At 34.1% G+C, this 126295-nt stretch overlaps 16 protein-coding genes and 1 non-coding gene across 19 annotated transcripts in view; 10 read left to right on the forward strand and 7 right to left on the reverse strand.

Annotated features, from left to right (window-relative positions):
* Window positions 1–17487: 17487 nt before the first annotated feature.
* On the reverse strand, window positions 17488–22938 carry LOC110670668 (putative disease resistance RPP13-like protein 1). 2 transcript variants are annotated; one of them, XM_058135637.1, is made up of 4 exons: window positions 18474–22938; window positions 18335–18375; window positions 18046–18128; window positions 17488–17911 (listed from the first exon to the last, which is right to left on the reverse strand). In XM_058135637.1, the coding sequence occupies exon 1, from the start codon at window positions 22333–22335 to the stop codon at window positions 20995–20997; it is 1341 nt and encodes a 446-aa protein (XP_057991620.1). In that variant the 5' UTR covers window positions 22336–22938; the 3' UTR covers window positions 17488–17911; window positions 18046–18128; window positions 18335–18375; window positions 18474–20994. The 2 variants fall into 2 exon arrangements, with proteins under 2 accessions (XP_057991620.1, XP_057991619.1); XM_058135636.1 differs by having other exon boundaries at window positions 18474–20992.
* Window positions 22939–36368: 13430 nt separating this feature from the next.
* Window positions 36369–37573, reverse strand: LOC131173441 (receptor-like protein EIX2). Its single transcript, XM_058135802.1, has 2 exons — window positions 37312–37573; window positions 36369–37099 (listed from the first exon to the last, which is right to left on the reverse strand). The coding sequence occupies exons 1-2, from the start codon at window positions 37571–37573 to the stop codon at window positions 36369–36371; spliced, it is 993 nt and encodes a 330-aa protein (XP_057991785.1).
* Window positions 37574–41533: 3960 nt separating this feature from the next.
* On the reverse strand, window positions 41534–44188 carry LOC131173442 (receptor-like protein EIX1). The gene has a single exon (XM_058135803.1). The coding sequence runs from the start codon at window positions 44186–44188 to the stop codon at window positions 41534–41536; it is 2655 nt and encodes an 884-aa protein (XP_057991786.1).
* Window positions 44189–46624: 2436 nt separating this feature from the next.
* Window positions 46625–47728, reverse strand: LOC131173443 (receptor-like protein EIX1). The gene has a single exon (XM_058135804.1). The coding sequence runs from the start codon at window positions 47726–47728 to the stop codon at window positions 46625–46627; it is 1104 nt and encodes a 367-aa protein (XP_057991787.1).
* Window positions 47729–48780: 1052 nt separating this feature from the next.
* Window positions 48781–48862, forward strand: TRNAS-AGA (transfer RNA serine (anticodon AGA)). The gene has a single exon. It is a non-coding gene; the product is annotated as a tRNA-Ser (tRNA).
* A 2250-nt stretch (window positions 48863–51112) lies between these two features.
* Window positions 51113–56605, forward strand: LOC110667850 (uncharacterized). Its single transcript, XM_021828815.2, has 5 exons — window positions 51113–51624; window positions 52761–52870; window positions 52952–53323; window positions 53787–54438; window positions 56090–56605. Exons 1-5 carry the CDS (start codon window positions 51360–51362, stop codon window positions 56176–56178), a joined length of 1488 nt encoding a protein of 495 aa, XP_021684507.2. The 5' UTR covers window positions 51113–51359; the 3' UTR covers window positions 56179–56605.
* A 229-nt stretch (window positions 56606–56834) lies between these two features.
* Window positions 56835–60459, reverse strand: LOC110667851 (RHOMBOID-like protein 10, chloroplastic). The gene is made up of 9 exons (XM_021828816.2): window positions 60218–60459; window positions 58987–59243; window positions 58725–58779; window positions 58555–58635; window positions 58371–58467; window positions 58220–58287; window positions 58013–58111; window positions 57740–57781; window positions 56835–57216 (listed from the first exon to the last, which is right to left on the reverse strand). The coding sequence occupies exons 1-9, from the start codon at window positions 60365–60367 to the stop codon at window positions 57061–57063; spliced, it is 1005 nt and encodes a 334-aa protein (XP_021684508.2). The 5' UTR covers window positions 60368–60459; the 3' UTR covers window positions 56835–57060.
* Window positions 60460–60817: 358 nt separating this feature from the next.
* LOC110667827 (agamous-like MADS-box protein AGL19) lies at window positions 60818–61853 on the reverse strand. The gene has a single exon (XM_021828792.2). The coding sequence runs from the start codon at window positions 61851–61853 to the stop codon at window positions 60867–60869; it is 987 nt and encodes a 328-aa protein (XP_021684484.2). The 3' UTR covers window positions 60818–60866.
* Window positions 61854–62280: 427 nt separating this feature from the next.
* On the reverse strand, window positions 62281–64709 carry LOC131173446 (E3 ubiquitin-protein ligase RZF1-like). Its single transcript, XM_058135808.1, has 3 exons — window positions 63758–64709; window positions 63189–63301; window positions 62281–62421 (listed from the first exon to the last, which is right to left on the reverse strand). Exons 1-3 carry the CDS (start codon window positions 64680–64682, stop codon window positions 62281–62283), a joined length of 1179 nt encoding a protein of 392 aa, XP_057991791.1. The 5' UTR covers window positions 64683–64709.
* Window positions 64710–66284: 1575 nt separating this feature from the next.
* On the forward strand, window positions 66285–73305 carry LOC110667849 (protein RETICULATA-RELATED 1, chloroplastic). Its single transcript, XM_021828814.2, has 8 exons — window positions 66285–66892; window positions 68885–69049; window positions 69166–69258; window positions 69351–69466; window positions 71477–71575; window positions 71669–71974; window positions 72123–72287; window positions 72697–73305. The coding sequence occupies exons 1-8, from the start codon at window positions 66503–66505 to the stop codon at window positions 72980–72982; spliced, it is 1620 nt and encodes a 539-aa protein (XP_021684506.2). The 5' UTR covers window positions 66285–66502; the 3' UTR covers window positions 72983–73305.
* A 1409-nt stretch (window positions 73306–74714) lies between these two features.
* On the forward strand, window positions 74715–77444 carry LOC110667814 (elongation of fatty acids protein 3-like). The gene is made up of 2 exons (XM_058135411.1): window positions 74715–75704; window positions 77376–77444. Exon 1 carries the CDS (start codon window positions 74882–74884, stop codon window positions 75698–75700), a length of 819 nt encoding a protein of 272 aa, XP_057991394.1. The 5' UTR covers window positions 74715–74881; the 3' UTR covers window positions 75701–75704; window positions 77376–77444.
* Window positions 77445–91431: 13987 nt separating this feature from the next.
* On the forward strand, window positions 91432–92455 carry LOC110667861 (uncharacterized). Its single transcript, XM_021828828.2, has one exon. The coding sequence runs from the start codon at window positions 91559–91561 to the stop codon at window positions 92405–92407; it is 849 nt and encodes a 282-aa protein (XP_021684520.2). The 5' UTR covers window positions 91432–91558; the 3' UTR covers window positions 92408–92455.
* Window positions 92456–95549: 3094 nt separating this feature from the next.
* LOC110667846 (dynamin-like protein ARC5) lies at window positions 95550–104016 on the forward strand. Its single transcript, XM_021828811.2, has 17 exons — window positions 95550–95931; window positions 96011–96175; window positions 96271–96393; window positions 96911–97132; window positions 97733–97866; window positions 97977–98069; window positions 98569–98632; window positions 98921–98969; window positions 99166–99248; window positions 99691–99848; window positions 99976–100036; window positions 100755–100817; window positions 100908–101008; window positions 102015–102072; window positions 102799–103146; window positions 103283–103447; window positions 103547–104016. Exons 1-17 carry the CDS (start codon window positions 95617–95619, stop codon window positions 103634–103636), a joined length of 2292 nt encoding a protein of 763 aa, XP_021684503.2. The 5' UTR covers window positions 95550–95616; the 3' UTR covers window positions 103637–104016.
* Window positions 104017–105239: 1223 nt separating this feature from the next.
* On the forward strand, window positions 105240–106791 carry LOC110667848 (pathogenesis-related thaumatin-like protein 3.5). The gene is made up of 3 exons (XM_058134814.1): window positions 105240–105397; window positions 105709–106378; window positions 106459–106791. Exons 1-3 carry the CDS (start codon window positions 105337–105339, stop codon window positions 106595–106597), a joined length of 870 nt encoding a protein of 289 aa, XP_057990797.1. The 5' UTR covers window positions 105240–105336; the 3' UTR covers window positions 106598–106791.
* A 3992-nt stretch (window positions 106792–110783) lies between these two features.
* LOC110667845 (putative disease resistance protein At3g14460) lies at window positions 110784–115977 on the forward strand. Its single transcript, XM_021828810.2, has 2 exons — window positions 110784–115173; window positions 115323–115977. Exon 1 carries the CDS (start codon window positions 111076–111078, stop codon window positions 115141–115143), a length of 4068 nt encoding a protein of 1355 aa, XP_021684502.2. The 5' UTR covers window positions 110784–111075; the 3' UTR covers window positions 115144–115173; window positions 115323–115977.
* A 1523-nt stretch (window positions 115978–117500) lies between these two features.
* Window positions 117501–121686, forward strand: LOC110667826 (putative disease resistance RPP13-like protein 1). The gene has a single exon (XM_021828791.2). The coding sequence runs from the start codon at window positions 117645–117647 to the stop codon at window positions 121605–121607; it is 3963 nt and encodes a 1320-aa protein (XP_021684483.2). The 5' UTR covers window positions 117501–117644; the 3' UTR covers window positions 121608–121686.
* A 2938-nt stretch (window positions 121687–124624) lies between these two features.
* Window positions 124625–126295, forward strand: part of LOC110632568 (putative disease resistance protein At3g14460) — a 4686-nt gene continuing 3015 nt past the window's right edge. For both annotated transcript variants that reach the window (XR_002490677.2, XM_021780835.2), the window contains exon 1: window positions 124625–126295. This exon is cut by the window's right edge and continues 2459 nt beyond it. Coding sequence is in view for 1 of the 2 variants with exons in the window: in XM_021780835.2 (XP_021636527.2) it covers window positions 124825–126295 (1471 nt within the window). In the remaining variant the exon portion in view is untranslated.

Below are 126295 nucleotides of genomic sequence, written 5' to 3' on the forward strand. Positions count from 1 at the left end.
TAAAAAATTTATTTATTTAAATATATTTAATTAATATTTATTTAATTATTAAATTTTTTATAAATTTTTTATTTAATATTTCTTAAACTTTTGAATATTTTATTTCATTATAATTATATGTCAAATGCAATTATAACTAATATTTTAATTATTTATATTTTATTATCATTAATTCTCAATAGAATTATTTTTTTATTTTATTTAAATTATCTATATTTTTATATATATATTATCTCCTAACTATATTTTTATGTAAAAATAAAATTTCAAAGATAAATTATAAATATGATTACATCAAAAATTCAACTATAAATAAAGATTATTAAAAAAAAATTAAAGTTACCATATCAAAATTCTGAAATCTGTCTTTTGAAAATAGTATGTATTTTTAATATTTATTATATTAATAAAAAATAATGATATTTTAAAATTTTAATTTTTATGAAATGTATTTATTTTATATTATACATTTATGTATGGTGATAACAATTTTTGTCAAATAATTATTTTACAAAATTCATATAAGAGTAATGAAAAATTTACACTTAGATATAATATTTTAAAAAATTAATATAATAAAATATTATTTTTAATTAATAATAATATTTTATATTTTCATTATTATTAGATTTAAATAATTCAATTCATTATTAGTAATTTAATATTTTTTATTATATTAATAATAAAAAAATATTATATTTATATAATTTTTGAAATAATATTATTTTATCATTAATTTAATATATTTTTTATAACATATACAAAATAAATCTCGATTTACATAAATTATAAGATAAAATATAAAAATTTAATAAAATTTAAGTTATTTTTTGAATAAGTAATTTCATTGCATTTTACACAAAATAATTATGGAAACTACGCTCCTTTCTCTCTCTCTATATATAATGAATTAAGTAGATATTTTAATTAATTATACTATAAATTAATTAATAAGAGAGAAATTTTAATTGAAAATTAATTTAATAGTAATAATTTATCCTATTTAAAATATAATTATAAATTAAATTAAAAAATATAAATTATAAATTATTCACGCATAGTATTGACATTATGCTAGTCTATATATATATAAAAAGTAGGGAGATTTTCCCTTGCTGCAGTCACGTGATATTTTAAATTTTGATACTATCATATAGCATTATAAAAGCAATAAGATTTTTTCTTATTATTACCATATGACATTCTAAATTTTAGTGCTATCACGTAATATTTACCATATATAAATTATTATATTTAATAATTATAGTAATTAATATAAGTAATTATTACCGTTACTATTACCATTAAATATCTTTACTATTATCATTGTTACCATAATTTTTGTAGCTAATTAAAAATATTAGATATATTTCAATAATTTTATAAATTTCTCATTTAATAATTCTTAAATTTTTAATTATAAAAATTTAAGATTAAATATTTTAAAATTAATAAAATAATTTAAAATTATATTATAGTCACATGTCTCTTTTTTTATATATTTTATAAATTTTAATTTACTTTAATGTTATTTTATTTTATTTATATATTTCAATAATTTTATAAATTTCTCATTTAATAATTCTTAAATTTTTAATTATAAAAATTTAAGAATTAAATATCTTAAAATTAGTAAAATAATTTAAAATTATATTATAGTCACATGGACTTATATATTTTGTCCTCTCTTTTTTTATATATTTTATAAATTTTAATTTACTTTAATATTATTTTATTTTATTTATCTTATTTTAATTTGCATTTAATAAAAACATGTTTTCAATTATATATTGAATGTGATATATATAATAAATTATGAAAAAATAAAATAAAAATTTATTTTCATAACTATTGAAAATAAGAAATTTATAGTAATATTTAATTTTCATTATTTTTTTGATATTTTTTATAGTATAATTAATAAATGATTAAATTATTATTTTAGTTAATATTAATCATGTTATTTTTTTTATTATTTAGAAAAAATTTTAAATTATATATATATATGCCAAGTAATTTCATTAAATTTTCTCTATTTTCATTAATTAATTATACAGTTTTTTAAATTATAATTAAGTTATTAATTTTTTAATTATGTATACATAAGTTACAAACTATTTAATAATTACACTTTAATATTATAATAAGTTATTATTATTATTATTATTATTATTATTATTATTATTATTTAACAATTATAAATGCCTAGAAAACTCAATTTAATTAGAGATAGGAATAACTAAGAATTTATCACATTTATACCAATTGGTAATATTTAATTGAATTTATCAATGATAATTTTTTCTATATTTCACACAGTAGTAATATAAAATTATTATATAATTTAATTTTTTAAATACAATACTTAATTTTTTTGATCTTTCAAATTTAAATAATTAAAAAGCATTGATTACGAGGTTTTCCTAATTTTTAATTTAAAAATGTCAATTACTTCAAAGAAAAGTGAAATATTTTAAAACACATTTACTACAATTAAATTTAATATTTAATTATCGATGATTTAGCAACTTAAGGCATTTAATTTTAAAATTTAATGAATATTATCATACTATGCAATTATTACCACAACTAAAAGTTAAATTTCCTTTAAAATATTTGTTCCAAATTAGAATCAGGCATATTTTATTTTTTGTGAAAAATTAATGATTGACTTTTCTTTTAAATGTGTCTAATTATTAAAAATAATGTCTATCGATTAATTTTGATTTTTTTTAAAAGAGAAAAGTCAACATTAAAATTTTTTTTTGTATTTTTTAAACTACTATAATATATAATTACTAGATATAATTATCACATGTTATTATATTTTTTAATTTTTAATTTAAAAACATTTATTGTAATAAATTACACAATCAAATATATATATATATTCAAAGGGTTGACACGTCGCATTGTTCTTCATGGTGTTATCACATGATATTCTCCATTTAATTTTTTTTAACTCTTCTTTTAAATATATAACAAAATGTTAATATTTAAAATGATAAAAATATTCATATGATTTGTCACGACCCAACCTATGGGCCGGACCGGCACTAGGACCTGGGCCAGCCTAAAGCCCCTGAGGCCCGTAGTAAGCCTAACTATTACTCAATCCAACTCTAAGGCCCATTTGGGCCCAATTTCAAGAAATCAACTGGATAGAGTCCGGCCATAAAATGGACCTTTCAACGAGGAGTTTTTGACTCACCTGACCTGTAAACACAATAAATAATCAATTGGGGAGCTCAGCTCACCCTCCACATACTCATATCATCATAAAAATAAATGGGAGCTCAGCTCCCTCATCCAGTCCATCAAACATGCATGTGATAATAATTTTACAGGTCCAAAATAATAAATTAGATTACAGACCCAAATCAATTAAACACTTCTAACACATGCGGAAATTCTAGAAGTTTATAGGTTTATACAAAAATAAATAAACGACCTGCGAGGGAGAAAAGCAGGTTAACCTCAAAAATATTCTCCTGTAGCCTGAAAAAATATTGAACAGGAGTGAGCGTTCGACTCAGAGAGTAAAATATCAATTTTAACCATAATCTCTATAACTATCTAATACTAATGCGACCTGTAGAGTGAAATGCAACATCAACAATGAATTCACATCATAACAGCAAAAAGGTAATTTGGAGCACTCACACACCCAGTAGTATCAATCATAATATATGGGAGCTGATCCCCTATACAGCTCTCTTAAATCCAACCTGGTGCCAGCGAAGAACTCAAGCCGGACTTTCGCTTAATAAACAAAATCGGGGTCCCAGCAAAGAACTCAAGCCGTGACTACCCCCGAAGGATCGGGTCCCAGCGAAGATCTCAAGCCGTGACTACCCGTCCTATCCATAGCCAACACCACATCACACGCACGCCAACGCACGCACATTGCTCCAAATTACCACAACAACATCCATGGCACTTTAACAGTTATGAATGCAACATAAATCGTGCCTAGAGTTTAACTACATAGATATATGCATATAAATGATGCATGGACATGCTTGAACATATAATAATATCGAAATTACAATTAAAATTAATATTTTACTCACAGACTTGACAGTAATCACTGTGGCGGCTGGGCGGAGGAAGAAGGCTGTCCCGGCTCACCTGACAATTACATTACAATTATTTAATACAATTGACTCAATACAAATCATGAAAAGACCAAATACGTCCTAAGTCGTGCAGAAAACTCAGAAAAATTTGTAGACTCCAAATATATTTTTAGTTTTGCCACGTGGTCTTTAAATTAATTTTTAAAAATCATCAAAGTTTATATTTTCAGAAAATCGAACCCGATTTTTTAAAATCCGAAAAATCTCAAATAATTTCTTAAAATTTAAATAAAATTAAAATATCAATATTACTCATAAAATAATAAAATTTAAAATTTTTGGGGTGTTACATGATTGAACCAAATTCAAATAATTCTATATTTTTAAGCAATGTTCCTATGTTATTATTATATTTTTATTATGAAATATTCATTAAAAAATCTTAGGGCTAAAAAATTTTATAAAAAATATGAAATAATATTTAATTAATAAAAATAAAATACAAAATAATTAATTAAAATTAAGATATTATTTAATTTCTATATATTAAAATTATATATATATATATATATATATATATATATATATAAATTAAGATTATTTATATATTAAAATTATTAATAAAAACATGCATTAACACGAATAATTTCTTAATTATTAACTAATATTAAATGAATTTAAAGATGATTTCTGATCGGATCTAACAATTTAAATTCAAGTTCTTAATTCTCCAATTCCACTAAAAAAACTATGAATCTGTTTAAGTAAAAAATTTACAAATTTGTTGTCTGATGAAGTTTTCCTAATTCATGCTTGGAAGATCAATAATTGTAGCTAAAAATTAGATTAGCTACAATTATTCATTTATTAATTAGAGGCAATAATATAAAATCTTTTTAATTTGAAAGAGACTTTAACAAAGTACATAGAAATTGCCAATGACTTGTGCTTTTACGTGCCATGTTATCTAAAAATAAGTCTTTCCCCACCAACTCCACACAATTTCTCCAATTCGACCTTAATTTACTCCACAAAAACTTCGGCGGAGTCAAGTCTCCTATGGACCAAAATTGTTTTTTGAGTTATTGATGGTGAAACGCAAGACTAAGTCGTTGTTCTATCTTTAAGGGGCAAAAAAAAAAAGTAAACTATAAAATTTTTAATGATACACTAAAAACTAATTTACGGTTGAGGTCAATCAATTTAAATTATAATAAAAAATTAAAATTAATAAAAATTAATTTTTTATAAAAGAAATTAATATGAATGATACAAATCAGTGAATTAACATGAATTTAATATGAAATTTTTTTATATAATAAATTAACAATAATTCAAAATATAATTAATCTCAATTTTATTTTATTCTATTTCCACCTATATGTACCGCGCAAAATAATTACGTAAATAATCGATCCATTAATATGAAATATTATCAATTCAAGCCAATAATAGTAGGATTTAAAGTTAAAATTTCTTAATATCAAAGCGTTAATCTCATATATATTAATTTGTTATTAGACAAATGCCTGATTAGTGGTTATATTATATAATAACTAATAAATTTTGCAACCCTATTTAGGATGAGCAACAAAAACTGTCAAATCGGTATCCGAATTAAAAATATCAAATTTTGAGTGTAAAAAAAAAATTAATAGATTAACTAAATATTACATATTATTTTTGGACAAGTGTAGAAAGGTTGAATATTTTATTGGCTCATAAAGTAATTTATTAACTAAGGAATAATTAAATATTATTTTTAAATAGACTCCCCTCTTAGTCTTTCTTGAAGAAAAATGTAGTTCATGATGGGATGGAACTGGATTAAGTATTTTTGGATATCAATTCAATCGAATCCGAATAGAATCATATCAGTAGAGCTAAAATCAAGACTACATCAGGATGATCTGGGTTCTATAGAACTAGTAGATCATATGATCATATCATTTGATCCTTCTTCTCTAGTAGTGTTTGCTGCATTTGAATTTCGGGTTTTAATGTTTGGTTGTGCCACTTTCTTGCTGAATTTTTTTTTTTTTTGACTTTCTTTGATTGTGTGAAAAGAAAAGAAAAAAATATCTCAATTATTTACAACCTACTTTGATATCAAGAGAAATTATAATGGAAAACAATTGTTGATTTGAGAGAAAAACTTATTCCCATCAATTGATTGATAAAAAAGAAACAAAGTTATGCTTGTATATAAAAGAACTAACAATACATGTGAGCATAAATGGCAGAGTAATGTCAACAAACAATATTTGCTAACACAAACCCTCTCAACATTTTAACAATAATTCCACAATAAATGTAATTAGTGCTTATGCCCCACAAATAGGACTAGATAGTGAGAGTAAACAAAGGTTTTGGAAATATATGGATGATCTAAAGCAAAGCATATCGAATGAAGAGAATGTTTTCATCGGTGGATATTTGAATGGACATGTAGGAAGTGATAGGCAAGGTTATGAGAATGTTCATGGAGATTTTGGTTTTGGCGGCTGAAATGAGGAAGGAAAAAGCATCCTGGATTTTGCTATGGCATATGACCTAATACTAGCAAATACCTACTTTATAAAAAGAGAGTCACATTAAGTGACTTTCAAAAGTGGACAATACAGAAGTCAAATTGACTTCCTCTTAATTAGGAAGACAAATAGAGCTCTATACAATGACTGCAAGGTCATTCCGGTAGAGGCTTTAACAAGTCAACTTCGGTTAGTGGTCTTGGATGTCAAGTTTAGAAACAATTCAAGTAAGGTTAGAAGAAATAGTATAGCTTGAACAAAATGGTGAGAGTTCAAAGGAGTAAAGCAAGTTAAGTTCAAAAATAAACTTCTTGAGTCCAAAGTATGGAAGCTAGATATGGAGGCCAATGGTATGCGGATAAAGATGGCATCAAATATTAGAGAAGTAACTAGAAAAGTACTTGGAGAATCTAGAGGACATAGACCACCCTCAAAAGAGAGATGGTGGTGGAATGAGGAAGTACAAAAGGCAATGAAGAGAAAGAGGAAATGGTATAAGAAATTACCTAAGTGTGATAATAATGAAGCATATGAATAGTACAAGGTAGCAAAGAAAGAGGCAAAAAAGGCAGTTAATCAAGCAAGAGCGCAGGCCTTTGAAAAGTTATATAAGAAACTTGGAATTAAAGAAAATGAGAAAGATATTTATAGATTAGCAAGGAGGAAAGAAAAGAAATGTCAAGATCTCAATCAAGTTAGGTGCATTAAGGATAAATAAGGAAAAATGTTAGTGAAAGATGAAGACATTAAAGAAAGATGGAGAAATTATTTCGATTATCTCTTTAATAATAGTCAAAATGGTAATAGCGTGAATATATATTATAGAGTAATAAAAAATAATGTGAATTATACTAGAACGATTAGATCTTTAGAAGTAAAGAAAGCACTTAAGAGAATGAAAGTGGATAAAGCTTGTGGACCCGATGGAATACCAATTGAAGTGTGGAAAAGTTTGGGAGATATGGGAGTAGCATGGTTAACTAAGTTGTTTAATAAGATTCTAAACTCAAAGAAAATGCCTGATGAATGGAGGAGGAGTATTTTAGTACCTATTTTTAAAAATAAGGGAGACATACAGAGCTGCTCAAACTATAGGGGAATTAAACTCATGAGCCATACTATAAAATTGTGGGAGAGAGTTGTGAAACATCTACTACATCATGATACTTCTATCTCTCCTAATCAATTTGGCTTCATGCTCGATCATTCAACTTTGAAAGCGATCTTTCTCATTAGAAGCTTGATGGAGAAATATAAAGATGTGAAGAAAGATCTATACATGGTTTTTATCTATTTGGAAAAGGCTTATGATAATGTTCCAATATATGTCTTATGGAGAGTGTTAGAATAAAAGAGGGCATCTATTAGGCACATACAAGTATTGAAAGATATGTATGAAGGAGCAATTACTATTGTGCGCACAATGGGAGGGGACACAAGAGATTTCCTATCTCAGTTGGAATACACTAAGGTTCAGCTGTAAGCCCTTACCTTTGTTACACCCCTATTTGCATAGCCTAGTATATTTCACTGTTCCGATGACCGGTGTCGGTCTGGACAATTAAGGAAATTAGAACCACATCTAAGACACTCAGATAAGCCCTGAATGCAAATAGTTAGTGATTGCTAGATAGTTAAGTATAAATAAGAAAATCAGAACATAAAAGCTTAAATGAGCCGGGAGTCACAGCAATGGGTGACCTTCCCGAGAAGTGACTGCGAGGTCAGTTTTAACTTGAATTTTGAATCGGAAAATATGACGCCACGGTCCTTAGGACTATTGCGAACACAGTGGAGAAGAGAAAATCATAGAAAATAATTATTAAGTAGGTCAAATAATTAGGTCAGGAATCCGAAAGAAATATTGAATAACTAACAAACCGGATCAGACCGACGAGGGGCAAATTGGTCAATTCACCCCTAGAGCTTACTCCTGACCTAACTGTCCAATAAAATAGGAGAAGTGAAAATTTCAGAATCGAAAATTTAATTAAAGAACTATTGAAAAATTAAGGAAATATAAAAGAAAAAGAAAAAGTAGGAAAAATCACTTTATTTCATCATCATGCTTACCTCATATATATGACATCATAAATGAATTGTTTTATTTTCCACCAATTTTGACCAAGTCAATTAATTAAAAGACACATAAAAAACATGAAAATTAAAGAGATAATTCACTTCTTCCTCCTCCACAAGTTTCGGCCACCCCTCTCCCTTGCCACCTCCATTAAAGCTTATTCCAAGCTTTTGTTCCCTCACTAAACCCTAATTTCTTTCACAATCACTTCATAAAACCTTATTATCTTCCCTTGAGAAGGAGATTTAGCAAGAAAGAAAGAAGAAAAGAGGAGAAAATTGGAGATTGAGAATCAAAGTTGAGGTAAGTTATTTAAAGTGCAATTTTTAGTTTAAATTATGTGTTTATGATTACATACACTTAGCAATTAGAGAAAATTAAAACAAAAACAATTGTTTGGGGATTTGTTAGGAATTCGGCCAGCATTAAGTGGAGGTTGAATTGAATAATTTTGATGAACTTGAATGGTTAATTAGGTTGAATTAAGCATGTAGACAATGATTATAAACTTTAATTGCATTAGATTGCATAATTATGTAATTAGGGTTCTTAGGCATCTTGAAGATTAGGGAAAAATTAGAGAAATGGTCAATTGGTACAAATGACCCTAATTAAAGTGAGAAATGGTCAATTGAGACCATTTGTGATATGTTTGAATTGGTAGAAACCAATTGCAATTCGGATTGGTTAGGGTCACTATTCTGGCAGCTTGACCTAGGTCTCTTTCAGGGACTAAAACTGAAAATTTACCTACCCAAATGGTGTGAGGCCAATTGGAAATGAAAATAGACACATAATGACACATTTTTCATTCGAGAACTATGCCCAGAAAATGACATTAACATAGTGAACAATTAGGTCAAACTCGGGTGTAGTGTATTGTCACTGTACTAAAATGACCAAATGAACAGTGTGGCCATAACTTGGGCTATACAGGTACAAATAACCTGATTTTTGTGGCATTAGAAAGGTATGACATAGCACTACAACTTCCATGGAGAACAACAATCCAAATTCTACCCATAACCCAGTCATTTTGCCACTTAAATTTAGTGGTCCAAAACTGTCAGAACCAAATTAGGTGCCCAGAAATATGAGTTAAACCAATCCGGCCAGTCATGTTCAAATGGTCATATCATGGGTTACAAAACTCCGAATGGAGTGATTCAAAAAGAAGATTAAAGCTAAGATAATAAGGAACAACTTATATGAAGAACACTTAGTCAAATTACCACAACAATATGACCAATGGAATAGTGCAAAACAAGACATCAAAATTGAAAATTTGAAATTGTGTCTAGGAGACATAAAAATTGAAAGGGCAACCAAAATCAACAAATTAAGCAACCAAAATGTGGTATGTGGGTGAAATTGAAATTCCCATACTTATTAAGCATAAGAAAGTCAACAATTTGACTTAAATAGTATCGTGAATAGTAACCCCGAAATACAAAATTCAAATAATGTTAAATTAAACGTATTAGAGCTAGACATAAGTAATTGTGAATTTATTATACATTATGATACTGAAACACTGTAAAATTATGTGTTTCAATTGAAAAGAATACCGAGAAAGAATCCGAGACATCGAGTCAAGGCCTAGAGGCGACTCGCACGAGGTTTGTGCATAACATAAAATTTTTTTATAAATTCTCTTGACAATTTGTTTTGATGAATAAATTGTAATTTATTTTTTTTTCAAATTTGTGAATGAAATAAATATTATGGTTTTGACTTAAATTATTGAAAATTTAATTATATGTGTTTGAATTGACTTCCACTCTTCACTGCTCAACCTGAAACCTAAATCAATTTCGCAAACTGCAATTTCCATCGTTTCTTGGATGTTGTAGTTTGTAATTATGGGACTCATTTCAATTCTTGTCCTTCAAGATATGCTTGCTTATTATTAGACAAAAGTATATATACGTCCGCAACCCTGAATGGGCATGTCTTCTCAATGGCAAGAACACTAAATAATGGAAAAAAAAATGTAAATATTACAGCAATTTCTTGCTTCATTTATTGTCTCATATTAGTTTGGGATAAGATATTTATGTTATATCTAAGACTTGACAAATTTCATCCATTGAGCTAACTTTTGGAATACAATTAGATCGATCTATTTTCTCTCCATTATTTCAGAGCTTACTTCAATGTTAGCTGCTTGCAAACTTTATACTTCCATATTAGTTTGAAATAAAATAATAATGCCATATATAAGATTTAGGAAAATATCCTCTTTTAATTTAATGCCTATTTCATCGTGAAAGCGACTGAAAATTGTTTTATTAATGTCCAGGTTTACCATATTCGTCAGAATTCGGTGGCGGTCCCAATTAAACAACTAAGAAATCGTTCATTATCATTTTTACAAAGACTGGGCACTTCAACTTTCACTGAAGTCTCCTTTGGATTTTGCAGGGAATGAAAGCTAGTAGCTCCACAACCATTGGGCCAAGATGCTATCATGGAGAAGTTCTTAGGTCTTAACTTCTTGTTATTATTTATTTATTTATTTTTAAATAGGCATCCCTTTTATTTTAATTGTTTAAAGAAAATGCAATAAATATGTTGTTCAAAATGGATGACCCAAGATGAATAAGCTAAAACTATTAAAAAATGACTGCAAATGGAAGAACGACTTTTTATGACAGACTCCATATATATGTATAAGTGCTAGTCCGGCATGCATGGCCTGGAATTTTTTATGGGTAACGTGTCTAAATTTTATCAATATTAATTCTTTGATTATTATTTTTCAAAAAAAAATTATTTAACTATTTAGTTTATTTGCATCAATAATTAAGCCTTTCTGTAGAATTTGAATAGAATATTATAATAAATAATTTATTTATAATCTATAATATATATAAAAATACAAACAAAAGAGCGATAAATTATTAACTAAAATAAATAATAATATAAATTGAAAATTTAATCCTACAACAAATTGTACTACCCTAATAGATTTTTGTTGTAAAAGTTATTCTACGTATACTAGAAATTATGTTATATAACTCTCGATTCAAAAGTAATAGCCTATTAATAAAAAATAATTATATATTGCTCCTAAATCTTTAAAATTGTTCTTTTTGCTGGCTATATATCTCTTTATAATTATAATATATAAATTAAAATGGCTACAATGAAAATTATTATGAAAATTGTATTAAAAAATCTAATAAATTCACTTAAAAAAATGAAGGATTAAAATTATAATATTAAAAAAAAATTGTATGAAACCTTATACAATGATATTGGAAAAAAAAATTCATTGATAATAAGGTAAAATAAATTATACAATGTAATTTAAATTTTTATATACTTGTATTTCATTGACTTTTTTTCAGTTTTTTGAGGAAATTAAAATATTACATGTAATGTTTATATTATAGCAAAAAAAATTGAATTAATATACACAATATATAAATGTTAAAATATGTAATTATTATATTTTAAATAATTTATCTAATTTTACAAGGTTGAAAGAATTTGATATGAACAACAATGTTTATATAAAATAAATTTTAATGTTGATTATTATAAAAATTTTAATATTTTAATTGAAATAATTAAAAAAAAATAAAAATATGTGTCTTTTCTCTTTTTCCCACCCAACTTCTTCCTTACATTTTGTGTTTATAAATTATTTTCGATTTCAATATTTAATTTAACTAATTATATCTTATTGAATTACATTATTTATTTTAGTTCTATTTTAATATATATTCAAATAATTTATAATCTATCCTTATAAATTTATATTATTTAAAAATAAATTAATTGATGTAATTAAAATTTTATTATAAATTTTATTTCAAAAATATTTACTCGTAATATTAATCATTAAAAAGATCACATATGTGAATTTCAGAAATTGCACAAAGACAGTGTTTCTGCTTCCTATGGGAGAAGAATTCTTATTATTCATATATATTTATCCATATTAATAATTAATTTAAAAAATAAAAATAAGTTTAATAAGTATTCTAAAAGAATACTATTTTAGAATGCTATTTTAATTTATATTTAATATTATTTTAGTTTTGGATTTAATTATTGTTCTATAATATCATATAAAAAAATTTTTTTCTCATGAGTTTATTTTTTGAGGAGGTGTTTGGAAAATTGATGAATTTATGTTGTTGACAAATAATGATATAGTGCACTCTCAATTAAGATTAATAAATAACATTTAAGGCTTGGTTTATTTTATGAAAAATAATTTATATATAAAAAATATTTTTTATCGTTTAATCGTAATGTTAACTTAATGGTATGTAATTATATTATGTATACATATATACTTTCATATTTTAATAAAATTATCAAAATTTAAAAAATGACTTCCCTTATCTAAAAAAAGGAAAATATTTTTCTTTAAAATGACTTAATTTTTATTTTTATTATGAAAAATATTTTTTATTAATTAATTTTCTAAGTGTACTTAAATATTAAAAAATATTTTTTAATAAAATATTTTTCGTAAAATAAACAGAATTTTAAGTTTAAGAGTATTATAAAAATAATGAAATCAATAATATAGAGTAATATTTATTTAAATTAAAATATATTTCCACTTTTTGTATGATTTTATATTGAGGATCAATGCTAGTAATATTATAATTGTTAAAAAATTATACTTTTAGCTCAGTGTTATTTTTAAATTTTTTGTTGATTAAAATTTTATCAAAATTAAATTAAATGTATTTATTTACATATACTATAAAATCATCCATTCCTATAGACTAGTATTATATCTCCTACACGTTGGAATTTTAAATTTTTTAATCTTTATAATATTCTGTATTTAGAGTATACTAATTAATAATTAACGTTTTATTTATTTTAACATTTTAAACTAGGTTAAAAAATATATTAATTATTTCTTGTAATTTAACTCTGCAAATTATTTAATTTTATAATTATTTTTTATTTTTTAATTTTCTTAATCCTCTCCTTTTTATTTTTCTCTTATTTCTCTCTTTCTATATTTTTTATCCTCTTTCTCTTCTTATTTTCTCTTTATTTTTATTTATTGATAAAAAAAGATAAAGCTATCTATAAAGAAGTTAATAAATTTCTTTAAATTTCTAATTAATCAAGAAAAATTAATTTCTATTTAAAAAATATAAAAATAATGAAATTTAAAAGTATATAAATTTAAATTTAATCTCTACATAATAAAATTTTTTTTATCTAATAATATTTTTTTAAAATACATAAACTAATGAATTAATTTTGCTAAAATAAAGGATTAAATAATAATATTTTTTAAAATATAAAAATTAATTAATTAATTTTTTTAAAATAAAAAAAACTAAATAATAATTTAAATAATGTGAATATTGAAAAATTTCTAAAAGAAAATAATGAAGTAAATAAAAATGAAACGAAAGGGACAGAAATTTGTTTTATTTCCTGGTTTTACTATATTCGCCAGAATTTGGTGGCAGACTTAATAAAAAAACTAAGAAATGATTAATTAAGCTTTATTTTTATATTTTAAAAAATAAATTATTTAATTTACTTCCTCAATGATAATGTCTCTCCCTCAAATTTAAATAAAATATTATGGAATATATCTGTAAGAAATGTAAAGTTAAATTTATGAAAAGATAAAAATACCTTAGCTTCTTTATATTATTTATAAGTCAAAATTTTAATATTATCAAAAAATAATGTTATTAAATTCTTTTTAATGTGGACAAATTTTTTGAGTGGCAATTTCTATTCTTGCAATTCTTATTACTGTAATTAAATTTTAATGTTAATTTTTAAAAAATATATTATTTTCATTCAAGTAATTAAATCAATATTTAATTATATTCTAAATAATAAAAATAATTATACATTGAAAATAGTTCAAACTAAGGTGATTTTGGATAGTTCTAGTTCAATATGGTTCAAAATTGGAATCAACAATAATTTTAATTTTAATTTTGAGGGGTTACTCTAATTTGGAACCTAATAATAATAATAAATTTTGTTATTATATAAACAATTATAATAATTATAAAAATTTTGAGAAATGAAATACCTAAAAGTGATATATCATGATCATCGTACAAATTACTCTAGACTCATTATAATAGGTAAACTATTTTCTTTTTCATCTATTTCAAATTATCGCTGATTTTTTTAAATAAATAATTAATTATTAATAAATTAATATATTAATTTCCAAAAAATTAATTAATGTATTAATTTATAATTTATTTCTATTATTTAATGTACATTAAAAAAATAAAGTTAATTAATTTGAAAAATAATTTAACATTATTTAGTTTTAATGAAGTAATATGAGTAATTTAATATTGATGAAGGATATATTAAAAAAGTTAAATATTATTTATTATTTTAAATATATTAATTATATTTTTAAATTATTGAAAAGTAGACAATACATACATGAAGTCAACATTGATGGTAGTTGTCGCAGAATGGAAGAGTTTCCAAAACTTACTTGAATCAGCTTCAGTTTCTCCCTTCAACTGGCGGCGCAGGGATTCAGTTTGAAACTCGTCCAAGATGTCCTCCACATCATAAGTCAAATCTCTGTGGTCTTCAAGACAAATCATCACTGAACCATTAGTGAGCTGCTTCTCCTCTGCATCTTCAAGCACAGCATGGATGTGGGTCAACGTTTCCCTCCACTTGTTAATCTTGGCGATGACTTTATGATTGCGATGAAACTTGGGCAGTTTAGAGAAAGCAATATTTCCAATATTGTTGAAAAGTGACTTGATAAAAGCTGATAGAGCGGCTGTTTCAATGGCAGCAGTCATGGTTTCTTGGCTGAAAAAGAGCAGTTAAGGGAAAGAAAGTAGAATACTCTGCTTTGGTGCTGCAGAAGAAGAAAATTAGAACAGAAAGAGAGAAGGCGACAATGTAGTTCCAAGAATTTGCCAGTAAAGGGAAAGAAGAAATGATCAGGAAAAGTTAATGATCCTTAAGTACATATGGTATTACATTGCTTTAGCTAAAGTTGATAAAGAGAAAGAGATCAAATTAAATCTGTGTAAACCCTAGATGACTAAAACCTAGATGAGTTAGTCTCTGATTGTTTCTTGCTGTCAAACACTCTTACTACAGACACAAGATCACTAATCTTTAATGACATCTCAAATTAAGGAGGAAAAATCATAAATTGTGTTTTAAAACTATGTTAAAAATTTTATCGAAGAAATAGAATGTGATTGTAATTAAGCTCTCACCTGCAAACCCAAGAATAAGCAATGTCTTCCTTAAATCTCCACCTTCTTCATTTTCGCTTGTTTTTGCTTCTCTTTCAACTTTGCTATTAACTGTAGTCACTTTCTTTATATTTCATGATTTATCACCATGGCTATTGGGGAAGTTTAATTTAATTATTTTATTTTTTTTTTCAAAATAATTTAAAAGTTCAATTTAAACTCAATATAATCTAAAAATTCAAATTTATGACTAGATTTCTTGATTTAAATAAATAAAAAATAAAAAAGTTTAATTTCTTGATTTTGGAGCTAAATTTTTTTCTTTCTTAATTTAAACAAAAAAAAAAAATAAGAATATTGATTTTCTTGATTTTGGATTAAATTGAAATTTCTAGAGTAACTTGAACAAAAAGTTAAAAATACATTAAATTGATCTTTCAAGATAGGTGCAATAGTGAAATTAAGTTTTAAGCCTCTATCATAATAGCCAATTCTCTGATTTCGTTTGCTTTCTCAATGTGCTCTCTGATGGGACAAAAAAAAAAGTCCAAAGGACATATAAAGGTCAAAGGAATTGGTTAATTCCAACATTTTAACAATAGTTCATTCAAAATCAAGCGCCCGAACCCATTCATTAACCTCTGCCCCTTCAATTCAATTAAGTAATACTTTGATTTCAAATCGAATTTTTAGTGGTGCATATCTTCTTAATGACAAGGATACATATAGGTGGACAACCCCTAATTTGAAGGGCTATATTTGTAAGCTACATAAATGAAGAACATCAAACAGAAGAAAATACAAATCAGGTATTGAAAGTTCTGCGGAGGAAATTTCTAGTGTTGCCTCACCAAGAGACTGGTGAGAAAGGTACAATTCCACATTTGAGTTTTCTTGATCTTGGCACCGTTTAATAAAGACCTAACAGGTATGAATAATGTAATTAACAATAGATGGAATCTGACATGCAGGAATGGCAAAAAAATGCATTTGAAAATAGTCAACAGAGAATCAGAAATGGCTACATTGCACAACATCAGAAACTGAAAAAGTTCACAGCTGACAGTCTCTGGATTTGTGAGTTAAAATGATGAATGGCCTCAGGTGTAGAACTTACAACCAATAAATTATATAATACCTTTTATTTGCTTACACCAAAAGCCCTGATAGCATAAATCTTAAATTTTTGCTGCATGTTGTGCAAGTCCATTGAATTCTTGAATCTGCTTCATCAAACAACCAGAATAGGCAATGTCTTCCATAAATGCTTAAATCTCCGTCTTCTTCATTTATCAGAAATGAATGACAAAATATTAAAGGTTTATAGTTAGCTATCAATGATAAATAAGTAAATAAATATGAAAAATTATTCACTTCAATTTTGCACAGAATGCATATTAATTTTTTTTCAAGCATCAATTTTGACTTGGGGGCATTTTGGTGCAGAAGCAGAGGATGTGCCTATATTATCTACCAGTGTTGCGTTGGTGTCTGTATGGCAGTATTTAGCAAACTTAGGTAATCTTTATCCAATTCCTTATTCTTGACGCTAAAGATAGGATTTGTATACCAATGAACATAGTGGTACTGGAGACCAATTAAGAGCAGAAGGTACAAATAATTTTACGTTGTCATACTAGAAATTTTGTACAAAACACTGTAGAAAGAGGAAGATTTTGCTTTCAATGGAAGTGATCACTGAGTGGTGAACAGTAGCAAAAGGGTAAACTTCAGTCACAAAAGCGACCAGTGCGACAATGCACTTTGCAGTGGAGCAACAAAGCATGACAGAGGAATCCATATGAAATTAGCAACATATGCAATTCACCGGTCTTGATATGGTACTTTTTGATCTATCCATATGACTCTTGATGAGAAGAGATGATGCTGGGATGACTTGTTATTTTCAAGTCTTTGGTCAGGCCTTGAGCTTGCTGGCCCTGGAGATTGGAGGATCAAAACTCAAAAGCTTTCTTAAATGTGTAGATATGAAAATAACATTTTGCCAGTCCCTCAATTGGTCTGCACAAAACAAAGGAAAATTTCAGCCAATAATCATGAAAGATTGGACTCCATTGTAAACCGAGTCACTTTTTTGCTCCATAAGTCCAATGTATGGAAGTTAAATGGTAACTAAGTTGAACAGAATAAAATACCTGGGTCATATGCTGCCATTCTTTGGACTTGAACCTGTTTTCCACTCTTTACAGCCATTTGTCGGCATCACGTAAAGATGTTTCTGGAAATTAATATGAACATAGTTGATAAAATCAGATGGAGAAGCTATGTTATTCTGACTTGCATATATGACATTTTTGAAATATAAATTGCATATATGACTCGCATATGTGATATCGTTGAAATATGAATTGAGCGTTGAGAAAGCAGAAAATTGTTAAACATTTTTCTGTTCCACTTTTTATATGCCAGCCTGTGAGTCGGTACCTGGATTAAGCACAATCCTTAAAACCATAATTCCTCATCTTCTGCAACATTAAAGGAAAAAATTGAAAAGAAAAATAAAGAGAAGAAGCATACATCATGACAATAGATAATATAGCTTGAGCTCTTTCAAATTGATTACCTCTAATTTCCACAGATGGAATGCGAGCTAATTCTAGCGACTCTCTTCCTTTCCCCTTCTGGCAGCTTTGTTGAAGTAGAGGGCAGTCGTAGGTACGCAAACTCAAAAGAGAGGGAGGCAGACCATTCTTTGGAATGGAGGCAAGCTTAGGGCATCTCTTGATCTTCATATATTCAAGTGATGTAAGGCTTCGAAAACCCTTGCTGGAAAGGTGTTTTAGGTCTTGGAATTCTTCAATGATAAGGCTAGTAAGAGAGGTAGGCAACTTCATATCTATCTCATCCTGTGGAAAGGACAACACACCAGGACACTTGCCTGTAATGCTGAGTTTCTTGAGAGAGTTGAGCCTATGCAAACCCCACTTAAACAAAAGGGTACAAATCTCGACTTTAAGAAAAAGTGATGTCAGGTTGGTGGGGAAACCTCCTTCTGGAAAGGATACAATGCCTGGGCAATCTTTTATGGTCAATTCTTGAAGTGATGTGAGATTGTGCATGTTATCAGGAAGGGCATCGAGTTTCTCGCAGAATTCAACTATAAATTTTTTCAGATAGGTGGTGGGCAAGCCTCCTTGAGGGAAAGAAACAAGACTTGGACAACTTTTTATAGTCAATTCTTGAAGAGATGTGAGATTGTGCATATTATCCGGAAGGACTATGAGCTTATCACAGTGACTTATCCGAATGTGGCGGAGATTGGTGAGCATGTGCAGATTCTCGGGTAAGGATTTAAGATAAGGAAGATATCCGATTTTAATAGATTCAAGAAATGTGTTGTTGTCAAACCTTTCAGCTATTGACTCTAACTTGGCATTATTCAAATCCAGATATTTAAGGGAAGCAGGTGACTCCCCTGAGAGTGTAAGAGAGCCGCAGAGATTAATTTCCAAATTCTGGAGAATAGATAAGTTAGTGTCCCCGCTGATACTATCCTCATCAGTAACCCTAGAAGAGGAACAAGCCTCTCCCACATCCAGCAGCCTCCGCAATTCCTTGCAGCAACTACTGTTTAGCCTTTTTAGAGTTGGAGGCAGCTGATGTCTTCCAATGGAAATCAAAGAATGACAATAACCAATTGTCAACACTTCAAGACACAAACTGCTGTAAATCACTGCATCTGGCAAAGAAATAATTCTAAAGCACCATTTAATAGATAGCTCTCTCAGAGACTTAAAATTGTGAAGCAATGGCGGTAGTCTCTCAAGCCTTTCACAACGATGAAATTCCAAAATTCTTATTTCACTATCAGCGACGCCCTTTTGCAACAACTCTTCATTTTCAGCGATGCCCTCATCAAGCTCCCAATGTAGATCAGAGGAATATCCGATAATTAAATTAGAACCAATAGTTAATCTTTCTAACTTTCTTAACTCTTCTGGTCGAAATAAAAATGGTCCCGTTACACTCGAGCAGTTTGCCGAGCTAAAGCCTCCACCCAATTCAACCTTTCTGCATCCATTGATTACGAAGTGAGATATCACCGGAAGGCTTCCAAATGAAACCACCAATTCACAACATTCTCTAATATCAAGCTTTTGCAATGAAGACAAATTGGCTGGGTAATGTTCCCAACAGTTTGGGACAACTAAAAATAAAAAGTTCCCGCAGATAAGGGAATTCATACCCACAAATCTTCCACTCTTCCCATCCATACATGCCCTCAAAGTGCAGAGTCTCAAGAGCCGGAAAAGGATTTGAATTGCTCATACTCTCACCATAAAACTCACAATCAACTACTTTTACATTGGGAAACCATTTGATAACCAACTCCTTGAGAGAGGGAAGCAACCCAAGTTGCGGCAAGGTTGTGCACTTGAAGCAATTTTCCAACTTTAGTCTCACCAAATTGCTAAATAAAGGATCACCTACCTACGATGGAAATTGAATACCACCATAACGAATTATGGTGAGCTTTTTCAGATTTCCGTGAGGTATCATCTTCTCAATTGCTTCCCTATCGCAATTTTCGTTTGGCATATTTTGAAATTTCAATATACGGGGAAAATCAACAAATCCCCAAATCATCACCAGATTGTCTATTCTCTCCTTGTCTGATAGAATGGCTCCTCTTAAATCTGAATCATTAGCCACATTTTCCAACCCTGAAATGCAGAGGGTCCCTTCAAGAAATTTTAAATTCGTCAAAGCTGTTATACTGACTTCATTACCCTCCCCCAGAACAAAATCAGACAATGTCCGAAGACTTTTTAATTCTTCTATTCCCTGTGGCATCCCTTCAACACATGTGTCTTCGATATCAAGATGACGCAGGTTGATCAGATTTTGCATTTCTGAAGGCAATTTCTCGAGATGCCTACAGCCTCTCAGCAGCATACTCTGTAAGTTGCATAGAAAGGTTGTTGTCTCTGGTAAAGTTCTAATAGAGGTGTATGAAAGGTCAAGATACCTTAGATGCTTCAAGGCACCTATTGAATCTGGTAGCTCAGTGATATTATAACCATTGAAGGATAGCACCCTTAAACATCGTAAAACTGATAATAAATAAGAAGGAACCCAATTTGCTAAGTAGTGACATGAAAACCACAACCATAACGATTTAGTGATAAAGGCAGGAAGGTTCGCATACGCTTGGTATTTTCAAACAACTCAAATCTTTTACAGCGATCATAGAGGCTAGGGATGTAAGAAGAGTGGCGAGATTTTTCTTGCTTACTTGGAGTCGCTTTATCCTCCAATCTGAAACATGCATCTCCAGCAACCACTTGTGCTAGATCATTCACCAGGTCATGCATTATGAATCCACCAGTGCTTGAAGATTGAAAAAATGATCTAGAGAATAGATCTTGAAAATACTCTTCTCCCACATCCTCCGTATGTTGACCGTCTCGTTGCTCAATTAAACCTTCTGCCATCCATAGAAGGACTAGTTGTTTCTTTTTGAATACATAATCCTTGGGCAATATTGCACAATATGTGAAACACCTCTTTAAATGCGAAGGGAGATGATAATAGCTTAATCCTAACACGGGAAGAATGCCGTTGACATCGTCTTGTAAATTCCAGATTTTGCTGTTCATTATATTTTCCCAATCCTCCCATGGTTTTGAGCGTAGAAGGCCACCCAAAGTCCTTGCTGCCGAAGGCAAGCCACCAAACTTCTTGATGAACCTGTCGCGGATGACTTCCAATTTTGGATCTGCAACTCTTCTACTAGCAAAGGCATGGTAAAGAAACAATTTCCAACAATTTTCATCTGAAAAACAATTCAAATTGTGAGATTCAATTGTTTCCATCATCCGTGCAATAGCTTCATCACGTGTTGTCGCGATCACTCTGCTTCCCGGAGCTCCATGCATCAATGGAGAACACAAGGCATTCCACTCATCATAATTCTTGTTCCAGACATCGTCTAAAACAATCAAAAACTTCTTTCCTTCTAATTTTTGACACAACTCCAGTTGAACTTGATTGAGCTCGTTTAGATAAGACGACTGTCGAGTGATTGACTCAAGAATGCTCTTTGTTATCTTCAAAATGTCAAACTCATCAGACATACAAACCCATCCTTTTAGATGAAATTGTTGTTGTGATGACTCATCGTTGTAGACAAGCCGGGCGAGCGTTGTTTTACCCACCCCGCCCATCCCAAAAATGGGTATTACTCCAACTTTCACTTCACTTGTATTCGAAATCAAATCCAGTATCTTCCTTTTATCTTCATCTCTGCCACACACTTCAGGTTCATGATCCAAAAACGTACTGGGTGGTCGCACACATACCTTGCTAGAGGACGTCCCACCAACATTTCTCTTTATCAAATCCAAGTCGTTTTGCTGGTCTACTATCTTCTGAAATCTGGTAGTGATCTCCTTCATCTTGGAAACCATCGTTGAATTGAACATGACTGCTCCTGGATTGATGGTAGTTGTCACAGTATGAAAGAGTTTCCGAAGCTTACTTGAACCAGCTTCAGTTTCTCCCTTCAACTGGCGTTGCAAAGATTCAGTTGAAACTCGTCCAAGAGGTCCTCCACATCATAAGCCAAATCTTTGAACTCGTCCATCCACATCTTCACCGACCGGTTAGACATCTGCTTCTCCTCTGCATCTTCAAGCATGGCTTGGATCGTCCTCAATCTTTTCTCCTACTCGTTAATTTCAGCACTTACTTGGCTCTCGCGAGCAAACCTTAGAAACTCAGGGCACTCAATCCTCTCAAACAAGGACTGAATGAATGATGACAGAGCAGACTCTCCAATGAAAGACATGGCCTCTCCAACAAAAGACATGATTTTTTCTAAGAACAGAGTAACGATGAAAGAGATGGATAGACAGCGAGGAAAGAGGGGTTTCAGGAGGATGGATTTGCAAATGGCTAGTCGCGTTTATCAGGATGCTTACGTTCTCTATCTGACAGAGGGAACTGGAACTGAAGGAGGATGAGAGGCAGGGAGGGAGCAGAAAACAGTGCTTTGGAAAACAGAAAAATGGCGCTGCAGAGAAGGAAAATTGGAATAAATGGAGAGAGAGAGAGAGAACACAATTTTCAAGAGTTTACTAAGAAACAGGAAGAAGCGATTGATCAGTAAACGTTCAAGATTAAAAGACAGTAAATGATTCTTGAGAACTTGAGGTATGCTTTCACATTGCTTTAGCTAAAGTTGATAAAGAATATGCTTTTAGGAGAGAGTGAAAAGCAGCCCACCAATTTTAAATTTTCCAACTCAGTAATTGACAGAGAAGAGAAGAAAATTGATCAGCAAGTCCTTTCTTTTTCTCATCATTATTCCAGGAAATGAGAAAAAAGGAGTAGGAATCAAAAGATTATCATACTAGTCACCCAAAATGAGCATTTTTGTCAGAAAAGCTTTAGTAACATTTCTATACATTTGTCTCTGAAGAAGATGGAAAGTAATCTCTTGAATCTCCATTAATTTTATAAATTTTAAATTAAATATAAGACTTCTAATGTCACGACCCAAAATTCTGAACTGTGAACGGCGCATAATTTAAGTATTCTTAAATCATGCAAGCCTTATCAGAGTATCTTGAATAAATATATTGTCACTTACTAATAAAAAAAAATAGACAAAATCCAAATAGACAAAATGCTGAATAAACATCATAAATATCCCATAAGTAAACTGCGGAGTCTCTACAGATTTCAAATAAAAACTTAAATTGTTCGATAAACTAAACTAATTATTAGCCCGAGAAAATATGAATTCGGGCATACCATGAGAACAAATCAAAGTTGTCCCTCTCCAGAAAATGGACTGAATATTTGGATTAGTGCGAAATTCTCTTGATCCAAAGCAGATATGCATGGAGAAAATGTGGTTTAAGCTAGATGCTCAGTGAATGATAATTATAGCACACAACGGAATAGGAACAGTGTAACACCCTCCCGGTAGCAACTCCGTACATTCTACTGTTCCGGTGACCGGTGTCGGTCCGGACAGCTAGAACGTCCGGAAAAATATTTAAACTAAAGTCAGGAACCATAATTAACTCAAATATTAATAAGAAAAATTTAGTAAAAATTTTAGAAATAAAATACAACCAAGTTAAACAGTAGGTGCCCTAGCGAGGGGTAACTCAGAGGGAAGTTGCGGTTCTCGCAACGAGGAGCCCTAGACCCGAGGGAAAAATTATAAAATAATTTTTGGGACTCCAGAGAAGGGTCATTGAGGTTCCCATGGCATTAGAATGCCAAGAAAATACCTAGAAAAATTTTTCAATCGGTACAGACAATTTTGACCCGTTAAGCCAAACGGAGGGCATTTTGGTCATTTCGCCTTCAGAGGTGATTTTTGGCCGACTTGTCCAGTTAAGTAAATAATTAATATGACATAAAATATGAAGAAACATTACTAAAAATTAGATTAAAATTGAGTAGTAAAGAAAAGAAAAGAAATGAAGGTAAATTTGATTTATTAAGTAAGCATGAGGTCATAAAAAAACTCTAAGCCAATCATAAAGCAACAAGGCTTATTATAAAAGTTAAAAAGGGATTTAATTAACCTAAATTCTGCTCCTTCTCCTTTGTTTCTCACCATGGCCGAATTCCCTTCACCATGCTCCTCCATTGTTAGTTCTTGAAAGCTTCAAATTTCCATGCTTTCCTCACCCTAAAACCCATAAGTCCCTTCATCAAAAATTAACCCCACACCTTAAACAACCTTTTGGCAGCCTAGAAAGTGAAGGAAAGTGAAGTTTTGAATTGGGAAAAATCTGCCCTATTCAAGGTTAGTGCACTATATACCTAAAATTCTTTAATTTCATGAATGGGAACTTGAATTTAGTAAGAAAATGTAATTTAAATGAACAAAATTCATGTGTATGTGTACATGAATTTCGGCTACCCTAGTGAAGGAATAGGAAGGAGTGTTTTTGATGAGCTTGATGTGAACTAGAATCATGTTGGAAGTTTATAAACATAAGAATAATAAGTTGGTATGCTAACTAAGGCATTTTGTAGAAAACATAATGTGAAGCTAGGGTTTTGGGGAGTGAAAATTGATTTGGCTTGTGAAATTGTTAGAGAACATTTTAATGGTCAATTAGTGACCATTTGAGGAGATTTGACCATAATATGGACTGAAAAATAGCATGGTAAAGGGAATGACTATGCTGCCTAGGGACAGCAGCAATGGACTGAGATTTCAGTCCAATTACACAGCCATAACTTTGGCTGTGTTAGTCCAATTGGTGTTTGGCCAATTGGACATGAAACTAGGCTTATAATGGCACATTTTTGCTGAAGAAACTATGCCCAAAAGACCAAAGCAAGAGGACCAAAACTTGGTCCCAATCCGGATACCCTGCAACTGATTCTGCAGAATAACCAAATGAATAGTAACTGTTCATTTGGCCATAACTCACTGTAGATTTGGTCAATTGACCTGAAATTTTTACAGCAACAAGTTAAGACATAGACAAACAACTTTTATGAAGAAACCTACCCCAAATTATGGCCAAAACCTAACCCAAATGGCAGTGGTAGTCACTGTTCATGTTACTGTAGATATGGTCAATTCTGCAGATTGGCAATCCGGCCAGCTGTGGTTTTTAGACCATATCTGGAGCTACAAAACTCCAAATGGAGTGATTCAAAACAGGAAATTCAACTAGACAAAATAAGGAACAACTTTCATGTTTGCCATTTCTTCAAATTCCCACTGCAACAGTGTCCAATGGAACAGTAAAGTTGAGCTACAAAAACTGAAAATTCTGCCTCCCTTGGTTTAAACTTTGAAATGGTATAAATGCTTAATGCCAACAAGTTTTGAATGTCAAATGTGGTATATTGGGAGTGCCAAAGTCAATGTACATATTTCCTACCCAAAAGTCAACATTTTTATTGACCAATGAGGTGAATAGTGACACCAAAAACTTGAAATTCACAAATTGAAGAACTTAAAAGTTTCAAATGCCCTAGTATACCTAACAAGATTGGTTTGGATAGTTTGGCATGCCAATAGGGTTCAGTTAGCAGTACTGCACATGGCAATATGCCATTCCGTGATTTTATGGCTTTTAGCCATTCTGACCTTGTATTGAGCTTTGGCCTTGTGCCTGATATATTCTGACTTGTTAGTGCATTTGCACACCGGGAGATGCATATGTGACCAATGGTGTGACGGCCCGAGATACTTGATACCCAGTGCCAGTTTACCCTTTTTATCCAGTCCAGTCGTCTAGTGTAGGTTACTTGGGGCAACCAAATGAATAAAAGTGGACAAAGTAAATGATATACAAATACCAAACAAATAAAACATATACATTCACTACACATTTAAATTCTTGCTATTTTCTTTTATTATATTATTGCACCACTAAGCATTATTGCTTAGCGCGTTGCTTTTGCCACGCGTAGGTACTGGAGATACAGATCGTGAGCCCAGTAGACCACAGACTGGGTGAGTCCATCCTGCAGCTCTGCACAGTGTCCGTGTCACCTCAACTTCTGCAGTGCATTGGTAGGACACTAGGTGTCATTTTGACATTTTGTAACTTAATTTTGATTTTCTCATATGTAATTAAACTTGTGTAATGTATATTGAGGTTTATGTAAATTATGAAAATTGTATTTGTGAATGGAAAAGTAAATGGTTATTTATGATTTATATGTGATCATCACATGTAATGGATGATTGAGAATTGAAATTGAAATGTTGAGATCTTGATATTGAGTTTTGTGATGATATTGGAGTTGAGAATGAATGAATTTGTTTATTGGAAGTGTTTTTCACAGGTTCCGAAGAACTGTTTTCTCCATTTTTAGCCGGTACTCTGCCGGATTTTCTTTAAAAATTTACGGAACCTCAAATAAATTATGATTTCAATAAATGACTTAAATGAGTTATATTTTACAAGTTATATTCAAAATTATGCTGAAAATTAATTAGGGTATATTAGAGGGTGCCGGTACACCGTGTGGCATTACTTACTCGAGTATACTGTACACGGGTAAGGGGTGTCACATTTAGTGGTATCAGAGCACGGTTTAGGCGTTTCTGGGCCTAGATTGAGTCCATACCATGCATTGCATTTGTAAGAGTCGAGGTGACACTAATGCAGATCTGTTTGTCTTTTTTATTTTGAATAGGATATGGACCCTTCATCTCAGAGAGCTGTCGAGGAGGTAGTGGAGAGTCATGCTCCACTGCGGTGAGGCGGGGGCATGAGAGAATCTGCTCCGGCTCAAGCGAGCACCTTCGGCCTCCACAGGCCATGTTCCAACAAATGGCCAACTTCTTCAGACAAATGGCCGGGGTAATGCCAGCACCACCACCACCACCAGCTCCACAGCAGAAATCACACCTGGAAAGGTTAAGAAAGTTTGGGGCAGTGGATTTCTATGGCAAGAGAGAAGATGACTCTATTGCAGCCGAGAATTGGTTGAACAGAACAGGCAGAGTCCTAAAACAACTCCACTGCACTCTAGAGCAAAACACAGGCTGCCATATCTTTCTTTGCAAGACGATGCATATGAGTGGTGGGACATCGTGTCGATGAAGTGCAGCGGAAGTCAGTAACTTGGGACTTCTTTCTCTCTGAATTCAAGAAGAAATATGTGGGTCTTGTATACGGAAGAGAGAAGAAGAGAGTTTATTAACTTTGAGGCGAGACGGTATCGGTGGCCGAATATGAGAAAGAATTTGTTCGATTAAGCCGCTATGGCAGGGAGATAGTCCCTAACGAAGCTGAAAGATGTAAGAGGTTTGAAGAGGGACTAAATGACAACATCAAGATCCAGCTCACTGCCTTGGGAATCACTGACTTCACCAAGTTAGTGGAAGCTGCAATAAAGGTGGAAAAAGTAAGAATCAGTGAGCAGACCAGAAGAGAGAGACAGCAGAAGAGGGGCCTAGGTCAATCTAGTTCAGCTCCTGTATTTGGGAAGAAGTTCAAGGGTCCTCCTGCACAGAGTTCAGCTCAGCCACAGGTCGTGGTCTCGGGGCGAGCCACGATTTACCCCTAGGAGAGGTCGGTCCACACCATCGGTGGGCGCTCTCGAGGATGGGGTTTAGGGACCAGCCCGGCAACCTGCATGTCCACACCGAGAAATGGCATAAGGGAGTGTTGGAGAGTGACGGTGCTGCTTGAGGTGTGGGTCAGAGCATCGATTAAGGAACCGCCCACGCAGAACTACTACTGTTGCTCCAACACAAGCGCATGCACTGCTCTGCACTACAGAGGGTAGAAAATCGGTAAATCTGAGTGTTGGACCATCACGAGGCACTGCATCGAGCCACAGAGAGGCCTGACAAGAAACCACCGATGGAGCTTATGCTATTAGAGCTCAGGAGGAGCAAGATGCCCCAGACGTCATCAGGGGTACGTTCTTCCTCTACACTACACCTGTGCATGCATTGGTGGATCCAAGATTCACTCATTCATACATCTGCATCAATCTACCGGTAGAAAGGGGGATACTAGTAGGGGAGAGTGACCAAGACATTCTGGTCACTAATCCATTGGGCCACAGTGTGGTAGTGAACAAAGTATATAAGGGTTGCCCGTTAAGGATTCAGGGGTATGAATTCTTGGCAGACTTGATTGAGTTGCCTTTTCATGAATTTGACGTGATTTTGGGAATGGACTGGTTGTCACGCCATCAGGCAATAGTTGATTGCAAATTAAAGAGAATTTCTTTGAAAACCCCTGAGGGTAATGAGATCACAGTTATGGGTGAAAGGACAGATTTCTTGTCCAATGTCATCTCAGCCACTGTTGCAAGAAGAATGATGAGAAAAGGCTGTGAAGCCTACCTAGCACATGTGATGGATACTAGGCAGGCTAAGCCAAACCTGAGTGACATACCCACAATGAGAGACTTCCCAGAGGTATTTCCTGAAGAGTTGCAGTTTGCCACGAGAAGGGAAGTTGAATTTGCTATTGAGACACCGCCGCATGACACCCATTTCCATTGCTCCGTATAGGATGGCACCCAGAATTGAGGGAGTTGAAAACTTCGATTGCAAGATTCTTTGGATAAGGGGTTCATACGCCCTGTGTCACCATGGGGAGCTCAAGGTCTGTTTGTAAAGAAGAAGGATGGGACTTTGAGGCTTTGCATTGATTAATGGCGATTGAATAAAGTGACATGAAGAATAAATATCCGTTGCCTAGAATTGATGATCTGTTTGATCGGTTGAAGGAAGCGAGTATTTTCTAAGATTGATCTCGCATCGGTATCATCGATTGAGGTGAAGGATGCAGATGTGCCAAAGACTACATTCAGACCCGATATGGGCATTATGAGTTTCTAGTGATGCCCTTTGGCCTAACAAATGCACCAAAGACATTCATGGACCTTATGAACCGTATCTTCCATCCACACTTAGATCGGTTCGTAGTGGTCTTTATTGATGATATTTTGGTGTATTCCAAGACCGGGAAGAACATGATGAGCATTTGAGGATTGTTCTGCAAACCACGAGAGAAAAGAAGTTGTATGCTAAGTTGTCCAAGTGTGACTTTTGGTGAATGAGATTGCATTCCTTGGACACATAGTGTCACTGATGGGATTAGGTGGATCCCAAGAAAATAGAAGCGATGATGGAATGGAAGCCTCCCAGAATACAACCGAGGTCGAAGCTTCTTGGGGCTATTGGGTATTACAGAGATTTGTGAAGGATTTTCCTTAATATTGCTCCAATGACCAAGTTGTTACACAAGAATGTCAAATTTGACTTGGAATGACAAGTGTCGGACTGATTTGAGAAGTTGAAGGCTATGTTGACAGAGGCACCGGTGTTAACATCGTGAAGGAGAAGGATTTTGTGGTCTACAGTGATGCCTCTCATAATGGGTTAGGGTGTGTATTGATGCAAGAGGGGAAGGTGGTCGCCTCTGCTTCCAGGCAGTTAAGACCACATGAACAGAATTACCCTACCCATGATCTAGAGCTTGCAGCAATTATCTTCGCACTGAAGATATGGAGGCATTACTTGTATGGTGAAAAGTGCTACATATACACAAACCACAAAAGTCTGAAATATTTGCCAACTCAGAAGGAGCTCAACCTTAGACAGAGGCGATGGATTGAGTTCCTGAAGGATTATGACTGTGTAATTGACTACCATCCTGGGAAGGCAAATGTAGTTGCTGATACTTTGAGCAGAAAATCCATGACAGCTTTGAGATCATTGAATGCCCGTCTATCTTTGGTTCGAGATGGAGCTATTTTGGCTGAGTTGCAAGTGAGGCCAAATCTGCTACAGCAGATTTTAGATGGGCAAAAGGCAGATGAAAAGTTAATGGCTATTATGAGCAAGATCTCAGAGGGAAAAGCAACTGACTATGGGGTGAAAGCAGATGGGTGTCTCAGTATTACAAAGAAAGACTGTGTGTACCAGATGATGGGGAATTGAAAGCTAGTATTCTAAAAGAGGCACACATTAGTGTATATGCTATGCACCCAGGAAGTACAAAGATGTATAATGATCTGAAGCTTCAATATTGGTGGCCTGGTATGAAGAAAGACATAGCTGACTATGTGACTAGATGCTTGACATGTCAGCAAGTCAAGGCAGAACATCAAGTTCCATCAGGTTTGCTACAGCCTATACGCATACCTGAATGGAAATGGGATCGGGTCACCATGGATTTTGTAAGTGGTCTATCTCTCACCCAGAAGAAACATGATGCAGCATGGGTGATAGTTGATAGATTGACAAAGTCAGCACACTTTTTGCCAGTTAAGACTGACTACTCACTGGAGAAGTTAGCAGAATTGTATATCAGTGAGATAGTTAGACTGCATGGAATCCCACTTTCCATCATATCTGATCGAGACCCAAGGTTTACATCGAGATTTTGGAAGAAGTTGCATGAATCCTTGGGTACACAACTCCATTTCAGCACAGCTTTCCATCCTCAGACGGATGGGCAATCTGAAAGAGTAATCCAGGTAAATAATTGAAACCAATGAAATTGATACAAATATTGAATTGAAATGATAACAATAACATGAAATATATGTCAGGTCCTTGAGGATATGCTGAGGAGTTGTGTCATTGAGTTTGAGGGAAGTTGGGATAGATACCTCCCACTGGCAGAGTTTGCATACAACAATAACTACCAAGCTAGCATTCAAATGGCCCCATATGAAGCACTGTATGGGAGAAAATGTAGAACTCCAGTGTGCTGGACTGAATTGGGCGAAGACAAACTGGTGGGGCGGACACAGTGAAAGCAGTGAGGAGAAAGTGAAACAAATCAAAGCAAATCAAGGTTGCCTCGGCATGCATGTAAATCTTATGCCGACCTGAAGAGAAAAGAAATAGAATATGTGGTTGGCGACAAAGTGTTCCTCAAGGTGTCACCATGGAAGAAAGTGTTGAGGTTTGGAAGAAAAGGTAAGTTGAGCCCTAGGTTCATTGGCCCATATGAAGTCATTGAACGTGTGGGTCCAGTGGCCTACAGGCTAGCTTTACCACCAGAGCTGGACAAGATTCACAATGTGTTCCACGTGTCCATGCTCAGAAGATACCGCTCAGATCCTTCACATGTCATCTCCATGGAAGAAATTGAAATACAGCCAGATTTGACATATGAAGAAGAACCTCTACGGATCATGGCTCGGGAAGTAAAAGAATTGAGGAACAAACAGATTCCATTGGTGAAAGTGCTTTGGAGGCACCACAACACCGAGGAGGCAACTTGGGAAAGTGAAGAGACGATGAGGCAACAGTTCCCTCAACTGTTTGCATCAGGTAAATTTCAAGGACGAAATTTAAATTAGAGGGGAAGAGTTGTAACACCCTCCCGGTAGCAACTCCGTACATTCTACTGTTCCGGTGACCGGTGTCGGTCCGGACAGCTAGAACGTCCGGAAAAATATTTAAACTAAAGTCAGGAACCATAATTAACTCAAATACTAATATGAAAAATTTAGTAAAAATTTTAGAAATAAAATACAACCAAGTTAAACGAGCCGGTGCCCTAGCGAGGGGTAACTCAGAGGGAAGTTGCGGTTCTCGCAACGAGGAGCCCTAGACCCGAGGGAAAAATTATAAAATAATTTTTGGGACTCCAGAGAAGGGTCATTGAGGTTCCCATGGCATTAGAATGCCAAGAAAATACCTAGAAAAATTTTTCAATCGGTACAGACAATTTTGACCCGTTAAGCCAAACGGAGGGCATTTTGGTCATTTCGCCTTCAGAGGTGATTTTTAGCCGACTTGTCCAGTTAAGTAAATAATTAATATGACATAAAATATAAAGAAACATTACTAAAAATTAGATTGAAATTGAGTAGTAAAGAAAAGAAAAGAAATGAAGGTAAATTTGATTTATTAAGTAAGCATGAGTTCATAAAAAAAACTCTAAGCCAATCATAAAGCAACAAGGCTTATTATAAAAGTTAAAAGGGATTTAATTAACCTAAATTCTGCTCCTTCTCCTTTGTTTCTCACCATGGCCGAATTCCCTTCACCATGCTCCTCCATTGTTGGTTCTTGAAAGCTTCAAATTTCCATGCTTTCCTCACCCTAAAACCCATAAGTGCCTTCATCAAAAATTAACCCCACACCTTAAACAACCTTTTGGCAGCCTAGAAAGTGAAGGAAAGTGAAGTTTTGAGTTGGGAAAAATCTACCCTATTCAAGGTTAGTGCACTATATACTTAAAATTCTTTAATTTCATGAATGGGAACTTGAATTTAGTAAGAAAATGTAATTTAAATGAACAAAATTCATGTGTATGTGTACATGAATTTCGGCTGCCCTAGTGAAGGAATAGGAAGGAGTGTTTTTGATGAGCTTGATGTGAACTAGAATCATGTTGGAAGTTTATAAACATAAGAATAATAAGTTGGTATGCTAACTAAGGCATTTTGTAGAAAACATAATGTGAAGCTAGGGTTTTGGGGAGTGAAAATTGATTTGGCTTGTGAAATTGTTAGAGAACATTTTAATGGTCAATTAGTGACCATTTGAGGAGATTTGACCATAATATGGACTGAAAAATAGCATGGTAAAGGGAATGACTATGCTGCCTAGGGACAGCAGCAATGGACTGAGATTTCAGTCCAATTACACAGCCATAACTTTGGCTGTGTTAGTCCAATTGGTGTTTGGCCAATTGGACATGAAACTAGGCTTATAATGGCACATTTTTGCTGAAGAAACTATGCCCAAAAGACCAAAGCAAGAGGACCAAAACTTGGCCCCAATCCGGATACCCTGCAACTGATTCTGCAGAATGATCAAATGAATAGTAACTGTTCATTTGGCCATAACTCACTGTAGATTTGGTCAATTGACCTGAAATTTTTACAGCAACAAGTTAAGACATAGACAAACAACTTTTATGAAGAAACCTACCCCAAATTATGGCCAGAACCTAACCCAAATGGCAGTGGCAGTCACTGTTCATGTTACTGTAGATATGGTCAATTCTGCAGATTGGCAATCCGGCTAGCTGTGGTTTTTGGACCTTATCTGGAGCTACAAAACTCCAAATGGAGTGATTCAAAAAAGGAAATTCAACTAGACAAAATAAGGAACAACTTTCATGTTTGCCATTTCTTCAAATTCCCACTGCAACAGTGTCCAATGGAACAGTAAAGTTGAACTACAAAAACTGAAAATTCTGCCTCCATTGGTTTAAACTTTGAAATGGTATAAATGCTTAATGCCAACAAGTTTTGAATGCCAAATGTGGTATATTGGGAGTGCCAAAGTCAATGTACATATTTCCTACCCAAAAGTCAACATTTTTGTTGACCAATGAGGTGAATAGTGGCACCAAAAACTTGAAATTCACAAATTGAAGAACTTAAAAGTTTCAAATGCCCTAGTATACCTAACAAGATTGGTTTGGATAGTTTGGCATGCCAATAGGGTTCAGTTAGCAGTACTGCACATGGCAATATGCCATTCCGTGATTTTATGGCTTTTAGCCATTCTGACCTTGTATTGAGCTTTGGCCTTGTGCTCGATATATTCTGACTTGTTACATTGCATTGCTCTGGGAGATGCATATGTGACCGATGGTGTGACGGCCCGAGGTACTTGATACCCAGTGCCAGTTTACCCGTTTATCCAGTCCAGTCGTCTAGTGTAGGTTACTTGGGGCAACCAAATGAATAAAAGTGGACAAAGTAAATGATATACAAATACCAAACAAATAAAACATATACATTCACTACACATTTAAATTCTTGCTATTTTCTTTTATTATATTATTGCACCACTAAGCATTATTGCTTAGCGCGTTGCTTTTGCCACGCGTAGGTACTGGAGATACAGATCGTGAGCCCAGTAGACCACAGACTGGGTGAGTCCATCCTGCAGCTCTGCATGGTGTCCGTGTCACCTCAACCTGCGATTGCATTGGTAGGACACTAGGTGTCATTTTGACATTTTGTAACTTAATTTTGATTTTCTCATATGTAATTAAACTTGTGTAATGTATATTGAGGTTTATGTAAATTATGAAAATTGTAGTTGTGAATGGAAAAGTAAATGGTTATTTATGATTTATATGTGATCATCACATGTAATGGATGATTGAGAATTGAAATTGAAATGTTGAGATCTTGATATTGAGTTTTGTGATGATATTGGAGTTGAGAATGAATGAATTTGTTTATTGGAAGTGTTTTTCACAGGTTCTGAAGAACTGTTTTCTCCATTTTTAGCCGGTACTCTGCCGGATTTTCTTTAAAAATTTACGGAACCTCAAATAAATTATGATTTCAATAAATGACTTAAATGAGTTATATTTTACAAGTTATATTCAAAATTATGCTGAAAATTAATTAGGGTATATTAGAGGGTGCCGGTACACCGTGTGGCATTACTTACTCGGGTATACTGTACACGGGTAAGGGGTGTCACAAACAGGCAGACGCTTGATTAATTTCACAATAATTTTCATTCAATAAAATCATGCTCATGCTGTCAAAATCATTAATAAAATAACTTCATAAAACATATATATAAAAGAAATTCATTCAATAAAAATTTTATGGTACAGTGCACCAGGGTGATGATACCCCACATCACCAAAGGCTAGATGGTAAGCGCGCTACCAGATATCAGATACCTTCCTCCTCCTCTTTCACAGATATCAATGCATATGATACTAATGCAAACCATAAACTGCAATGATGCATGACTCGACAATGCAACCTAATACCGTGATAGTCCACACGGCGGGGCCAGATAACAGAAACAGATACTGGGCACAGATACCAATTCAAAATAGAAAATCAATTTGTACAAATCAATCAAAATCAATAAAAAATTTCAGATAGCAAATAATAACTGATAGTGCAATTCCAATAGTGTATTTCAATAGTTTCAGAGAGTCAATAAAATCAAATCAATCTCAAATCAATTCAGTAACACATCGGTAAATTTTATAGTCAAATATCAATCAATATAAATACATTAAAGGCCTGTTCCCGGAATCCTAATGGGTCTAATGCAGAGATAGTTGACAAAATCAATTATTTAATCAAAATCGAAATAAAATTCAATAATAAAATAAAACTATAGAAAATCACATATAAAATAATTGTTAAAATATTGATTTAAAATTTTATTTAATAACAAACTTAATGCTAAGAAAATTTAAAAGGGACTAAAACGGTGCCATGTACTATAATTACCACTCACCTGGAACCTCCAAGACAATAGTTATTTTCAATGGAAGAGAGACAATTTCAATTGGCTGATTGAATATTCGAATCTCCTACACACCCAAAGTATTAAAGAGAAATATTAAATAACAGTGAAATAAAATAATTTTTAATATATATATATATATACACACGCACAGGAGTGCACAGGGACGCAGGACGCACGCCAACAAATATATATATATATATATATATATATATATATATATATATATATATATATATATATATATATATATATATAAAATCTAAATTGAAGGTTATTATCTCACAGTAATCATGATTAACCCAATTCAATACCAATAATCAAAGGAAAAAAAATAAATTTCTAGAGTAGTCGTAACAAATCGAGAAAAGAAAATAAAATTAAATTCACCCATTATTAAATAAGGAATGAGAATTTTTACCTGGAAAATAGAATTGAACGTGGTGCATAGAGAAGTAAAAATTTAGGGATTCTCTGTTGAGAGTATTTGATAGAAAAAAAAAAAAGGTGACAAACAGGTTTTGAGAGCAAAGTTTAGCAGAAGAGATGATTAGGGTATATATATATTTCAAGAGTTCTATTAGGTGTAGAATGGAAATAGAGTTATTATTGAACTGGGTTGTTCAGATTGCAGATATATATTTAATTTCAAAAATAATATATATATCTAAAAATAAATAAGCAGACCATCTAATAAAATATATATATTTTTTTATAAATATATTAAATTATTATTAGCTAATTAAAATAAAATAATAATAAATAATAAATGTATATGGGTTTTTACAATCATGCCACCCACAAACGGAAATAGGCATGCCTCCAAGATGTATTCAATAGTAAAGGTCCCCAAAATCCCCAAAACCCTGCAAGGAAGCCAATTCCCATGCTGATATAGAATGGTGGTATTTCAAATCCATGCCTTTCAACTTCTTCAATGATCTTTTTATTGCCTCCTAACTTCTTGTCTCTACAGTTTTTATTTTCATATGATTTATCTTCCCAGCAAGTGTTTGCAAGAAGTGGTCCGCAGAGGTCATGATTACCCAGATGTGTTGCAGCATCAAATGTTAAGAATTGATTCCGCGAAGGAATTTTTCCTGATAACTTGTTATAAGACAAATTTAGATATGCAAGAAAGGATAAGTTGGACATGCTAGTTGGGATGGCATGCGAAAGCTGATTCTTTGATAAATTCAAAGCTTCTAATGATCTAATGGCACCAATATCACTAGGAATAGTTCCTGTCAATTGATTGTTTGATAGATTCAAATATACCAATCCACCTAGCTCAGCCACTCTTCCTGGGATCTCTCCAAATAAATAATTAGATGAAAGATCCACCATCCGAAATGGCTGTTCATACCGATTAAATAGTTCATCACGCCTTTGTGAGTCTAACCACATCAGCTTCGGCAATTCATCTTTTGTATATGAAGCGTAATCATAATAACGGGAAGAACGATCTGCCTCCTTCTCTGCAATTACCAGGAAATTGTTGATGCACCCTGGAATTCTTCCTGATAGTGAATTGAAAGAAAGATAACTATGTATTTCAACTCGCAAAGCTGCAGTGGTATATTTCCTTCAAACATATTGTCGCGTAACAAAAGAACATGCAGGTTCTTTAAACGTTCCCCCAACCATGCAGGGATGGTTCCGGATAGTGCACTGTGCCGAAGATTCAGGCAAAACAAACTGGTGCAGTTCCTCAAGGAATTAGGTACCTCACCATGAAAGTTATTATCGGCCAATGTCAAAACCTTGAGGTGAACTAAATGTCCTATTGAGTCGAGGATTTGGCCAGACGACATGTTCAATCCCACATCCAGAAAAACCATATTTTGCCCATATGTCCAGCAATTTGGAAGCGATCCTGATAGAGCATTTTCAGACAAGTGAAGAGGAAGCAGGGCATTATTTACATTCAGCAGATCACAGATGGAAGAAATTGGTCCAGAAAATGCATTCCCAGCAAGTACTAGTGACTCCATTTTGAGGGGGAAATGAGGCCAGGTACCACTAAACTGGTTTTAACTCAAATCCAGAGTCAACAGAGTTGCTGTTGGTGATAAATCTTGCAGTCTCCCTCTGAGTTTATTGTGAGCAAGATTCAAGTGCTTCATCGACTGAGAGAGATCCCAGAACCAATTGGGTATTGTGTCTGAAATACTTGCACGAGAAATATCCATTTTCGAAAATTTCTTTTGGTTTTGGGGCCACTGGGGAAATTTTGGACCCATTTGGCACGACTGCAAACCTAGAGTCTCAAGTTGAAAAGAAGGAATCCAATTTGAACCGACATTTAGAATTTACTCATTTTTAGACAAGTCAAGTACTCGCAAGCTACTAAATTTCTGTAAATGAACCTCTGTGATCAAACCTTGCAAGGAATTTGAGGCCACTTCCAAGACTACTAGTTCTGAAAGTTGTGGAAGGATTCTTTCTAAAGAATCATTCAACTTATTGTAGGACAGATGGAGTTCTCTCAATGGTGAATGTTTAATGTGTTGCAGTTCTTGAGTCAGACCAAGAGTTGCTGGTACTGAACCTTGAAGACTATAATGCCAGATCAAGAACAACAAGAGATGTCATGTTCCCAGAATAATGTGGAATTGAACCATGAAGATTATTGCATGAGAAATCAAGCACAGCAATTGAGGTAAATTTGACAAAAGCAACAGGAATGGAGCCGTGCAATTGGCATCTTGTGAGACTCAGATAGTGAAGAGCATGACTACTTTCAACCAACCAAGCCAATTAACCGCACCGCTAAGATCTACACCCCCCAAATCAAGGACTTCCAGGGAAGAAAGACCCGAAAGCCAGTCTAGATTATTGGCCTTAAGGAAAAAGATGTTGCCACTTAAGTCAAGAGACTGTAAACTAAAATTTCCAAGATGATCAGGGACAATCCCTTTGAAATTGGCAATAGATAAATTGAGATACTTCAATTTAGAAAGAGAACCAATGAACTCAGGAATTGGCATTTGCTTGAAATCAATCAAACTCAAGTCTATATAACTCAAATATGGCAATCCAAGCAGGGATTCCGTCAACTGACCTTGCACTACCTCAGAAGAATTATAACGACGGAGATCAAGGGTGATGACATGGCCTGCTCTGTTGTTGCATCCAACTCCACTCCATTTGCAGCAATCTTCATCAGCTACCCATGATGAGAAACGATTGGAAGGATTAGTAAATCCTTCTTTAAACATTAGAAGAGCTTCCTTCTCGCTATCAATGCACTAGAACTTCAATTCTGCAATAATCCAGCTGTGCTCAATGCCTCGCATTACCAGAAATGAAAACCAAGTGACTAGCATGGTCAGAAGTTCACAGAATTTACTTCCCATGGTAAAGAACACAAAAATTTTGGAAACTAAGTGCAGTGCTGTGACTCCAAAAAGAAAGAAAGAACGGATTTTAATTCTTGCTATTTTTTTATGACAAGGTGTGAATTAATTAATGGACGGTTCTTAGATGTAGAAATGCTTGTGGACAAGGGTACGTGTTGACTTAAAATGGATTTTAATTCTTACTATTTGTTTATGATAAGGTATGAATTAATTTAATGGTCTCTCTTAGATGTAGAAATGCTTGGAGCTTTATAATAAGATTCTAAAGAAAAAAATTGCCACTGCAGAGAAATTTCCACAGTTTGATTTGAATAAAAATGTCACCATAAAGAGTGCTGGAAACGGTAATGTTCTGCTAAAACCAAATACGGTATTGACTTGAGGTTTCATGAATGATTATTCATTGCATTCAATAAACATACTTCCTCATTTATATAGAAATGGGATTTATCATCCATATTTCACGAAGAATCAATTTTCATGTCTGTGAGAAATTACTACAGCCCGTGTTTGGCATTGAGTTTTAGAGCCTGAAACTATTTTTCTGAATAAAAGTACAATTTTAGATGTTGTTGAGAAAAGCAATTTGGAAAAAACTGTTTTGTTATTTAGTGTTTTTATGATTAAAACTGATCAAATTTAATTTTTAATTATTTTTTAACACTCTCTAACTAGTATATTTAAAAAAGTGATTTTCTTCACAACAATTTCAACAGCAATGCCAAACAAGATCTAAATCTATCATAGAGTGCACTGTAAAATTTTTCAAAATTCATTAATGACTCCAAATTTGTGACAAATATTTTGTGTCTCTAATTTGTCTTCTTTTTTTAAAAAAAAAATTATTTTATTGAATACAACTCAACGTGAAATTTAACTTAGATATGAAATAAGCATGCGAAAAAATTACATTAAACGATCGCATAATCAATATACATGGTATTTATCCTTATAACATACAAAATAATTATTAAATAACAAAATCTACATGTAAATATAAAAGTCTTGATTTCACATGCCAGGGGAAAGAAATCACAACCTGTAAATGCATTAAAAAGAGGATTTGTCAAAGTATTTGTCTGAATTTATAAATTGATTTGATCAATTTATAAAATTTAAAAATAAATTTATTTATTTATTTACATTTAAGCTTACAAGTTGAGCTTATAAATAAAAAAAAAATTAATAATAATAATAAACAAAGAAAAACTAACTTTTCATTTGATACTTATAAATCATATATTTATAAGTTAGTTTGATAAAATATTTTAGCATATTATCCTCTTTTAATTTTTAAAATTTCACCGTATATCTCATTTAATATTTTTTTAATAATTTAAGAATAAATGTGTTTATAAGCTCTTCTTACTAAACGTGTTAATTATTTATCAACCATTTATAAATGCTTTAATCAAATATGCAATTATTTCAATTTTTTAAATGCTTATAAATGTATAAGTTAAGTCAAATACCCTCTAAGTATCTTTGAGTTTAACTTGTAATAAATTAGGATAGGTGGAAAAAATTGTGCTAGAAGCACTTGTGAAATACCTTTTTCCCTCTTATCCAATGATATGGTTGGGCAAGTCAATTTATAGTAAAACAAAAAATGTAATATATTGCTAATGCAAAGAAGTTACCACAGCATGGTTTTTTCAAAATTTCCACAATGGCATTATAACTTATCAGCTCTTTTGCATACAAGTCAAGCACTATATAGGATCTAAACAATGGTGGACGGCCATAAAGCAGCTCTATGGTTGGCTTTGCTCTCTTTATCATTTTTTATGTTTGTGTGATTCATGTGTAATACTTCTGCAGCGTGGAATTGACCCTGTTAGGTAATCAACCAGCAGCCTCTACAGCCTCTTCAATTTCAAATCATGCCGTCTCTTCGGTGGAACGTGATAGACAGAAGATAGACTTATATTACAAAATACCCATGATCCAAGTCAAGTCTATAATATCAGTGTATGCTTATAATAAATAATTAAATTTCTAAAACTCAAATGGATTCTAAAGTTCAATTCCAAGCTCATCTGTTACGTTCAAAATAGATTTGAATCTGTTAATGTCAAATTTTCTCTCTATTAAGAGATCTAATTTTGATGGTTACTTGGTTAGCAATGGCACTCATAAAAAGACTAGCCAACTCAAATATTTTTTTAATACTATTAGATCTTCACATCAAGATAATTATTCTTTTCTATATAAATATTTTAAATTTATTTATATAAAATTCTAGTAATATGAATTTTAAATTTATATTTTATTTTTATTTAATAAAAGCTCTCTTATTTTCTTAAAAAGAAAAAAATAGCTTATTTGCTTTTGGAATAAAAAAGGCTAACACAAATTCAATACATCTGTTGGCTAACGCAAAGATGAATATTTGAAGTGGTGCGATTCCTGAATCAGATTGAAGATTGTTGGCTTGAGCTTGACCCAATAAAAATTGAGTGAAATTGATATTTTAATAATAATTTTTAAATAATATGAGTAATTTAATTTATTTATATTATGCTATCAATTTATGTTTAAAAATATATAATGTTACAGCCAGAAAACTAAAGTAATTAGCTCGCTAACTTGTCATGCGGCTTGTCTTTGAAACTTTCTCTGAAGTCTGGTTACAGCAACGATCACCCGAACATAAATCTGGTCAATCAGGTTACCCAAGCAGCGGAAATAAGCATGCCTCCAGGACGTCTTTAGTAATAAAGGTCCCCAAAATCCCCAAAAACCAACAATGAAGCCAAGTACCATGCTCATATAGAATGGAGGTATGTGTAATCCATGCCCTGTTTCTGCTTCCAATTCTCTGCCTACATCCTTGTCAATACAGTTTGGATCTTCATATGATTTATCTTCTGAGCAATTGTACGCAAGGGGAGGTCCACAGAGGTTGTGATTCCCCTGATATGTTACTGCATCAAATGTGTCGAACTGTTTACCTGAAGGAATTGATCCTGACAACCTGTTATGCGACAGATCTAAACATGAAAGAAACAACAAGTCTGTCATGTTGGTTGGAATGCTGCATGAAAGCTGATTTCTTGATAAATCAAGAGACTCCATATAGCCCATTGCACCAATGTTTGGCGGGATTGCCCCCATTAAATTATTTCTTGACAGGTTCAAGGAAATCAATCCTATTAGGCTTGTAATTCCTTGAGGAATTTCCCCAGTTAAACCATTTGAAGAAAGATCTAGTAACTTCACATATTGAAGAACTTTGCGGAAGTGAAATTGACGCCCTTTTGCTGTCAAGATCACATCCTCTATGTAGGCAGTGTAAGGATCATATATGTAAGAACGAACAGTTTCCCGCTCAGCCATGGCCTTGAAATTATCCACACAACGTGGAATCTCTCCTGACAAATAATTTGAAGAAAGGTCCAGGATTTTCAGGGATTCTAGGAGGCACACCTGCACGGGGATGTGCCCCTTAAAAGCATTTGAACTCAAGCCAAGAATCATCAGCTTTAACAGATTTTCACCAATCCATTCTGGTATTTCTCCAGAAAGTCTGTTCTGCCCAAGATCTAGAACAATCAAACTAGTGCACTTCTTCAAGGATGAAGGAATCTTCCCAGTTAGACCATTATGATCAAATCTCAAAGAATTGAGCTGTAACAGATGCCCGATCGACTCGGGGATTTTTCCAGTCAGATTATTGCTTGCTAAATTTAAAATCACCAAATTTTTCCCATGAGTCCAACAGTCTGGAATCTGTCCTGATAAAGTATTATTCGAAACATCCAGATATCTCACTGAATTATTTACCTTCAACATTTCACATAAGCGGAAGATTGGTCCAGAAAAAGAATTTCCAGCTAGAAACACTTTACTGATGCTGGAAGAGAGAAGAGGAAGAGGACCTGATAGTTTATTCAAACTCAAATCTATGGTTGACAACTTTATTTTTGATGATAAATCCGGCACAGTTCCAGTAAGGACGTTGGAAGAAAGATTCACATGTCTTATCTTTGAGGAGAGATTCCAAAACCAGTCTGGCACAGCATCAGAAATTCCATTCATTGAGATGTCAATGGAAGAAAAGTGCTTTTGAGTTCGGAGCCATTGTGGAAATTGTGGCCCCAGTTTGCAAGAATTTAGACCTATGCGCTCTAATTGAAATGAAGGAGCCCAGCTTGAGCTAACATTCAATGTCAAATTGTTACCAGAAAAGTCTAGCACTTGCAAGTTGCTGAAGTCCAGTAATTCAGCATCAGTGACAACACCCTCCAAGGAATTCCAAGAAACATCTAAGACATGTATTCGTGAAAGTTTTGGAAGAATTTTCTGCAAACTCCCATTCAGTTGGTTGTGATAAAGATACAACTCTCTCAAGGACGAAAATTCTTTAGATTGATTTTTTTGAGAGATCATACCCAAAGTTGTTGGTATAGGACCTTCAAGATTGTTCTCTGAAAGGTCGAGTACAATCAAAGAAGTCATGTTTCCAAAAGCTTCAGGAATGGAACCATGAAACTCATTTCTTCTTAGATATAGGAAAACAAGACTCTGGTCAATTTCAAAAAGCCAATCGGGTATTGTGCCATTAAGACTGTTAAATGAAAGATCCAGGATTTTCAGAGAAGTGAAATTCACGCGTGGTAGAGATTGAGGAAGGTTATGAAGCTTGCAAGCAAATAAGTTCAACTCAATGAGAGAAGAAAGCATATTAATTGCATCAAGCCAATTTACTGAATTGCTGAGATCAACACCACTCAAATCAAGAAATTTCAAGGGAGAAAGATGATAAAGCCAATTAAGGTTATTTACTCTCAAAGAATAGCCATTGCCACTCAAATCAAGAGAGACCAAGTGTGAGAGATTTCCAAGCTGATCAGGAATAATTCCCTTGAAATTGGCATTAGTTAAGTTGACGTATTTTAAGTTAGACAGAGAACCGATGAACTCAGGAATTTGTATTTGAAGGAAATCATTCAAGCTCAAGTCTAGATAACTCATATATGGCAAGTCAAGCAAAGATTCCCTCAACTGACCTTGCATGGCCTCAGATGAATCTGAGCTGTGGAGATCAAGAGTAATGACATGGCCTGTTTCATTTTCGCATCTCACTCCTCTCCATTTGCAGCAATCTTCTTCTGGTACCCACGAAGAGAAGCGATCCAAATGACCGTGAAAACCTTCTTTGAAGTTTTGAAGAGCTTTCTGCTCGCTATCTATGCACTGGACCTTCAACGCTGCAACGCCCAAACTGTATTCAGTGGTTACCATGAACACATATGTAACGAAAATGAACATGGTTACAAGTTCATGTAGTATACTTGCCATGATCAACACAATCAACTGCTAAATTTTGAAACTTCAAAAGAAAGTATGTTCGCAAATGCAAGGCAATCAGCGTAGATGAAGAATTCTTATGATCAATGGTCTAACTAACAAGTATTTGCTTCCATATTTCTTAGAAACTTCAGCCTTCGACCATATATGAGAAAGTATGCGAAGACTTCACCCTTAACTCTAAAGATCTCTATCAATGTGCAATAAAGTTTAGAAAAAATAGGCCCTTAATTTTTAATTCTTTTTTACTTTCCAATAGATTTTCTTAGTCTAAGATACTATTTGTTTAGGACCAAATAGTCTGGTCTGAGATACTATTCTTAGTCTAAGATACTATTCTTAGTCTAAGAGTATAAATAGTCTGGTCTTACCTATAAGGATGACAAAAAGAAAATGCTTGGAGCTTTACATTTATAATAATAATAATAATTAAACAAATGAAAACCGCAAAATTTTTAAGAGACTATGTCACCATCAGAGATGACTTTGAAGAAAGTCTTGCAGATGAGGCCACATTTGCTTTGCAGAATGGAATTGATAATGAACATGATAAATATTCATATTCTACTATTTAGCTCATGAGATAACAATAACTATTCCATTATATCTGAGTTATTAACAGACCTCTGGAACTAAACTTACAAATTTTGAAGTAGTAAGAACCAAAATATATATTATAAAAGGCTTCAAGGGATTTTTTTTTTTTTTTTTTGATTCTGCAACTTTATTGTAGAATAAAAGAAGAAGAAATTGCACAGCATTATTGTTTTACCAATTTCCACCAATGGCTAGCTTGTAACTTTTCAGCTTTTCATTAAACAAGAGAAGTGGATAGCCATTAAAGAGCTCTATGGTTGCATTGCTCTAATTTGATCCTTATGACCTAATGAACTAGTAGCACTCTACAGCCTCTTCAATTTCAGAAAGAAGACAACCTTCTCACTGTTTCTACCAACATTCTGCTTAAATATTTTAAATGAACTCTGCTGTCACGTTATCCTTTACCATAATCATTTTCACAAGGAAACTATAGGCTCTTATCTCTGCAAAATAAAGAAAGTCCATACAAAGGACTAAAAAAGCAAAGTTGGCTTCAACTCAACACAAATTTGGTTTCCATACACTTAACATACAGATCACATGATTGAGAAACAAAAACTTGGAGAAATTACTAGCTTTCCTTTTATCAATACCGTGAAAAAAAACAAAGAAAAATTATCTATACTGCGATGGAGGAGCTGTGGCTCCATCTGAAAATACAAATCCACTCTAAAGCAAGATTTTACTGACTTCTTGTGTCCTTCCATCACTTAGGTCCTTGTGGTTGTGAACTCTGAAACTTCCTCTGTAGTCTGGCCACTGCAACCACTACCCCAACATAAATCTGATCAATCATGCTACCCACAAAGCGGAAATAGGCATGCATCCAAGATGTATTCAGTAGTAAAGGTCCCCAAAATCCCCAAAACCCTGCAAGGAAGCCAATTCCCATGCTGATATAGAATGGTGGTACTTCAAATTCATGCCTTTCAACTTCTTCAATGCTCTTGTTATTGCCTCCTAACTTATTGTCTCTACAGTTTTTATCTTCATATGATTTATCTTCCAAGCAAGTGTTTGCAAGAAGTGGTCCACAGAGGTCAGGATTACCCAGATATGTTGTAGCATCAGATGTTAGGAATTGATTCCATGAAGTAGTTTTTCCTCATAACTTGTTATAAGACAAACTTTGATATGCAAGAAAGGATAAGTTGGACATGCTAGTTGGGATGGCACACGAAAGCTGATTCTTTGATAAATACAAAGCTTCTAATGATCTAATGGCACCAATATCACTAGGAATGGCTCCTGTCAATTGATTGTTTGATAGATTCAAATATACCAATCCAACTAGCTCAGTCACTTCTCCTGGGATCTGTCCAAATAAATAATTAGATGAAAGATCCATGATCCGAAATGGCTGTTCATGCCGATTAAATAGTTGATCACGCCTTGTGAGTCTAACCACATCAGCTTCTGCAATTCATCTTTTGCATATGAAGCGTAATCATAATAACGGGAAGAACGATCTGCTTCCTTCTCTGCAATTACCAGGAAATTGTTGATGAACCTTGGAATTCTTCCTGATAGTGAATTGAAAGAAAGGTCTAAGATAACTATGCATTTCAACTCGCAAAGCTGCAGTGGTATATTTCCTTCAAATTCTCTAAACTTTCCCCCAACCATGCAGGGATGGTTCCGGAGAGTGCATTGTGCCGAAGATTCAGGTAAAACAAACTTGTGCAGTTCCTCAAGGAATTAGGTACCTCACCATGAAAGTTATTCTCGGCCAATGTCCAAACCTTGAGGTGAACTAAATGTCCTATTGAGTCAGGGATTTTGGCCAGACAACATGTTATATCCCAAATCCAGAAAAACCATATTTTGCCCATATGTCCAGCAATTTGGAAGCGATCCTGATAGAGCATTTTCAGACAAGTCAAGACGACGTAGGGCATTATTTACATTCAGCAGATCACATATGGGAGAAATTGGTCCGGAAAATGCATTCCCAGCTAGCACTGGTGACTCCATTTTGAGGGGGAAATGAGGCAAGGTACCACTAAACAGGTTGTAACTCAAATCCAGAGTCAACAGAGATGCTGTTGGTGATAAATCTGGTAGTCTCCCTCTGAGTTTATTGTGAGCAAGATTCAAGTGCTTCATCGACAGAGAAACATCCCAAAACCAATTGGGTGTAGTGTCTGAAATGCTTGCACAAGAAATATCCATTTTCAAAACTTTCTTTTGGTTTTGGAGCCACTGGGGAAATTTTGGACCCATATGGCACGACTGCAAACCTAGAGTCTCAAGTTGAAAAGAAGGAATCCAATTTGAACCCGCATTTAGAATTAACTCAGTTTTAGACAAGTCAAGTACTCGCAAGCCACTAAATTTCCGTAAATGAACCTCTGTGATCAAACCTTGCAAGGAATTTGAAGCCACTTCCAAGACAACTAGTTCTGAAAGTTGTGGAAGGATTCTTTCTAAAGAACCATTCAACTTATTGGAGGACAGATGGAGTTCTCTCAATGGTGAATGTTTAATGTTTTGCAGTTCCTGAATCAGACCAAGAATTGCTGGTACTGAACCTTCAAGACTATTGAATGCGAGATCAAGAACAACAAGAGATGTCATGTTCCCAAAATTATGTGGAATTGAACCATGGAGATTGTTGTAGGAGAAATCAAGCACAGCAAGTGATGTAAAGTTGACAAAAGCATCAGGAATGGAACCGTGCAATTGGCATCTTGTGAGACTCAGATAGTGAAGAGTATGACTACTTTCAACCAACCAATTGGATATGGGAGAATTAAAGCTATTATAAGAGAGGCAGAGAACTTTCAAAGAAGTAAAATTCACAAACGATAAAGATTGTTGAAGGATTTTAAGTTGACAAAAGAAAAAACTCAGATCAATCAGAGAAGGTAACATATTGATTGCATCTAGCCAATTAACTGCACTGCTAAGATCTACACCACCCAAATCAAGGACTTCCAGGGAAGAAAGACCTGAAAGCCGTCTAGATTATTGGCCTTGAGAGAAAAGCTGTTGCCACTTAAGTCAAGAGACTGTAAACTAGACAAATTTCCAAGATGATCAGGGACAATCCCTTTTAAATTGGCATTTGATAAATTGAGATACTTCACTTTAGAAAGAGAACCAATGAACTCAGGAATTGGCATTTGCTTGAAATCAATCAAACTCAAGTCTATATACCTCAAATATGGCAATCCAAGCAGGGATTCCCTCAACTGACCTTGCACTACCTCAGAAGAATTATAACTATGGAGATCAAGGGTGAGGACATGGCCTGTTCTGTTCTGGCATCCAACTCCACTCCATTTGCAGCAAGCTTCATCAGCTACCCATGATGAGAAACGATTGGAAGGATTAGTAAATCCTACTTTAAACATTACAAGAGCTTCCCGCTCGTTATCAATGCATTGGAGCTTCAATTCTGCAACAACCCAGTTGTGCTCAATGCCTAGCATTACCAGAAATGAAAACCAAGTGACTAGCATGGTCAGAAGTTCGCAGAATTTACTTCCCATGATCAAGAACACAAGAAATTTGGAAATTAAGTGCAGTCTTGTGACTCCAAAATGAAAGAAAGAACGGATTTTAATTCTTACTATTTGTTTATGACAAGGTATGAATTAATTAATGGACTGTTGTTAGATGTAGAAATGCATGGAGCTTTATAATAAGATTTTAAAGAGAAAATAAATTGCCATTGCAGAGAAATTTCCGCAGTATGATTGTAAAGAAAGATGTCACCACCATCACAGATGACTTCCATCCAAGAATGTCTTGGAAGTCAGTGTGATGTAACCTTTTTCTTATTTTCTAATGAATGAGTCTCAAATTATCCAAATTTCCATATTTTGGCATTCCCATCAGACTCCTATCACAGGAAAATTTAAAAAAAAAATTTAAAAATATATAATATCAAGATCAATTTATGACAAATGAACAACAAAAACGTGGACATGCCGGAGTGGTTATCGGGCATGACTAGAAATCATGTGGGCTCTGCCCGCGCAGGTTCGAATCCTGCTGTTCACGATTTGTTTTCCTTTTTTTTTTGTCCCCTTTTTCCTATTTTGGGGGTTCGACGCATTACCTTAATTATAAGTATTTTTCTTTTTGAGAATGATTAATTATAAAAAATTAATAAAATAAAAATTGTTACATAATTTTAAAAATAAAAATAAATAATATGTATTTCACTATAAATTTTAAAAATAAATAAATAAATATATCACGTCATATATATTTATTTTGTAAACAAAATAAATAGTATTAAATTATAAGTGAATAATTTTTAGGTTATAATTATGTTTGTATTTTGAGATATATATTGATATTTTATTATAAAATTAATTTAAAGTCTCATATATAGAATAATTTTTATTATAAATATTAAAATTACAGAGATTAAATTATTTTATGTATTAAAATTTAAAGGATTAAATAATTAATTTTTTAAAATTTAAAAATTAATATAAAATATAGTATAAAAATTAAGAATTAAATAATTAATTTTTTTAAAATTAAAAATTAAAGTATAATATAAAATAAAACTGATGATGGAATTATAAATTCCCCATTTTTAAACAATGAAATTGAATGATATTTAATTATTGGTGCATAAAATGATTATTTAAATATTTAACATTAAAAGGGGAAATTAAATTCCAAACATGCCCTTGCCACCTAATTCCAACTTGTCAATTGGAATTACACTATAAACCAATCAAAAGCAACATCAAATCACCAATACATCTGTCACAAAAGGCATAGTCTCTAAACATGATTAATCTTATTGATTAACTAATCCAAGTGGCACCTGCATAGTGGTCAACACCCTCATGTTTGCTTTCTCTTGGCCAACACTCTTTGCTTCCTAGTTACTACACAAGTGGAGCAAAAACCCAAAACAAACAAAGAATACAATAACAACAATTAAACAATCTTATATTATTGATTAATCCTAAAAGTTAAAGAAATGTCCATTACAAGTGAACACACTAGTCACACCCACATTTGAATTTCAATTGCATATGGCACCAAAGATTAAAAACAAAAAGAAAATTAACCAAAAAAAAACCAATTTATTAATTACAATTTTTTAATGGGTATAAATCAATCAAAAAATATATATAAATATAAAGTTGATGGTATCTTTAAGAGATTGACACGTGATATTTTTTTTATGATGTTACTATATAACATTTTTTTATTATATATAAATTATTTAATAGTTATTCTCTTAATACTATAACAAATTAACATGATTATAAGATAAGTTATAATATATTAATTATATATATTTATATATTTGTATTTATTATATATATATATAAATAGATTCTAATTATTTTTATTATAAAATTTTTATTAAAAATTTTGAAAGATAAAAAGTAATAAAAATAAATTATAAAATAATTAATAAAAATTTAAGATGTTATATTATTTTTATACATTAAAATTAAAATATACATATATATAAATTAAAATTATAAATGAGTGCATGCAATAGTACGAATATTTTCTCGGTATGCATTAATTAAGGTTTATTTAATATATCTTGTGTGTATGAAAAGTTATACTATCTATTTTGTTGACTTTTATCTATCATTTAATATTATTGTATGATAATTAAAAAAAATTAAATCACTTAAATTATAATAAAATTCTCTTTAATTTAATTAAATTTTTATTTATTTTACTTAATTAAAAAAGAGAGAAAATAATAAAATAAATTATAAAAAAATTATTATATCTTAATTTGTTTTAATAACAAATAATTTTAAATAAAAATAACTTTTAAAAATTGACAGATGAAAAAATAATAAATATTAATTTTTCATAAAAATAATATGTAGTAAATAAATTTTAGTGGTTAATTTATGTATTTATTAAAAAAATATATTAATTATTATCTCACCAATCCCAAACCTATTGGTTATTTCTAACTTGATTAGCCATGCACTTCACTTTATTATCTTTTTCATCATATCCAATGACCTCTCACTTTTTTATTTTTTATTTTTATTTATTTTTTAATTTTTTATACTCTCCCCCTCTCTCACTTTCCTTTTCGCCTTTGCTTCTTCTCAACGTTGGGTAGCCTAAAGAAAACCACTATTGCTGAATTCCAAACTAAAAAAATTTCAAAAATTCCAATACTATATAAATCATGTACAATTGACCAATATAAATGAGAGACGCTAACCGTTCATTTTGAAACGGTGTAGGTCCCACTTGTGATAAGAGGTTCAGATATCTCCACGTGAGAACGTGGTGCTTGGTGTATGGTAGGCGAGAAGCATAGGATATGTTGAGAGAGAAGATGCTTAAAGAAGAGTGTAGCGATTAGTGAAAGGGGAATAGAATACACGGGAATGGTGGGTTCGTGTAGTTAATGCAGAGAGGCCAATTGTCCACCATGAACACTTGTCTCTAAATCTTCCCAGTTTTTGAACCTGTTGAGAGAGAGAGATAGAGTGAAGAGGTCGTAGAGAGAGAAAGTGAGTTCTCAGTTCCCGATGCTCTTGCAATGGGGAAAGAATTGGAGCAAAATCTGCCGCAACAGCAGAGTCGTGAGAGTGGAAATAGAGGAGGAAGAGGGGGAGGTTCTTCGGGTCTTTTCTGTGAGAGATGTTCGATGGGATTATCAATAATCTCTAAGGAATTCAGTTTTAGATGTTTTTTCGCTTTAATTCTCAGTTTGTCTCTTTTGGTCTCTGGCATCTTCTGGATCCTCCCTTCCCGTACAGCTAAATTAGATGCTTTTGATGCCCAAGATGCAATTAAGCTTCGCGGTGCGTTTCTTGCCCCTCGGCTCCCACATCCCCATCCCCCTTTTTTTTTTCCAATTTTTATGTTTAGTATTTAAGTGTTTTTGTTTAATTTTAAGGGATTAGTTTGGGCATGTGGCTTACTATGGTTTGCAGTTTTTGTGTAATTAGGATTATTTTTTTTTTTATGCTTTGAGCTAATAGGTATTTGTTATTTTGTCTAGTTCTTTTGTGATAAGGTTCTATAGCTATTAGTATAATTGGGTTTTCTGCATTTTGTATTGTAATTGGTGGTGCTGGTGTTTTCAATTCAGGGGCGTGTATATTATGTTATATTGTGTTATTACTTGCGATCCCAATTTAATTTTCGCTCCTTGCTAAGTTAGCTTGGCCTTTTCTTATTCTTTTGAGGTTATGCGCATGCAGTTTTTTGCCTTTTCACTCTTTGATGAGGGATTTCTATTTTTTTGGTAATGGGTAAGCGTCTTGTTTGCCTTTTATGTTGTTGGGCTATCTATTGTTTTGATGAGATTGTTTCTGATTGTTCTAGGAATAGGTTGATCTAATTGTCTGAGACTTAGGAGAGCCTTAATTGAAAATTTTGGAGATTTGGTTCTAGTTCTATTTTATTGAAAAGTTTGTCTGTTGTTGAATCCTATCGAGAGGAAATAACATTTGAAAGGTTTGACTAATTTAGATTTTTGGGTGTTTCCATTTTTTCAGTAATTGTATGCATTAAGTTACAACGTGAATGCAAGTTGTGCCTACCCCCTTTCTTCTGAATATGATAGTATTTCAAATTTTCACTGTTGATGACTAGCTTCCAACAATGTAAGATATGCAAGGCTGATTTTAATTATACCGTGACTGAAGCAAATTTTGACCTTTTAGATCCATCAAGTTGACTCTCTGTTTGTAGATTTAGTTCAAGGTGGTTATTGCAACTTGCAGTGTTAGTTTTTTCTTCAATTGGTCATTCTTTTGTTGGGTGTAAATTGAAATCTCAAGTAGGTGAATTAGATCCATTTTGGTATTGAAGTTTCTGGTGTTCATGGGTCTTTTTTGTGGAGCATTCATGTTGCAAATTACTAAACTCTGTATCTGAGTTTATTCACTTGCTTTGTTCCATGGATCTCATATCACTTATTTCTTATTTCCAGCCACAGTACAAGCATACTTTAGACTGCAAAAGCCAGTTTCACAGCTTGTTCCACACATTGGAAGATTAGAATATGATATTAATGATGAAATAGGTGTGCCAAATGCAAAGGTATCTCTTCAAGCTTCAGCAGTTACAACCTGCGTACTCAAATTTGGTTCAAGATGAATCTAAAAACTCTCTTCTTAACAGGTGGCTATCCTATCCATGCATCAATCAGGTGCATCTAACTGGACTGATGTGGTGTTTGGTGTTCTTTCTGACTCAATAAATGCTCAAATAAATCAAGTGTCCTTGAGTGTGCTGAGGTCTTCTTTAATTGAGGTGTTCCTTCAGGAATCCAATCTGACTTTGACAATCTCAATTTTTGGGCAGCCCTCTATGTTTGAGATTTTGAAGTTTCCTGGGGGGATCACTGTAATCCCAGTGCCCTATGCTTCCCTTTGGCAGATGCCCCAGATCCTCTTTAATTTTACCCTCAATAATTCCTTAGCTGAAATACTGGATAATCTCACAGAGTTAAGGGATCAGTTGAAGTTTGGATTACAACTGAGACCATACGAGGTATTACATATTTTACTTCTTGTGTCAGCAGTTCTAGTGTCTTTTGAAAATTGAAATATGACTTTAGGTTTTATTCTCTTAATGTTTTAATGATTTGACATTTACCATACAGGATATCAATTCATATTCAAGTACAATTTCTCAATTCAACAATTATCAATGATGAATCTTTAATCAGTTGACTGAGGAAAATGGAAATTATCGTAAACTACCTAGTCAATGTTGGGTGGCCCTAGCGGGTTCTAAAATACTCAGAACCTAGTGTAAACTGTTAATTATGGATTTAAATTCTGTCTCCCGTTTTTGTGCAGAATAATAGTATTGTCACTAACACTGATAATTAGCCTTCAAGTAAGCTGCATGAGTGCTAGCCAATAAATGGTATATGATTTATGCCTGTAGAATAAGTTGAGTTTAATACTGGCTGTCTAATTTCCTTGTCCTTTTTTACCTTGTTATGCAGAATGTAGTTGTGCAAATAACAAACACAGCTGGCTCCACAATAAATCCACCAGTCACGGTTCAGGCTTCTGTCGTATCAGATCTAGGGAGCCTTTTGCCACAAAGATTGAAACAGTTAGCTCAAACAATCACAGATTCTCCTACAAAGAATCTTGGCCTGAATAACTCAGTTTTTGGTAAAGTAAAGAGTGTTATTTTATCATCATATTTAAAAGGTACACTTCATGCAAACCCTCCAACTCCTTCACCAGCTCCATCTCCAGAGCTCAGTGAGTATGCTGAACCTCCAATTTCCCCATGTCCTACTTTTTCCCCATCACCCACTCCAGCATCTTCTCCATCAGATGACATTGACTCACATGCAACAAGCCCAAAATATGGGCCACACCATTCTTTACCTCCTGTAAATTCTGCAGCACCTTCTACAGTAATAGCTGATCCTCCTCACCCATGTGGACACCAAGGTTCTCCAATATCTCCAAGCTCATCACCATCTCATTCTAACCGAAGTCCTTACTTACGTTCAGTGGATCCCCAATCACAGCTGGCCCCAGGTCTGTCTCCTGTACCTCAAGTATCTTATGGTTCCATGCCAAGGAAAGGTTCAGTATCTCAAGTACTTGCTCCATCTCCATCTGCGCCATCTCCGTCATGTAAGTTCTTGCTACCAACTAATGACTTATTTTGCCTTGCTTGCCTTACCATGATATGGATTACAGCATGAAAAATATTTGTACTTTGATGATTTTTTTCTTTCCTCATGTAAATTATGTTCTAGTAATTGTTGGTTTGGAAATGACATTAGCTGTAAAAGTGAATTGTAAATTATGACTTGTTGCTTTCTTAAACTATATTCTGTATCTTTTTTGCATGAGTTTTCCATCAGTGTAATTCATTATTTACATTTTTTTTTTCATCACATATGTTACATTGTTTATGGTTCATCAGTTATTCTCAGCTGCTGGTACCACACTATGAACAGGGAGAAACTATAACTTTCATATTCCTAATAAGAATTATGCATTTGTTAGTTATTGTTTGTGCTTCTTGTTTTTATTATTATGATGTATGGAAGCATTTGAGGATAAACAGATAGTGCAATATTGCTCTGGTCGGGGCTACCTTTTCATTGCCAATTATAAATTAAATACGTGATAAATTGTTTGTGGTTTTCTCCCCTTTATATATATAATATATATATATATTGAAGAAGAAGAATATAGATAGACTGATTGGTAGAATATGGAGCACTGACAAAGTTTGGACACAACTACATGTTTCTTTGAGTTCTAATTAAGTTGGCTCAAATTGAGAATATAAAGACCAAATGAATTGCTTAAAAAAAATTATCCTTTGTATCAGTTTCTAGGAGCACTTATAATGTATTTTTTATGATGACGCTATTAGGAGCTGTGGGAGTTTATGGAATTAATAACAAGCAATAAATAAATTTAGATGGGATACAGTCTATTGCTTGTTTTATAAATAAGTACACTAATAAATTGAGGATTTAACGTGGAATAGTGCTTTCCTGCATATGGGCAAGTTGTTGGGAAGAAAAGGAAGGAGAGGAAGAGAAGGGAAAGAAAAGAAAGAAAGGGAGGGGAAGAGGAGGGGGGGGGAAAGGTTTGGGGTGTGTGCACGACTGCATATGTAAGTGCATGTGATTGAGATGGTAGACACTATCTATTGCTATTTTTGTACTCGCACATGGGTAAATATGTGCATGCAAGTACTTTTAATTGTCCATGCGTACCCACTCCCTTTGCACATTGGGAATTGACATGAGAGGCACCACCTTCTGTTGGTTCTCTAAATATGCCCTTACCATGTGTGTGGTTTGTGCATTCATAGGAGCCTGCACACACATGAAGACTCATCCATACGCATGGTAAGCACTTTTTCGTGTTTAAGTAACAGTTTATTAGTGTCCATATTTACAATGACTTTCTGTAGCCTGTGTCCATACTTGCCCAGACCATTGGCGTGCATGTTTGTAGGCAGGTATTTCTCTAGTCAACCATGATGGAAAGTGAGCTGGAGTTTGTTAGTAAAACAAACCTTTGCAAATAGAATGCTTGTGCATGGAGTGTAAACCCAATTTTATGCAGTGAAACTACTGAAGGCCATTTGTCATTAGTGAGTTTGGTGCTGTTTTTCAAATTTATTCACAATGATTCTATGTTTTGATATGATTGGATGGCGTTGATGTTGAACTAAAATTTGCATTTTGATAATTATGCTATGATTATACTTTTCAACTTGCTTTTGTCATTATATTAATAAAGTTGCATGGTTTTGCAGCTGTAGCAGTAAGTCCTTTCTACAAGGAGATCTGGTGGTTGGGATTTTCTGGACTCTTGATCTTCCATCTTCTTTGTTGCTCACATTGACAAAAGTACATTTCTTAATCATATGGCTGGAGACAGTTTCTGAGGCATAGTTAGAAGACTTATGATACCCAGTTTTGTTCTGGCGAGAATGGTAGAAACACATATGGGAAGTTCACAAGTTCTCTTCAAAAAATTGACATAAATGTAAAGGAAACTCAAGATGAATTGTAGGTCAAAGCCAAGAAGGTGGCAGGCCTTTCATCTCACTTCTAAGTTCCTAATGTCACAGGGAAACATGAGTTTCTTATAAAGGGAACAATCCCTTACCAGTGATCAATCAAGAAGCAACTTTGTATTGCAGATTTCACGATCCTTTTCCTCTATGTCTCAAGTGTAAAAAATGGAGGTTCTTTAGTAGCATCTGCAATACAATGTTGAAGGAAAAAATTGTAAACTTCTGGAGAAATAGAATACATCTTTATATGAATTTAGCATCTTGAGATTTTAAGGTTGGTTGACAAATTGAACGTTTGATAAAAGGGAAGAAAAATCTTGTTAAAAGCCTGCTCAGAATCTAAGACCAACATCCCATGGCTGTATATTTGATTCTCAAAGAAAAATTAAAGACCACCATGTCTGCATTGAATATTTTTCAATTGAGAATACTATACCTCTCAATGTATAAACCGGTCATACTTAGAGCACTGTTTCACTCATTTGCAACGAAGAAAAAGCTTATTTTTTTTCTCATTGTTTTGATTTTGACAAGGTTTGAATTAGAGTTTACAAACAACTTTAGAATCAACTCCAGCAACTTTAATAAACTAAAGCATGTTGGTTGCAATCACAAGGCGTTGACATGGGGTGTCACCAACTCTCATTTACAATCGACGAAAGCCAAGATGAGAGCTCCGGTGGGAGTTCTGCTATGATATAAACAATTCAACTGAGATGCCTATCATTCCGCTTTCTGTTAGAGAGAGATTTAATTGGTGCCCTGTCGACAAATATTCTTCCACCATCATTTGCCAGGGACTCGTACTTCCAGGCAGGTCCAACAAGCCAAGATGTAGCAACTCCACCAAGCAATCCTCCTAACTAAAATTGTAGGTGCAACATGGAAAATTAGTTAACAAGTAAATTAAAAATAAGAACAAAGGAAAAAGACTAGGAATCTCCAAAATAACACATCTTCCATTAGAGAAAAAAAGAAATTATGCAAGCTCCTATACAAGACTGCAGACAAACGTAGCATGCAAGCTGCTACATTAGATTTGGAACTAGAATGCAGGACTTAAATGCAATTGAACTAATAGATAACATTTTTCCCTGTGAACCATCACACGATTAAGTTTAGAAAAGAAAAATCCTACAAGCATCTCCAACCTTTTTCCAATCTCTCCCTCTTCAAATCAACTTTATAAAATCTTCCAATTGGTTCCAATAACTGCTTCTAACATCAATATTAAGCAAAGATGAACCCAAAAATTTTTAAAGCTTTCATTAAAAATTTTATTATGTGCTATGCCCAACGAGTATAAGTTCCCTAATTTTAGGAAAAGAGTTCCACAGGAAAGAAGATGAGAAAGTTTAGAGGAGATTCTATGCGTGTGATACTTACATGTCCCCAGTTGTCAATGCCTCTGGACAATATACCAATAACCTGCAGGAAAGATGTGCATTACCATTGATTACAATTGCTTTCTGCATTTTTGGGTGATCACTTGACAGAATGAAGAGAACCTCCATGTAACAAGACCAAGTCTCATATCTAATTTCTATGTAACATAAACTCATGACAAATCATCCTACCAGACATGATTTAATAGGCTAAAATGAGTGGAACGTATTTGTACTGAGTCACTAACTCCCTCATGAAAGCCTTAAATCATACCATATTTAGCAAAATTATTCGTGCTATGTTTTGTAGATCCTCCTTGCTACCTCTGATCATGCCCCTATGTCTTATGACAAACACAGCAAGAGAACCAACCTACATTGAATATCCAGATGTCATATAGTAAGTTGTGAGGAAAATTATTAGCTCAAGGAACTTTTAATTAGTTGACAACATAATAGAACAGGATGCAGGGTGACCTACTAATCCAAAAATTGCTCCTGACGCACCCACAGCAGGTGCTTTACAAAACCAATAGCTCGTTGCTGAACCTGAATTTTTTGGAAGAATTTCGTTAGAATACTAGTGAGTAAGAATTTTATTTTTCTATTGCAATGGGTTTATGAATGGTTACTTGCAATTGCAGAGGTAAAGTAAATTGCAAGAAATCTCCTTGGACCGCTAAGGTTCTCAACGGTAGGACCAATAGAATTCAAAGAATAACTATTAATCTGGAAAGGAAAATTTTATTTTTAGACTTGAAAAAGGAAAATCAACCATGAATGGTGAAATTTGAAGTCAGAATACTCAGAACAGACCATGAGGTGCCCAATATTCGCATGCAAAAGGGAAGAGGTGGCCAGCCTCCAAAGTTGTCCCTTGTCGATGAGACTATTAATCTGTAAACATTATGAAATTGACCATAAAGAGCCAAATTTCAATATCAAACAGGGAACATGCCTTTTCTTTAGCTGTCTCATTGTCTAACCTTAGCTCCCCACAATAACAGCTTTCCCTGTGTAGCCATTTGTGCAACATAAACTCTGCATGCATGGATAGCTAATAAAACACTGTTTCACATGTTTTATTTATTCAGGAGTATTCTACACATTAGGAGGTAAAATATGAAGCCAACAAGCTAGGATAAATCAAAGATGAAAATAGAAATGCTAAACAGCTCCAAGGAGCTGTTGCATCAGAGCAGTGAGGAATGAACAACAGCATTTTGTCCATATTAGTGTGGTACTCACAAGACGTTAATAGCAAGAAGAACATTCGTCAATTTCCTTCCATCAATTGAATTTCTTCTGGATGTCCCAGAATGCGACGTTCCATCAATTCCACGTCCCTTTCCAGTTTCTCCACCATTGAAGAAAAATAAGCAATGTGAACATGAGGATGAAAAAAAATCATTTGAAAATTCAAGAAGATCGATTCCCTTGATTTGCGAGGCTTTTTCAAACCATAGTTCCTTCAGTCTAGGCACATGACAGAGATGAGAAAGTTTCTGTCCAACAAGAGAGATCAGGAAACAAATAACATACATACTCAATGATCAGTATGAACACATGTGACAATATCAATATGACCATTTTTTGAACCATATATGTTCTGCATATCATATTTAGTTATCAAATTCTTCAATTGAATAATGTTGTTAATTTGATAACTAAGCCTAACATAACATTACATGCGCGTAGCTTTTGAAACTAGCAATTTTCAATGCTGTCAAAAGATGTTTTAGAAAATATTATAATTTATAGCCCTATACAAAGGCTGCAAATTACTCAATTTTTCATGTTTTTTCCATTACATTACAATAATATTTCATTCATTAATCTATACAGGAAAATATATTAAATTGCAGCAAAAATCAATAGTATTTTCATTCATTAATCTATACAGGAAAATAATTTATTTAAGCAAATTGTAGCAAAATCAATTAAGTTTGGATAGGATGAAAAGTATCTTCATATCATTCTAAACAAATTACAGGAAATTTAAATTTTTTGCAAAAATTGTGAGTGTTTGAATGTAGTTTCTAAACATTCATCTTATCAGAAATAAAAAGGTTGTTCACCAAAAACTTCGAAAAAGAAATGAGTTTATAACGCCAACACAATGAGTTCAATTAAACGAAAACTTATCTTCTCTAAACTAAGATAGGAATTGGCATGATAGAAACACTAAAACAAATAAATTCCCGAACTAAAATGTATCCATAAAAAACGAGAACTTCAAATCACATTAAAAAAATAAATTCCCAAGACAAGAAACAAAATCTGCCCTTTCATTTCCCAGATTCCCTATCGGTATCTTCCATTCTTGATAAATTGGCAAAAAGAGACCATACCCAATTATACTTGGTCACAGATACAGTAATTGAATTGATGCCAGAAAAGAACCTAAAAGTCACCAAGACACACGACCCATCAAATTTAAGCTACACATGATGAGAAATACACACAGATTTGAGGGTACCCTAAAGGAGGAGTGGAGGAGAAAGCCTATGCGGAGAGAAGTGGCAGTGGAGATGAGATTAAAGGGTGATGGTCCCGGCTGCTGGAGTTGGACCCACCAGAGTGACAAAGGAGATGAAGATGATAATGATGATCCCATCAATCCCACCATTCCTGTGCCTCCAGCTTCACTGATGCCGGTGTTTGAGGCTGAACTCCCTGTACCTTCCTTACTTACGGTTTTTTAAAGTGATTTTTATTCACTTTATTTATTTATTTATTTATTTATACTTAGCTTTATTACAAGATTTTTTTAATTAAATAATATTATTTAAAAAAATTAAATAATACTATATTTAAAAAATTAAAAAATATTATTTAAAATGAAGCATAATAATAATAAATTTATTTAAACTCAAATATTAATTTATAAGATCAAAATTATGATTAAATTAAAATCAAATAAAAATCGAGTCATGTGATTTCAAATATCAGAGAATCTTAATTCGAATTTTAAGTTGCAATAATAATTAATATTTTAATATGCAAATATTTATGATAAAAACACTCTTTATTTCTCATTATAAAACTATAATTAATAATATAATTATCCCAAATAAAACTATAATTAGTACTAATCTAGCTTGCATTATTAGACTGGCTACAAACTCTCAAAGTGGCTGAGGTGCCCACACTGAAATTGGCAAAGCTTCACTTAGAAAACCATTGTAGTTGCTGCTGCTGCTATAATTCTGTCCCTTTACCATACCAAACTTTTCCTGTGCATTATCAGGGCTTGAATTTTCCTGCGGAAATCCAAAAGGAATATCATTGTTAAGTATAATATTGTTGTCAGATGCTTCAAGATGATTCACAGGATTTTCAGTACTGAAAATTCCTGACAGCAGATCAAAGTTTTCTTGGATAAACAAATCCGGATCAGGAAAATCACTGCAGCTTCCGTAATTAGGAGTAATAGTGTCTGAATTTGTGAAACCATTCCACTGCCATTTCTGATAAAAATCCTGATCAATAAAGTCAGAAGTTGAGTCCAGAAGAGAGCTTTGAGTATTAATGATCAGTTGTTTATCAGCCTGAATTGCTTTTCCCTTCTCTTCTTCTGTTCTTAGCAACTCTATTTTCTCCTTGAAACTCTTGATCTTAGCCTCTAGTTCATTCACTGAATCCATCAAAGAATCTCCCGAAAGCGAATCAAGCTGCTTGGACAAACCTGAAATCAGCCTATCAATCTTCTCTTTAATCATCTTTTTTTTCTTGTTTTCAAGCTTCATCCTCATGGATTCCAAGAAATCCAAACAGTTCGATTCTTTTTTCTCATTCTTGCCAAATCCTTTATATTTAAGGATTAAATCTCTAACACGAATTGGCTCCTCAGGCCAAACATCAACCTTCCCATCAGGACTGAAACAGACAACACAAACTTCAACGCCACACAGTGTCTGGAGCTCAAAAGCCTTCTTCATCAGAGTTGGCTTTCGCTTGTCAAAACTTTTAGCCTGAGTTGGTTTATCACCATTAATGATTTTCTTGATGAAGTTGGCTTTCCGAGGCTCTTTGCCATCGACTAGGGGCACTTTCTTGGCCTTCCTTCCCCTTTTCTTGATTCCCTGCGGTGGGTTTTCCTGTGAAAGATCCATTGAACGGGAGAACAGAATTCAGAGAAGGAGGCGCTGTTGTGTTAACACATATATAGGAAATTCTTGATCAAACCCATGTACTATGGACCTAAGGCATAAACATACGGATTTAATGTCCCATCATAAATCTTGTATTTATGGTAAATCAGATTTAACAAAAAAAAATCTCTTAATTTATTTTTTTGCTAGAAACAATTAAAATCGTTCTCGTATTTAATTTATATCTCCAATTAACCAATTAATTAAGCAAAAATTCATAGGACTTTTTTTAAATTCATTTACTTTTCAAATTTATTGTCGTTTAAAATATCCGAATAACGTATTTAGTTTAAATCCAAATTTATAAGTAAAATCCCTCAATCCAAATTAAAAGAATATATAGAATTGATAATTCTTTGATTGCTAATTTCATAATCATTACAATTAATCATGAAGTTACACCACTTGCAGAATTGTATTTATGTATGAATCCTGTCACGACCTTCAACTCCAAATGCATTTCTGAAATCTGAAGTGGTCTTGCTTTTACAAAGACAGGAACGTACAATACTTCCCTCCCTGAAGAACTCTGCAACAGAGGTATTTCATTATGAAAATAATGTCATGACAACAAGAAAAACACATTTGAGACCACCTAGGCCTAACTAAATTGGACCCAAAGCACCAAGTTCTCAAGAAATTACAACATTTTCTAGTTTTTCATGGGTTGGCTGAGGATCAGTATACATTTTTCATAACCCCAATTTTTATTATCATGTTTCATCTATTTATCTACTATACATAATAGATGAAAACATGATAAAAAAAATGGGGTTAAAAAATATATATTTGATCTCAAATGGCTCCCACAAGTAGAGTATATTAAGTTAGAGGATATAAAGAAAAAAACCTAAATTAAATGAAAAAAGAAAGAGTAGTGAAGTAAAAAGCATTACAAATTTCTGAGGATTTATTTAAAAAAAAATTAGAGAGTTGAGAAAGCTAATATATATAGCCAACCCCATATTTTTTGGATAAAGTCTTAGTTGAGTTTAGTTGAGTTTCATCTATTTATGTACATTCCAGAGAAGTGAATCCTGAAATCTGCAGAAATCAATACAGAACATTTTCTTTTCCTTTTCAATTTAGTCATTTTATCTAACCTCGGGTTGACACAGGCAGTTTCAGCCTGTGAAACCTAGGACTCTAAACCGGACCACAGGGTTCAGCTGGTTTCAACTTGAGTCGATTCAACGGTTAAGGGGGAGGGAAACGGTTCTGGCCCCATTCGGGCCTGTGAAGCTCCGGTCTAGTATTGGACCTGAACTGGACCCTGGGTGGGTCTAAGTTAAGCACCTGCTGAGTGAGAAATTCAACAGAAGTTGGATTAAGCTCAATAAGGACATCAAACTGAAAAAGGAATTGGCAAGCATACCTGTTAAGCTTCAATATCTTTTCATCTTTGCAATCTTGAAAATTATAGAATAAGTTAGATATACCTGCCTAATTAAGAAATGATTCAATTGTAAGGCCAATAATATATACAGCTTTTCCAGCATAAAGAGCGATTGAGATGCAGAGTCATAAAACGAAGAAAGAACGCCACCAGGAACTTGCTGCAAGAAAATATCAGAACCAAGTTACCAATTAAGAATTGTGAAGAAAACTGATTATTTTTCATATTTCATCTATCTTGTTTGATTTCTACTTAATTTTTCGTATTGCATTTGTAACTGGTATATAAAATAACAGTAGAAGAAGAAAGAATTGTATTTCTTTCCCTTTCAAGACTGAAAGAATTCTTTTTTATGGTTTCATAATTTAAAGGAGGCACAGAATTTCAACTATTGCACAAATTTTTTCATAGGTGCAAATTAGAAAAACAAAGAAAAGAAGAAAATAGGAACAGGAAATTCCAAACTGACCTCCCCTGGAAGATGCAACCCTGTTATCCAAGAAATCAAGATATCTCTGAGTCCAATCTGAAAATGCACGTACAGGCCATAGAGAAAGGAACTGGTTCCTCATCCAATTCATGCTATTTACCACCTCTTCAAACCCAAAAGATTGACCATTTGCTTGCTGGAGATGATCTTCAAAACCATCATAGAGAGGGTGCCGGCAAACTGGGCAAGAATTGTGCATGCTCAACCAAGGAACAATACAATCAGAATGGTACAAATGCTTGCAGGGAAGCTCCCTCACTTCCACAGCAACCTCAAATTCGTCCTTACACACTGGACAATGCGTGTCCTTCATCAAATGTTCTTGTGTAATCTTCACTATCGGCAGTGTCTCAATCGCTGAAGCTGAGGCAGGAGGAGGGCCAGGCCTGTCAATATCAGTCATCTCCGGAGCAAACAAGTTAGCTTCATAGCCTGCATTAGCAAAGTTCTCATTTCTTCCATTATTAGCAGCAGAAGCAACACCGCCAGGAGCAACCATTTGAGCCGGCGACGGCGAAGCCATGGGTAGTCTTTCCGGACGAGGAGGTTCAAGAAACTGAAGTGTAATCCAAGGTGCATTGGCACCTTCGGATTCCCAACGAATTCTTCTATCAAATTCAGGATATTGCCTCCTTATTGAAGGATGAAGCATTAGTGCTAACGAGTCCAACAACCGTGAAGCCGGAGAGGGTTCGAGCTCGGTGAGGTCAGGGACAAGCCTAGGCCTCGATATGTCAAGCTCATGATTTAACACACTATAGCAATGAGGACAGAGGTTTTCATGTGAGTTTACGGTGGAGAACCTTGAGGTTCGTCGGCAAGTTTGGCACCATAAGTAATGGAATGTTCTCATTCTTCGGATACCATTGACTGTAACACGAGGGCGCTGGGCATTCAAGGACATGATTTGAGGCAGAAAATGGAGAATGGGGTTCCAATTTTCTGGGTTTGTGTTGAGGAAGAAGGAAATGGAGGCTTCTGCCTTTTATAGATGTGAGTCTTGTGGGAGAAAGATAGATGGAGAGAAAAGGAATGGCTTTAGCAGTAACAGGAAGAGATTCTTTTTCTTTCCTTTTTTGTCTGTGTGTTTGCAGAATTGATAGTTTCTTTTCTTGAACAGTTTTCCAAGATTTCTTGATAAAGCTAAGGATGATTGGGAAATGATGCAAACTATGCTTAGCTTTTTAGCTTTTGGAGTTTAAAGTGGAAATTAGCGTTTTTGATTGCTTAGATAACTTACAAACATGAACATCATTCATCAAGTTATTGCTTACTAATAATTCTTGCAATAAGCAAATTGCAAATATTTATAAATTACTCTCTATTTGAGTTTTTACATATGGTTGGGTAACCTCATTTTTATAAAAATATATTAGTAATAATTAAATTATCTTTATTTTACTTAATTACTGTAAAATTAAAAGAAAATAGTTAATATTCTTTGATTTGTTAGATGCAATAGAAAATTTTAGACAACGTAAAATTCAATTTTGACAGATAAGAATTGAGCAGAGGCAGTATTTTTTATATAAATTATCTTTGAATTGAAAATATATTTTTAATATACAATAATAGGTTAAGCTTTCTATGATAATGGTTGAAATAAAATTTTTAAAAAATAAAGATAATTTATTATATTAAACAATAATGTATGAATTATAATTTTTTTATAATAAAATAATTTAAAAAATATTATAACTTAATTTTTTAGTGTTGAGTTCAAATAATTATGATTTATAATAATTATAATGTTTATATAAAAATTTTTAAAACTTAATAATTCAATATTAAAATTTAAATACTTACACAAATTTTATGATAAGAAGAGAACTCTTCAAATTAAAATTAGATTTTATTATGTGATTGATAAACACAACCTTTTTTATAAGATTAATTTTTTTTTTGATATTTTAACATCATTTGTTTTATGAAAATAATTTGTGTATAAAAAAATATTTTTTATAAAAAATATTTTTTAAAATAATATTCTTCATAAAAATATTTTTAATTATTTAATTATAATATTAAATTAATAATATATTTATCTTATATATATATAAATATATAAGTGTTGTTATATTTTAATAAAATTATTAACATTTAAAAAGTGAAAATATTTTTTTTTTAAATTATTTTTTTTAAATGGTTTAACTTTTTTTATTAGAAAAATATTTTTTATTGGATAATTCTTTTAAATACTCCAAATGTTAAAATAATCGGAGCCGATAAAAAAAATTTCGAAGTCAGTAAGGATGTAATTCCAATTAACACCAGGGGTATAGTCGTAAATCCACTACAAGAAAGAGGCCGCTCAGTAGTCTGTTTGAAAGGCTGCTGAGTAAATTAGTTATCGAATAAATAATGATTAGACACCGGGTGGCGCAAGTTGACCAGCCCAACCCAACTCAAAACCGATCAAACCAGATCAGATTGAGTCGACTCGTCCCAAACCGCCCGAGTTACCTCACCAAACTCTTTCGGATTGGGTTCGTGACAAACCGTTTGTCCCCTAGTAGGCGGCTATCCATCCATCAAAACCCCTCCCATCCCCTTCTTCTCTCTCCCTCTTTCCAAAACAGAGCTCCAAATCTTTAGAGAGAGAAACACTTTCCAGAGAAATGAAGCAACATCCGAGAAAATAACCAGAGGAAGGGGGAAAAAGGAGAAAAAAAGAACTGAGTTTTTATCGGTATCCAAACAGAAAATAGCTTTTCTCTTTAAAACATGTCTCACTTCTTTTTCCACACTGCTCAAATCCCCACCACCACCACTAGCGCCGCCAAGACCTTGCCGTTAAAGCCGAGTCTTCCTCCGATTCCTCAACTTTGCCCGCGCCAGCAGCTGCCGGTTGTCCAGCCTGTGACCTGTAAGCTGCGGAGGAATCTTGTCATTAAATGTTCGTCTCCTTCGATTATCGACGGTGGCGAATCCGTTGCAGCTTTGGAGCGGTGCTTTCTGGCTCCGGATGCTGCACCGGTGGATTTAGGTTCGGCGTCGAGTTCGAGAGGTGAGTTTGGACCGGTTATGAAGGGGAAGTACGGTGCGTTTGGTGCGGTTACTTTGGAGAAAGGGAAACTCGATTTGTCGCAGAAGGAGTCCAAAATTAGCCCTGAGGTTAGTTGTTTATTAATTTGTAGACAATAATTTGTTAATTGAAACTTTAAATTAGACATTTTTTTCGTGTATTTGTAAGTTTGCGGAACCAAAATTTTGAACTCAATTAAGCAAAGTAATTTGGGGTTGTCCGTGTGTGTCTCCTCAGCGCTGAGAAAATATGAACATTTTGATTATTTAGGGCAAGCTCATGAGATTGGCTTTTTTGTTTTTACACCTTTGTCATTGAATTAACTTCAGCATGAGAAAATTTTCCATGTTAACTTCTCACTTTCTAACGGTAGGCCAGGCAATTGTTGAGTTGTTTTGTGAAGTATGCGTGCTTTGTTCTTCAGTGCTTAGTATCACACACTCAACTACGCACAAACATCTAATATCTATATATTCATCTATTTATTGTGGAAACATGATTCATTTGGAGCAAATGAACTTAAGTTAATATTAGCATTAATTGTCAAACTCTGCCATTCTTTGGAGTAGGGTAGGTAATAGGACATATGGTGCAATACCGTGTTCTAAGGATTTGAGATCTTAAGGTTTGGTTTATGCCAATGGAGGTGTTTGAAATTGGTCATGCGAATTTTAATGATATTGAACATAATCAAGTGTAGTTTTGTAGTAGTAATTTCTAACTAGATATGTCAGCAAAATCTTAATCTGACTAAAAATAAATACTGAAGTTAAAAAAACCTCCTCTGGACCGTCAACTACATTGATTCAGTAGCCTGAGCCTCTCTTTGGTGGTCCAAATATTAGGAGAAAAAAGTGTCTGGTTTTGATTATGCTCCTCAAAAATCTTCAGGAGCCATGAAAACCAATCAAGTTGCTAGTTTTGATACCTATTAGTGTTTCTCTTTATGCTATTCAGCCATCCTATGTTACTCAGACTCGGATATGGGTGTCGAAAATGAGTACATATCCGTGTATCAGACTTGTGAACTTTCTAAATAAAAAATATCGGTATGTGGATCTGATTACAGTATAGGTGCTTGGATATGTTAGATAGGCCGAAAAGGTTGAAGTAATCTATCCAAAAGGGGCCAGTCACAATTAATTGTCATATGCAACCTTTGGATTCTCAAAATATTCAATATTTTATAAACTTATTTTGTACTTATCCTTTAATTCAAAGGTGAATTCTTTAGTTAACTTATTTTCTTTACCTATTCTTTTATTCAATATGCTTTTCTTCTTGAAAGATCTCTGTCACTCGAGTGTCCGACTGTGTAAATATGTATTGGACACATATTTCATGTCGTGTCCTGTGTCGTGTCGACACGGGTAAGGCAGGGAAAAATGAAGAGTTGGAGTTATGTCACTTGAACTCAGGTATGGTGGCGGAAATTGGTACATATCCGTGTATCAGACTTTTGAACTTTGGATATGGATCTAAATTTAGACACGGGTACTTGAATACATTATGTAGGCTGAATGGGTTGAAGTAATCTATCTAAAAGAGGTTAGTCACAATTAATTGTCATTTGCAACCATTGGATTCTTGAAATATTTAATATTTTTTTAACTTGTTTTCTACCTATCTTTTAATTCAAAGTTACATTCTCTTTTTAACTTTTTTTTAATGCTATCCTTTAATTCAATATGATTTTCATCCTGAAGATCTCTATCACTCGAGTGTTTGACTGCATGAATATATGTTGGACGCATATTCCATGTCGTGTCCCTTGCCATGTCGTGTTGTGTTGACATGAGTACAGCGGGGTAAAATGAAGAGTTGGGGTATTAGAGAGTCGGAGTATCAGAGAAGCTATCATATTCCATTTAAAGCAATTCAGTGAACTGATATACTTCTTAGTGCTTAGTTGTCTGACCCCAGTTGTATACTTTAGTGCTTAGTTTTCTGACCCCAGTTGTATACTTCTAAGGGCCTGCTTTTATTTAAAAAGTTTGCCTGAATTGCTCATCATTGAGTTAGATCCCCTCTAAGATTGAAAAGCTTCTGGAAAATTGTCTTATTTCTTTTGAAAATTGCAGGTTGCACTTGGGGGAGGTGGTGGAGATATTGGAAAGAAAATCAATCATGGTGGTGGTGATGGAGGTGATGATGACGGTGACGATGATGATTATTTTGATGACTTCGACGATGATGATGAGGGAGATGACGGTGGACTATTCAGGAGAAGGAAGTTTCTTGAAGAGGTTGGAATTCTCATATATGATCAAATAGACTTGTCATCACACATCTTTTGGTGATATAATGCTCTCTTGGCAAGTGTTTTTATGCTGTATTCATTTATGTCCTTGTTTATTGTCAGCTTTTTGATCGAAAATTTGTAGATGCTGTTTTGAATGAATGGCAGAAAACGATGATGGATTTGCCCGCTGGATTCCGACAAGCTTATGAGATGGTGAAATATCATGCTTATAATATTGTTATTATTATCCTTTTATCTAGTATTCTTTGAGTAAATACTGAGTCTGAGTGCAATAATGCTTCCAGGGTTTGGTCAGCTCAGCTCAAATGGTAAAGTTCCTAGCAATAAATGCCAGACCAACCACTACTAGGATGATCTCTAGAGCACTTCCTCAAGCAATTTCTAGGGCATTTATTGGAAGGTAATTTATCATGTTGGGATTTCATTATTTCTTGTAAAGCATGCTATATTTGAAATCTTCCTTAAATTCACTACTTCATATTCTTTTTTAGCTAGGAGATTTCCTGAATATTTAAAGCTTCAGCTATTGGAAATATAATATAGTTAAATGTTTATCCCTATGGAAGAGCATCAAGCATGGTGAGTCCAGTGTTACTTAATTCGTGGTATGTCATGATACTCTGTATGGGTACGGATACGGGATACGACAATTCATATAATTTGCAATACAGTGGGGTAGATTTAATTGGTGTGCTATATGGGGTCATGGTACACCAAAACATATTGCTCAATTCATCTTGAACTATATGCGTGAAAAATTATGTAATTCAAAGCAACTATTTTATAAATTTTAAGTTAAATATGTATATAAATTCAAATAATAAATTAAAAAGATTAAATTACTCTAATTCGCCTTGATTTAACTTTTAATGTATTGCGACAAAGCCTATTTTCTTGTAACAATTATATATATTAGGTATCCTATTTAATGAAAATAATTCTTTTTATTCTCTATATTATTTATTTTCCTTTCAAATGCTTTCTATTTTTGCTTTGCTTAACTTTTATAGAATTCACTAATATAGGTGTTTCAGTACGTAAATGTATCGCATTCGGATACGAATAATCGAAAACGTGACACAAGGGGGGTAGGAGGGATTTAGGTAACACTGGGTGAGTCATTTTGGACAAAGATTCTATCAGAGCAATATTTGCGAAAATGAAATTTGTTTTCTTTTACGAATAGAAACACGTACAATTCCTTAATGGGATATTTGAATTTTAAACTTGTGTAATAGGTATTAAACCAACAAATTTTCTGAGAATGCAACCTTTTGTTAGCAATTTTCCATTGGTTTACCCCTTAGGTTGTTATTATACCCAAATTATTGACGTGCAGCTTTTCTTTTCTTTTTTTTTTTTTTCGTTTTCCCTCCCTCCCCACCCAATAAAAACCCTTCTCTGTCTCTTTACTTGTCACATGCACAAATTACGAAGTAAGATAGGATCACCTTGGACAACAATGCCCCAGAGGAAGTCCATGGCAGATTTCATCACAAGAGAAAAAGGCAACCTTTGGAAAGGCCATTGAAGATAATATTGAGAAGTTCCAGATGTTGTTTGAGAGGATAGATACAAAATTCCAGCAGAACCAGTCAACCAGATAACATAGCTGACTGGTATTGTTTGGGCTTTTTTGGTCATGGTTCTTCCTGCAAGTGACGTTGACATCAGCTTTGGGAAAAACAGAGCTGATTGAAAAAATTGGTTTAGGTTGAAGATCACATACTTAAAGTTAAGTATATTTGTTACTGTGTGTGTTTGGAAGAGAGAGAGAGAGAGAGAGAGAGAGAGAGAGAGAGAAGGTTTATATTGACTTTCAGACAACCATTAATTAGATTGTGGAAATGCATAGACTTTGTTCTGCTTTTAGTCTGAGGCAGATGATTGGTGGCTCAGCCTCAGGTGGTGATGCACTAATAAATTAATGTTTGTCTCAGCCATAATATAGATATCAAAATTCTGGTCTTCATGGTAGAGGAGAAGAGACGAAGTTTGCCTGCCACATGGCAAATTTGCTGTGTGTGCAAGTGAAATTTGGCCCTGCAATATCCGAGTCATGAGTTAATGGAATACACTACATAATCCAGCATCTATCAGAAATTATTAGTTGAAGTTTAAAACATGGCATAATCTGTTCATGTGAGCACCTGATTGAACAAATATAAAGCTTGCTGAAAATTGCCATACAAAAATTTAGTCCAGACTATTTCTGTTTGTTTATTCTGGACTTTAATTATGTGGGACATTGCTCTCTGACCTTTTGCTTGATGCATCCTTTTCAACATTGTCCTTGATAACCTAATAGGCTATTGAAACTTTTCTTTAAGACTATGCAATTGGAGTTCCATTGACAATAACTGAGTGATATATTTTCATACATTTGATGATGCAATATTCTTTTCCACAGGATGCTTGCAGATCCTGCCTTTTTATATCGGCTTCTTTTAGAGCAGGCTGTTACAATTGGTTGCTCTGTTTGGTGGGAGGTGAAAAATCGCAAGGATAGGTATTTGCTTTCTTTCTTATGACGGTGGAGATATGATCTCAATTTGTGTTAGGTGATACTGAACTGATAATTAATTGTTTACTGCTATTATAGGATAAAACAGGAATGGGATCTGGCGCTTGTAAATATTCTCACAGCTACAGCTTGCAATGCCATTGTTGTTTGGACACTTGCTCCTTGCCGTTCATATGGAAACACATTCCGGTTTGATTTGCAAAATACATTACAGAAGCTTCCTAACAATATATTTGAAAAGAGTTACCCACTTAGAGAATTTGACTTGCAAAAGAGAGTCCACTCATTCTTCTATAAGGCTGCAGAATTATGTGTGGTTGGATTAGGTGCAGGGGCAATACAGGGTCAATTGTCAAATTTTTTGGCCAGTAAAAAGAAAGATAGGTAAGAAATGTTTCAAAGAAATATTTTCTTCTGATTTCAACTCTCTACATGTTTGTGTGTTTTCCATAGAGAAATAGACCAGAAAAGGCAATTATTTGTTAAATCAATCTGATTATAACTGAGGGCATTCTCTTCATTTGTTTGGTAGATTATCTGTGACAGTCCCACCTGTGAGTAACTATGCACGTGGCTATGGTGCTTTCCTTGGGCTTTATGCAAACTTGAGATACCAGCTATTATGTGGATTTGATAGAGCAGTGGTCAACTATTTTGATGTTATTGGAGTTGCACTATTTTTCAGCACAGCTTTGAGGTTTGTTTTCTTTCCTGCTTATAGAATATGCCTAACTTTTCAGACTGAACTTAATCTTATTGTAGGATTTCATGATATAATTGCCATGCATCATGAATTGCTTTTGCCTCTTCATGATGATCACATTTTCCTTGGGAGTTCATGCCTCTTTCTGTCAGAATCCAACACAAGTTTAATGTATCATGAAATCCTTTGACAACTTGAATCTCCAATTTTATACATCATGGGACTGTAACCTCCTAATCCATTTCTTCCAAAATCAGACAAAACCCATCCTTTTCTAAACCTCTGATGATAACTGTGATTGTGATGCTGTTGATGTCAATGATGAACTTGTTTGTTTGAAACGCTGAGCTTTTTATATCGGTGTATGTACCATTAATGCCATTTTGCACTGGGTCCCATGTAGGATTTTGAATGTGCAAGTTGGAGAGACGTCAAGGCTGGCCTGGATAGGTGCAGAGGCAGATCCTCTAGTTCAATCAGATAACCTCTTGAAGGCTTACAACAGGCCTTCAGAGGATGTTGCTACATTATCATCTTCAAATTGGTTTATATCAAAGAAAACCCTTGTTTCTGGGCTAGGACTTCTTGGCATAAAACAGGGGAATGCCGATTCTGTTGAAGGGGAACCATCATCAGCTCCAAAGGCAAGAAGAAAGAGGGTCATTCGGAAGAAGGTGTCTGCAAGTTAAGCATAATTCAGTTGATGTAATTGCTCATCATCATCCAATTTTGCAACCTATTAAATGATATGAAACAATGCATCAAATTGAGGATTAAAAAGGGCTCGGAGTAAATTGATCATGATTCCTGTGAATACATCTTCAAAAAAGTTGCAAGATGATGGCACCAAAGCGACTGTCACCTGAAGATTTTTTTTTTTTTTTGGGAAAATATGTTGATTCCTTGTACTCACTTATTTTGTTTGTTTTGTAGTACAATGATATTGACCGCAACTAGTTTTTAACTTTCAACTCTCTTTGTTTTTGTTTAATTAGCTAAATAATTTCTCTTACATCTTGTATTCTGAAATTTGAACTCTTCCCTGGAGTAATGCAAAAGCCCTTGTTTTAAGACTATGCAAATTAATTTTTTGAAAGTTTTCTTAACAACTTTTTTTTTTTTTACTTTTTAATAAAACTAAAATTGTAATATAACGGTAAGATAAAATAAAATATACATTAATCTGGTCGCTGGTATTTTGTTTCTGTGCAAAATATATATATATATTGTAAATTTCTTCTGTAGGGACACAGACAAAACGTTTTAATTCTTTTTTAATTAGGGATGGCCAAATTCTCCAGCCCCATACAATCCTTCCTGAAGACGAGTACTCTTCCCGACTCCACTCCAACTGAGGTGGGATAATAGGCTTTCTTCTCGTATAATAATATATAATATATTAATATATTTTATTAAAAACAATTTATTTTATACATTTATATGTTTATAAATTTTAAATATATATATATTATTAAAATTATGATTAAACTTATACTTCTAATATATATTTATTTTTTAATAAATAAATTTATATTATATGATAATAAAATAAAACGAAAAAAAAAAAAAGTAAAAAGAAAAGTGCCTGAAGACATATGCCCACTTTGCTCTTTAGCACTAGGAAAAGCGATCTCCATCCCCTAATCTGCCTGTTGGTATTCCTAATTTTAATGAAACCTATGATTTTATTTTAAAAAAAAAATGTATTATTTTTTTTTAATGAAACATCTGAATTTTACTTAAACACCTTTCTTTGTTGTTTGCACGTTTTCTGAAACTTGGAAGGAAAGGATTTTTTTTTCTTTTTAAGCTTTTATAGTATGTTTGGATAGGAAGAAAGTGAGGAATGAAAATAATTAAGTTAAAATAAGTTTGCAAAATGAATGAGCTTTTGAATGGTATTGTAGTGATTTTAAAAAATATGAGGTATTCGGTTTGAGTCTTAATCAGACCCTATTAAAAGAATAAATTTTGAAAGGACACTTTCTTTTATTTAGATTAGAAAGAATAAAATTTTATCTTATTTTTCTAAAATTAAAGAGGAAATTTACCATACTCTCTTATTTTTGTTGCAATTTTTATTTTTCATCCTTTATTTTTTCTTTATTCAAATATAAAAAGAGAAATCCTCATAATTTATCCAAACAGAGTAAAGTCTTTAAAATTTACTTATTGAATTCTTATCATTATTTATAAATTAAAATCATTATAAAAATTTATTTAAATTATTTATATTAATATTAATAAATTAAAAATAACTTCAGTAGTAAAAAAAAAATCCAATAGAAAAAAAAATTGAAAATTAAAAATTGAATTAGAATAATGGCTTGCTGCTGTAGATCAGAATCCTCATAAAGAGACATTATATTTATCAGTGGATCAGAGGGGCAATGCCCACATCCTGCAAATTTCTAGGCTAGTTTTGCCTAAAATGTTTAACCACACTCTACAGTTCACCTAAAAAAGATAACACACCATATCTTAAAATCCCATTTCTATAACCCTCCACCCTTCCATAACCTTTCCCTCTGAATCCCATTCCCACCACCTCCCTCCTCCACCCACCACCACTTCTTAGCCCCAAGAAAATGAACTCAATCCTCTCTACTCTCCAATACTGGTTAGTGAACCACCCTTCAATCCTCCACTTCTCATGGACCCCAGGACACACCCTCGGCTCCACCCCTCAATTCCTCTTCTTCACAATCCTCACCTATCTTTCCCTCACTTTCCTCCTCTCCTATTTTTCCTTCCCTAGTTCCCTTGGATCCCACATTCTAAAACCACTCTCTGCCATCCATAGCCTCACTCTTTTCCTCCTTTCCTTCATCATGGCCCTTGGTTGCACCTTATCCATCATCTTCCACACTCCTCATCTCCAACACATTATTTGCTTCCCTCCTCACGTTTCACCATCTGGGCCCCTCTTTTTCTGGGCCTACATCTTCTACCTCTCGAAAATTCTTGAATTCTTGGATACCCTTTTGATCATTCTCAGTAATTCAATTCAAAGGTTGACATTTCTCCACGTCTACCATCATGCTACTGTGGTTATTATGTGTTATTTGTGGCTTAATACTTGCCAATCTTTGTTCCCTGTCGCTTTGGTGACTAATGCAATTGTTCATGTGCTGATGTACTATTACTATCTATGGTGTGCAATGGGTGTGCGACCCAAGTGGAAAAGATTGGTCACTGATTGCCAGATTGTGCAATTCGTGTTTAGTTTTGGAATTTCTGGTTTGATGCTGTACTACCATTTCACTGGATTAGGTTGCTCTGGAATATGGGCTTGGTGCTTCAATGCTGTTTTCAACGCTTCCCTTTTGGTTCTTTTTATTGACTTTCATGGGAAGAGCTATGCCAAGAAGAAGAAGATGCATCATGATAAAGATAAACGGCCATGATTTGGTGGGTTGAATTTCATTATGTTTTTCAATTGTTTAATTGGGTTGTCATTGATCTGATGAAAAGGTAGTTCAAGTCATCTTAAGTTGATTGAAAGAATTAAATAGCTGATTAGGCATATTAAATATTCAGAGCTACTACTCAAATAAGGTACTGGCATAAAACTGCTAAAATAGGACACTAACCCTTAGATAATAAATAATCGTCACTAAAAATTTTAAGTTATAAAAGTAATAAATATCATCTACAAGTGCCATAAATGACACTTCTACTTTGAATATGCACTAATTCGATAATATTTACAACTTGTTTACTTACCCTAACAAGCCATTTAGAAATCCCTCATTGGATTGATAATGCTGTATAACCCTTTGCGAATATTAAGTATAAAATATTGAAAGACTCAAAAACTCTCAGCATTTACTCTCCTGTTTTACTCTTAGTTCTTCACTGTTAAATACTGCCACTAACGTAAGCATCAGAATGCCAAGTAGGGAAGCCATACTTGTCTCTTGACCATTTCCTCTTGCAGATCGCTTCTTACCCACTCATAAAGACCTCTTCAGCTCATGAAGTGGTTGTTCAGCGCAAACTAGTGTTCGTACAAGCCTATTCTGTATTCCCACCCACGTAGCACTCATTCAAGGACTCACCTAATCACAAAACTTTCATAGAAGTTTGCCTTAAAAATTACTAGAGGAGGGAATTTAATATCAATGTGCAAAAACTAACTCAAAAATACTTAAAATTGTAAATCTTACAATTATAATAACAATAATACTCTGCTTTTTTATACACTCTCCATTTTTCTTGGAGAATAAAGTTATTATTAATAATAATACTTAATCTTGATAATTTTTTTTCCAAAAGATATATATATACACTTTATCTCTACCACAATGGAATTCCATTGAAGTGCTATGGTTTTCATGAAGCATGAAATTGTGGCTTTGACATGAGAATTCAAATATGGTCTTAGTTAGGGGACCTATAGTACAAAGATAAATTGGTCAGAAATCTATTAAGAGAAAGGTTTCAATAAAGACTCTCTGATGCTCAAGTTAAAGAGGATATTATTTTATAGTGATAGATAGATAATAACTGTGTAGAGAGAGAGGAGAAGGAACTTTTTCGTGTTAAGGCCCTATTTGTAGGAAAAGTAATATGAGCATACTCTTTGGTATATTTTATGAAAATGGCATATTATAGGTGGGAAATATTCTTTAAATAGAGAATGGGTGACTGTTTTATATTGTATCAAGTTCAGTCTAGCAAACAAGATTAGGTAAATGCCCAAACTCATTCTAAAAGAAAATAACAAAATGGACATGTAATCTCTCTTTATCACACCATTATGGAACTTCTCAAAAGAGTCCATGACTCATCCACCATTGAAAGTCTGTTACTAATTCAGAAGTCTCTCCATGGCTCTCTAACCATAGAAGGCATGTTCTTAACTCATGCTCAACCCATTCCAATACCCAAAAAGGACTTGATCACTTAAACATGACTCTCTAACCATATTTAGATTGCCCTTTTGATCTTCAATAGTTATATCGTTTAATTTTGAGTATTATCTTCTATAAATTATAATTCATATCACTCATCAAATCTTTTATCTCATTTAGATTCCACTAATTCATTCTTTTGATTTCTCTTTTTTTTTTTTTTCAGAAGGAGAAAGAAAGGCAATATATATCTAAGCATGGAATATCATCAAGATACATTATATATTTTGTTCGACATCAGTTTTGAAATAGTATTTAGTGATTTGAACCTAATTAAAACACTTCTTATTTTATTTATATTATTTAGTAGCATAGTATTTATATTAGTATTTAGAAATTGATGGAGTAGTTCGTTACTCTTCCTAACTTTTATATTTTGAAGAAATGTTTTCACTAGAGTGATTATACTATTATTTTTACATTTAACAGTTAATCTAACAACTATTTTTACTGAACACTTTTACTTTAAGTCACTATATAAATAGTTAATCGCTAACAACTAATATATAACGATTAACAATTACTAGAATAACTAATATATAACGATTAACAATTACTAGAATAACTGATATTGCTAAATAAACTTTGAAAAAAATATATTATTTTCCTTTTAATAAAAATAATATTTTACTATATAATAAGATAAAATTATTTTATAATACATAAATTATAAATGTTCTAGGTCAGCATATTAGATCTCATATAATTTTTTTTTTGGCCTAATGGTATTTTTCGTTGACCTTTTATAATTAATTATAATATATTTTTTTAATTTTAATTTAATTTTTAAAATTAATTGTTTTTATAGTTTAAAATCAAAATTGAAGTGAATGGCCATTAAAATTACGTCATGTAAGTTGACAAAAAAAAAATTTCACATTGAATTATAAAAATTAGTAATTTTTAAAATTGAGTTAAAATTATAAAAAAATAATATAATTATAAAAGTAAATAATGATAGTGACAGGAAATTAATGACAGTTGAAAATAAAATTATTTGAAGGAACATTTATCCATTTTATTTTTAAAAAAAATTAAGACGTTTTAAATGTACACTTACCGACCATTCTTGCTTTTATTTCTTTTTTTTTTTTAATTTTTTACATTATAATTTCTCAAATATATTTAAATTTTAAAAAAATCCATTGGTGCAAAATTAAAAAAAATAATAGATAAAAAAAAAAGAGAGAACTAAAAGTTGAAAGCATGAAATTGAAATTTTACCATTTTAGTTCCTGAATGCCTTATTTAGAACAACATATTCTTATAACTCGATTGATCAACTTAAATAATTTTATGATATAATTTATAATTTTAAATTAAATTTTAAAATGTTATAATTTATTCAATATTATTGAAAATAAGTTAAAGTTTTAATTAAATTTAATAAATTGACAAAATAAAAAATTATCATATATATGATTTTTCATTTTAATATTATAAGGTCTCTGATTAAATTTTTGATAAAATAATATTTTATATTTTACTCTAAGGACAAGTTCAGGATAAGGTTAATAAATTTGATTTTTCCATTAAAGGCGGTTCGTACATGTTCTATAGTACTATACGTGAATACTCCATTTCATTAATGTTGTTTGGATATTTATAGGTATTAGGTTAATTTTGTAACACCCCGAAATTTTAAATTTTATGAGCATTTTTGGTATTTTAATTTTATTTAAATTTTGGGAATTTTTTTGAGATTTTTCGGATTTTAAAAAATCGGGTTCGATTTTCCGAAAATATAAATTTTGATGATTTTTAAAAATTAATTTAAAGACCACGTGGCAAAACTAAAAATATATTTGGAGTCTACGTATTTTTCTGAGTTTTCTGGAATTTTTTTGAAATTTTTGGACCTCGTTTTTGGTCCCGAGGCAGAGTAAAAAATTCAAAATTTTGTATTCTGAATCGAACCGGCCGAATCGAACCGGACCGGATCGGACCTGTCGAATCGGACCGGTCTTCTTCTCTTTTTCTCCTCCCTCCGGCGCGCGACGACCCTCCCCTCTTCTCTTTCTCTTTTCTCTCTCCTCCCTCCTCCCCTTGCCGCGCCGCCGCCTCCCCTGCGTCCCCACCTCGCCGGCGCCCCACCTCGGCCCTTCCCCACGGCCGGCCGTCGCCTGGAACGCCGGAAAACGGCCTTGGAAGGGACACGTAGCGCTCGCGCGCCGTTTCGGCTTCTCCGGCCAAATCCGGCCGATCCGGCCACCAATTGGACCGGGTCTTGTGTCTAAAATCATCTACTCGACGAGAGCTTTCCATAGACACCAAGAACGCCGAAATCCATCGAGCGGTTTGTCAGATTTTTGCTCGGGAACTTTTTAGCCCATTTTGACTTTTGGGCTAGATTTCTCGAAAACCGTGAATCCCACGAGAAAACCGAGGCTACCAGCATGCTCCATTCGTCGAGAGCTTTGCAACGACATAAATTTCGAATTTTTTCGACACCATTCTTCGATGGGTCCCACGAAACTTCGCAGTGTTTTTCCGAGCATTAAATGAGCTTAGAAAATTCTGAAAAATTTATGTACTAACCCCCGTGTTATGGGCTTCATGTAGGTATCCTCAATTCGCGGAAATTCGGCGATTGGCCAAGGTTCGCAAATTTCGGGCGGTAAACCCGTTCTGGAAAAGTCTCCGAATGGACCGAGGTTTTGGCTAGCCCCATTGTCGGGCGTCCCGAAAGGCCCCGAAGTCGGAATCGGCAAAGGTAAACCCGAACCTTGCTTTTTCGTAATTTTCTAGTGCTTAAATAGGATTAAAAATCCATAAAATATTCGTGGTAGCTTAGAAAATTATGATTCTTTTTGCAATAGCTTAGTAATATTGCTAAGGACCGCGGGGCAAAGTTTTATAATTTTTAGAGCTTGTTTGGGCAGTTTTTGCAAAAATAATCAATAATAAGGACTAAATTGAAATTTTGCGTATTGTGATGGATGACTGATTTGATGGGCCTAGGAGGGGCTGTGTGATATGATTGAACTGTGGATATATGGATTGTGAATATAGAAGTGTGTTTTGAGCCATTTTGCAGGTTGGGTAGGTCCTAGGTATAGGGGAGACTCTGCCGGATTTTCGGCACGACTTAGGACGTAATTGGTCTTTTCTTGAATTGTATTGAGTCATTTGTATTAAATAATTGTAATATAATTGTCAGGTGAGCCGGGACAGCCTTCTTCCTCCGCCCAGCCGCCACAGTGATTGTCGTCAAGTCTGTGAGTAGAATATTAATTTTAATTGTAATTTCACTATTATTATATGTTCAGCATGCCCATGCATCACTTATATGCATATATTATATAGTTAAACTCTAGGCACGATTTATGTTGCATTCATAACTGTTAACGTGCCATGAGTGTTGTTGTGGTAATTTGGAGCAGTGTGCGTGCGTTGGCGTGCGTGTGATGTGGTGTGGACTATGGATAGGACGGGGTAGTCACGGCTTGAGTAATTCGCTGGGACCCGATCCTTCGAGGGGTAGTCACGGCTTGAGTAATTCGCTGGGACCCTCGATTTGGTTATTAAGTGGAAGTCCGAGCTTGAGTAATTCGCTGGCACTAGGTTGGATTTAAGAGAGCTGTATAGGGGATCAGCTCCCATATGTTATGATTGATACTACAGGGTGTGTGAGTGCTCCAAATTACCTTTTTGATGTTATGATGTGAAAATGTTGTTGATGTTGCATTTCACTCTACAGGGTGCATTAGTTTTAGATAGTTATAGGGATTATGGTTAAAATTGATATTTTACTCTCTGAGTCGAACGCTCACTCCTGTTCAAAAATTTTTACAGGCCACAGGAGGATATTTTTTGAGGTTAACCTGCTTTCTCCCTCGCAGGTCAATTATTACTGTTTGTATAAACTTGTTAAATCTTAGAATTTTCGCATGTGTTAGAAATGTTTATTTGATTTGGGTCTGTAAACTAAATTATCATGTTGGACCTGTAAACTTAATATTCTATGTCTGTTTTGATGGATTGGATGAGGGAGCTGAGCTCCCATTTATTATTATGTTGATGAGTATGTGGAGGGTGAGCTGAGCTCCCCAATTGACTATATATTGTGTTTACAGGTCGGGTGAGTCGAAAACTCCCCGTTGGTAAGTCCATTTTATGGCCGGACTCTGTCCGTTTGTTTTCTTGAAATTGGGCCCAAATGGGCCTTAGAGTTGGGTTAATGAACAGTTAGGCTTACTACGGGCCTCGGGGGCTTTAGGCTGGCCCAGGTCCTAGTGCCGGTCCGGCCCATAGGTTGGGTCATGATAGATGTGGTATCAGAGCTTAGGCTCTAGATTCTCAGGGAAAGTTTGTCTAAAGTAATGGGAAGAGTCTACTAGGAGTCACATGCGGAAAAATAGGGTCCATATTCGTTTTGCATTGTCATTTTTGCTTCTAGTTTCTGCTCCATATATTGTGTATAAATATGAGTCTATAGAGCTGTGCAATGTTCAGTTTTAAATTTTGTGGGCTAATGCTGTTGAATTTCAGGAAAATGCGTAGAAGCAGGAGAGCTGCCACTGCACCAGAGCCAGATGTGCCTGACGAGGTGTCAGCACAGGATGAGGCGCCTGCCCCGAGGAGGCGGGGTAGGAAGCCTAGAGCTGCTCAAGTAGAAGAGCAGCTACCACCAGTACAGGATCAGTCTTTTATGGCACAGGGTCCCATGGACCCCATGGCAGCTACACTAGCTGGTCTGCAGAGAACCATCGATATGATGGCGCAATATATGGTACACCCTCCACAGCAGCAGCAGTCCACCGCACCAAGAGGGGAACCTTATAAACAGATAATAAATTTCAAGAAGTTGGTGCTTGGTACTTATGATGTGTCAGACGATGCATATCGGTTTTTGGATTCCTGCAAACAGGCAAGAATGCAATTACTGATTGGTGATAGGAGACTGATAGAGTGTATGCAGCATGTCATGGGGCCTATGCCTAGACAATGGATGAATGACTACGTGTTACCTCGGATGGAGGGTTTGTCATGGGCTCAGTTTGTGGAACTGTTCATCAATCGGTTTGTGCCAGAAAGTTTCAGAGATCAGAAACAGTGGGCCTTTGAGGCCCTAAGGCGAATGGCAGTGCAGTAGATGAATATGCTCTGCAATTTACGGAATTGAGCAGATATGCCCCTACAAAGAAACTATGAAGGTGAAGAGATTCCTAAAGGGGCTTGACAGGAGGTATGCGAACCTGGCCATGATGTCTGATCAGTCTTTTGACGTGGTGGTTGATCGAGCCAGACAGATTGAGATTAGCTATGCTGCGGATGACAGCGGGAGAGCAAAGAAAAACAGAGCAGAGGGTTCCTCAGGTGTCCCTTCCATGGGTACTCCGGACAGTGGGGGCCAGACTAATTACAGAGGAAGAAGCAGGAATAAGAGAAGTGGTTTCAGACACAAATCCCGAGGGTTCAGACCAGGGTACGGATCCAGCAGTGGTCATAGTTCGAGTGCAGCCTGGTCCAGATCAGATTCTCCTTGGCACCTTGTGCACAATGTGAAGAGGACATTCGTGACCTTATCCGATGGGTTCGAGTATGCTTAGTGTGGCCAACTGGTCACTTTGCTAGAGAATGCCCGTTTTGATGAGCCACGAGATGGGGTCACAGTGGTTCTCATGCAAATGTTCCTCGCCGATTGTATCCGGTGTTTCCAACATGGCGGCGATCGATACAGGCCGAGGACAAGGGGGACGTGGATTTGGAGGAAAATCAAGAGGTAGAAGTCAGTATCAGGGTTCTGCCACTCAGGGTAGGGGTCAAGCTCGGGTTTTCACCCTGACCCACCAGGATGCTCAGGCTTCCAATGTAGTTGTGGCAGGTATTCTTCTGGTCTGTTCCTATGAGGCTCGTGTTTTAATAGATCCGGGTGCTACGCACTCATTTGTCTCCCCTGTGTTTGCCATGAGATTGGGTAGAAACCCTACCACTTTAGAGTGCCCTTTGTCGGTAGCTACCCCACTTAGTGACAACATAGATGTAGATATGGTTTTTCCGGGTAGCCCAGTAGTAGTGGATGGAAAGATCCTCCCAGCAGACTTGGTTCCTTTACCAGTTATGGATTTCGATGTAATCTTGGGGATGGATTGGTTGGCAACTCATTATGCCACTTTAGACTGCAGGAACAAAAAGGTATATTTCCACATACCTAGTGTGGAAGAGTTTAGCTTTGATGGTGACAGGAGCGTGGCTCCATATAATTTGGTGTCAGCAATTAGTGCTAGAAAAATGTTGAGGCGTGGATGCCAAGGGTATTTGGCATTGGTGAGAGATACATCTGCAGAAGGTGTCAGCATGGAAAATGTTCCTGTTGTCAGAGAATTTATGGATGTCTTCCCAGAGGAGCTTCCAGGGTTGCCACCGGGAAGGGAAATAGAGTTTTGCATTGATGTTGTGCCGGGTACAAATCCTATATCCATGCCACCTTACAGGATGGCACCAGCAGAATTGAAAGAGCTGAAGGAGCAACTACAGGAACTTTTGGACAAGGGTTTCATACGTCCGAGCACTTCACCCTGGGGTGCTCCTGTTCTATTCGTAAGAAAGAAGGATGGGTCATTGAGGTTGTGCATCGACTATAGACAGCTGAACAAGGTGACTGTGAAGAACAAGTATCCACTTCCTCGGATCGATGACCTGTTTGATAAGCTCCAAGGGGCTAGATTCTTTTCCAAGATAGATCTGCGATCAGGCTACCATCAGTTGATAATCAGGGATGAGGACGTGTCTAAAACGGCTTTTAGGACAAGATATGGTCATTATGAGTTCTTGGTGATGTCATTTGGACTCACTAATGCACCAGCAGCCTTCATGGACTTGATGAACAGGGTGTTCAAGCCATTTTTGGACCGTTTTGTCATCGTATTCATAGATGACATTTTGGTATACTCTCAGACCGAGGAAGAACACGTGTGGCACTTGAGGATGGTGTTGCAAACTTTGAGGGAGCACCAGCTATATGCCAAATTTTCAAAATGTGAATTTTGGCTAGAAAACATCTCATTCTTGGGACACGTGGTTTCTAGTGAAGGTATTCAAGTGGATCCCAAGAAAATTGAAGCTGTAACTGATTGGCTTAGGCCTACAACAGTCACTGAGGTGCAAAGTTTTCTGGGTTTAGCTGGCTACTACAGGCGTTTTGTGCAAGATTTCTCCAGGATAGCGGCTCCCCTAACTAAGTTGACTAGGAAGAATGTTCCATTCATTTGGACAGATGACTGTGAGGAAAGTTTCCAGAAGCTTAAGGAGTGTCTAACCACTGCCCCTGTGTTGACACTACCTATGAGTGGTGAAGGATACACCGTGTATTGTGACGCCTCCAGAATTGGCCTAGGGTGTGTTTTGATGCAGAATGGAAAGGTAGTGGCTTATGCTTCAAGGCAGCTGAAGAGGCATGAGCAGAACTACCCCACCCATGATTTGGAAATGGCGGCTGTAGTCTTTGCACTTAAAATCTGGAGACACTACCTATATGGTGAAGTGTGCGAGATATACACCGACCACAAGAGTTTGAAGTACATCTTCCAATAGAGGGATTTAAACTTGAGACAGAGGAGATGGATGGAGCTTCTGAAAGACTATGATTGAACCATCCAGTACCACCCTGGGAAGGCCAATGTTGTGGCAGATGCTTTGAGCAGGAAATCTTCTGGCAGTTTGGCGCACATTTCAGCAGAGAAAAGACCATTGATTCAGGAGGTACATGAGTTGATGGATCAAGGTTTAATCCTAGATCTTTCAGATGAGGGGGTATTGTTGGCTCACTTTTTAGTGAGGCCAGACTTGAGGGACAGAGTTAGAGTTTCCCAGCACAGGGACCAACAATTGATGAAAATCATAGAAAGAGTACAACAAGGTGAAGGTGGTGAGTTCGGATTTGCCAATGATGGCGCCCTAGTGCATGGTTCGAGGATATGTGTGCCCGACGTGGACAATCTCAGAAATGAAATCATGCGAGAGGCACACTACACACTGTACAGTGTCCACCCAGGTTCCACCAAAATGTACCATGATGTGAAAGATAGCTACGGTGGAATGGCATGAAGAGAGACATAGCAGACTTTGTGTCCAAGTGCTTGACTGTCAGAAGGTGAAGTTTGAACACCAGAGACCGTCAGGGAAGCTGCAAGAGCTCCCTATTCCAGAATGGAAGTGGGAAATGATCACTATGGATTTTGTGACTGGGTTGCCTCGTACCACGCGAGGATATGACTCGATATGGGTAATTGTAGACCGTCTGACCAAATCAGCTCACTTCTTGCCTGTAAAGACTACCTACTCTGTGGCACAGTATGCTCGGCTCTACATTCGAGAAATAGTCAGATTGCATGGAGTTAAGCTTCCATAATATCGACAAAGGGCCCGATTCACTTCTCGGTATTGGAGAAAGTTGCAGGAGGCACTTGGCACCTGATTGAACTTGATGCGGCTTTCCACCCTCGCATGAGACGGATAGTCGAAGGACAATCCAAACACTGGAAGACATGCTTCGCATGAGTGTCTTGGATTTTGGAGGTCAATGGGATGAGCAGCTAGCTTTGGTGGAGTTTGCCTACAACAACAGTTATCACTTCAGCATAGGGATGGCACCCTATGAGGCATTATATGGAAGAAAGTGTAGGTCTCCTCTGTGTTGGACAGAAATGGGGGAAGCGAAGGTGCATGATGTAGACCTAGTGCAATACACTTGCAGGTAGTTCCTTTAATCGAGGAACGATCGAGGACTTTCGATGAAGCGAAGAGTTATGCAGACCCCAGACGGAGGGATGTGGAGTTTGTAGTGGGCGACTATGTATTCCTGAAGGTTTCTCCAATGAAGGGAGTCATGAGATTTGGAAAGAAGGGCAAGTTGGCACCTCGGTATATCGGACCTTTTGAGGTTACTGATAGAGTTGGAGCGATTGCCTCACGGTTGGAGCTACCACCCAACCTCTCTCACGTTCATCCGTGTTTCACATCTCCATGCTCAGAAATACATTCCCGATCCTTCTCATGTCTTTATGTAGGATGTGATAGAGCTAAAGGAGAACTTGACATTTGAGGAGCAGCCTGTAGCCATAGTGGACTACCAAGTGAGACAGCTGAGATCCAAACAGATCCCTATGGTTAAGGTTTTGTGGAGGAGTCAGTCAGTGGAAGAGTGCACCTGGGAGTCAGAACGGGACATGCATAGCAAGTACCCTTATCTGTTCAATGTATAATCATGTACTTTATTCTGCCTTGTGTAAAATTCGAGGACGAATTTTCTGTAAGGGGGGAAGAATGTAACACCCCGAAATTTTAAATTTTATGAGCATTTTTGGTATTTTAATTTTATTTAAATTTTGGGAATTTTTTTGAGATTTTTTCGATTTTAAAAAATCGGGTTCGATTTTCTGGAAATATAAATTTTGATGATTTTTAAAAATTAATTTAAAGACCACGTGGCAAAACTAAAAATATATTTGGAGTCTACGTATTTTTCTGAGTTTTCTGAAATTTTTTCAGAATTTTTGGACCTCGTTTTTGGTCCCGAGGCAGAGTAAAAAATTCAAAATTTTGTATTCTGAATCGAACCGGCCGAATCGAACCGGACTGGATCGGACCTGTCGAATCGGACCGGTCTTTTTCTCTTTTTCTCCTCCCTCTCGCGCGCGACGACCCTCCCCTCTTCTCTCTCTCTTTTCTCTCTCCTCCCTCCTCCCCTTGCCGCGCCGCCGCCTCCCCTGCGTCCCCACCTCGTCGGCGCCCCACCTCGGCCCTTCCCCACGGCCGGCCGCCGCCTGGAACGCCGGGAAATGGCCTTGGAAGGGACACGCAGCGCGCGCGCGCCGTTTCGGCTTCTCCGGCCGATCCGGCCACCAATTGGACCGGGTCTTGTGTCTAAAATCATCTACTCGACGAGAGCTTTCCATAGACACCAAGAACGCCGAAATCCATCGAGCGGTTTGTCCGATTTTTGCTCGGGAAGTTTTTAGCCCATTTCGACTTTTGGGCTAGATTTCTCGAAAACCGTGAATCCCACGAGAAAACCGAGGCTACCAGCACGCTCCATTCGTCGAGAGCTTCGCAACGACATAAATTTCGAATTTTTCCGACACCGTTTTTCGGTGGGTCCCACGGAACTTCGCAGTGTTTTTCCGAGCATTAAATGAGCTTAGAAAATTCTAAAAAATTTATGTACTAACCCCCGTGTTATGGGCTTCGTGTAGGTATCCTCAATTTGCGGAAATTCGACAGTTGACCGGGTCTGCAAATTTCGGGCCAGACAGACCCGTTACCGGAAAAGTCTCCGAATTGGACCGAGGTTTTGGCTAGCCCCCCCATTGTCAGACGTCCCGAGTGCGTCCCCGAAGTCGGAATAGGCAAAGGTAAACCCGAACCTTGCTTTTTCGTAATTTTCTAGTGCTTAAATAGGATTAAAAATCCATAAAATATTCGTGGTAGCTTAGAAAATTATGATTCTTTTTGCAATAGCTTAGTAATATTGCTAAGGACCGTGGGGCAAAGTTTTATAATTTTTAGAGCTTGTTTGGGCAATTTTTGCAAAAATGATCAATAATAAGGACTAAATTGAAATTTTGCGTATTGTGATGGATAACTGATTTGATGGGCCCAGGAGGGGCTGTGTGATATGATTGAACTGTGGATATATGGATTGTGAATATAGAAGTGTGTTTTGAGTCATTTTGCAGGTTGGGTAGGTCCTAGGTATAGGGGAGACTCTGTCGGATTTTCGACACGACTTAGGACGTAATTGGTCTTTTCTTGAATTGTATTGAGTCATTTGTATTAAATAATTGTAATATAATTATCAGGTGAGCCGGGACAGCCTTCTTCCTCCGCCCAGCCGCCACAGTGATTGTCGTCAAGTCCGTGAGTAGAATATTAATTTTAATTGTAATTTCACTATTATTATATGTTCAGCATGCCCATGCATCACTTATATGCATATATTATATAGTTAAACTCTAGGCACGATTTATGTTGCATTCATAACTGTTAAAGTGCCATGAGTGTTGTTGTGGTAATTTGGAGCAGTGTGCGTGCGTTGGCGTGCGTGTGATGTGGTGTGGACTATGGATAGGACGGGGTAGTCACGACTTGAGTAATTCGCTGGGACCCGATCCTTCGAGGGGTAGTCACGGCTTGAGTAATTCGCTGGGACCCTCGATTTGGTTATTAAGTGGAAGTCCGAGCTTGAGTAATTCGCTGGCACCAGGTTGGATTTAAGAGAGTCAGATAGGGATCACCCCATATGTTATGATTGATACTACAGGGTGTGTGAGTGCTCCAAATTACCTTTTTGATGTTATGATGTGAAAATGTTGTTGATGTTGCATTTCACTCTACAGGGTGCATTAGTTTTAGATAGTTATAGGGATTATGGTTAAAATTGATATTTTACTCTCTGAGTAGAACGCTCACTCATGTTCAAAAATTTTTACAGGCCACAGGAGGATATTTTTTTGAGGTTAACCTGCTTTCTCCCTCGCAGGTCAATTATTACTGTTTGTATAAACTTGTTAAATCTTAGAATTTCCGCATGTGTTAGAAATGTTTATTTGATTTGGGTCTGTAAACTAAATTATCATGTTGGACCTGTAAACTTAATATTCTATGTCTGTTTTGATAGATTGGATGAGGGAGCTGAGCTCCCATTTATTATTATGTTGATGAGTATGTAGAGGGTGAGCTGAGCTCCCCAATTGACTATATATTGTGTTTACAGGTCGGGTGAGTCGAAAACTCCCCGTTGGTAAGTCCATTTTATGGCCGGACTCTGTCCGTTTGTTTTCTTGAAATTGGGCCCAAATGGGCCTTAGAGTTGGGTTAATGAACAGTTAGGCTTACTACGGGCCTCAGGGGCTTTAGGCTGGCCCAAGTCCTAGTGTCGGTCCGGCCCATAGGTTGGGTCGTGACAAATTTTTTATTTTATTAATATTTATATTTTTTCAAAATTAAATATTAATATTAAAAATTTAAATTAATAATTATTCTTTTTAAAAATTAAAACTCATGAGGACGTATATAAATTTACTAGGTGAGTGATAATCGTTTAACCATTATACTAAATAATATGTGATAAAAGAAATTCATAACAGAGGGATAATTGATATTAAATCTGAAACGACCGATATATGTGGAGCCATCAACAGACAAAACAAAAAAAAAAAAAAGCCTAAACATACTCCATTTTTTAGTGCAAAAAATGCAAAATTTAATCTCAAAAAAAGATTGCCAAGTTTTATTATTTATATCATTTTTTTTTTAATGTAAAAAAAAAAATTCTTTTATTGTGGCTTTGATTGGTTGAGGATAAGATAGACTGAAAGGCACAACTCAATTTTAAGTGAAGAGTATATGCGTTGGTTGAAATAAATTAAAATTCAAGAAATTGTGCAAAATTTCTGATATTTAATGAATGCAATTGAATTGAATTGAATACCCATTCTTCATAATCACATTATATATATCCTTTTTAATAGTTATTTTTTCACAATTATTTATGGTTTTAAGAATATTAACTTATATTAAATATTTCTTTTTAATTTGACTTTTTTATATTAAATAATAATTATAATGTTAATTAAATTAAAAAATATTTTATTATAATTTAAATAATTTAATTATTTTTTAATAATCGTGGAAAAAGATTAAAGACAAATAAAAGTGGAGAGAGAATAATGCAAACCCTTTACAGTAATCACAGTAGGGTTCTAAAGGTAATCACAGTAGGGTTCTAAAGGTAATCACATCTCTGGTATTCGATGGACTTCGTGGGAGAGGTTATGCTGGAGTAAAGATTCAGATGGTGTGGGTTTTAGGTGTCTTCAAGATTTTAATATTGCCCTTCTCGAAAAACAAGCTTGGAGGCTGGTTCAGCGTACAAATCCCACTAGCACTATGGAGGAGGAAAGATGCTCTAAGCTGGAATGATGAGAGGAGTGACATTTACTCTGTTAGATCCGCTTATCACAAACTAGTGAGTGCAGATTTGGTTATGATTCATCCTGATAGTGTTGTTTGGAAGAGGTTATGGAGCGCAAATGTTCCTCCGAAAGTAAAGAATTTTATATGGAGAGCTGTTTCTAATGTCGCTTTTGAACCTAAAGGCTAAAAGAGTTGATTTAGAAGATGTATGTCCTATTTGCAATGGCCAGATTGAATCTATTGTGCACAGTTTGGTGTTGTGTCCTTTTGCTAGAGATTGTTGGCATGCCTCTTCAGCGGGTTTTTGTGGTGGCAATGTTCATTGTTTTAATAGAGTGGTTGAGAGTTGTCATAAACAGTTTGGATCAGGAGAGCTTATGCAATGCATTGATGATTGCATGGGTATTTGGGATAGCAGGAGTAAGCGTACTTGGAAGCAATCAGTGTTAAATCCAAGCCATGTTGTTCAAAATTCTTGCCGTTTCTTGTTACGATGGAGATGCTCAGCAGCTTTAGGTGGTACAACATATATCCAACCAGTGTACATCAGGCTAAATGTTCGGTACCAAATCTTGGAAGACTGAAGAGTAATTTTGATGCTGCATTTAGTGCTTCTAACCGTAAATTGGTCTTGGCTGGATTATTCGAAATGAAGTGGGTCAGTTCGTTGCTGCAAAATTGAAGCCTATTATTGGTGATATGTGCTCTCTTCAGGTTGAAGCTTTGAGCTTTAGAGAAGCTCTAAGTTGGATTAAAATAAGGGCATTTCTGCTATTGATCTAGAAACTGATTTGATGCAAATGGTTCAGGCAATCGGAAGGCATGAAGTTGATTTTTCCTACATTGGCACTGTTGTTAATGATTGCCAAGAGCTTCTAAAGGCAAGCCCTAATTTTTCTTTTTGTTTTATTAGAAAATCAGTGAACCAGTCAGTCCATTCAATTGCTAAAACTATTATTTCTATGACTGATGAATTAGAGCGGAGCTATATCACTCTAAATTTTCTTGAAGATCTAGTAAACTTTGATATGTCTTAATAATATCCTCTTTTATTTGGAAAAAAAAAAAACACTTTACAGTAAAATAATAATGCATTCAATGCCTTCATTGGCAAATGCGAATATGCTGATCATTGAACTGTAGAGTAATTAATTCATGTGTACAGTAATTAAATTAAGCTAGCTACTCAAATAATTTTCATTTTTTCCATTTCTATAAATTTGAACACAATTTTTTTTTGGGGTGGAATAGTAAATGGAAATAAATGGGGAAGGGACAGACACTGAGGATGTATGATGAGTTAGAGCCAGCACCGCTCACATTAAAACTTGCACTTGATTACTTCTACATTTCCACATATCCCCTTAAGCTTCTTTCCTTTAAACCCCCAAGCTCTCTCACCACCATCGCCACCACCAGCAGAGAGCCGCTATGGAGTTCCTTTTCCAAACTGTCAAATATTATGTAGTGAACCACCTTAGCAAGAACCCAGTTTTCCCAACGCTCCAATACTGGCTAGTGAACCATCCAAATATTCTCAACTTCTCATGGAAACAAGGTGAAACTCCAGGTTCTTCTCTGTTCTTCCTTTCTCTCACTGTTCTCTTTTACCTCTCTCTCACTTTCGTCCTCTCTCACACAACCCTAATCTCCTGCAGCCCTCGTTTCCTCAAAAATCTCATAGCTTTTCATAACATGATCCTTCTCTCACTTTCCTTCGTTATGGCCCTTGGTTGCACTCTCTCCGTCATCCTCCTTGCTCCCAACGTGGACTATATTGTTTGCTTCCCTAAAAAAACCCCACCTAAGGGACCTCTCTTTTTCTGGGCTTACATATTCTATCTCTCCAAGATTTTTGAATTCATGGATACCCTTTTGATCATCTTGAGCAACTCCACCAGACGGCTGACTTTCCTACATGTCTACCACCATGCAACGGTGGTGGTGATGTGCTATATCTCTCTGCACACTTCACAGTCTATGTTCCCTGGAGTTCTTGTCACCAATGCTACTGTGCATGTGATAATGTACTTCTACTACTTTCTGTGTGCTGTAGGGATTCGTCCCAAGTGGAAAAAATTAGTCACAGATTGCCAGATTTTGCAGTTCTTTTCAAGCTTTGGGATCATGGGTTGGATTTTCTACTACCATTTCACTGGAGCAGGGTGCTCTGGGATCTTGGGTTGGTGCTTCGATGCTGTTTTCATCACTTCTCTTTTGGTTTTGTTCCTCGACTTCCATGCTAAGACCTACTCTAAGAAGAAGACCAAGGAAAATTAATTAATTAACAAGCATATCTATATATTTAATGGTCATATGGCCATGTTCTTTCCCCTTCTTATTTTATCTCAGTCATTTCTAAGATATTGATTTGCCATGCACGTTCGCAAGGTACTAATTAAACTACTGATCATTCTTTATCTTTCCTTTCTTGTAAATCCAAAATAAAAATAAAATATTGAGTCTTTGATGCAAAATTATTATCAACGAAAATTACAAACGACGAATAATCAATATATTAATTTCAATTTCAGTTTGTAATGAATTGAATGGCATTAAATGTTAATTAAATTTGTTGAGTTTGTGAGTTTAGTCCGATGTGGGATTTAAATTCCCAATACTTATCAATTTGAGTGTCTCTAGTTTGTGCTATGAGAATGGAAAATTCTTTTTTAACTAAATTGCTCAGATAACATTTTGAAAAATTCTTTCTTTAACATAAAATTGCTATAAAGATTTGAATTTTTAATTTTCAACACTTTAAGAAATTTAACATTCAACTAATTGCTATTAGTTAAGCTACTGATAAATTTCCTTTCATCCTTTGTCATGGCACAGTCTACTGATATTATTCTCTTATAGTAGTTATATGCATTAACAAATTCATAATTTTAGTTATATGTCAACTAACTTATAAGCTTAACTGTCAGTCAAGTAACCTAATTGATATTCCTATATCGTCGAAACCTAATTGATCTTCTTATACTGTTGAGATATAGAGAATGAAAATATATCGAGTTTGAGTTTTTTCATTTACTTAATATGAGATTATTTACTTTTATGATTAGAAACGGAAATTGTTATCCCTTTACGTAGTCCATTGATTGTTTTCATTGTACCTCTGTTGAGTAATGTGAAACTATTTATTTTCGTGATTAGAAAGGGAGAAGGTTACTTGCTTTTACCATCTCTTCCATAAATAACGACTGTACTCTCACTGTCTAGCTCTGAAAGCCAGCCAACCACCACCACCACCTACATCTCTTCCAGCACACCCCCACTTAATTGCTAGAGATTAAAGGCCAGTCTACCATTAAATTGATGCCTTATAAGTATGACCTTTGAAGGCTGTAGTACCCATGTTTTATTTCTCTGTCTGATGAATCAAAATTGTGCAAATTGTCATCTGCCATTTTTGCAAGTTCTGATGCTTCAAAAATATATAAATTTTCTTTATTTTATTTATCTATCACTATAAGAAATATTAGATCTAATGGCACAAATTGGCTTTGTTATTGGAATATAATCAGGCTATTTTAGATGATTATTCACAAAGTCATATAAATGGACCACTCTGCTATTTATTTAGCTGAATTATGCTCATTAAATTTCACAGTGAGAGTAATTTTCAGTGAGTTTGCATTGTGTGGTATACATCGAATGCCTATCATCCATTATTTTGATGTGGAAAGATGAAGTACATCCATCACATAACAAGCTTTCTCCAGGTGACAGTTGCGCAACTCAATTAAATGATTCCATTTTCACAGTTTAGATGTCGCTTTTTCCTTAAGGAGATATTCATTTCATAATCTTTAACTTCTTGCTTAAAATATAAAATTTTACAAAAATATGATTCAATTTATTTTTATTTAGTTAATTCCCATATTTAAAATGAAATTTAAATGATTTATTTTAAAAGAAGTTTAAATATTTTTATATTATTTATTAAATTTTCATGTTTTTAATAATATTACTATAAATATTCCCAGAGTATATAAAAATAGTGATTCATCTCTCATGAAAATATAAACCTACATTGTAATATGAAAAATAAGTTTTACATCATTATAAAAGATAATACATGTGCACTGAATACACCTAATAATCTCTCATGTACTACATAGAATAGCAAGTTAAAAGTTTAACTTTTGACAAATAGACTTGATCACAGTCTAAATTAGACTTAAACTTGAATCAAACCAATCAATAATTTATAGATTAATTTATAATTAAGTCTTTTAAGTATGGTAAACCCATAGATTAGTTATTGATATATTTTAAAGAAATAATTTAGTACTTAAAATTTAATTTTATTAACAAATTAATTCATGTCGTCAAAAATTAATAGTTGCATTGATTCAAATCATTTTTAAAAGAAAATTTTCAATTATTTGATTGTTTTAATTGAATTAAACTAAAATTAAATTAAAATTTAAATCAAAAACATCCTCAAATTAAAATTGCCATATTTATATTGATCTTCTGAAGCATGATAGCAAATATGTTATTTATCCGTACACTTTTATTGGTCTTTTTTTTATTAATTATTTTATTTATAATTATTTATTGTGCATTTTAAAAAAATTAAAAAATATTAAGTTTTTTTTTTTAATTTTACTCTTATTTATACTAAACATAATTATTATTTCTATTTATTAAAATCAAATTTATTAAATATTGAAGGAAATTCATGACAGATAGTGAGATAAAGCACAAATTTTCATCATGCATGCTTATATATCGTTTATAGAATTTGGTTCATGTCTTAATATATAATTATTAATTAAATATATAATTTAAATATATAATTAATATATAATTTAAATATATTAATATTTATTATTAAAAATATATAATTATTAATTTATTTTTTTTAAATGATCTATTTAAATTTAAACAGAAAGTTATGAATAATTGAGATAAAAATTTGAAAATCACTTATTTAAAAATATATAATAATTAATATTATTTTGTTAGATTCCTGAGTTAAAATTTATAAAATAATTAAATTGACTGATATTTCTAATTAAATTAATATTTGAGTGATTAACATTATAAATAAGAATATTGTGAAAAAGTTATTTGGTTTTACTTATTGTAATTTATATAAAAAAAAAATTTTTATGAAAATTTTATTTTATTTTATATGTAAATTATTTTCTGTAAAAAAAATTGAGACTTAATTTTTAAAAATTTTAAATGTTACACAAAATGAGAAGAAAAATTTCTCCATCCTTTCCCATTTTAGCCTTTACCATTCATCATTCTATAAAGCTCCACGAGCCTACAACAGTTGAGTTCGGCCCAAGTTCTGAATTTGAAAGAGAAAACAAACAAATAAATAAATTGCAACGGCGCCGTTTTACACGCTCGGGTTCCCGGGCACTGTAGATTGTGCCGTTTTCAACAACCTTCTTCGCTCTCTATGGATAAGATAAAGCGCTCACTCTCTGCTCTCCTCTGTAGCCTCTCACTTCTAAGCGGTAATGGCAAGAGATGCAATGCAGGAGAAATGGAGCCTCTACGAAGCCTACAACGAGCTCCACGGCTTGGCCCAGGAGCTAGAGACCCCATTCGACGCGCCTGCGGTGCTAGTGGTGGGTCACCAGACGGACGGCAAGAGCGCTCTCGTGGAGGCCCTCATGGGTTTCCAATTCAACCACGTTGGAGGCGGTACGAAGACCCGTCGTCCGATTACCCTCCACATGAAGTATGATCCTCAATGTGAGGTCCCTATCTGCCATCTTATGTCTGATGATGATCCCGCATTTGTTCAAGAGAAATCCCTTCATGAAATTCAGGTATAATTGGTTTAAATTCTTTCTTCTGTCAGTCAGAAAAAAAAATTCTTTCTTCTGATTTTTCGATTTTGTTGGTTAGGCATTCATTGAATCTGAAAATATGAGGCTGGAGCGAGAGTTGTGTCAATTTTCAGCGAAGGAAATAATTATTAGGGTGGAATATAAGTACTGCCCCAATCTTACTATTATCGATACTCCTGGGCTAGTTGCTCCTGCTCCAGGCAGAAAAAATCAAGCATTACAGGTGGGAAGAGGAATTTTTATCCATTTTAAGCTTTTTCCCGCTCGTTATCTTTGTGATTTGTGATGGTCATGACCTTGAAATTCATTTCATTGCAGAGCCAAGCTCGAGCTGTTGAGTCTCTTGTGCGAGCAAAAATGCAGCATAAAGAGTTCATTATATTATGTCTTGAAGATTGTAGTGACTGGAGTAATGCAACTACTCGAAGAGTAGTAATGCAAGTATGTGTCCTTTTATTAGTTGTCTAATGCATTTCATTTTCTTTGGCTTTTATATTTAGATTTCTGGGATTTGGATAGGAATGTGTGAAATTTTACAATTATTTGCGACAGCTTCTTGGTAAGCTTAAACTCTAGGGACAATGTGGATTGTCTAATGGCAGTGACACTTGCATCTGGGCTAAATAATAGGAGAATTGTGAAATAACATTAGACCCAACTTCAATTTATTGCATTTTCTAGAAAAAACTGAACTTCCATTTGCAGCTCCCCCACAATTTATGAAAGGTTGACTTGTTTTGTTGATTGCTTACAGATTGATCCTGAACTTTAAGCTTAAACTCTAGGGACAATGTGGATTGTCTAATGGTAGTGACACTTGAATCTGGATTAAATAATAGGAGAATTGTGAAATAACATTAGACCAACTTCAATTTATTGCATTTTCAAGAAAAAACTGAACTTCCATTTGCAGCTTCCCCACAATTTATGATTGACTTGTTTTGTTGATTGCATACAGATTGATCCTGAACTTTCAAGGACTGTTATTGTCTCAACCAAACTTGACACTAAAATACCCCAGTTTGCTCGCTCTTCAGATGTTGAAGTTTTCCTTTCACCTCCTACACATACACTGGATGGCTTCATACTGGGTGACTCTCCCTTTTTCACATCCGTGCCTTCTGGAAGAGTTGGTTCTGGTCATGATTCGGTTTACAGATCCAATGATGAGTTTAAACAGGTAAACTATTGTTGTATTTGGCTTTTGTTTATTACTCCTCCATAATTTCAATTAAATGAACTTTTGTTTCATTTATAATTGTAACTAGAATATTACTATCACATTGCAGCAATTTCATATTAATTACATTTTGTTTTTTTAAAAAGAAGCATAAACATCTTTAATAGAACAGACGCGTTAATTAGAAAAGTGACAAAAAAGAAGAAAAGAAACAATTGTCAAAGAGAGAAGTCAGGGCATAGGAAGCTACAAGAAAACAAGGTCACTTTGAAGAACGCAAATCTGATTGATAAAAATCACATCATTAGCTTTACTGATGCAAATTAGTTGACAAACCCTTTTGTACTCTCAAAGGTAAATCCACAACTGATATTATTAAAATTTGAAATATAATTTACGTTTTTGTGAAGTTGAATATGACTTGACATTATGTTTTAATAATATATATTAAAATCTTTTGTAGTCAAAGTGCTGACTAATGAAGATATGCATTAAAAATTATGTGTTAAACATTATAAGCATATATGTGCAATACCTATAATGAGTCTGTTATTCTAAATTCACGATATCATAAATTCATAACCAATCTTCTTTAACTAGGCCATATCCTTAAGGGAGATGGAAGATGTTGCAGCTTTGGAGGAAAAGCTAGGGCGTCCATTATCAAAGAAAGAAAGAAGTAGAATAGGTGTTAGCAAACTAAGGTCATTCTTAGAGGAATTGCTACTGAAGAGGTATAATATCTGTTCAGGGCCTTATGCTTGTGTGTTTCTCACATTATGTACGTTTCATTGTTGATCTTTATATGTTGTATAACCAAAATTTATGATTATGTTTTTGTAAGGTATATGGACAGTGTTCCTTTGATTATTCCGCTTCTTGAAAAGGAGTCCCGCATTGCAGCAAGAAAGCTGAATGAAATCATTAAAGAACTCAGGTTTGTTGTCTAAAGTATGCAATACATTGCAATTTGAGGCAAATTTTGGATGGATTTTATCTCTCTCTCTCTCTCTCTCTCTCTCAATAAAAGAAGAAACTCTATTGAGAAAGAAGAGAGAAGAGAAATGTTTATGAACAGGATGACCCAACTTTCAACCATTGGTGCTATAATCTTTTTGTTATGAAGGAGAAAAATACAATTGCCTTTAAAACCTGTGATTTTTCTTTTATATGGAAGTATAGGCAAAAAAACTAAATTACAAAAACATCTTGCATAGTCAAAAACGCCTTGGGCCACCAAAACTGTATTAACCAGGGACTCTAACAGCTTCTAGGGACTCTAACCACCAAAACTGTCTTTTTAATTTCTCAACTTCTAGTGAAGTTGCAAGGGACTCTAACAGCTTTGTTTTACCTTTTGATATTCATAATATGTAGGGCATCAATTTCTTTGTATCTCATGGGTGATTTTACACTATTATTTTCTATGTATGCAGTACTTTGGATGAAGTCAAATTGAAAGAGAAAGGAAGAGAATTCCATGACCTATTCTTAACCAAGGTTTCTCTAATTCAATGCCTCCCCCACTCCCCCACCCTTTTTTTTTGTACTGATGTTAACATTTTCTTCTCTGCCTCCTCACTCCTTATCTTTTTTACTTTTTGTTTTTCTCAAATATCTGATGTAATCTTAACTGGCTTAATGGAACTTCTTAATTGCTAGTAATTTTGGTCCTAGAAACTAACATTTGAAACACATATGATTCAGGCAGCTTCATTTTTTTTTCCTTTTTTTTTTTTTTGCTTTCCTTGTTTTTTTATGCTGACTAAATATGCTTTATGTACTCAGTTGTCATTGCTGTTGAAAGGAACGGTTGTTGCTCCCCCAGATAAATTTGGTAAATAATTTTATATTGTTTTGTGTAGGCAACTTAGTGTATGATAAATATTGTTCTATTATGATATGATGTCATTACTCAGAGAAGTGAACTTAGTCTATTCAATCTCCTTTATTCTTTAATCATTGTTGGCTTACTATTACTAATTTAGGAGTTTCATCTTTGACAGTGAATGGATTTTGTATGTTTGTTGCAGGTGAAACGCTACAAGATGAGAGAACTAATGGAGGGGCATTTGTTGGTACTGATGGTCTTCAGTTTCCGCAAAAGCTAATTCCTGTAAGATATATAGCTAGTTGAATTCATCATTGTGAATTCAATTTCTTTGTGATTTGCCATGAATTGCATTATGTGCAGCTTGCAGAATAATGGCTGTGCGCCAGGCCAGAAAGTTTTTCTATCCTCATTTTCTACATTAATTCATAGTTCTACCCTTCCTAGCTTCCCTATAAACCTAAATCCCATGCCAGAAAAGCTGTTCTGTCATACCCTCTCTCAATGACATTCTTTTTATTCTCTCTGTCTCATGCTCTATATTAGTTCTGCCATTTGAGTAACTTGATCTAATAAGAGTTTTTTTCTTATTGTGACTGGTATTATTATATGGTAACATGCTTTTAATAAATTGACAAAAGCAAATAACATTACTCTTCTATTATGAGTACAAAGTTCGAGCATTTAAATCTAAATAAAAGGTTGACATTTTTATCTTTATGTTTAGAATGCAGGGATGCGTCTTTATGGGGGTGCACAGTATCATCGAGCCATGGCTGAATTTCGATTTGTTGTGGGGGGAATCAAATGCCCTCAAATTACTCGCGAAGAAATTGTAAATGCATGTGGAGTTGAAGACATCCATGATGGAACTAACTACTCTAGGTATTCATGAATTTCTGACTGAACCATTCATGCAGTGCAAAATATTTCTAGTTTGTAAAACTCTTTTCCTTTCAACTTATCTGAATTCCAACTTTATTTTTCCTACTCGCTTTTTATTGGCTCACAGGACAGCATGTGTAATAGCTGTTGCAAAGGCTCGTGATACATTTGAACCTTTTCTTCATCAGGTGACCGGTTATATTTATTCCTAACAAAATGGTTGATCTGCATTTTCACCCTCCCCCATGCCCCCTGTCCTCACATGCATGTACACCCAACCCTAACATCTCTTAAAACATGAAGTATATATCTTTTCTAATCTGGTGAACCAATAATACAGCGGATAGTAATTCTAATTATACTCACATAATAGCATTTACTCATTTTACCGCTGCATCTTCTTTCCACATGCAACACCAACTTCTCCTCTGTATGAATTCTGTCAAGGGTCACTGTCCATGCAAAATGTTAGATCGTAAAGAAGCAACGAACCTGTTAAAAAATCTCTGGTATTGAAGTGTGTATTATTTTAATGGAAGGTTAAAGTGTAAATCAGTTTTAAAAGTTAAAAGCCATATAATCCAAGTTGATAGAAGCAAAAACCCCTGTATATATGTTGTCTACAAATCCATGGGTGTTTAGGTGTTGTTGTTTACTTTTATTTTTATAATTTTTGTTGAACAGAATGGAATTGGGTATTAGGGATTTAGGCTGGTTTGCATTGGAAATATCCTATTAATATTGGTTTTATTCAACCTGTATGACCAGTATCTGAGCTTCTGTCAAATGAATTTGTGTACCTATGCTTTAGGCTTCCAAATTTCATTTGTCTTTGCCATCTTTTGCAAAATTTTGTTTGCCGCAGTTGAATATAGACTTCAAAATGAATTTCTTTTACTGGTGCAGTTGGGTAATAGGCTCTTGTATATCTTGAAGAGATTGCTTCCCATCTCTGTCTATCTGCTTCAGGTATGGATTTTGTTTATTGGTGGGTTGTTGGTGTTTATCTTCTGAACCAAGTTATTCTATTTATATCCTACTTTAACTGACTTGTGACAGAAAGATGGTGAGTATCTTAGCGGTCATGATGTATTCCTTAGGCGGGTTGCTTCTGCCTTCAATAATTTTGCAGAATCTACAGAAAGAGCATGCCATGAAAAGTAAATTTTTTCCTCTGTTACAATAATTGTTATCCTTTTTTTTTTTGTTATTGTTTTCTTTTCCTATTGCTAATTTATCATTTACTTTTCTGAAATTTTTTCAAATATGTAACATAGGCCTAAGTCATGAAATGTGAAATTCACTTTTTCGCTGGAGTATGAGCTCTATATAGTGCCATAGAGTAGATAAACATACCTTTTTTTTTTTTTTTGCCTAAGTGCACAAGTCATATTTTTTGTTAGATGTTCCTTTTAATATTTTGCATATTGTTGTATATATTAGCTTTGTGTGTATACAATATATATATATGGTGTCTAGAGTCTAGATTGAAAAAATAAATGTATATTCATGATGATTTTAATATAATAGTTGAAGTAGGTTGGTATGAAAAGCCTCTCAAGAAAGGATGTGCAGACAAAGAGAAAATATACCTTATCTCAGCTTCCAAAGTCATACTTGTTTGATTGTCCATTAGCTTCCTTTCCCCAGAAAAACAGAATCATATCACCAAACTTATAAAATCAGTCATTTGTTCTTATTTTCTTTGACTTCCATCAAAACTACAGAATCCTTGCTAATTTGAAAATGTGCTCAATACAAATTATTGCATTATGCTGTGATAGTTTTTGTGACTTGGATCTATCCATGTTTCTGAGAGTTTAATGGAACATCTGTTAGATTGTAAATGGTAGATCAGTTTTGCATGATCAAATTCCACTATCAGTTTCCTTCTGCAATAATGACTAAATGTTTTTGTTTTATGTGCTCGTTTAGTTCATTGCCATCTTTGCACTAGTTGATGTAACAATCTCTGTTGTGGTGGTTGTAGCAAATTTCTTTCTTTGGAGGAAATGTTTAGAAATATCCGCTGTGATTGTTTTTAGAAAGCCTCCAAATTGTTCTCTCTCCCTATGAAAAATGCTTTGCATTATTTATTTTCATCCTATGATAAAAAATGTTGTTGTTTTGCTCATTTATGTTCTCTTTCTTTAATATTTGTTGCAGATGTATGGAGGATTTAGTGAGCACCACACGCTACGTAACATGGTCCCTCCACAATAAGGTTAAACACATTTGCTATATAAGGCATTATATTGGGATGTGCATAAAACTTTTAGATCTATTCTTAGTGGGTATTTGGTTTAGCTATTGGGAGCTAGTTGATAGTTGTTTGACTCCCAATAGCTAAGTTATTCCATTTGGTAAAGTTTAAAAATCAACAATTGATAGTTGTTGGGACTCTAAACAAATGTTGATATGAAAAGCTCCATTTTGGTGCTTTTCTTATCAATTGATCGCTGATTTAATTTTATTTTTTATTTGGACTAAACTGCCCGTATTAAAATTTATTACTAAAAAATCATCCTGGTCTCTTTTTTTTTTTATGCAACCAATTATTTGTGGACTAGTTCAAGAATACAAAATAATTATTAAAATAAGTACTTCTTGCAATAATTATAATATTTGTATTTATACATAGAAATATATTTATTGATCATAAATTTATATATAAATCAATTATAAAATCAATTGCATAAGATATAAAAGTGAAAAAAGTGAAAACATAATAACTACTCTTTAGAAAATTATACCCTTAATGGTCATTTAATATATCAAAAGCCACCACTAACGTAAGTTTACCAAACAATTAACATTTATCAACTGTCATTTATTAGCTATCAATAATAGCTAAACTAAACAATCCCTTAAAATCCACAAACTTTTGGATGTGGTGTTTATTTTGTTTGTCAATTTGACATGCTTTCACTCTTTTGATGTCAAACTATAGAATCGGGCTGGGTTACGCCAATTCTTGGATTCCTTTGGTGGCACAGAGCAGTCTTCCACGGGAGCTAATTCCGTATCAGCTGGTATGTCCCCAGAGTCATCCATGGGCTCAATTGCCAATGAGAAGCATGAGAATAAGTCAAGGGCAGAAGTTAAGCTCTGTCATTTGGCCTCAGGAATTGACTCAGGCTCTTCTGTTCAAGCAACAGAAACAAGGCTTGCTGATCTTCTAGACAACACCCTTTGGAATCGGAGGCTCGCTCCTTCATCTGAAAGGATTGTTTATGCTCTGGTACAACAGATATTCCATGGCATAAGAGAGTATTTCTTGGCCTCTGCTGAATTGAAGGTTTAAGCATTTTTCCATGATTATTTTGACTGATTGATGAGAAAAAGAAACCTACTAGTTAATTGCTATACCCTGCTATACACAAGCATACACTAATTGCTGTTCGTCCTCCTCGATTTGTTCTTGTTGTTTGCAGTTCAACTGTTTTCTTTTGATGCCGGTTATAGACAAGTTGCCTGCACTTCTCCGGCAGGACCTAGAATCTGCATTTGAAGATGATTTGGATAATGTTTTTGACATCACCAATCTACGGCATTCATTGGACCAACAAAAGAGAGAAGTAGAAATTGAGCTGAAAAGGGTATTTTCTTTTTAAGTTTTATTTTCCTCCCTGCTTTATTTACCATAGAAAACCATCAATCACGAAATATGTTGTGTTTAATGTGGTGATGGTTTGCAGATTAAGAGGCTCAAAGACAAATTTAGGTTGATATATGAACAACTTAATTTGCATCAAGTCAAGGCTGTTCCTGCTACTGCCAAGGAATGACTCCTGAACAAGAATGCTACTGGAGCAAGATGTGTGAACTAATGCAGTTACTTCATTTGTTTCTCTCTCTCTCTCTCTCTCTCTCTCTCTCTCTCTCTCTCTCTCTTTCTTTTCATTATCTCAGAAGAGCAATCATCAAGCTCTCATTTAAGGCATCCTTCTACTCTGGTTTGGTCATGATTTTATTAATTTTGGTGGTCAGGGACTTGTTAATTTAATTAGAAGCTCTTTTGGATTCTTAGAACAGACATTCAGTAGTTGAATATGTTTGAACAAATTGGCATTTGGAGTCGGTACTTCAATTTGGGGCACGAACTGCATCATTTTCATTGTCAGACATTCACTGGTTTTGGTATGGCTAAGAGTGAGCAATTTCCTCATTCATCAAATTGTATATGGCAATTTAATGAATAACTCAAATCAATCTATTCAAGTGCAGGGGGAGGGAAGGCAAACGGGAGCTATGGCCCCCAACACCTCTAAAGGTGTTTGTGTGTGTGTGTGTGTATATCCATGAAAAATTTAAATTTATTTTATTGTAGTTATTTGCCCTACCAAAACAATTTTTATTTTTTTAACATAGACATCCTTAAAAAAATGTCCAACTTAATGACGCTTTATTATTCTAACTTTTTAACATATATATATATATATATATATATAGTTTAATTAATTAGTTTTCAAATTGATTTTATATAACATTGACCCATTCAAGATAAAAAATTTCTAGCTTTGCCTCTGCCTCTGGATCTATTGCCTACAGCTATCCAACATGAATCCGGCAGGCCAACCCTTCCAGCTGTTGGTGCAAGGACTGGGGCAAAGCCCATGACTAGAAGGAAGTGAAGTGGACTCTCAAGGAGAGGAGGGGCTGGACTTTCTATAGTACTCAACTCAGCGAGTTATATTTCCTTCTACCTTAAAGAGAGCGTGCTTTGTGGGAGTTTCTTTCCAGTGCGAGGGAGATCGAATCCTTTATTGTCAAAGGAATTGTCATCGTCTGTTGATGGATTATGTATACATATATAATTTAAGAAGATCTACCCATTGGGACCAATGATTTTAGACCTATTTAGTATTGCTATTAGAATTGTTGCCGTTGAGAAAATTATTTTTTTTAAATATATTAGTAAAATAATATTTAAAAATAATTTAAAATTAAATTTAATAAATTTTAATTAGAAGAACATAAAAATAATAAAATAATTTTTTTCAATAATATTTAAAATAGTGTCTTTATCTAAAAAACAGTTTTTGCTCTCTAATCTCAATGCTAAACAGCACTTAGTTAAGTGATGTTGGAGTGATATTTAGGGATGTGAGGTTTTGAGTTAGACTCTTAGAACAACTAAGCGAGATTCCATTGATTCCGTTTATAGCAACGCAAGAAACTTGAGGTTTTTTATTGAATGGGTGTAGACAAATTCCAACCAACTATCCAAAGTGCAATTGCCTAAAAGACATTCAAAATTAAGAAAAAGGGTTACTAAGTAAGAATAAAGAATAAAAAGGTTGGAGCAAGGAATCAATTGGTTGGACGTGTAATTAAGCAAGGAAGCCTTATTTGAGCTGTCTCAGTTCGTAGATTCACTCTCTTCTACACGTATTCTTCAATTCCCTTTACCCATGCAGTCATATAAGAACTTCATTTGCAATGTTTCAGCTCTCCATGTAAACACAAAGCTTTGGAAGTGTAATCAATGGCTCAAAATCTCAGTTCACAAGTAGCTTTCTTGTTCATCTTCTTCACTATTGCTTCAGGTAGCATTTACTTTCTTCATTTACTGCCTTTTGTCAGTTTCTTTACAATTTCCTTTCATTTTTTTGTCATTCATCATCTGACTAGAGTTATGGCTAGGTAATATGGGGCAATTATTTAATCTTTTTTTTAAGTATAAAAATTGAGAGAGTGAAGACTTGAATATGAATCTGTCAAGTCATTCAGGCTAAGTAATTATTCGATCATTTACCTATTAGTAAAATAACATTGAGCACAATTTGATATCAAGTACATTTTTAAACCTCAAGGATTAATGTGCTATGAATAACTTTATGTTTAACGTTTTTGATAGGGCAAAATACTTCCACAACTACAAAAACTTTCACCTTGTTTAACAACTGCAAAGGGACAATATGGCCTGGAATAATAACAAAAGATGGCAGCAATCGTGGGGATGGTTTTGCCCTGATGGCAGGCCATACTGCCTCCTACAGTGCCCCAACTGGCTGGAGTGGCCGGATATGGGCTCGAACCGGCTGCAATTTTGATAACAATGGTAATGGAAAATGCCAAACAGGCAGCTGTGGAGACTCTCTACATTGTTCAGGCCCAAGTAGTCCACCCAACACAATTGCAGAATTTACCCTCGGAGATACCGATTTTTACGATGTTAGCCTTGTGGATGGTTTCAATTTGCCTATAGGAGTTTCACCACTCAACGGTAAAGGGAATTGTAGCATAGCTGGTTGTGATGAAGATCTTCGGAATAATTGCCCAGCGCAACTCTCCGTCAAGTCTGAGGGAAAGGTCATTGCTTGCCGGAGCGCCTGCGATGCATTTAACACTGATGAGTACTGCTGTAGAGGAGCATATAGCGATCCTGTTGCATGTGTATCCTCAAATTATTCCAAAGTTTTTAAGCAAGCATGCCCAGCAGCATCTAGCTATGCATTTGATAAGGATTCAACAAGTATCATAACATGTTCTGCATCAGATTATGTTGTCAGCTTCTGTGCATCAAGGTAAGCTTATATTTAACAATCTTTTGCAGGAAACTCACATTTCTGATTTGTAATTACTGATGTTTGTTGATGAATTTCAGGAGTCAAACTTTCTGCACTTACCATGACAATAAGGTGGTATGCAATACAACAAATGCCTCAAAAGCACTACTACCCCATGGATGGTGGAATCTGATGGTGACATTGCCTTTGGCATTTATTTTGCAAATCAAGATTTAGCAGTATCTGTAATTCTGTATACTGTGTGATTCATTTTTGATCTGAAAATTGGAGTTTCCCCATATATGGCTTTTCACCATAAGAACCTTTTCTTTCCTGCTCTCTTTTATCTTTGTTTAATATTTGTAATTTCAAAACTGCACAAGTGTCTTGGAACTTTGAAGTGATATATTTTATGTGGCTTGAAATTTGTATATGTCTTTGTAGATTCAATTTTTTAAGATGCTCTAAAAGTTTTGTGTGACAACCAGTAATATTTTTGTGAACAAGTATAGAACAATGATATTGCAGGCATCAATCAATATTCATGTCACGACCCAACCTATGGGCCGGACCGGCACTAGGACCTGGGCCAGCTTAAAGCCCTCGAGGCCTGTAGTAAGCCTAACTATTCATTAACCCAATTCTAAGGCCCATTTGGGCCCAATTTCAAGAAACAAACCGGACAGAGTCCGGCCATAAAGTGGACCTTTCAACGGGAAGTTTTTGACTCACCCGACCTGTAAACACAATATACAATCCATTGGGGAGCTCAGCTCACCCTCCACATACTTATATCATCATAAAGATAAATGGGAGCTCAGCTCCCTCATCCAGTCCATCAAACATGCATATAATAATTTTACAGGTCCACAATAAGAACTTATATTACAAGCCCAATTTAAATGAAGGTTTCTAACACATGCGGAAATTCTAGAAATTCATAGAATTACACAAATATTAATAAACGACCTGCGAGGGAGAAAAGCAGGTTAACCTCAAAAATATCCTCATGTGGCCTGAAAAATATTGAACAGGAGTGAGCGTTCGACTCAGAGAGTAAAATATTAATTTTAACCATAATCTCTATAACTATCTAAAACTAATGCACCCTGTAGAGTGAAATGCAACATCAACATCATTTTCACATCATAACATCAAAAAGGTAATTTGGAGCACTCACGCACCCTATAACATCAATCATAATATATGGGAGTTGATCCCCTATACAGCTCTCTTAAATCCAACCTGGTGCCAGCGAAGAACTCAGCTCGGACTTCCACTTAATAACCAAATCGGGGTCCCAGCGAAGAACTCAAGCCGTGTCTACCTCGAAGGACCGGGTCCCAGCGAAGATCTCAAGCCGTGTCTACCCGTCCTATCCATAGTTCACACCACATCACACGCACGCCAACACACGCACACTGCTCCAAATTACCACAACAGCATACATGGCACTTTCACAGTTATGAATGCAACATAAATCGTGCTTAGAGTTTATCTACATAAATATATGCATATAAGTGATGCATGGGCATGCTTGAACATATAATAATAGTGAAATTACAATTAAAATTAATATTTTACTCACAGACTTGACGGTGGTCACTGAGGCGGCTGGGCGGAGGAAGAAGGCTGTCCCGGCTCACCTGACAATTTTATTACAATCATTTAATAAATTTGACTCAATACAAATAAAGAAAAGACCAAATACGTCCTAAATCGTGCCAAAAATCCGGCAGAGTCTCCCTTATACCTAGGACCTACCCAACCTGCAAAATAGCTCAAAACACACTTCTCTATTTACAATCCATATATCCACAGCTCAATCACATCACACAGCCCCTCCTGGGCCCATCAAATCAGTCAACCATCACAATATGTAAAATTTCAATTTAGTCCTTATAATTGATCATTTTTGCAAAAACTGTCCAAACAAGCTCTAAAAATTCTAAAACTTTGCCCCGCGGTCCTTAGCAATATTACTAGGCTATTGCAAAAAGAATCATAATTTTCTAAGCTACCACGAATATTTTATTAATTTTTAATCCTATTTAAGCACTAGAAAATTACGAAAAAATAAGGTTCGGGTGTACCTTTGCCGATTCCGACTTCGGGAACGCGCTCGGGATGTCTGACAATGGGGGGTAGCCAAAACCTCGGTCCAATTCGGAGACTTTTCCGGTAACGGGTCTGTCTGGCCGAAAATTCACAGACCCGGACAACTGTCGAATTTTCGCGAATTGAGGATACCTACACGAAGCCCATAACACGGGGGTTAGTACATAAATTTTTTAGAATTTTCTAAGCTCATTAAATGCTCGGAAAAACACTGCGAAGTTCCGTGGGACCCACCGAAAAACGGTGTCAGAAAAATTCGAAATTTATGTCGCCGAAAAGCTCTCGACGAGTGGAGCGCTCGGGTACTCTCGATTTTCTCGTGGGGTTTACGGTTTGCGAGAAATCTAGCCCAAAAGTCGAAATGGGCTAAAAACTTCCCGGGCAAAAATCGGACAAACTACTCGATGGATTTCGGTGTTCTTGGTGTCTATGGAAAGCTCTCGTCGAGTAGATGAGTTTAGACACAAGACCCGGTCCGATTGGTGGCCGGATCTGCCGGATTTTGGCCGGGGAAGTCGAAAAGTCCCGCGCGCAGGGGAGGGCGTTCGCGAGCGTTTTTCGGCCGTTTGGGGCGGCGGCCGGTCAACTGGGACGGCTGGGAGGCGGCGCCGGCGAGCTAGGGAGGCAGGGGAGGTGGCGGCGCGGCAAGGGGAGGAGGGAGGAGAGGGAAAAGAGAGAGAGAAGGGGAGGAGGTCGACGCGCGCGGGGAGGAGGAAGAAAAAGAAGAAGACCGGTCCGATTCGACCGGTCCAATCCGGTCCGGTTCGATTCGGCCGATTCGATTCAGAATACAAAATTTTAAATTTTTACTCTGCCTCGGGACCGAAAATGAGGTCCAAAAATTTCGAAAAAATTTCAGAAAACTCAAAAAAATTCATAGACTCCAAATATATTTTTAGTTTTGCCACATGGTCTTTAAATTAATTTTTAAAAATCATCAAAGTTTATATTTTCGGAAAATCGAACCCGATTTTTAAAAATCCGAAAAATCTCAAATAATTTCTTAAAATTTAAATAAATTTAAAATATTAAAAATGCTCATAAAATAATAAAATTTAAAATTTTGGAGTGTTACAATCCAAAGTTGTTTTGTGGAAAGGAGACATTATAATTTACATCCCCAAATTCTTTTTTCTATTTTATAACATTTAAATTTGGCTAAATGTATAATTAAAGGTGTTCAATTTAACTCATTTTTAATTTTTTTTTTATTTAAATTAATTAAAATTTTTAATTTAAATTCAATTTAATTTAAAAATTAAAATTTTTGAGTTAAATTCAATTTAATTTAAATGAAAAATAAAAAGTTTAATTTCTTTATTTTTAGACTCAATTTCTTACTTATTTTGTTCAATAAAATAGTATTAATTACTTTTTCTCAATTTTATTCTTGTATTTATTAAGCACAATAATTATTTATAGAATTTCCTAAAACTTATCTTAACACCTCTCTCTCTCTCTCTCTCTCTCTCTCTCTCTCTCTCTCTCTCTCTCTTAATTAGATTAGTGAGATAAATAGTAAATTAATTTTAATTAAATTAAAAATATTTTATTATAATTTAAATAATTTAATTACTTCATTAATCGCTATACAAAATCTTTCATAATAAATAAAAATAAACAGATGAAATAATTTCTTAATTTAAGTTAAAAATTAAAATTAATTTGTTGATTTTTTTATTTGAGTTTAATTAAGCTTAAATTAATTTTGTTAGACTGATTTAAATAAAAAAATTAAAAATAACTAAATTCAACGTCTCACTAAACACAAAACTAAAATGAGCATTAAACCATTTAAATTTTAAATGAATTAAATCAAAATTTCTAAATTCATAAAGATTTTATTTGATTTAATTCTATAATAAAATTTATTTTATTTACAAATAAATTTAACAGATGAAATTCTTTATTTAATATATTTTATATTAAATATAAAATTAATTTTAAATGAAATATATTTTATACTTAAAATAAATAAAATAAATTAAAATAATATATAACAAAAAGATAATTTTATCTCTTAAAATATATATAATTTAAATATAAAATTTATTTATAAATCCTATCAATCTTAATAAAATTTACTTTAATTATAATAAATTATATAAAATTAATTATTAAAAATTTTAAATAAATTTTTATTAAAATAAATTAAAATTTTAAATTTATAAATAAATTCCACAAAATTTTATAAAAAATTTATAAATTGAGTCAACGCTCTGGCCCACAAAATTCTCACAGACTGAAATCCAATGATTTAAAAAAAAAAAAAAAGGCCATAATTTTCCCTTCCCAATTTCCCTTCTGAGACAGGCCTCGCAAGGAGCAACCCTTTCGCAAGCCTGCCCCTCACAAAATTTTTGTTTTCATCTTCCAGGCTCTTCCTCAAACAGAGACTTCCCTTCTCTCCCGACAATTGTGTCTTCTATAACCACCACAACTCCATCATCACCCACCACCACTAATGGCCATTGCAGACCTTAGTTCTTAGTTTTGCAAAATACCTCTTCTCAGACCTGAGTTCTTTGTTTAAAAAAATTTTAGTTCTTGTGCTTGAATTCTTTGTTTCCAGTCCATCTCTTCCGTTCTTCCTGCAGATGGAGGTGGTGACTGCTATTGGAGGTGCCATTCTCTCCGTTTCCTTTCAGGAACTGCTTGATAGGTTGACGTCCAGGGACTTGCTGAAGTATGCCCAAGAGGGGAATGTCCTTGTTGAACTCAAGAAATGGGAGAGGATGTTGAAGAAAATTTACTTGGTACTTGACGATGCCGAGGAAAAGCAGTGGGAGAACCCATTGGTCAAGATGTGGGTAAGCGACCTTAGGGACTTGGCTTATGATGCGGAGGACGTTCTTGGTGAACTTGCAACTGAGGCTCAGCGACGCAAGCTGAAGGCGGCGCCCCTGGCCCGTGCAAGTAAGGTATGGAAAATCATTTCTACTATTTCTGCTTGTATAAATCCAAGTACAATTCAGTTCAGTGCTGAGATGGTTTCCAAGATAGAGGGAATCAGTACCCGATTAGATGAGATCATCAAAGAAAAAAATAATCTACATATAGCAGAGTCTAGAGGGAGTACTAGTCAAGTGAGAACAAGACTACCCACAACTTCTTTGGTGAATGAATCAAAGATTTATGGGAGGGAAAAGGATAAGAGCGAAATACTTGAACTGTTGAAGAAAGAAGCAACTGGTGGAAATGTCTCAGTAATTCCCATAATTGGTATGGGGGGCATCGGCAAGACGACTCTAGCTCAGCTCATCTTCAATGATGCCACACTAGAGTTTGATCTTAAAGCTTGGGTTTCTGTTGGTGAAGATTTTGATGTTCTTAGAATGACCAAAACGATTCTTCAATCAGTGGGTTGTGAAGATACATGTGATGACAGAGATTTGAATTTGCTTCAGATAAAATTAAATGAAAAGTTGTCTCAGAAGAAATTTTTGATAGTGCTTGATGATGTTTGGACAGAAAGCTACGATCATTGGACTCTCTTTTGCAGTCCTTTTGAGCTAGGAGCAATGGGAAGTAGAATTATTATCACAACTCGCAATGAAAGTGTCTCATCCATGATGGGTACCATTCGAGGTTATTCTCTCAAGCAGTTGCCCATTGAAGATTGCCTGTCTGTATTTGCCCAACATGCTTTGGGAGCCCCAAATTTTGATGAGCACTTGGAATTTGAAGAAATAGGTAAAGAAATTGTCAAAAGATGTCAAGGATTGCCTTTAGCAGCCAAGGCTCTTGGAGGCTTGTTGAGGGGTAACTCAAATCGTAACGTTTGGGAGGAAGTGTTGAACAACAACATTTGGGATTTACCTAATGAGAAAACTAACATTCTTCCTGCTTTAAGGTTGAGTTATCTTCGTCTTCCTTCCCATTTAAAGCAGTGCTTTGCTTATTGCGCAATTTTTCCAAAAGATTATGAATTCAATCAGGATGAGTTAGTTTTGTTATGGATGGCAGAGGGTTTTATAAATCAATCCAATAAGATGAAACAAATGCAAGATGTAGGCTGCGAGTATTTTCATGATTTATTATCTAGATCGTTTTTTCAACAATCTAGTAGTGATAAATCTTTATATGTAATGCATGATCTGATGAATGATTTAGCCCAATCTGTCACTAAAGAAACATGTTTTCATTTGGGTGACAAGTTAGACAATACAAATTTATGTGCAAAGATTCGGCATTCTTCATTCAGTTCTCATTGGCATGACACATGGCAGAGATTTGAAGGCTTTCACAAAGTGATGGGTTTGCGAACGTTCTTAGCATTGCCAATCATGAAAGGATTACATGGTAAAAGCTACATAAGTAGTAAGGTTTTACAAGACTTGGTGCCAAAGTTAAAGTGCTTGAGGGTGTTATCACTGTCTGGTTATCACATTGTGGAGTTGCCAAATTCTATTGGTGCCTTAAAGCATTTAAGGTATCTCAATGTATCTTACACTGCAATTAAAAAATTGCCGGAGTCGGTGACTGAACTATTCAACTTGCAAACATTAATATTATGTGGGTGCCAGTATCTTACTAAGTTACCCTCAGGCATCGGCAATTTAATTAACTTGCAGTGCCTTGATATTACTGGTACCGATGAACTGAAGGAGATGCCACTACAAATTGGTAATTTGGCAAATCTCCACACTCTGACCAAGTTTACTGTGGGAGAAGACAACGGACTCAAGATAATAGAGCTGAAGAATTTTCCTCATTTGTCTGGGCTGCTTCACATTTCAGGGATAGAAAATGTGCTAAACATTCGAGAAGCAGAGTTTGCCAGTTTAAAGGACAAGCATCGCCTAGAACAACTAGACTTAGAATGGGCTATTGATTCCTCCAGTTCCAGAAATCCAAGTGATGAAGTGCAGGTTCTCAACTCATTACGGCCTCCTCAAAATCTATTACGGCTTTCAATTAAATCATTTGGTGGAACTGAATTCCCATCGTGGATAGCAGCATTCACAAAAATTGCAAGGCTAGAACTTTGGAACTGCAGCAACATCACGTTATTACCACCATTTGGACAATTACCCTCACTTGAAGAGTTGAGTATGCGAGGCATGAATGGAGTGAAGAGAGTGGGCATGGAGTTTTATGGGGATGGTTCATCTTTTACTTCTCTTAAGACTTTAACTATGGTGGATATGTTGGAGTTGGAGCAATGGTCTTGGTCTCATGATCAGAATGGGGAGGCTTCAGTAACACTTCCTATTCTACATAAGCTTAAATTGCGAAATTGTCCGAAACTTGTTAGTGAATTGCCCAACTGTCTACAATCTCTGCAAGAACTGTCAATTGAATTCTGTCAAGAGGTTGTTCTTAGAAATCTGTCTGATCTCACATCTCTTGCTACCTTGCATATTGATAACGTCTTTGGTCTTGTAAGTTTACATGAAGCTCACATAGAGGAGTTGGTGGCACTTAAAGAATTGATGATTTGTCTTTGTTATGAATTGAAGTATTTGTGGAAGGATAGAACTAGTTTAGACAAGATTGTTCATCTAAAGCATTTAGAGATTAGGAGCTGCGAGCAACTGGTGTCATTGGTAGAGGGAGAGGTAGGGCAATTACCTTGCAATCTTCAAACTTTTAAGATATCTTTTTGTCCTAATTTGGAGAATCTGCCAAATGGGCTGCACAGCCTCACAGCTCTAAGAGATTTGGAAATCATCTCATGTGTTAAACTCTTTTCGTTCCCAGCAACAAGAGTGCCATGCAGTCTGAGACGTCTCTATATTGATACATGTAGTTCTCTGGAGTCTCTGCCCGAGGGTGTTGTGGGTGATGTTAACGACATTAACCAGAGCTCTCAGCTTGAGGAATTGGGAATCAGGGGATGTAGATCTTTGAGTTCCTATCCAAATGGCAAGTTTCCTGTTTCGATTAAGACTCTTGATATCAGTTATTGTAATTGGTCGACACAGTTATTAGAGTCAGTATTCCATGGTTTATCTCATCTCGAAAAGCTAAACATAGAAGACTGTCCACAATTAGAGTCCTTCCAAGAAACAGGATTGCCTAGCCACTCCCTTATCTCTTTAATCATCTCCCGATGCAAGAATTTTAGGTCACTGCCTAATCAGATGCAAAACCTCACTACTCTCAAATTATATAATTGTAGAGGTCTGGTATCCTTTCCAGAAGAGCGAATGCTACCAAACCTAACCTGTCTTTTCATCTATAACTGTGGATGCCTAGAGTCCTTTCCTCAAGGGGGATTGCCACCAAACCTAACCAATCTTTCCATCTGGGATTGCAACAATCTGCAACAGCCAATGACAGAGTGGGGACTCCACAAACTCGCCTCTCTTAGAAGCTTGGAAATATATGGCATAAGTCCAAGTACAAATATGTTTGATTCCTTTCCAAATGATGATGGCCTACTGCTTCCCACTTCATTGACCTATCTTCAGATTGGAAAATTCGACAATCTGAAATCCATCTCTAGAGGACTTCAAAAGCTCACCTCTCTGCAAATGATAATAATTACTAATTGCCGAAATCTCCTGTGGTTGCCAGAGGAGGGCTTCCCTGCTACAATTGAACATCTATGTATCTATAATTGTCCTCATTTGGAAGTACGGTGCTCAAAAGACAAAGAAGATTATTGGCCTATCATTTCCCACATCCCTCGCGTAGCCTGCTTCAATTATTGTCAATGATGGTACAATCATGGGCATTACATTGATGAGGTATGAATTGTGACTATTTCTCGACATTTTACATTTCTTTTTCCAGAACATTTAACAAGCAAAATCCAAATTAATTATTAATCTTCAAAACTTGATAATGTTAAATCCATAATTCATTTTTCTGAATTATTCTCTCTTTTGCTTTGCAGAGAGGAAAGCTGAGTAATATTAGATGGAGGCATGGGGCTGATGGATGTGTGTCTTGAACTTCATCAACCAAGGAGCATCAACCTGATACAGAGATTGGCAAGTCCTTTTTAGTGCTGATATTAGTTTCCATTGAGCATACTCTTGGTTTAATTTAACCCATGATCTGGAACTTTGACACTTGTATATTGCCTGTCCCTTACAGCCACTTGGACAATGAGCCTCACTTGAAGAGTTGAGCATTCGAGGCATGAATGGAGTGAAGAGAGTGGGCATGAAGTTTCATGGGGATGGTTCATCTTTTGCTTCTCTTAAGACTCTTGTCAAGGATATGTTAGGGTGGTAGCAATTTTCTTGATCCCATGATGAGAACGAGGAGGTTGATTGGTACTACAATTTTTCATCAGCATTTCTTTTCATCTTCATTTGCCAAAGTAAATTAAAAGTCAGGTTCATGCTATAGTTCAAGATGGGCATGGGTTTGCATGTTTTGGACTCCCCTCCCTCTGGTACCCTCCCGTGGCTCCTACATGATTCGAGTGTTGTTCCTACTTGCGTCTGTGTTCAGTAGTTCGTCTCGAGTATTGTCACCCTAAATTTATCACTCCATCATTGATAATTTACAACTGATAAATTAAAAAATTCTTTTATTCCAAACTTGGCTAAAAGAACAAGGCAAGGTGTTTGATAGAATGGTTGACCAAACGTAAGCAATCTCTGTCTTCTTCCGATTTCTGAAAACTGAAGTTGCGGGTCTTTGACGACGACTACCCGCCAAAGTTTAGAGGCTAATTATTGTACAAGCCAAAGTAATTTTGTCCTTAATAGGGACAAAGTCAATTGAATGAGTCACGCCATTGCTTTCAACGTTCAAACTGTTGCGTTTTTCCTGAAGTCACGGGTTAGTTTTCAGTTGTCACAGAAATCCATTGACGTTTGATTGATTGATGAAAACGCTAGAGTTGATCCTTTGATTTTGATTTAAATGTGATATAATTATTTTATTTTATAAAAAAATTTAAACTTTAAAATTTTGTATTTTATTTTGTTAAATGTTATTTATTTTGATTAAAAAAATTAAATTAATGAAAATAATATTAATTTTGGAAAATACTATATATAGTTTATATAATTATTTTTTTTTCTAAGTAAAGTAATTATATTTTATTGTAAATAAAATAACTATAAAAATTATCTAGAGAGTACAAATTAATACTATAATTAAATTAGTAAAAAATAAAATATAAAAGATAGAATTCATTTTATTTGCAATTAATTCTAAAATAAAATTTATTTATAAATAAAATTTTTTTATTTAATATATTTTCTATTAAATATGTAATTTATTTCAAATGAAACAAATTTTATATTTAAAAATTTTAATTTAAAATATTATTTTTTTTTTAAAAATTCTTATGTATTTATTATTGCATCTATCTTCATTTTTTTTAATTAAAAATATGAACATTTAAAATAATCATAATACCTTTTGTTCTTGTTAAAAAAAAGTTATAATATTGTCTGTTTATGTACGTGTCTATCTGTTTATATCTATATTTGTATTTATATATTTATCTGTCTATATTTATATATATCTATCTGTCTATGCTGTATTTATGCTTGTATTTATATGTGTCTATGTTTGTACCTGTGTCTATGCAGATTTTCATATTTATTTGTATGTCTGTGTAGAATGATATATAATAAGAGGGAATAATTATATCACTGAAAATATAAATGATTTTAAATTTGAAATTCTTTTACAAATTGATTTTGATGGATTTGATTTAGTTATAATAAATTGAATAAAATTAATTATTGAGTCTAAATAAATTTTCATTTAAATTTTAAATTTACATATGAATTTTATAAAATTGTATAATATCAAATAGATATAAGAATAAAATATATAAAAAAAATCTAATATAAGATCAACAAGAAATGTTATTTCTAATTTAAAGAGAACGTGAATAAAATAAATGAAAATCATATTTTAATTTTTAAATTATTTATTTAAATAAAAATAAAAATAAAATAATTTATTATTAAAAAGTTAATTTTTTCACCTATTTTCTTTTTTTTTTAATATTCAAACTGAGAGAAAAAAAAATTTTTTCTTCCCCTATATTTTATTTTCCCCGTAAAATATTTTCCCAAACATGGTATCAAGAAGAAAGATAGACAAAAGATTTGAAGCAGCTATAGACACTTTGAAACTTTCATAAAGCAAAAACTATACTCAAATTTCAATTCATCCGTTTGAAATCAGCGTTTTAATTCATCTCTTCACAGACTTGAGCTCCTAGTTTCAGCTGTTGCTCTTGATGATGGAGAAGGTGGTGAATGCTATTGGAGATGCCTTTCTCTCTACTTCTATTCAAAGGCTGTTTGATGGGTTGAATTCTATCCCGGACTTGTTGAGATTTACCCATGAAGGGAATATCCAGGCTGAACTCAAGAAATGGGGGAGGATGTTGAAGAGAATTTATTTGGTGCTTGATGATGCAGAGGAAAGGCAGTGGGAGAATCCCTTGGTGAAGATGTGGGTAAGCGACCTCAGGGACTTGGCTTATGATGCAGAGGACGTTCTTGATGAACTTGCAACTGAGGCTCAGCGACGCAAGCTGCAGGCTGAACCCCTGGCCCGTGCAAGCAAGGTACGGAAAATCATCTCTACTGTTTCTGCTAGTATGAATCTAACTACTCTCAAGTTCAGTACTGAGATAGTTTCCAAGATAGAGGGAATCAGTACCAGATTGGATGAGATCATTAAAGAAAAGGAAGATCTGCATTTAGGAATGTGCACTAGAGGGAGGACTAATCAAATGAGAGCAAGACTGCCCACAACCTCTTTGGTGAATGAATCAAAGATTTATGGAAGGGAGCAGGACAAGAAAGAAATACTTGAACTGTTGAAGAAAGAATCAAGTGGTGTAAATGTCTCCGTGATTCCTATAGTCGGCATGGGGGGTGTTGGCAAGACAACTCTTGCTCAGCTCATCTTCAATGTTACCACTCTGGAGTTTGATCTTAAAGCTTGGGTTTCTGTTGGTGAAGATTTTGACGTTCTTAGAATGACCAAAACAATTCTTCACTCCGTAGGTTGGGAAGATAAATATGATAAAGAGTTGAATTTGCTCCAGATAAAATTAAAGGAAAAGTTGTCTCAGAAGAAATTTTTGATTGTCCTTGATGATGTTTGGACAGAGAGCTATGATCATTGGACTCTCTTTCGCAGTCCTTTTGATGTAGGAGCACCTGGAAGCAGAATTATTATCACAACTCGCAATGAAAGTGTCTCATCCATGATGGGTACCATTCGAGGCTATTCTCTTGAGCATTTATCGTGTGAAGATTGCCTGTCTATATTTGCCCAACATGCTTTGGGAGCCACAAATTTTGATGAGCACTTGGAATTGGAAGAAATAGGCAAAGAAATTGTCAAAAGATGCAAGGGATTGCCTTTAGCAGCCAAGGCTCTTGGAGGCTTGTTGAGGGGTAGCCCAAATCGTAATGTATGGGAGGAAGTTTTGCACAGCGATATTTGGGATTTACCTGATGAGAAAAACAGTATTCTTCCAGCCTTGAGGTTGAGTTACTTTCATCTCCCGTCCCATTTAAAGCAATGCTTTGCTTATTGTGCTATTTTTCCAAAAGATTTTGAATTTGATAGGGATGAGTTGGTTCTTTTGTGGATGGCAGAGGGCTTTCTATATCAATCAAAGAAGATGAAGCCAATGCAAGATATAGGCTGCGAATATTTTGATGATTTATTATCAAGATCATTTTTTCAACAGTCTAGTAGTGATAAATCTCTATATGTAATGCATGATCTGATGAATGATTTAGCTAAATCTGTCACTAAAGAAACGTGTTTTCATTTGGGTGACAAGTTCGATACAACTTTATGTGCAAAGGTCAGGCATTCATCATTCACTTCTCACCGTTATAACACGTCGCAAAGATTTGAAGTCTTTCACAAAATGATGGGTTTGCGAACATTCTTAGCAATGCCACTCATGAGTGGACATTGTAGGAACCACATAAGTAGTAAGGTGCTGCAAGACTTGGTGCCAGAGTTAAAGTGCTTGAGGGTGCTGTCACTGTCTGGTTATCACTTCATGGAGTTGCCAAATTCTATTGGTGCCTTGAAGCATTTAAGGTATCTCAACCTATCTCACACTCGAATTGAAAGATTGCCCGACTCAGTGACTGAACTTTTGAACTTGCAAACATTATTGCTAAATGGATGTTTCTATCTTATTGAGTTACCCTCAGGCATTGGCAAACTAATTAACTTGCAGTGCCTTGATATTAGCGGTACTGTTGAATTGGAGGAGATGCCATTAGAAATTGGTAATCTAGCATATCTCCATACATTGACCAAGTTTATAGTGGGTAAAGACAATGGACTCAAGATAACAGAGCTGAACAAATTTTCTCATCTGTCAGGTATGCTTCATATTTCAGGGATAGAAAATGTGCTAAATTTTCGAGAAGCAGAGTTTGCCAATTTAAAGGAGAAGCAGCGCCTAGAAGAATTGGACTTGGAATGGGCTATTGATTCCTCTGGTTCCAGAAATCCAAGAGATGAAGTGCAGGTTCTCAACTCATTGCGACCTCCTCAAAATCTATTACGACTTTCAATTAAATCATTTGGTGGAACTGAATTCCCATCATGGATAGGAGATCCCACATTCACAAATATGGCGAGGATAAATCTCTGGAACTGTCGCAACATCATGTCACTACCGCCACTTGGACAATTACCCTCACTTGAAGAGTTGAGTATAGGAGGCATGAATGGGTTGAAGAGAGTGGGGATGGAGTTTCATGGAGATGGTTCATCTTTTGCTAGTCTTAAGACACTAACTATCGAGAATATGTTGGAGTGGGAGCAATGGTCTTGGTCTCATGGTCAGAACGAGGAGGCTGCAGGAACATTTCCTAATCTGCGTAAGCTTAAATTGGGAAACTGTCCAAAACTTGTATGTAAATTGCCCAGCTGTCTACAATCTCTGCGAGAACTCTCTATTGCATCCTGTCACAGGGCAGTTCTCGGAAGTCTGTATGATATCACATCACTCACTGCCTTGTATATTAGTGATGTCTCAGGTCTTGTAAGTTTACAACATATGGAGAAGTTGGTGGCACTAGAAGATTTGACGATTCAAGCTTGTAATCAACTAAAGTACTTGTGGAAGGATGGAGGCAAACTTGCTTGTCTAAAGCATTTAGATATCTCATTTTGTCGGCAACTTGAGTCATTGGTAGAAGGAAAGGAAGGGCAATTGCCTTGCAATCTTAAAGTTTTGAAAATATCTGATTGTAATGGTTTGGTGAAGCTAGCAAATGGGCTGGACAATCTCTCATCTCTAAGAGATTTGAGCATTTCCTTTTGTCAAAAACTCTTGTCGTTCCCAGCAGCAGGATACCTTCTGAGACATCTTGAAATCCAAGGTTGTGATTCTCTAGATTATATGCCTAAGGGTATTACGAGTGATGTTAACGACATGAACCAGACCTCTCAGCTTGAGACTCTTAAGATCGGATATTGTAATTGGCCGGCACAGGTAGTAGAGTCAGTATTCCGTGGCTTATCTCATCTCAGAGAACTACGCATGGTAGAATGTCCACAATTAACCGGATTGCCTATCCACTCCCTTATCTCTTTAACCATCTCTGGATGCGAGAATTTCAGGTCGCTGCCTAATCAGATGCAAAATCTTACCTCTCTCACATTATATGATTGTGGAGGCCTAGAGTGCTTTCCAGAAGTGGGATTGCCACCAAATTTAACCAATCTTTCCATCTCTAACTGTGGAGGCCTGGAGTCTTTTCCTCGACGGGGATTGCCACCAAAACTAACCAAGCTTTCCATCTGTTATTGCAAGAATCTGAAACAGCCAATGACAGAGTGGGGACTCCACAAACTCCCCTGTCTTAGATACTTGGGAATATGGGGCACAAGTCCAAGTACAAATATGTTTGATTCCTTTCCAGATGATGATGGTCTACTGCTTCCCACTTCATTGACATATCTCAGGATCCGTGAACTGGAGAATCTGAAATCCATCTCAAGGGGAGTCCAAAAGCTTGCCTCTCTACGAAGTTTAAGAATTGTGAATTGCAGAAACCTGCTTTCATTTCCAGAGGAGGGCTTCCCTGCCACACTTGAACATCTATGGATTGATCGATGTCCTCATTTGAATGAACGGTGTTCAAAAGACAAAGGAGATTATTGGCCCATCATTTCCCACATAGCAGCTGTAACTATATATTCATAATGATCAGCGATAAATCGTGGAAGCAACCCAGTATAGAAGGGGGACGAGCACTGGCACACGACTCTCTCTCTCTCTCTCTCTCTCTCTCTCTCTCTCTGCGACCCTGTGCTCACTGCCGAGTGAAAGTTTGCAACTTTTCTGAGATGGAAGATGATGATAATGGCGGAGCTAAGATTTATGAAAACCACGCGTTTAGCTTCAGCTTTCAGGAGCTTCCACTTTCCACTGCTATGTGATTTGGGAATGGGTAACTTTCCACTGCATGAATAGTTTTTTTTTTTTTTTTAATTAATTTTGTGACAATTGATTCTAATTCAAAATCTGATAATTTTGAGAATCTATATTATTGTTATGATTGCTAAACGATAATAGAGAATAAAAGCAGCTTCGTTAAGAAATTAGACAAATTTAATTATAATTATTTTGGAAATAAACTATCTTACTGAATTTTTTTTTTTTTTTATAACTTATTCAATTACAATTCTAATGGCAAGTTTCTTTACGTATTTTTAGCAATAATTTGATAGTAAAAAATTATTTTATGAATTCATAATTTAATATTTTTATATAAAATTTTTATTAATTTTTTATATAATATGGTAATATTATTATTATAATATAATAATTTTTTATTTTTTATGATATATATGTTGAATATATATTCATATTTTTTAATTAAATTAATAAAAATAAAATATATTAATAAAAATAAAAATTATAGAAGTGAAATTTATTATGAAAAATTTATTATTATAATATAATTTAATAAACAGTATTTTATAAATATAAAAATTTAATTATTTATTATTTTACTAATTCATATATTTTTATATTAACTTTCTTAAATGACAAAGTGTTGAGTTTATTAAGATTAATTAATTTTTAACATTGTAAAAATTTTAAATTTTTTTTGAATTTTTTTAAGAGTTTATATATATAGTAGTAAAATAAATTCAATTTAACATAATTGACTTTTTTATTTTTAATTATTTTTTATCTGATTTTTTATTTTATTTGTTAAAAGTAATTATGTACACTCATATTAATAAATATTAATATTTTTAATTTTTATTTAAAATATCACATTTTAAATAATTTCATATTTTTTTATATGAAGAAAAAATTTAAAATAAGATTGATAAATATAATAATAATAATAAATTAATAACTAATTTTTTATGTAAAAAATAAAAAATATTGATATTAGTATATTATTATTATTTTTTAATTAGAATAAATATAATAAAAATATATAGGTAATTATTCAGTTTACAATAAAATATTTTATTAAACTAATTTATAATGTATTTTTAAATTAAATTTTTATAATTATTTTTTTAAAATTAAACATTAAATTTCAATAAAGAAAGTTATTAAATCTAAAAAAATAAAATTATATTAAATAATGTAATGCTTGTACTATTATAAAAATTAAATTATTTTTATATCAAATACTAATTTATATTTATATTTAAATATTAATTTATTAAATTAAAATAATAATTCTATATTTAAAGTATAATTCTTAATTCTTTTTATATTTATTCACTGAGAGAAGATTATAGTATTAAAAAAATTATTATATTTTTTCCATATATACACGTATTAATATTTTTAAATTTTTAATAATATATCATTTTAAAATAAAAGAATTAATATTATATATCTAATCATCCTATTAATTATATTAATTTTATAATTAAGTTGAATATTTTAAATAATATATATTTATTTATATAATTTTTTTGCATATATAATTATTTTATTTACATAATTATATATTATTCAAAAGTTTTAGATTCATATAATTTTATTGTATATTACATATTATGGTTAATTTTTTTTATAAATAAATGAATATTAAATTTTTATACTATTTTCGGTTGTTTTATATATATATATATATATATATATATATATATATATATATATATATATATATGCTAATGAATAAATGTATTAACTTATATATCAATTAATAATTATGAATTTTAAAAATATATTTATAATTAAAAATAAAAATTTATTTTATATGAAATATTTTTTTAATAAATTTATAAAAACTTAAATTAAAAGAAAACTTTAAAAATTAATAAAAAATTCATATATTTATTAATAAAAATTATTTTTTGCTTGTTCTTTTATATAAATTTAAATATTATTATATTAAAATATTTTTCATAAATAATTATAATTACAATAAAACTAAAAATTTATAAAGATTATTCATATAAATAAAATATTTTTCATTTTTTAAATAATATAAATCATAAAAGTATTTTTTAAAATTTTATTTTAAATTATATTATAATAAAAACTTAATTAAGTAAAATTTAATTATAAGAATGATTAAGAATTTTAAATTTATATAAATTTTAAAATTATATAAATAATTATATTTTAAGTTATAAAAATTTTAAATTTATATAAATTTTAAAATTAAATTAAATAAAAAAATATAATTATAAATATTATAAATATAATTTAATTAAAATGTAGTGATGCGGTGGTTACGGTAGAGACTCAAACCGATTTGAATAAAAAATTATATATTGAACTAATGGTTTGTCAATTTGGTGTTGATGTTTGAGAATTAAAATTATTTTTTTAATAAAAATATTATTTTAAATATAATTAAAAAAAATTTTAAAAATTATTTTATTATTTTAATATTTTTATAATTAAAATTTATTAAATATAATATTAAATTATTTTTTAATATTTTTTAATTAATATATTTAAAAAAATAATTTTTTTAATAAATATCAAATGGATCCATACATATCGACTACAATTTTTTTCTTTTTTATTTCCACTAATTACAACTATTGTTATTATTATTTTTTTATAATTCTTTTCTAAAATGAGTTTATAGGTTAATATTTAAATGATTTTCATAGAAGATATATATATATATAGAAAGAGAGAGAGATTCAAACAAAGAGTATGTTAATTATTTTTTTAAATTTTTTTTACATTGTTAATTATCCTTATGCTTTTGGGCAGATAAGGCCTGCTTGGCACCTTCCATTTTATTAATATTTGTGTCCTCCGTCAATCGTCAATCAGTCGACAAATACTATCAAACAGACGTCAATGGAATTGGGTGTTTGAATCAATTTTTCCATTGCCGTTTCAAAAATTTCACTTGAATTCTGTGTTTCCGATATATCTCTTCTCAGACTTGTGTTCTTAGTTTCTGCGGTTGTTCTTTCTAATGGAGACGGTGACTGCGATTGGAGGTGCCATTTTCTCTGCTTCCTTTCAGGGGCTACTCGACAGGTTGACTTCCATGGACTTGTTGAAGTATGTCCAAGAAGGGAATGTCCAGGCTGAACTCAAGAAATGGAAGAGGACGTTGAACAAAATTTATTTGTTGCTTGACGATGCAGAGGAAAAGCAGTGGGAGAACCCATTGGTGAAGATGTGGGTAAGCGATCTCAGGGACTTGGCTTATGATGCGGAGGACGTTCTTGATGAACTTGCAACTGAGGCTCAGAGACGCAAGCTGGAGGCGGAACCACTGGCCCGTGCAAGTAAGGTACGGAAAATCATCTCTACTGTTTCTGCTAGTATGAATCTAACTACTTTTAAGTTCAACGCTGAGATGGTCTCCAAGATTGCCGGAATCAGTGCCAGATTAGATGAGATCATTAAAGAAAAGGATGATCTGCATTTAGGAGAGTGGACTAGAGGGGGGAACAGTCGAGTGAGAGCAAGACTACCTTCAACATCCTTGGTCAATGAAGCAAAGATTTATGGGAGGGAAAAGGATAAGAAAGAAATAATTGAATTGTTGAAGAAAGAAGCAAGTGGTGGAAATGTCTCGGTGATTCCCATAGTTGGCATGGGGGGTGTCGGCAAGACGACTCTCGCTCAGCTCATCTTCAACGATGCCTCACTGGAGTTTAATTTCAAAAGCTGGGTTTGTGTTGGGGAAGATTTTGATGTTCTTAGAATGACCAAAACCATTCTTCAATCTGGGGGTTGTGATGATAAAGATTTGAATTCCCTTCAGATGAAATTGAAGAAAAAGTTGTCCCAGAAGAAATTTTTGATCGTCCTTGATGATGTTTGGACAGAGAGTTATGACCACTGGACTCTCTTTTACGTTCCTTTCGAAGTAGGAGCACCGGGAAGCAGAATAATTATCACAACTCGAAATGAAAGTGTCTCGTCCTTTACGGGCACCATTCGAGGTTGTTCTCTTAAGCAGTTGTCCTTTGAAGATTGCCTCTCTGTATTTGCCCAACATGCTTTGGGAGCCACGAATTTTGATGAGCACTTGGAATTGGAAGAAATAGGTAAACAAATTGTCAAAAGATGTCAAGGATTGCCTTTAGCAGCCAAGGCTCTTGGAGGCTTGTTGAGGGGTAACCCAAATCGTAATATATGGGAGGACGTGTTGAACAACGAAATTTGGGATTTACCTAATGAGAAAAGCAACATTCTTCCAGCTTTAAGGTTGAGTTATCTTCATCTTCCTTCCCATTTAAAGCCTTGCTTTGCTTATTGCGCTGTTTTTCCAAAAGATTATGAATTCAATCAGGATGAGTTGGTTTTGTTATGGATGGCGGAAGGTTTTTTATATCAATCCAATAAGGTGAAACAAATGCAAGATGTAGGCTGCGAGTATTTTCATGATTTATTATCAAGATCGTTTTTTCAACAATCTAGTAGTGATAAAT

Source organism: Hevea brasiliensis, chromosome 14, assembly GCF_030052815.1.
Source record: "Hevea brasiliensis isolate MT/VB/25A 57/8 chromosome 14, ASM3005281v1, whole genome shotgun sequence".
Classification (NCBI taxonomy): Eukaryota; Viridiplantae; Streptophyta; class Magnoliopsida; order Malpighiales; family Euphorbiaceae; genus Hevea; species Hevea brasiliensis.

Excerpts from the sequence above, each read along its gene's own strand:
- LOC110670668 (XM_058135636.1), bottom strand. The coding sequence starts at position 20,124 with ATGGATGGGAAGAGTGGAAGATTTGTGGGTATGAATTCCCTTATCTGC. Across the intron at positions 18,376-18,473 it reads TCCATCTGTGGAAATTAGAG|AAGATGAGGAATTATGGTTT; the intron begins GTAATCAATTTG and ends TTAATGTTGCAG.
- LOC131173441 (XM_058135802.1), bottom strand. The coding sequence starts at position 37,573 with ATGGAGTCACTAGTACTTGCTGGGAATGCATTTTCTGGACCAATTTCT. Across the intron at positions 37,100-37,311 it reads GGCCGATAATAACTTTCATG|GAAGAATTCCAGGGTGCATC; the intron begins GTGAGGTACCTA and ends ATTCACTATCAG.
- LOC131173442 (XM_058135803.1), bottom strand. The coding sequence starts at position 44,188 with ATGGTAACCACTGAATACAGTTTGGGCGTTGCAGCGTTGAAGGTCCAG.
- LOC131173443 (XM_058135804.1), bottom strand. The coding sequence starts at position 47,728 with ATGTTACCTTCTCTGATTGATCTGAGTTTTTTCTTTTGTCAACTTAAA.
- LOC110667850 (XM_021828815.2), top strand. The coding sequence starts at position 51,360 with ATGGGGAAAGAATTGGAGCAAAATCTGCCGCAACAGCAGAGTCGTGAG. Across the intron at positions 51,625-52,760 it reads AGATGCAATTAAGCTTCGCG|CCACAGTACAAGCATACTTT; the intron begins GTGCGTTTCTTG and ends TCTTATTTCCAG. Across the intron at positions 54,439-56,089 it reads ATCTGCGCCATCTCCGTCAT|CTGTAGCAGTAAGTCCTTTC; the intron begins GTAAGTTCTTGC and ends ATGGTTTTGCAG.
- LOC110667851 (XM_021828816.2), bottom strand. The coding sequence starts at position 60,367 with ATGGTGGGATTGATGGGATCATCATTATCATCTTCATCTCCTTTGTCA. Across the intron at positions 58,636-58,724 it reads TGTTATTGTGGGGAGCTAAG|ATTAATAGTCTCATCGACAA; the intron begins GTTAGACAATGA and ends TAATGTTTACAG. Across the intron at positions 57,217-57,739 it reads GCATTGACAACTGGGGACAT|TTAGGAGGATTGCTTGGTGG; the intron begins GTAAGTATCACA and ends CTACAATTTTAG.
- LOC110667827 (XM_021828792.2), bottom strand. The coding sequence starts at position 61,853 with ATGGATCTTTCACAGGAAAACCCACCGCAGGGAATCAAGAAAAGGGGA.
- LOC131173446 (XM_058135808.1), bottom strand. The coding sequence starts at position 64,682 with ATGTCCTTGAATGCCCAGCGCCCTCGTGTTACAGTCAATGGTATCCGA. Across the intron at positions 63,302-63,757 it reads GGTTGCATCTTCCAGGGGAG|ATTGCAAAGATGAAAAGATA; the intron begins GTCAGTTTGGAA and ends ATAATTTTCAAG. Across the intron at positions 62,422-63,188 it reads TTGAATTTCTCACTCAGCAG|AGTTCTTCAGGGAGGGAAGT; the intron begins GTGCTTAACTTA and ends CCTCTGTTGCAG.
- LOC110667849 (XM_021828814.2), top strand. The coding sequence starts at position 66,503 with ATGTCTCACTTCTTTTTCCACACTGCTCAAATCCCCACCACCACCACT. Across the intron at positions 66,893-68,884 it reads AGTCCAAAATTAGCCCTGAG|GTTGCACTTGGGGGAGGTGG; the intron begins GTTAGTTGTTTA and ends TGAAAATTGCAG. Across the intron at positions 71,975-72,122 it reads GCCAGTAAAAAGAAAGATAG|ATTATCTGTGACAGTCCCAC; the intron begins GTAAGAAATGTT and ends TTTGTTTGGTAG.
- LOC110667814 (XM_058135411.1), top strand. The coding sequence starts at position 74,882 with ATGAACTCAATCCTCTCTACTCTCCAATACTGGTTAGTGAACCACCCT.
- LOC110667861 (XM_021828828.2), top strand. The coding sequence starts at position 91,559 with ATGGAGTTCCTTTTCCAAACTGTCAAATATTATGTAGTGAACCACCTT.
- LOC110667846 (XM_021828811.2), top strand. The coding sequence starts at position 95,617 with ATGGCAAGAGATGCAATGCAGGAGAAATGGAGCCTCTACGAAGCCTAC. Across the intron at positions 95,932-96,010 it reads AATCCCTTCATGAAATTCAG|GCATTCATTGAATCTGAAAA; the intron begins GTATAATTGGTT and ends TTTGTTGGTTAG. Across the intron at positions 100,037-100,754 it reads TTGAACCTTTTCTTCATCAG|TTGGGTAATAGGCTCTTGTA; the intron begins GTGACCGGTTAT and ends TTACTGGTGCAG.
- LOC110667848 (XM_058134814.1), top strand. The coding sequence starts at position 105,337 with ATGGCTCAAAATCTCAGTTCACAAGTAGCTTTCTTGTTCATCTTCTTC. Across the intron at positions 105,398-105,708 it reads CTTCTTCACTATTGCTTCAG|GGCAAAATACTTCCACAACT; the intron begins GTAGCATTTACT and ends CGTTTTTGATAG. Across the intron at positions 106,379-106,458 it reads GTCAGCTTCTGTGCATCAAG|GAGTCAAACTTTCTGCACTT; the intron begins GTAAGCTTATAT and ends GATGAATTTCAG.
- LOC110667845 (XM_021828810.2), top strand. The coding sequence starts at position 111,076 with ATGGAGGTGGTGACTGCTATTGGAGGTGCCATTCTCTCCGTTTCCTTT.
- LOC110667826 (XM_021828791.2), top strand. The coding sequence starts at position 117,645 with ATGATGGAGAAGGTGGTGAATGCTATTGGAGATGCCTTTCTCTCTACT.